At 41.0% G+C, this 120,098-nt stretch overlaps 5 protein-coding genes across 8 annotated transcripts; 3 read left to right on the top strand and 2 right to left on the bottom strand.

Moving 5' to 3' along the window:
- Window positions 1–405: 405 nt before the first annotated feature.
- slain2 (SLAIN family member 2) lies at window positions 406–29,116 on the top strand. 2 transcript variants are annotated; one of them, XM_085348101.1, is made up of 9 exons: window positions 406–1,101; window positions 5,298–5,440; window positions 17,800–17,967; window positions 18,054–18,227; window positions 18,310–18,663; window positions 20,403–20,552; window positions 21,619–21,705; window positions 24,199–24,424; window positions 25,906–29,116. In XM_085348101.1, exons 1-9 carry the CDS (start codon window positions 617–619, stop codon window positions 25,967–25,969), a joined length of 1,851 nt encoding a protein of 616 aa, XP_085204227.1. In that variant the 5' UTR covers window positions 406–616; the 3' UTR covers window positions 25,970–29,116. The 2 variants fall into 2 exon arrangements, with proteins under 2 accessions (XP_085204227.1, XP_085204226.1); XM_085348100.1 differs by lacking the exon at window positions 21,619–21,705.
- Window positions 29,117–33,645: 4,529 nt separating this feature from the next.
- LOC146607519 (uncharacterized) lies at window positions 33,646–39,636 on the bottom strand. Its single transcript, XM_085347893.1, has 2 exons — window positions 38,052–39,636; window positions 33,646–34,080 (listed from the first exon to the last, which is right to left on the bottom strand). Exons 1-2 carry the CDS (start codon window positions 39,111–39,113, stop codon window positions 33,646–33,648), a joined length of 1,497 nt encoding a protein of 498 aa, XP_085204019.1. The 5' UTR covers window positions 39,114–39,636.
- Window positions 39,637–42,683: 3,047 nt separating this feature from the next.
- slc10a4 (solute carrier family 10 member 4) lies at window positions 42,684–44,692 on the top strand. Its single transcript, XM_085347664.1, has 3 exons — window positions 42,684–43,198; window positions 43,420–43,630; window positions 44,168–44,692. The coding sequence occupies exons 1-3, from the start codon at window positions 42,684–42,686 to the stop codon at window positions 44,690–44,692; spliced, it is 1,251 nt and encodes a 416-aa protein (XP_085203790.1).
- Window positions 44,693–46,752: 2,060 nt separating this feature from the next.
- Window positions 46,753–48,608, top strand: zar1 (zygote arrest 1). Its single transcript, XM_085347665.1, has 4 exons — window positions 46,753–47,445; window positions 48,084–48,176; window positions 48,318–48,392; window positions 48,465–48,608. The coding sequence occupies exons 1-4, from the start codon at window positions 46,753–46,755 to the stop codon at window positions 48,606–48,608; spliced, it is 1,005 nt and encodes a 334-aa protein (XP_085203791.1).
- A 1,128-nt stretch (window positions 48,609–49,736) lies between these two features.
- Window positions 49,737–111,990, bottom strand: fryl (furry homolog, like). Of its 3 annotated transcripts, none has more exons than XM_085347915.1 (63): window positions 110,787–111,990; window positions 108,084–108,149; window positions 93,066–93,274; window positions 92,639–92,692; window positions 91,440–91,579; window positions 91,224–91,320; window positions 89,181–89,260; window positions 88,783–88,863; window positions 88,313–88,481; window positions 87,636–87,728; window positions 87,440–87,538; window positions 86,728–86,829; window positions 84,833–84,877; window positions 82,289–82,392; window positions 82,058–82,166; window positions 81,862–81,948; window positions 81,603–81,774; window positions 81,373–81,505; window positions 81,108–81,215; window positions 80,775–81,012; window positions 80,505–80,681; window positions 80,283–80,369; window positions 79,927–80,195; window positions 79,470–79,677; window positions 79,097–79,221; window positions 78,957–79,014; window positions 78,767–78,858; window positions 78,509–78,681; window positions 78,231–78,391; window positions 78,029–78,139; window positions 76,833–76,987; window positions 76,649–76,748; window positions 76,378–76,546; window positions 75,635–75,903; window positions 75,308–75,448; window positions 75,051–75,219; window positions 74,864–74,948; window positions 74,282–74,394; window positions 74,040–74,190; window positions 73,851–73,954; window positions 73,512–73,694; window positions 72,804–73,005; window positions 72,338–72,459; window positions 72,070–72,257; window positions 71,011–71,105; window positions 70,289–70,893; window positions 69,826–70,094; window positions 69,605–69,745; window positions 68,572–68,772; window positions 68,320–68,481; window positions 67,794–67,904; window positions 67,473–67,649; window positions 66,590–66,790; window positions 63,938–64,138; window positions 61,710–62,116; window positions 58,718–58,925; window positions 58,416–58,565; window positions 57,869–57,967; window positions 57,114–57,182; window positions 54,784–54,801; window positions 53,672–53,782; window positions 52,646–52,839; window positions 49,737–51,655 (listed from the first exon to the last, which is right to left on the bottom strand). In XM_085347915.1, the coding sequence occupies exons 1-63, from the start codon at window positions 111,049–111,051 to the stop codon at window positions 51,415–51,417; spliced, it is 9,723 nt and encodes a 3,240-aa protein (XP_085204041.1). In that variant the 5' UTR covers window positions 111,052–111,990; the 3' UTR covers window positions 49,737–51,414. The 3 variants fall into 3 exon arrangements, with proteins under 3 accessions (XP_085204041.1, XP_085204042.1, XP_085204043.1); XM_085347916.1 differs by having other exon boundaries at window positions 67,830–67,904; XM_085347917.1 differs by lacking the exon at window positions 108,084–108,149 and having other exon boundaries at window positions 67,830–67,904.
- Between the last annotated feature and the right edge of the window lie 8,108 nt (window positions 111,991–120,098).

Genomic DNA, 120,098 nt, shown 5'->3' with positions numbered 1-120,098 from the left:
TAGTGTGCAGCATGTCCTTAAAAAAATCTGAGGATACTCCATAATTGGAGGGTAACAGAAGCAGCAGGCCTACAAAGCGATCTACATCTGATCAGCAAGTTAATTTTTTTTTTCAGAATTATTAGATATTTGAACTCTGTATCCCAGTAGTTATAAATGTATAAGACTGTACCCAGGCGGTTGTAAATATGTAGTAAATCACAAATAAACATTCAAAATCCTGCGTTTAGGAGTTCATTCATATGTTACAATGTGGTTTCTGTAGCCAAATTTTCGATCCATATCTATAACGGTGTAGTTATATGTGCACGCGCAAATAGGTGTTGGTTACGTGGTCGCTCCCGATATGGAACGTGGTGACGTGTGTTCTCCGCCGCCTGTTGGTCTTTCACAGTTGGTGACGAGTATTATGAAAATGGCCTCAACCCTACCCGTGAGCACGAATAACCGGAGAAGATGACGACGCTGAGCTTTTCAAGTCGGTTGAACACCAAAGTGTCTTCTTTGAACACCCATATAGCAGTGAAGTAAACAAAAACAAAGGGACTCTCGGCAAAGAAACGCCTAAAAATACCCCTGACCACCGCATATTTTCGTAGGGCTGAGAGGAGCCACTATGGAGGATATCAACTCTAATATCAACGCGGACTTGGAGGTGCGGAAGCTCCAGGACTTGGTGAAGAAACTCGAACAACAAAACGAGCAGCTCCGGAGCAGGTCTACGATGTTGTCTTCGTCCGGACCGATGTCAGGGAACCACAGACCCCTGAGCGCCGGATACGACTCGTCGTCCCTGTCAGCAGGGATGGCAGCCGGTCTGGCCGGCTTCCCTGGGGTGGGGTTCGCTGGAACGGGCGGCTACGGTGGGCTGTTGGAGAACAACCGCTGTTTAAACCCCAGACTTTCTTATGACGGCATCAGTTTCAGGAGGGCGTATGAGGGTGAGGGGGCATCTGCTGCCACCTCTTTATCGAGTATGAACTCATTTTATTCAGACACTAGCAGGGGCTTCACGGATGAAGGGGAAACCTCAATTCTAGATGAAGTGGAAATCTTAGATCTGGAAGACATGGACTGTCTAAACGAAGACGAGGACAGCTGGTGAGTCAAAGCCTTGTCTTGGGAGGTAACTTGCCTGCTCCGCCGTGTTTTTGTCTTCGGGGCTGGGTGACAGCTTTAAATGCCTGGTCACAGCTGCTATACACATTAGCTGCCACCACAAACGCCTGGCATGAACAATCATTTCAGTAGCTTGTCTGAAATCTGAAGTCATCCCCACTGAAGGAGCCTCATTGTGGATTACTGACTGCAGGATGTTGTTTGGCAAGTCATATGGGCGATCCCAAGGCACTTCTGTGACTGTCTGAATATAAAAGACAGGCTTTGTCTTACAGTCGTTGTCAGACCGCTCTCCATTCTTTCCGTGCCTAGAGTTTGTTCATTAGTTTCAGAGATAGATCAGCAGGCCTGTGGCAATTAAAATCATCAGTTTCTTGGTGTTGTGATGTGACAGATTGCTTGGCTTGTCGTGTCAGTGTTGTACAGTAAAAAAATCAAAGTTGTTTTCCTGCCCAGCAGCCATGTGGGAGAGGTAGCCATGGTTATATTCCTCTTCTGAAATCCCTTTAGCGCAGCAGTTGGCACACAGCTACAAGTGCTCTGCAGCACCAAGTGAGAGATGTGAAATAGGACAGTTATCTCATCAACATGGAGAAATAAACGCTATGGCAGGGTCCTAAAGATGATTACAAGAATTGCATTAACAGGGGTTATAAACATAAACTGTTAATCTTATACACAAGAGAGTGTCTTGTGTATAAGATTAGCATTAGGCAAGAGTTGTAGCAGTTCCCTCAAACCAAGGTGTTGTGCATGTCCTGATGTTTTGTCATTAAAGTGACAAACAAAAAAGGGACAATGTTTTTACCACAGTCCAGATCATTAGATTGTGATTGCATCATGAACAAAAAGCAAGCTAAATTAGTCTGATGTATTTCCTGTTACCTCTAAGATCTTTAAATGTACTTTTTGTAATTTCCCCCCAAAAATAGAGACATCAGGGGGTTCGTATTTTAAATTTAGTTGAAATTTGCTTTTTAAATTTTTATATTTCCTGTTTAGATGCACCTATTGCTAATCCACCAGTTGTAATTAGGTCTTTCTAATAGCATTACTCATTTTAAAGCCAGACTTGGAATGCATAAAACTGATATTCACACAAGTTAAAAAAAAAATTTCTGTTAGGCCATTACAGTTTGACAAGGAATTCATGTTTCTTTGAAAGTAGTTGCCCTTGAAGAGATACCAAATCATACAAGAGGTGGTATTACACTGCAAAAATGTAATCAACGTGAAACATTTTGGATTGTAACATTACAGGCTAAAAATCTTTTTTTAAAAAATGACTTTCACTGTACTCACCAGACACTGACAGCAACACTTTAACATTCACAGTAGAGGAAGATAGAACCAATACAGTATTGTTGTTCTGCTTGTTAACTCCTATGTATTTCAATATCCTTTCCCGCTAGATTGTGCCCATATAATTTAACCAAGCACTGCGCATTTCTGCCCTTAGATGGCTTTAGAAAAGAAGTGCAGCCCGTCAAACTCCAGACTAAATTGGATTTGACTGTTTTTGACTTCCAAGAACATCATTGTTGACTGGATGAAAATATAATGATGGCCCTTTTCTTCAGGAAATGGTTATCTATCTTATTAGGACGGGCTTATATGCATTGCTTCTGCTATGGTAATGATATTGTAGTAGGCAACACGAGGGCGTAACTCTTAATGCATCTTAATGGCAGTTTTTAAAAGCTGCTGCAATCAGGGCATATCATCTGTTTTGAAGTTGAACATGCGCCAAGTGCTTTTACATTTTTAGAACACTCCTAACACAAACACTGTTTCTTCAAGGGAGGATAAACACGAATCCTGTTAATCAGTTTGCATTTTTTGTAATTATTATTTCAGCTAACTCAGCTTTTCCTGTCTTGCTTGCAGCTGCATGCCCATGCCAGCTACTGAGCCCTCGGCATCAGACTACTTTCAGACATTGCTCGCTCATGCCCAGCCAAGCTAGTCTCATTATGCCCTGGCTGTTTGTCCATCCTCTGGATTAGATTGATATCTGGGATTAGCCTATAGTGCCTAGCTTTTGCCAGCTCCTGTCACAGACTCCTGTAATCCCATGAATTAGCATCAGAGTGGATTTAAAAAGGCTGCCTGCTCCTGCAGCACTCGGCCTATCAATAGATGCCCGTTGCGCTCCTGTTTCTGCATGCGCATGACACATATCATTGTTTCAGATGTAGTTTTACATTGCACTGTACCACATGTGAATGGCTGTCATTGTGTTGATAAACAATGACAATGTGCAGTATAAGTATAAGTATAAGGCCGGTATTTCTCTGCCCTTGCTTTGCCTGTAATGTTTCTGCTTTCATCTTGAAAGGCTTCCTCAATGGCTGCAACATTGCTGACAGCTGCTGACTCAGATTCCTCCTCTGAGTGGAAACTCAACTCTACTCTACTCTACTCTACTCTTCTCTTCTCTTCTCTTCTCTTCTCTTCTCTTCTCTTCTCTTCTCTTCTCTTCTCTTCTCTTCATAAACATTTCTATTGCTTTTATAAATGGGGAACACAATTAAATTCAATTTTGATGAGTGAAAACATGTTTAGACTGTTAGAAGTTGAAAGCATATAAATTTTACAGCCACTGAAAGTGCCACAGTCACAATTCATTTGCTCCAATGCACTTTTTGACCTCATCTTAATATGGAAATGAGGCGAGACTGATAGCGCATCAGCTATCTCAGGTAATGCTGTATGTACTTTAGTGTTATTTCTTTTCCAATGATCTTGTTAGGTTAGCTTATTTATGCATGTTCTATACCTTTGCAATCAAAAGTAACATAAATTTTGTCATTTTTCAGTTCAGCAACTTTATGAAGCCTTAGTTCTCTGTCTATGACTGTATTTCTTGCTGTCAAAATGACATCACAAATGTTATTTGTAAGCAGAAATTATGTCGTGGTAAACAAATGTCATTCTTTACACTCAGTAAAGCTGTAGTTAATTCAGTGTGTCACATGTGTAGAAATGGTAGATGTAGCCACCATGACATCATCCAGCGGTCCTGGACTCTGCATTTTGAAGATTCATTGTTAGTGTTTTGGCTGCTCCTATTTTGGTTTTTGCAGCCAGAAGTTACCATATGTGGAGAGAGGATGCAGCGCTAAGTTATGAGCTAATGCCGTATAGATTTGTTAGCAAGCTGCAAAAACTTGTATGGGTGCAGTGAACAGAAACAGATACCTGGTAACTGGTGCCAGGTGATGGTCTGAAAAAATACCAGAATTTTATTCATCAAAACTGGAGCCTAAACTTCTAAGCACCTAGCAGTCACTGACCAGCTCCAGTTGCCTGTCAACACCTCTCACCCAAAGCAGTCACACACCGCAAAAACCCCCAAACATTTTTGTACCAGGCTATAAATATGGTTTTTAATGCTGCTGAACATTTTAACACTGGAACCTGTGGGAATTGACCAATTAAAGAGCTAACTTTTTAGGCACTTTAACTTAATCTTCTAGCTCTGGAGGTTGCTCGGGTAAAATTATCTGCCTGCAGCATCAACTTTAAAAAATAAAAATAAATCCCACATTTTGTTTTTCGCTGGCTTGTCAGTTTGCATATGAGGTGTCATTGTGTCTCTCTGTTTAGTTTGGTGTGTGCACTTGGTTCTGCAGAGCAACTAGATGTGTGAGTGTGAAGTGATTTTCAGGCCGTATTTTCCCTGCAAGCCTTGAGTTTAACTTGAAGCCATATTAAAAGTGTTTGGCTATTTAAATGAGTACATATGATTAAGTATTGAGATTTATGGTCTTTTCAAAAAAAAATTTTAAGACTGTTTATTCTTAAAATTTCTTAAAACTCAACACATGCAACATAAATAAAAGGGTATTAACAGGGTATTTACTATATTTTTAGAGTCCCCTTAAATAATTAGCAAGGCTCAAGATTTTAAATATTTATGTCTGAAATAAATTAGCATTAAAAAAAAAATTTTTTTTCTTTTTACTAAGAAAACATGAATTCCTTCCTGCCTCTCCACATCATCCACTATAAGGCAGCACTTTGTAATAAAACCAGGTCCAGATTAGCAGCTTGTTATCCTCTCAATCACATTTCCTCTTCAAGCTGTTGACTAACACCATATATGAGGTGTGATAGGAGTGATCTGTCGGTCATTATTAGAGGAGAAAAATAACTTGCTGTTGATATTTTTTTAGGTTATATGAGGCAAAGCTGAACAGTCCCCTGCAAAAAGCCTTGAGTCCTATCGTGTGGTGCCGCCAAGCTCTGGACAATCCGAGTCCCGAGATGGAATCAGCCAAGCGCTCCCTCATACACAGACTGGACCTCACCATGTCAGGTAAACAGGAGCATAGTTGTAATTGTTTCAACTGTAATTACAATACCGATGCACTTAATTTATCTTTCTTTTGGTATGTTAGAGGTCAGAAACAAATAACATGTGTACCAAACTATGTTATCTGGATCATTGGGCTTCTCTATTAGTGTCTGTATTGAGATATGTTCATTTGTGTTCACAATTGTCTGGCTGGCCTTCGAACAAACATGATGCATTTGAGCTGAAGAGAACCAAAATCACTGAACCAGCTCTCCTGCTAGTGCTTGCATCTGTTTTTTGGGTTGCTGATTTATGTTAAAATAGGGATGGGAATCAAGAACCGGTTCTTGTAGAGAACCAGTTCCCGGTAGTTCAGTTCCTTGGAATTGTTACTATGCCTGTTTATTGATGCCGCTTATTGGTTTCACTTACACTTGTGCTACAATTAGCTGATTTCAGTTCATGTGTTGGAAGAGGAAGGTAGTAACTCAGTCTGTGCTCCACAAGGTTCGTATGGATATTTAAGAAAAGTGTTCTGTGTAACATTTGTTTTTGTTTTTTTGTTTTTTTGTTTTGTTTTTTTTTGGCCTGTCCCGTTTGGCTCTTTTGCCATCAGAATTGTTGTCTAAAGGCAAAGAAAGATGCCCAACGGATTTACTTTACCAAACTGACCATCCCAGCCTTGCCGTAATGGTCCATTTGATTCACCTTTTATTGTTTATTTTATTTTCACTTACTGAATACGGGACAGACTTGACTGGGGGAAAGAAGGGGAGAAAGAAAGAGGGAAAGAGAAACAGCTGAGAAGAGGGACGGGGGAGAAGGGCAAAAGACAAAAACCAACAGAACGGGCAGAGAAAAAAAAAATGCATATATCAATCACCTGGATCACCTGCTGAGAAAGAAAAAAGAAAGCAAGCAGAAGAGAACAAGAGTAATAGAATAAACAACATCACAATGATATATGGGAATATGACAGTAAATACTAAATGTTAAACATTATTGTGCAGCACATAAGATCAACAGAACACAGTGTGCTTTGAGGTAGGAGCCAAAAAGGGTGTAGTTTGTGGGTGTGATCACCCGTGTGTACACCTGTGAGCATGGACGCGCTTGTTTTTTGTTTTTTAAAAGGTTCCTTCATGTAATAATCTGCTAGAGGGTGTGGGGGGGCCACAGCCCCGTCCTCCAGGGCTTGAAGCAGGTGTGGAGGAGATCAAAACTCCAGACATCCAGAGGCCCCCAGAACACAAGAGACCAAGGAAGACCAACAGAGGGGCAGCTGCGCCACTGTCCCGGAAAGAGCTGAGGAGAGTCCCAGATGAGGGCTCACTCAGCAGCCGCGGAGCAGAAGCCAGGGGGAGTTGCAGTGACGCGCCCGTGAGCTCCGCCGGCAGCCAGCTGCGCCTGAGTGACCGAGCCCCAGGCCGAGAGGCCGGGGGCACCCCACCTCCGAAGTGGCCCGAGCGAGCCCCAGGCTCCAGGCCCCGATAAGCGGCCGCCAAGGAGTGAGCCGGTGTGTACCTGGACGCCCATCCCCGGACACAAAGAACCACCAACGCACCGATGTCTGAGGGGGTCCGCCACTGGCAGGGGAAGTGGTGGTAGGGGGAGATAGGCCTCCAAACCTTAGAGGGCCTGAGATGTCCCCAGAGAGGTGGCGCCTGACACCCAACCTGACATATAGACACAGACATACAGGCACACACAGATACAAACATCCATTCCCACCCTCATGCTCTCATATGCACTTACTCCACACTCAACCAACGTGGAGACAGACATAAAGAGACGTTGTACACACGATCACACTCCCCAAGCGTACTCTACAAACCGGGTCTAGGTGCCCCCGCCCCTGGAGGGGGGAACTGCACCCAGACCCAGGTGGTGTTTCCCTTTTCCCTGCGGTGGGGGGAGGCAGACCGCCCCGACTCCGCAGCAGCAGGAAGGCTCCACACTCCAGACCGCAGTCGGACGGCCAACTCCTCCTCCTAGTCCTAGCCCCCCTGCTCCAGCAGGTCTCAGAGAATGGGGGTGAGAGAAGACTCCAAACCTCCCTCCACCCGCTCATTGTAATGTTGATGCATGTGTGTTCTAAGGTGCATTTAAAACCCAGGAGGGCATGGAGCTACCTGCCAGAGAGCAGCAGGTAAGCGCATGGTCCCTCCTGCTAGCCCTCAATGTCTACGTGTATTTAAAATTGAGAGGTGGGCAACGATGCCAGGGGTGGGGTATACACCCTGATGGTACTTTGGACTCCGTGTATCGTGCCCACCCCCAAGATCCTATATGTATGTGTAATGAGAGTGTGAGTAATGTGAATGTCTAAGTTGTGGGATAAAATTGAGGCAGAGGCAGCCAGAAGGGGACAGAGGGGGGGGGGGGGGGGGGGGGGGGGTAGCCTCCTCTGCACCCTGGTGACATACCCCTACTCCAAGGCCCTGCATGTGTGGGTGGTTGTGGTGGAGCGGGAAGAGGGAGGCAGCTGGAGATGGGGAGGGAAGGAAGGGAGGGGCAAGTGACCCCTCCCTGGGGCCAGCTCCCCCGCTGACCCCAGTAGGCACCCCCATACTCCGCGACCCGCCAGGGAAAGGGGGCCCAGGCCCATCCAGACCGGGCCCAGTGCAGCAGCGCCGCCCGGCCCCACAGAGCCCGGGACAGTCCACCCAACCCCACCACAGAGAAAACTGCACCCACCCCACCATCCACTCATCTTCCAGACTACATAAGACAATAAACACCCAGGCTGAGATCTTCCTCCACCTCTCCTGTATCTCCCCCTCCTGCAGAGGGAGCTCCTGAGGAGAGGAAAGCTCCTGCAAGATGTGACAATCTCCCCCACCAGTTGAAGAGCCCCCCAGGTGGCTCGACGCACCGGCGGCACCCTGCTCCAGGGCTGGGCCCCCATGCACCCACCCGCCCACAACCCCGGCAACACACCAACCAGGACCCAAGCCCCCGAGGCCCGGTCCGGGTCCCAGCCCAGAGACGGAGCGCCCCCAGAACCTCACGCCCATCCCGGACGTAACATTTGTAATATATTACTTTTGTTTGTGTAATGACCCCAACACTGATCACATCAAAAAGGGGAAATGCATCCAACATTCAGAAACATTTGACCACACAGCATGCAATTAATTTGCATGAATGTAATGTCTTTGATGTACTGCTTAGCGATGGTGGTGACTCTCAAAGCCGTTAATGAAAGCTCAAAGAGAAACCGATGTGATATCGATAACGAAATCGGAATCATTAAATTCTTATCAATTCCCATCCCTAGTTAAGAGTAGAGATGGACCGATCCGATATTACGTATCGGTATCGGTCCGATACTGACCTAAATTACTGGATCGGATATCGGAGAAAAATAAAAAATGTAATCCGATCCATTAAATATCACGAAAGCACCTCACAAAACTTGCAACACGCCGTAACTCACCTCAGAACGTTAGCACGTCGGAGCAGTATGCATCACGTGATAGAGCGGCTGTGGCATGCGGGACCTGTCGGTGGTCTGGATAGCATTTGGAGCTTCGCTAGCAACCCGGCATTTCATCTCCGACAAAGTTATCCCGAGAGAAGTAAAGCAAGTGTGTAAGTCCATCTCTGAATGTTTGTAAAGCATTCCTGCATTAAGCTTAACAAACGATATATGGAGCGACTGCCTCTTCTTGCTGCTACTTCAATCATGAAACTGCTTAACGATCAGCTGATCGGCTTTTCTGTCGCGAGTCCGTGTCTCTAGTTTGCTTTTGGCCCACTTTGCACCAGAAAGAGGAAACCAGCGGCTGAACAACAGCAGCACGTTTAAGCTTGATCAGCTGTTGTTAGAATTTATTTATTATTACTTTCTACTCGAGGATCTTTTTCTACGTAGCTGACGCTGGTAACTGTGCAGGGGCAGATCTAGCAAAGTTTAGCCAGGGGGGCCGATAGGGCATTAACAGGGAAAAGGGGGCACAAAGACATACTTTTCTTTCTTATTCTCATTTAAAATGTCTAGCTTTTAATAAATAATTATCTGACACCCAAAGTTTTAATTTGATGCAAAATAAATAGAAGTCCATTACTGTATATAGTGACTATTAAGTCTAATATATATACCCTAGTAAGCTATAGTACTTTTTCCTTTGGGAAGGTACCATCTGTGCAGTCTGCAATTTTGTTGAAGAAAGATGTTGAATCTATTTAATATTTCTTGAAAAATAATTGATTTCTGTGCATTTTTTTTTCACACTGCATCAAATTAAGGTTGGTTACGTCGATTAAGCATCATGAGGTGGAGCGTGAGGGGTGGTTCCCTATTTTTTATTTATTTATTTTTGTTGTTGCTGGGAGTTGGAACCCTATTAGTTAGGTTGCTTAATATTTACGCTAAGTACTCTTTAAAATACCAGAATAGGGAGGATGGTGTAGGTCTAAGTTTATTAGATTGATCAGTATTGCTGAACTATGAAATATTTTTTTTTGCATACAGGTATAACAGAATAGCTTTAGTGTAGTTGTTGTTTTAAACTTGAGTATGAACTTATACAAAATGCAGCAAGATATTTAAAAAAAACAGTTTTGTTGATTAAAAAACACTATATCGGATTCATATCGGTATCGGCAGATATCCAAATTTATGATATCGGTATCGGTATCGGACATAAAAAAGTGGTATCGTGCCATCTCTAGTTAAGAGGCTGTTATACTTTCAGCCTGTTTGGATCCATATGTTTTGCTATTAAAGGGTGAACGCAAGGCTCTGATAGTAGGGTAGTTGATATCCACATGCCCTCTGGTTTTGGCACTTGAGGATGTGCATGCAGACAGCTGTGGACACTGCAGCTGTGTAGTCCTTTTTATATTTTCTTTTCAATACTGCTCAGAGTCTGCAAGAAGGGCGTATATGTAGTTGGCGCATTGTAGTATAGTGCCTCGATTGGAATAAAGGCACACTGTGGTCCACACGGAGCCTTGCATTCACAGTCTCTTGACAAAATTTACACCAGTAGGAGTCTGCCTTTCATGTGGATATCTGCTCGGCTGTTGAAGTCTTCAGCTGCCCTGGTCCACTAGTGAGCATAATGACCTGGCTGTGCCTTATGTGTATGTCATTTCTTATATGTACTCCTAAACTATGGGTATTACAACTTAAGGAAAAGAAAATTGCTATATTGTCACTTGTATAGGAATCAAAGAAGTTGAAATGGATTTGATTTCTGCAGAATATCTCATTTCCAACTATCAAAGGATCTTCCTTTCAGTCAGAAAATAGTAATAATAAATCACTGCAATGCTGGTAAAGACCAACTTGCTCGCACACTTGTGTCTCTAACGAGGTTACAAAAATAAAGAAGTGCATGATTAACCAAAACAACACCAAAGTGTACTGCACAGTAGCAGTTGTGTCCTCACTTTTGGATTTGGTTGCAAGGGTGACAGTGCCGAGCATACACTGCTAAATGATCTAGATTTATATCATTTGGTCGGAGTGAAAATTCTTCTTCTTTTTCTGTTTAAAAACAACGGGGTTATTATTTTCTGCTTATTTTGCTGGCAGATTGTATGAGGAGCTGTTGTGCCCTGGGACCTGCAAAATATTTATTATTTTGTGTCACGTGATAGTGCCTAATTGCTTACTTATTTATATTTACATCTGTGATTTTTTTTTTTTGTATTCTTATTTTGCTGCTTTTGCAGCACTTTCTTCTCAAACAGCAGCACCGACAAACCTAAACTGATCCATACTGAATGGCCTGAGCTAACCAGCGGACCTATCAGTCTCTGGTCCCTGAGTGTATGGATTCAATGAATGAACTGCAGACACACTCAGTTTACATACATAAAGTCAGATTTTTTTCATGTTGGGGTTTAAATCATTTAGTTGTGTATGAGAGTACGTAAAATAAGGAAAGATAGACTTATTGTCATAACTATACATGGAGCAATCGTGCTGACGTTTGCAGTCACTCTCGAAAGGCCCCTTCCTATAGTGAGAAGAACCTGAAAAAAGCAACTTTATATCACCCAGAGTTACCTAATTTCTTATGCCTGTAGAGTTTTTGATTTCACTAATTATATTTAACCTTTCAGTGAGGAGAACAGGGCTCCGTTCCTGAAAGTTAAACTAAGAGGCGAGTCATTTCCATTTTGACTGTGGTATGCTCATGTGATAGTTGGATCACGTTGAGCAACAGTCCAGTGAAGGTTGTCACTGGGGTCAGTGGGATTCTTTCAGCTGTTGTGAAAGAAACACCTGGTCACACATTTCTTCCCTCATCTGGGGATAGGGAAACTTGTTTATATGAATATTGTTGCATGGAGTAGTTATGTGTTGGACTGTCTTCTTAAGTAATGATAAATCAGATCAGAGTGAGGCTTGTATAATATAGCTTATTGCTCTTTATTGGCTGTTTATACCAGCTACTATGGGCTGGACTATGTGACCTTTTGTTGAACATTGCTCTTAGCCTTACCTCACCTTCCCTTGAGAAACCTCTTGCCTTACCAAACTAGTTGCTAATTATGGCCAATTCTGCTAACATTTCTCTTAATAATACTCACTGAATGGCTCAATTGTGGAATCTTCTTATACTCCTAAAAACTCATCTTTGGGAGCACAGTGATTTACTGCAGTACGTTAGGAGAGAATTGACCTCACTTTTGTATTTAAGTCATTAAATTCACACAATCTGTTAAATCCATGAAACCTTAATATGGAAGTTTGTTATCTTACTGTCCATTTGTCCGCCCCCATTGTTCCACTACTGGAGTCTGACCCACAGTTTGAGAAACACTGATTTAGGGAGTGGTGCTTACTTGTGGTGATATCATCGATGTAGGTGTGGCACGATAACGTCATCCTAAAAATACCCCCCTTGTCGCTAATAGCATCTGCCCCACCTCATTCATTCCTCAGATGGCACTGGTGGAAAGTGAAAGTGCACTATGGGGAGGCTTATGATTCACTGAGTAAAGTGGTTAAGACATTCAGATCTAATGAATTAAACACCAACATTGTGATTTTTAATAAAATATTTAGAAATTTTTCAAAGAAGACTTATAAGGTTACATAGTATCTCAGTGTCTGACCCAGACTCTCTATTAAAGCGAGGATCAGCATCAAGCAGTCAGTGTACATGCATTTACTTTCTACATCTCATCTTTTTACTTCTGCGAAAACTTAAATAACTTGATGAATTAGGAAGTCAGGTTGTATATCATCTGAGGGGAAACTGCTTATCCGCTCAGTGAACACTTTCCTGATTAGTTTATTGGCTCAGTCTCTAGTTGCTGGTTTTATTGAATGCAATGTAATGGTCATTTTCTAAACTGCGATCTTAGTTTTCAAAGAACGAAGTTTATGATGGCAAATTTGCTCAGCTTTACAACATGGATATGTTCAAATTTGATTTAGATTGTTGTAATCGAAAAATTCTTCACAGCGAAGTCAAAGTGAGAGTTAAATAATACCATTAAAACGTCTAATGCAGCTGTTGGTTGCAGTCAGCATCTGTCTTTTTGGGAAGACTGCACTGGAGTCTTTGGTTAAACTCCCATAATCCTTCTCTCTGCATAGCCAGAGAGCTACGCAAACACAGGACCATGAATTTGGCTTTAAGCGCTACATTCTGAAAGCATTTGTGTCTGTGAGAGTCACCAGACAGGGCTTTATAGCTCCGGGCTGAATTATTTTTCATACCCAACCTCTAGCAGGAGCATGGAAATGCTGTTGCTATGGAATCGCCAAATAAACTCTTCACTTGCGGCAGATTGTTACCAAAAGTGTGTGAAGATTTCACATCTGTCTAAGCATTGTGCCATCTTCTGGAATAAGTGCATATTCAGATATTTTAAACATGACCTTCTGTGTGAGGAGTGACCCAAGCCTTTTGTATGCGCGCACACCCTGTTAAAATCTTCTCCACAGATGACGTGTCTCAGTTATATAACTAACAACAGGGAGGAAACTCCTGGGAGACATCTCCTTGAGTTGACTATACTAGTCAGACAGCACAACTTTATTCATACCAGACAGTTCAGATATGCAGTGGAACCACTTTGTTATTAGTGCTGTACAATTATACAAAGCTCATTTCCTTTGCACTGCTTTGACAGCTGTTCCACAGAGTACGTAAAAGACCCAAGAGGTCCCAACCACAGTCACATGGCTGACCTGCCCTGTTTTCAGCTCTCACTTTTGCACAGTTGTTGCACCTCCTTCTTGCATGTCTCTGCCAGTTTTATCCCCTTTCTTCTCTGGTGTATTTATCTCTAGCATACAATAGTTTTTCTATTTGCTTGTCTCTTGGATGTGCTTACAGCTCCGTGCTGCTGCTTTAACCCATTCATTCTTTTATTTTATTTTTGTATCAAATGGCCTCAATGAAAGGTTGGTCTTCTCTTTCCCTCCCCCTTTAAGGCCTTAAGCAGTCTGTTGTGTGCCGCCTCATTTAGTTTTATTTTTGCCTGTGGAAACTGGCCTGAAGTTTCCACAGACTGGCGCAGCACAATTTCATATCACAGTAAATGGAAATGACATCAGTCACAGTGGGCAGAAAGAACATTTCCTTTTCTTTCTACTGACTTGTTTCAGTACACGAGGGTGTCAAGGACACTCTATTTTTATTGGTCCCTGTGCTACTGATCCCATCAGATTGGTCTCATTCTACTGAAAGTGTGTTGCTAGGGTTGCTGTGATAGGCCAGGTCACCTAACCACATCTAAATCCTCTGAAACCTGAATTGGCCCTTTGAGCTGTAGCACCATTGTGATTTTAGCTTAGACCCAATACAGACTAAAGTATGCCAAGCTCTTCTGCTGTGTTGTACACAAACAGGCAGAATTATTTTTAAAAGTTGATGATCAACTTAAATGAAAAGTTTACCAGGTGTGGGGCTTAGCCTGACTTAGAAGTGATATTGAAAGAATGACTTCTTTCCCATTATGAGATAGAAATTGGACATTTCAAGCATATTGTAAAATAACAGACTGTGGATCCTGATATCCTTCTAAAATCAAGTTATGATACTTACAGAAACTAAAAGTCGATATGAAAAAACATTAATAAAAATAAAAATTACACAGAAAGTAATTAGAACTATATGGTGTACTTAGTTTTAATTCTTAAATTTAATCAAATTTGCCAGCAGAAACAGTTTGAGGAGGCTTTGATGTTTACTGAAATTGGGATGTCTGTGTAACCGTTACCTTGAAAATACACCAGCTCCAACATAGCCATCAGAACTATTTGCACCCACTCAGGACAGTGTTTGCAGTTCTGCCAAATGACCCACAGTGCATTTCAAAAGCTCGAAATGTAGCCTGGTCTATTTTTAACGGAAGCCACATCAAGTTGCACAGCGCAGAAGAGGAGCACAGGAAGTCGGATACAGGATTGGTACAGAAAATTTAGTCTTTTATTTTCAAAATAAAAGACAGTTTATAGGCTAAACATTCAGCTTCTAAAACAGTGAGATCTGAAGCTCTGTTAAGGACAGAACGAGACCTCATCTGAGATACGATGTCACACTCGTGGTCAAATAAATTTCCCCTTGTGGGACTAATAAAGGTATATCAATATCAAGTGTGGTATAGTGAACCTCTTGAATTTTGTCTTTTTCAAATATGTATCCATATTTAAATTCTAAAAAAATACTAAAAGTAACACTAAAAGTATTTTCAAAACAAAATCAAATTTAAATATAGGTTAGATATAGGAGCAGAACCATTCTGGAAACTGAATTTGAGCTGAAAACAAAACAATGTTATATATATTTTTTAAAAAAATATTTTAAAAAATCCAAAACAAACACTTGCAGCACTGTTCTGGATCCAGTAACCACTGTTTATGATTTTACTGTATGCAGTCACAGAAATATGCTGTTATATCAACTTTCTTGTGATGTAAACACAGTGGAGCTTTACAGAACATGCAGATTAGTATTTACTCTTTCATTTACCACTTCACCAGGTGAACTCTTTAAATCTGTTGACCTCATTGTTCTTTTCTGGAAAACAAAGCGTCTTTTGGCTAAGTGAGTGCAGCATTTCTGACTAAACACGTTCCAACGTTGTTGGCATTCCACAGGATCTGATCCATGTGGATTGCAGCAGAGGAGACATGATGGCGTTTTCTAAATAATGCAGGAGGACAGAGTGCAGAGCACGAGGTGGAACAGGAGAAAGTGAAAGGAGCGATGTGGAAAGAGCAGAGAGTTGATCTTAAAAGGCTGCCTCACCACCGAGCAATGTAAACACATCCAGTAAGAGAGATTAAAACAGAGTGATGATGGGTAAATTAACAAACTCGAAAGATGTTAACCATCTAAACCAATCAGAGTATCACTGTGACAGAGTGTCCAGAGTCTGATATCATAATTCAGACCAGCGACTTTGGACTGTAGCCTGTGACCGCTGCTTTGCTGAGTTTAACAGAGAATTGTATTGTGCTCTGTGCGTATATGGACTGAATGGTTTGCATTGTTAAGCGTTTGTCCCAGCTAATGATGTAGGAAGTCTCCATCAGGCCCACACTCAGCATACATTATAAGAGACTCAATCAGATTGAAAAGCTCTGCAATGTGCAGGCATAGATGTGCTGGCTCCGAGCAGACACTCCTGATGTTCATAGTCAAATGCTCAGAAGGCCAACAAGCTTCGTCAGGGCTTTTAAGGGGTTACAGCGTATAGATGGTGAATGAGCAGATTAAACAATGAACGACAAGTTTTGATCCCAAATTTCTATGAGTTGGATTTTAGACTTTCTCTAAACTTTCATTTCTCTAAAAGTTGTGATTCTTGGTAGAAACTATAAGATTGATAGCTGCAAGTTTGTTTTTATACGCAGGTAATTTATGAAGTTGAGGAAACAAAAATCCCCCTTCAGCAGGTATGCGGGGATGTTTATGTGATCGATGGTGATGAATATTTTTTGTTTTGTTGTTTTTTATTCTCTCTTTAGCATAAAAAAACAAATATTTTTTATTATAGTCTTTCAGCAATTCTTCATCTTTGAACATTCAGCCAACACAAACTTTATATTGCACAACAGAAAGGAATTTGCCACTGACCTGGTGGTCGCCTCCTCATTTGTTGAAAGGTTCAAAAGCAGTCAACAAGGCTGATGTTGGCCATGACCGTGTTTGGTTGACAGGTATTGTAGGATGAAGTGCAGATTTTATGATATCCTTTGAATGACAGAACCATTACTGAAGAACAGGCTGACTCAACCACCTCAAAACATTGAGACTGGACTGACTAATCAACACAAACACTGGACTTTTTGCACTAACTTCTTTACTTCCTAATTTTTGCTGCTACACTAAGGAATGTTTACTGTTCCTCCACTACCTCAACTCATCATCACAAAACCTTATTATTATTTTACGTTGTGTTTTTTTTGTCACACTGTCACTTTGTTGCTCTTGTTTGCACATTTGCACATGCACTTTGTTGTCTGCTGTCTGTTAACAAAAAAAAAAAAGTCTTCCTTAGATAGTTAGTTAGTTTTTGTTAATTTATGTTGTAATTTATGTTAGGTCAGTCTGTCTTGTCTCTGCTAGCCAGCTAACTAGGCCTCTTAGTTAGCTAGTTTAGTGTTTTCTGTTAATTTATGTTGTAAATTTATGTTGCATGTAGCACCTTGGTCCTGGAGGAACGTTGTTTCGCTTCACTGTGTACTAACTGTATATGGTTGAAGTGACAATAAAGCCAACTTGACTTGACTAACTGGTCCCAGTTAAGAGAATATTATGGATTATTCATTGAGAACAGTCTTTCTTTTTCACCTATTAATGTAGTATACTTACCAGAAGAAATAGTGGTAAAATATGTTAAAAATAAGAAATCATATCACCTCAATAGAGTGATGAAATTGCTCAGGACACACATATTAATACTATTAGTTGTCCAGGACAAATATACAAGTACCTAATATAGTGAAAGTCTATTAGTTTGGTGCGTTTGCTGTATTTCTCTGTCACATTTTCTTAGTGGTCAACTTTTAAAACAATAAAAACAACAAAACTAAATAGTTTAGTGGGTAATATTTGCCAGGTTCTAAATCTGCTTGTGCAAGGTATCTAAAACATTTATTTGCTGACTTGTATAGATAATATAATAAAATGTCAAAATGAAAATAAAGGAACTGATGACAAAATAATTAATTGCAAGTAAATGTAATATATGATATAATTCTGTATTTTGATTTAACACCTCTACTTTCCCGCTTGAAAGTTTCATAGATTAGTGAATGAGAGGACGTGAAACTGCTTAACAACTCCACCACATGTAGACAGCATGGATTTTGCAACATGAAAACTTTATTGACAAGTCTTTCTGAGTCTCTCATGTGATGCTGTCTGACATTGTAGTTCTGCTTTTTGCCTCTACAGCCAACAAGCGCCGGAGCTTGTATGGAAGTCCGTACAACCAGCAGAGTTATGGAAGTCCTTATAGCACAAATGCAGCCAACAGCCCTTACAGCAGTGGCTTCAACTCCCCCTCCTCAACCCCAAGCAGAGTGCCCATCGTGCGACAGCAACTAATGCCCAGTAACGCAAGTATGGGTCTCTCTATAGTTCACTGTCTGTTTCAGGATATCTGTTTAGTTTATCTCTAAAACATTCACATATGATTTCTGCACCAGTTCATCAGAGAAACTCTGCAGCAGAGAGGAATCCTCCTGCAGTTAGTCCGCAGTCATCGGTGGACAGCGAGCTGAGCACGTCAGAAATGGATGAGGACTCAGTGGGATCCTCAACGACCTATAAACTCAATGATGTCACTGATGTCCAGATATTGGCACGCATGCAGGAAGAGAGTATGTATCCGTCATCCACAGCTTTATTCTTCAATTTTTTGCAATTATATTTTTTTTTGCACCACACCTTTTTTGCCAACAGGCTTGAGACAGGAATATGCTGCAACAGCATCCAGACGGAGCTCGGGTTCATCCTGCCACTCCCTGCGGCGCAGCACCTTCAGTGACCAGGAGCTAGATGCTCATAGTCTGGAGGACGACGAGGAGGCGGTGCACCCGGCCTTTCACCTGCCCTCCAACCGTTTCAGCCCCTCCCCTCGCCACTCTCCCCGTGCATCCCCGAGAAACTCTCCCCGCTCGCGCTCACCTGCTCGTTCCATCGACTATAGCCACAGCCGGGGTTCTCCTCAGCCCATCATCAGCCGCCTGCAGCAGCCTCGTCACTCGCTGCAGAGCCACGGGCATGACCTTCAGACTAATGTGGTGAAAAATGAAGGTAAGCAGTGGACATGAACAAGTTGCATGTTTCAGTTACTCCAGTGTTTCACACATTAGGTCTTATTTTCATCACAAGTAATGTGTTTATTATCAGATGTATAATCAGATGGATTTTAAAGTCAGAGAGCAGCAAGGAAGCTGGGGATGGTTGTCCTTACTTTGTGATCTCAGTGAGATGGAGGTTTAGAACGACTGCTGTCACCAGAGGCACCAGTCAGTGGACACTGGACAAAAAATTCAAACAGCTGTTTATCAAAGACCGCCACTGCAGCGACTTGGCCAACAAGCCAGCCAAATAAAGACTGACTTTTCAGACCTAAATGTAGCTAAAAAAAAATGAGGCAAACTCAGAAGTGCCCAAAACATGGGTTCCTTTTAGCTGACCCGCAGCCTACTTGCTCTGTAAAAATTAAATACTATTGTCTCAGTAGCTAGTTTCAAGGGTTTTCACTAGCTACTTGTCTGTAACAGTCGTTAGCCAGTGAGCATATCAATGAGTTTGGCATTTGGGATCCATGTTTTACTCGTTACCCCTGGTTTCAACACACCAAAATACCAGCATCCATTATTTTATATGCAGTCTATGGGAAAAAATAACAAGAGACAGAAAGGGTAAGGGTGATTGTCCATAACTTACCGTATTTCCCGGACTACAAAGCGCACCTGAATATTAGCCGCACAAGCTAAAATCAGGGGAAAATCCTGTTTTGTACATACATTAGCCGCACCTGACTAAAAGCCGCAGGTGTTTCAATGTTGACTTATCATATGTAAGAGAATATGCACAAAGGGAATTGTCAGGAAAGAGATGGCTGTTTGGAGACACACCCCTTTTATTAATATTTTGAAAAACAAGTTATGGGTACATATTTGCACATGTAGTACATAACAGTAACCTACAGCACACCAGAAAAATAGATTCGGACTACCTTTTAGGCTCAGGTGCAGTGACACGGCTTTAACAAGAAGAAAAGTCAGTCATTCACCATCTTTCTCTTCTTCCTGCGCTCTAAAACCACCAAAGTCCTCTTCTCCAATGTCGGAAACGAACAGGCTCAGGATGGCTTCGTCATCCACTCTCCGCTTCTCTCCTTCGTTGTCACTTTCAAAACCAAAGAAATCCTCGTTGTCAGTGTCAGAGTCGAACACCCTCAGAAGGGCCGTGGCGGTGTCCTCCTCTCCATCATGCAGCAGTCCAGCCCTTCAAAATCCGTTGGTGATCGTGGATGTTTTCGCACTTTTCCACGCTGTCAGAATCCACCGGTGGAGTTGGGCATAACTTGCTTTTCGCAAGTTTATCGCCGCTCGTCATCCACGCCTCCCGCTGAATGCGTAGCGCTACTTTGAAGTTTGTTTTTCGCGCTACTTCGTACGGCACTACGTTGCCTGGCGGACGGACATGTGACTAACATACCACTCTTGAACCCTGATCCTTCCGCCAGGCAACGTAGTGCCGTACAACAGCGGAACAAACAAAACAAATCGTCTTACGATATCACAAAAATCATGGACAATCCATAGAAAAGCCGCACCTGACTAAAAGCCGCAGGGTTCAAAGCTTGTGCAAAAAGTAGCGGCTTATAGCCCGACAATTACGGTAATCACATGGATAAGTATGTTACCAAATATGCTTAAACTAATACATGTAGGAGTACACCGGCGAGTAAAAGTTTATCTGTGGGAAACAGTGATTTGAGTTGACGCTGACTTTGATTCTGGCCTGTGCTACTGTTGTAGAAAAACTGCGCCGAAGTCTTCCTAATCTTACACGCACCTCGGTGGCGGCGGCAGTTCAGGCCCCAGAGCCCGTGAAGAACAGTCGCAGCTGTGAGTCCAACCTGCAAGTGCCAAACGGCGGCTCCCCCCGACACCAGAGCCAATCTGCCAGTGAGTACTGTAACAGCCACGGAGAGCATCACTTTTTAAGCCTTTTAGTTTGAATGCGAAATATTTATTAACTTGAAGCTTTAGACTGTCAGATTCATTACTGAAGTAACTTTTTGTTAGATCGATATTTGTTTTGCTCTCCAAGCGCAGCGACTGCACTGCTTTGTAGTGACATGGCTTTGGTGTTTGGGGATCCTCTTTTGTCTTTGATCTTTTTTCCTTGTAATATGTTTAACACACACAAACACACAAACACACACACACACATCCTTCCTCTTATTGTCTTGGCATAACTTTCACTTCAAAGAAAAGCACTCATCCTGCAGAATAAAAGCATGATGCCAGAAACACTGACAATCCAGAGCGACTCGGGGGATCTGTGACACAAACATTGTTTTACATTTCATGTCCAATGGTTTTATGGTCTCTTTTAAGAGCTTAGAAATCCTCCTCTGCGAGTTAAGACTATCCATTTGATATAATCCTGTAATGGGAGATAAAGGTAATGATTTAGTCCTTAATCCAGAAGCTGTAATCTCTCCTCTGTTACTAGAGACAGATGGAGGGGTCAAAGAGGAAGTTTCAGCGGGTTAATCATGTGGTAGCTGCCTCTTTCTTGCCTTAACCAGCTCCTAGTGTGGAAGGATGGTGTATTTGTGTGCTCCCTATGCATACATACAGAGCAGCAATTCAGTTTTTACCTCAGTCTTTATACATTTATCTGTGGTGACTGGTTTGTGTTTTTCTGAGCTTTGGCTGTACTGGACATGGGCACCTCTGCTGCCTCTATCACTGGCTTCTCTTCCCTGTAAAGCATGTGTAAACCATACACTCCTTTTCTCTGTCTGTGCTGGGATTGGTTGTTAAACCTGTCAGAGGCAGAGGGCACTTTGCTCTGATAGTCGTGCTCCTCCTTCACTATCTCAGCGTGTGTGCTTGGAGAGCCCTCTAGTGTCCTCAACCTGCACCTCAGGCTCAAATGGCCTCCAGTGCCAAAATAGCCCCTCTTTCTCCATGAATTCTGTGACAGATTGAAGTCTAGTGCTGACATGTTTCTGTTTTCCAGCAGCACCTCAGCTCCCGAAATACTTGACCCCTTCTCGCACCTCACTGAAACCCAAACAGCAGCTCCAAAGCCCCACTGCCCTACGAGGTAACAGCTAAAGGCTGTGAGACTGCTCACACAGACAAATGCACAATTTGTGACAACATAAAAGTCAGCTGAAGGTACAGATGACTGATGAGTTGTAATGATGGGTTGTTATGTTTATGGAGCGGAAATGAAAGTGAGGGAAGTTGCCAGCTCGTCATTTGAAGGGCTGAGAATGTAAAGCAACGCTGAGCACACGCTGAATTTAAGCCTTTTATTTTTGTTGCTTTCTTTGCAAGATGTTTAATACGAGGTAACCATGGAGTACGTTTGTTGTCAGAGATGAGGATGATCTTGCAACCTTGTAAGAAATGTGTGAATGTGTATTTTCTTTTGGTTGTGGTAATACTTTCTTTCTGTAAAGAATCATGCATGACAGGGTCAGTGTTGTCTCAGGTAGGTAACACCTTAGAATAGCCATTGCTAATAAATAGTAAACTGATAGTTAATTAGACTTCAGTTATGTTTTTTTATGATTCGACAGTTAGATCATAATAAAAATAGTTGTAAATAAACGTTGTGCATTTATAATATTTGTCATCTTGATAGCTGTTAGAAAGTTGCCCCTGATGTTCAAAATACTTGTTTTGTATAAATGGACGCACAGGTGACACTGGCAAAAATCCAAAGGCTGGAGAGCGTGTACTGTTTCATTCACTGTTTAGTTTTCTTCTCTCTTGCTCTTTACCTGTTTGATGCCACACATACAAGATACCTGATGGCTTTCCTACGATGCAAGTCCAACATAGCCAGGCTTTCTTTGCGATAGCTGGCTCGACACAACGTAAAATCTCAGTCAGAGGTGGCGGGTATCACGATGGAGGTTTTTATAATCCAGGCGTTCTGCTTCAGGCTCAGCATAAAAAGGGATCGAAGCATCTTTTCACTCTTGGATGCAGATCTATAAAATCTAAAAACCCCAAAATATAATAAGAAAAAGAAACAACGTTCCTGAAAATCCTGTGAAATCTTGTGAATACATAAGTCAATACATATCTATTTTACTGCTAAATGTTGCCATGAGTGCTGCACGTTAGAGCCCTGAAACTTTAAACATGATACACATTATTACTCTGCATGTCTGGGCATAGCGCTGTCCTGTAGCCTCATAAAATCCCCGTAGATTGTGGGCAGGTCAAAGTGAAATAAATGTTATTGATTGACTATTCTCAGTGATAAATTGCCAACAAACAGGCCGATGAGTTTTCTAATGTGTTCTCCGTTAGCTACAACCTCAGCAGTGTACAAAATGATTTGGCAGCAGATTGGGACCAAGCATAAATACAATATTACATTTTCTCCATGACCAACTGAATGCATGCAGTACACAGTTTGTCGAGCTGTAACTTTACTGCACAGCTTCCTTTTGTGATATTAGTAAGCCTATCAACTTGCCTGTATGAAATATAAGTCTAGAGAATCTGTATTGTACTTGCTTTAAGTGAAAAAAATCAATGAAAATCCATCCTGATGATTTTTAAAGAGAAGATCTGAACACAAACCTACTCCAGACCAGGTTATGTGCCTAGCCTAAGATATGGTGACCTAGCCAGGTACACAGAGAGTCAACTTCATGACAGAGCTCACTAACCCATTAATCTCGCTTTGTTGTGCACTTCCTCCCAGAGATGCCAGCAGCTTTCACTAAATAGCAGGAATAAGAAGGGCAATTACTAAGGAAGCAATTAAAACAAAACATTTGGTTGTCATTAACAAATACATAACATCGTTAAAGGTGGCCCCGAAGAGGTTTTAGTTATCCCAGCAGAAAATCCTCTCCTACGTCAGGTGTTGAAATTTAAATAATTTTTCTTACTGTATATTTAGGTGGGTTTTATTTAGTCAAAGGATTTTTCTTTATAGATAATTAAAAATTAGAGGAAACTGAATAGATTTCTGTCAAATAAGATGACAGACTCATTGCCTTTATCATGTGTGGCGTCAGCCCTAAAGGCCCATTTTGAGCAAAACGCCACATTACACTGCATGGTCAGCACGTTCCTCCCTCCCTGCTCTGAAATAAGGCCTGTCTTTGTTGTCTTCGTCTTTGTCTAGTCCCACTCTCCTGTTGCTTTGGAGAAGAAGGTGATTTCAGTGAGTATTCACTGAGAGCCTCCACCTTTTTAAATATCGTGATTGTGGTTTCCACGCCGTGGCCGCATCGATGTTGTGTTGTTGGTTTTTACTAGTAGAGTTTGCTCTGTGTGTTTGTATCATCTCATTCTGTCAATGCATCAAAAATCATAGCCGGCAGCTGTGCTAGTTAACCTTTCTGTTCATTTATTTATGTTTTTGAACTTATGTAGAAGTTTGTGAATTTGGAATGGATGTTGTTAGTAAAAGCTTGCATACTGTCTCAGATTTTTTTATACCGGCATCATATTTAAATTAACCTCACACCATCGTGGTTTTGATCATTACTTCATTATATAGATACTGTGTATGAAAGCAGTCCATCATAATCCACTTACACCTGACTTTTCTGCCCGTCTCCAGTTCCATCTCCCAGTAAACTACGGACTCCTGCCACCCCATCACCACTAGCCTTGCGGCAACCGGTAAAGGCCACATCTACCCCCAATTCTGCCACCTCCACCCCCACCCGCTCCCTAGCTCCTCCGCGCAGTGGCCTGCCCCGACCTAGTGCTTCTACAGGAGGAGGAGGAGGAGGAGGCGGTGGGATCCCTCTGCCTCGCAGCAAACTGGCCCAACCCGTGCGCAGGTATGTACAGACACGTCCTTATTGTGCACCTCTCTGTCTGATTAAAGAGGACGGTAACACTTTATAATAAGGGCGTAATTCCCCTGTAATTAAATGAAATTTCAATGGAATTCATTTTAAATTACAATGTAACTATATTTACCTACAAATACTTGAAATAAGCTGCAGCAGAATAAAGAGGTAGCAAGCAAGAAATAATTATACTTTAATTTAACCTCCTTTATTCCAGTGTGCCTACCTTTAAGTATCGCTAGGTAAATATGATTACACTGTAATTTCAGATAAAATACATTGAAGTTCCATCTAATTAAAGGGGAATTACACTCTTAGTCATGCAGCAGGTTATAAAGTGTTACCAGGCAGGCGTATTGTGCTTATATATATATATATTTTCGCTCTTATGTGTACACCAGTGATGTTTCTGGCTGGTAATTTACTAAAAATTGACCAGTCTAATATCAAGACAACAGTCAAAGCTGAGCACAACAGACTAACAGACAATGTCTGTAATTACATTCCTCAACAATCAAATCGTAAATTAAACGTTGCTGAAATTTTTAGTTGCTGTCACATAATGTTGCACAGACAGTCTTATTGTATTTCCTGAGTGTAGCAGCAGCAGCAGCATTCTTCCCTTCCAGGTTTAAATAGCTGGCTGGTTATTTTACTTTGACCGAGAAAGAGAGAGAGAAATGCTGGTGTAGCCGCAGCTCCAGCTAGTGGTGAGTGGTTGTAGAATCTCCATCCACCACTAGCTCTTTTAATGTCTTTTGATTCCACTGTTCTTACAAATTCGTGCAGTTTTACTGTTATCGCCTGTCTTTTAATTTCTATAATTCACTTTCTGCGTTCTGTGTGTTGCTTTGTGGTGGTTCCATTCCCAGATTGATTCCACTCTTATAAAGGTTGGCCAGTCTTGCTTCCTCCAAATAAGAACCTTCTAACTTTGAAACTAACACCCAGGAAAGGTTAATCCATCCATTTTCTTAACTGCTTATCCAGTTCAGGTTTGAGGGTACACTGTCATAGGACAGGAGGGGGGTACACTCACACACACTAGAGTCACACTTGTGGCCAAAGCTGCATCTCTTTGCCTGTGGGAGGAAGCACAAGTACCTCCAGGCAAACGCTGGCGGATTCGAACCCAGGACCTTCCTGCTGGAGAGCGACAGCGCTAACAATCACACTTTCTGTTCATTGTTATTGGTTTAATATGCAGACATTCACTTTGGAACAGCCTGGCTGGGAGTGCAAGGCTCGCAGAATTAATGACCAACTTTATATCAGTCCTTAAAACATATTTTTATGCGATTCCATCAGAGTCTGGCTGATGTCTTTCAGTTGTTTTGTTTATTATCTATTTTAAGTGCTTTAATGTGTCTGTGATATTTATTTTGAATTGTTTTCTGTCTTGTATCTCTTTATTTTTATTATTATTGTTGGCTGTTACAGAAATGCATTTTCCTTGCTTGCCTTTTCAGGTCCCTTCCTGGTCCGCGGACTTACAGCGGCGGCGGTGAGAACTGGAGAGAAGGTTGTTACTAAGGCGGGCCACCAGGGGGCTCTCCAGTCAAAACTATCAATAAAAGGAGGAAATATTTTAACATGGCACTTTATCTACCTAGATAACTCTTATAGTTCAGAAAGACCAAGCCCCCAAAAATACATTTGATTAAGAGTTTAAAAAAGAAAAAGGGAGAGGACAGAGTCCACATTGTGTCAAAGAGGACCTCTCATTGTGTCTCTCTGTGGGGACTGGCTCTGGAGGGGTCAGGCATGTAGTGCAGACAGCCCAGAAGATGCCAAAGAAACCAGCCCGACTCCAGCGCCCCCATCAGAGGACACGTCACCTGCCTTTGGTTCAACTGCAGTCATCCGTGAGACTGTCCATATCTCCACATGCCCAGCTTTCCTCCCTCCCCCTCCTCCTCGTCCTCCTCCCCCCTGTTCTTCTTTCACTTCCCTCAGGTTGAAATGTTTCCACGCATTTCTCTCTTTATGCTCTGTGTTTAACAGATGTCGGTGAGCGATCTCTATGATGATGCTGTGCAGGTGAACTGTCCCGTAACGTTAGAGAATTGTTGATGTCTTGAAACAGTGAAAGCACCTCTTGTGTGGGTTTGACATTTAAGAATCTTTCCTCTTTGTAAAATCAGCCAGAATGTATGCACAAGTTTGTTTTGGAAAATTATTTATTCAAAATTATTTAAGAAGTGTACATCCAAACATCCATATCAGTATTTTGTTTTAAAATTTCAGTTGTTTAAAATGTACGTTTTGAACCTCAACTGCAAAGCTAACTTTCCAAAGCCTTTTTTTGTTTGTTTGTTTTTGTTTTTAAAGTGTCAAACCGGGTGATTAAAGACATCCCAGCCAAAGCCTCAGTTCTGACTCGTACCACAGTTTTGCCAAGATTATACTTTTCCATTTAAGTGCTTAAAGTGGTCTGTTCAAGAACAGGGGCCAGTCTCACAAAGATGACTAAGTTCTAAAACCGTGTGTAAAAGATGGATTTTTGGTACGCTGACAGCTAACGCTAGCATTCGTACAGCTCACAGATATACCTGCTGCTTCAGAGAGGAGGAACAGAGTAATTCAACACTAGAATTTTAAAATGCACTAAAGCTACAAACAGCAGGTAGGTTCAGTTCAATGACTCTGATTAGCAAATGTGCAGTCTGCTCCACGTGCATGTGTCAGGATTCAACACCCATATTTTAATTTAGTTTAAATTAGCGAGTTAAATTGGGGGGTGGGGGGGGAAGACCCCAGGAGACTAAAACTAAGCTGTAGCTGTTTGTGCAACTTTATGCGTAAACAAACCAAAACAAAAAAAACCAACCAAAACACATGGTTCACCAAAGTGCTTTCCAAGACGGCAAAAAAAAAAATACATAAATAAAATTTCAAAAAATACCAAAACACGTTAAATAAAATTAAAGATAACAATAAAACTGACTAATAAAAAAAAGAACTTGCTGGTTATTTTAAAACAGGAGTCTCTAGTGAGTTGCAACTCAGTGAACTGCAATTTTTTTCCCCAGCCCAGCAGCTTTCTGCTTGGCGACATAAACCAGTTTGTCCTGGACTATTTTTAAATAATTGAACATCATTTTATCAGCAGTGTCGCTGAGTGAATACATAATTTGAAGTTAGCCCTGGAGAATGGTGACGCTTTTGACCTAAAGGTACTTTTTTGTAAATCTTTGTTTTTATTAGTGGTTCAAAACAATAAAAATGAACCAAAGCTGTCAGAAGAAGAAGAAACAATCGTTCTAACTTTATGTCCACATTGCCTTTGAATTATGTTTAAGAGCTCAATCTGGGCCATTCTGTACTTTGAATTATGTTGTGGTACAATTTTGCACCACAAGATGGTGCAGTGACTCATCGTAACGTTTCCTAAACCTGACTAATCATTAGGAGGAACACGTGCTTATTTGCTCTGGTGTTTTGGGGAAAAGGGAAGCCTCTTGTATAAATAGGGAAGGGTAAAGAGAACTATCAAATTTAAAAAATGGAACAGAAACATGAATGTGCTGCCCCCTGCTGGTGAAAGTTATAATTAGATTATGCAGATAACTACAAAAAGTACCTTTAGATAAAAGTCAGTGGTTCTTTTTGTGAAATTCAGACTAGATTACACATTGGTGACCCGGGCTTTTATTTATCTTACCTGCAGACAATAGCAGGCATTTCATTTATAATTGTTCATAATAGTCCTCTTTCCGCTGCAAGACCAAGCTTCAATTTGGGATCCACTCTGAGCTACTGAATTGTGCTTTTAATAGAAACACAGCACTTCAAGTAAGCACTTAAAGTTAAAAGCCCTTTCATTTGGGACTTTTATCACTGGACCTGAGCTGCTAATTGACTCTGTTGCAGAAATATGGCAGCCAAAGAGCACATTTTAGACCCTCGCACACTGGAGTCTCAGATCTCTTTGTGAAACTGGCCCCAGGTTAACATTAGCTCTGAGTTTTTACTGATGTCTGATTTAAAAAAAATGTTGAGAAAAATAGCCTGAAAGAGCTGTTTTGTCCCTGTTCACCCATTCAGCCAATGAAAACAAGGAAACTTTGATATTGTTTATCAAATCCCCATAAGAGATGTATCAGTGTGTATCATTCATACCATGAAAAAAAGGAATATGATGAAAATCTGTCTTGAATACATTTTAGGTTTTGATTGGCTTTTACCTCTTATGCTATGAGAATGAATCAAAAGGCATGCCAGTGTTCGGGAAGCTGTACCGGTGATTGATGTGGTGGGTGTTCTTAAACTAGTGCCTATAATTTAAAGTTTGAACATAATTTTGTTTGTATGTTTTCTTTTTTCTTGGTGCCAGTTTTTGGTTTTGCCAACATTGTTTGCAATTTTGCATCTGATTGCTTGATTGATTTGCTTGTTGCCTGTTTGTTTTTTTTAAATAGAATCAACACATTTATAATTGCTTTAAAAAAATGTTTTAAACGCGCCTTTGTATTTATATCTAATTACTCGCTCTGTAAATGAAACTATTTATTAAAGAGAGAGGTGCCTCTGTTAAAGCTCAGATTCAGTGGGAAGCTGTAGGACGAATGTTGCAAAAAGACATACCACACCTTTTGTGTGACAGGTTTTGTTATTGAAATTTTTTTTATATCCACAAACATGACATTCGGTTTCCCTGTGTAAAGTCACATTTCAAATAAAAGCTCAAAAGTATTCTTACATGTAGCTTTTCCTTTTTCTTGTTTGCAATTTTGCTAATTTGGAACTATAAAACTGTTTGTAAACACAAAGTGTACAAGCTGCACACCGTGGAGTTTGTACACATTTAAGGACAGTTTTTAAACCACATGTACACTGAGCAGACACTTTAATGTATCTAAAAAATAAATAAAGTGACTGCGGAGGCAGTGAACTCATCATCATGTTCAAGAAACCACTTCTGCAATATGGCATGTTATACAGCGGGGAGCAGCCATCTGAAGATGGTTCACTGTGGTCAGTACTAAGGGGCCCGAAATTGAGATCAGGTAATGTTTTTCAGAGGATGAACTGAGGGTGTGCACAAAGGCCCAGAAGAAGGTACATAAGGGAATATTTTTATGTTATTTATTTAGATTTTTACTTAAAACTGCCATAAAAAACACATCTTATATAGCACTGTAATATCTGAGCACTCAAAGCATTTTATACAACTTGTCACACTCATACAGGCTCTTTTTTTTCCTCCATGGTTTTAATAGGTTTAATAGAGTACACTCATATATTGTGTCAAAATTATTTCTGGGTATGTAAATCTGTCTCTGTGTGCTCTCACTTTACTATAACATTTATATTTTCTAAAAGAAAAAAGCAAACAACAACAACAAAACAATTTGCTTGCACTGTTCTTTGCTCTTGTCAGCTGTAATCAATTACAGTATTTATTCATTTTGTACTGTACTTTTGTTTTAGTCTCATACACTATGTCCAGCTGCTGATGGGGACACATTATGTATTCTGCACAGAGACAGCGTTACGTACCTGGAGTCACCCGCTGCTGCTGAGGAGGGGACATGGTGTGTTTCTCTGGGAAGGGGAGGAGATTGAAAGCCTGAGTCACCGACTGTTCTGTCCCCTCTTCAGCTCCGAAGAGTGAATTTATTTTTTCCAGACTCTCATCTTCGTGTGCTAGATTCACTCAGGATCATTTCCTGTGTGCTGCAGACACACAGAACAAAGACAGTTCATATGAGTGATGCTGAATAAGATAAACCATTATTGTGGAGAACACACTGTCACAGCAGCAGACCACAATATTTCATCGGTGCTGCCTATGCCGTCTACACAACAAAGGTTTAAAATAAGCAACGATCAAACCATTTACCATGTACAAGTTTTACCTCACTCATATTTAGGATTTCTGTTAAAAGATTTTCTTTGTCATATTGATGGATAAAAGATTTCAACATAAAAAATATTATGTATTACAGGAATTGAAATGTAATAATAAATATAGGCTTCAGGTTTATAAAAAGCAGATTCAGCAACAATATTCATCCTATTAGCTGTAATATTGTGTAACTGCTCTGCCCATTAAAGACCAAGGACCTCTGGGTGTGTCCTGTGCTTTCTGGCACCCAGGGAATCTTTTCAGTCCTGTAGGTTGAGGTGTGGGAACTGTGTGGTTTGCTCCGTGGCATCATGCATTTTAGGCTCAATGCGCCACAGCAAAATGTTTTTTAATGTTTATGAATCACACATGTCTACCTTATTTGAATTCAAGAATGAAAATATATGTGGGAGTGAGCTTGAGCCCGCTTTAATCACGTAAGAAATATATCAGACTCCACCAGGAGTACTTTTGGGAGCAACTGAATTATTTCAATTCCAGCTGATCTGACCAATATATATACAAATTCACTGTGATATATATGCTTTCAGGTTGGTATTTATAAAACACTAATCAGAGTTCCCAAGTTCTTGTTTGAGGTCAAACGCTGAAGTCTGATTTTAATAATAATAATCTACTGAACCAAAAGACTTATGCGCAACGTAACGTTTGAGGTGAGGACTCGTGCGTAATGCGACCAGCATGACCAAAAAAACGGGGGGGAAAGAAAAGGGCGGGCGGATTTTCACAGTTTGCTGCAATAATTTAAAGATCAACACAGTCTCTGCTTACTCAACCTCAACAAGTAACTGACTTAGCGCAACTTACATTTCCCATAAATGTCAAGGATCTTTTCCATCCTTCTGCAGAACACGCGAGAGACGAAACAGCAACCACTCAACAGAGTCTCATTTTTCAGGATGGCAAACTGTCAGAGTGTAATAATAAGATTGAAGTTTGCAGGGTCTTTCTTCCTATACAGCGCAGAGCTCAGTGTAAATGGCAATTGTGGTAGTTATTAATTGGTCCAGCCACTCTTGCTTAAACTTACGACCCTGTGCTGTCTTTCCTCCAGCAGTTTAGCCCAGAAACAATCCGTGGCACCACTCAGACTCATTAGACTATCAGTACCATGGCACCATCACATACCCCGACTACGACTACTGCGGTAAAGTGAGCCGTCATTTGTGAGCCGCGGTCAAGCCAGCCGCCTCCTATCCGCCGCATACATTTCCTTGCGCTTTTACACCAGTCTTTACGGTAGCGCCTTTTCGCTTTATATCCTGATTGAAAGCCTAGACTCGCGCACACATGCACGCGCGTGAACAGTCACACGCACGCGCGCACACAAATTACAATGGAACAGCCCAATACAGCCATCGTGACAGTCTGGTTGCATATTCAAAAATTCATTAAAAATCATTCTTAAAAGTTGATGCCAAGCTTTCAACACAATCCTCTTCTCGGACACCTACTTTACCTCTGGGCCAGTTTTTACCCAGATTTACTGTAATATTACTCAGAAATCACAGTAAACTCATATTCAGTGCAATACAGTCAATGCACTACAATTATGTTTATTTCAAAAATTCATTAAAAGTCATCCTGAATAGTTGAGGTCCAACTTTCAACACATCCCCCCTCTGGGACACCTACTGTACCTGTGTGCCAATTTTCATCCAGATTTACTGTAGAATTCCTCAGAAATTAAAGGGTACTTGTATTCAATGCAATACAGTCAATACAATATAATTATGTCAATTTTCAGAAATTCATTAAAAATCATCCTGAGTAGTTGATGTCCAACTTTCAACACATCCCCCCTCTGGGACACCTACTGTACCTGTGTGCCAAGTTTCATCCAGATTTACTGTAGAATTCCTCAGAAATTAATGGAAACATTTATTCAATCTAATACAGCCAATGCACTACAATTGTGTCAATTTTCAAAAATTCATTAAAAATCATCCTGAGTAGTTGATGTACAACTTTCAACACATCCCTCCTCTGGGACACCTACTGTACCTGTGTGCCAAGTTTCATCCAGATTTACTGTAGAACTCCTCAGAAATTAATGGAAACATTTATTCAATTCAATACAGCCAATACACTACAATTATGGAAATTTCAAAAATTCATTAAAAATCACCCATAATAGTTGAGGTCCAACTTTCAACACTTTCTTACTCTGGGCATCCTACCGTACCTCTGGGCCAAGTTACATCTCAATTCACTGTAATCTTTATCAAAAATTGAAAGAACAATTCTATGTAAATGCTGGCTGTGTGTCCTTTCAAAGTGACACTAAATAACAGAACTCAGGCACATCAGGGAATAATCCAAAAGGCGGATTTATTAAACAAAAACAACATACAAAATATCTCTAACCCATACTACATAACCTAAAAAGAAACAAAGGGACACTTAGAAGCACAAGAAAACAATACTGAAAGGGCAAGAGACACAGCCCAAACATAATCCACAACTAAAACGCCAAAAGAACAAGTCATCCCACATAGCAGACGGGTCTTGCCTGGATCTGGTGTCAAGCCGGCACTGCTGGCTGACTTCTGGCATGGTAAGATGGCACTGTTTATGTGATGGCATGCCACATTTGGCCTGATTGGGTGAATGTGACATGTTGTATAGAGCACTTTGAGTAATATGGGTGAGTAAAAAAGTGCTGTATAAGAATCAGTCCATTCACTGTCTGAACAGAGTTTCGTCATGTTACTTTTGCACTATTATGTTCCAGCACATGTTGTTATTACATGGCTTACATGGCTAAGGTACACATTAGGCTGACATCTGGGGCCAGAGCTGAAACTGTTCTGGGCCAGCACAGGGCCAGCAGTGTGTCTGCAACTGGCCTTGTGCTGGCTCATGTGTGGGCCACCTCTGGTAAACCAGATCTGGGCCACCATAGGGCCGTCATTCTTTGCGGTACGCAGGCCATGTGTAAGCACATTGTGTGGGACAGATCCAGGCCATACCAATTTTGCTATGTGGGAGGAATTATGTAAAAATAGAAACATCATAAAAATGAAAATGAACACAAAGTAAAATGTACTGAAAAGAACATCAGTATGGCCATCATTATTTGCTTGGAAAGTCTAAAGTTCCATGGCTTTGAACAGCCAGAGAACGCAATGCCCAGCTTAGAATGACTAAAATTAACTTCTTTTAACATTCTGTCATTCTGCTTCTATATCAAAAATCCACTAAAAATAGTCATTTGAAAAAAAATATTCGCCACTTTTCATCAGTTTGGGTTCCTCTGTTTATAGCAATTTTTAGAAAAGAACCCAATACCTTTGTCACTATACAGTTGTACAGTGAGATACAGAGCATCTCCTACTCATTGCAAACATGCTGGGAGGGTGGCTCTATCCACCTTAGTGCAGCTGCTGTACCATACTGTGATGCAGTAAGTTAGTAGGCTCTCAATGGGCGAGTGGTGGAAGGGTGAGCTGTAGTCCACAAAGAGCATTCTGGCGTAGCTCTGCCGCTGTTCTAGGTGACTCAGCACCGAGTGGAGGGTGATGGCATCTTCTGTGAATCTGTTTGCACGGTATGCAAACTGGTGGGGGTCGAATTCTGGGGGGAGGTAATCCTTGGTGTGCTGAAGGACTAGTTTCATGATTACCGGTGTGAGGGCCACAGGGCAATAATAGTTCAGGCTGGTGATGGGAGACTTCTTTGGTACTGGGATGATTGTGGCTGATTTTAGACAGGATGGGATGGCTGCTTCATCCAGTGAGAGGTTGAAGATTCTGGTGGAGATGAGGGTGAGCTGGTGGGCACATGGTCTTAGCACTTTACCACGTATTCCGTCTGGACGCCTTCCTGGGGTTCACTGCTAGGAACACTCATCTGACATCGTGCTCCGTTACAGTGAATGGAGCGGTGCAGGAACCAGGTGAGGATGAGGATGGGAGCAGGGCTGAGGCAGATGAATGCTGCTGTTGTGGTGTTTCAAAGCGGGCAAAGAAGCTGTTTATGTCATCTGCTAGCTGCACACTCAGGTTTTCTGTTTTCACAGTTCTGCCTCTGTGGTTTATGATGTCTATTATTCCATGCCATGTGTTGTTGCTGGACAGGTGGGACCCCTTTTCAGGTCAGCTCGAGCAGACCTGTACAGAGCTCTGTCAACAGACCTACAGGGAGTGCAGAATTATTAGGCAAGTTGTATTTTTGAGGAATAATTTTATTATTGAACAACAACCATGTTCTCAATGAACCCAAAAGACTCATTAATATCAAAGCTGAATGTTTTTGGAAGTAGTTTTTTTTTTTTTTTTTTTTTTTTTTAGTTATTTTAGGGGGATATCTGTGTGTGCAGGTGACTATTACTGTGCATAATTATTAGGCAACTTCACAAAAAACAAATATATACCCATTTCAATTATCTATTTTTACCAGTGAAACCAATATAACATCTCCACATTCACAAATATACATCTCAGAATCAGAATCAGAATCAGAATCGTGTTTATTGGCCAAGTACAGTGGGGCAAAAAAGTATTTAGTCAGCCACCGATTGTGCAAGTTCCCCCACCTAAAATGATGACAGAGGTCAGTAATTTGCACCAGAGGTACACTTCAACTGTGAGAGACAGAATGTGAAAAAAAAATCCATGAATTCACATGGTAGGATTTGTAAAGAATTTATTCGTAAATCAGGGTGGAAAATAAGTATTTGGTCAATAACAAAAACACAACTCAGTACTTTGTAACATAACCTTTGTTGGCAATAACAGAGGTCAAACGTTTACTATAGGTCTTTACCAGGTTTGCACACACAGTAGCTGGTATTTTGGCCCATTCCTCCATGCAGATCTTCTCGAGAGCAGTGATGTTTTGGGGCTGTCGCCGAGCAACACAGACTTTCAACTCCCGCCACAGATTTTCTATGGGGTTGAGGTCTGGAGACTGGCTAGGCCACTCCAGGACTTTCAAATGCTTCTTACGGAGCCACTCCTTTGTTGCCTGGGCGGTGTGTTTTGGATCATTGTCATGTTGGAAGACCCAGCCTCGTTTCATCTTCAAAGTTCTCACTGATGGAAGGAGGTTTTGGCTCAAAATCTCACGATACATGGCCCCATTCATTCTGTCCTTAACACGGATCAGTCGTCCTGTCCCCTTGGCAGAAAAACAGCCCCATAGCATGATGTTTCCACCCCCATGCTTCACAGTAGGTATAGTGTTCTTGGGATGCAACTCAGTATTCTTCTTCCTCCAAACACGACGAGTTGAGTTTATACCAAAAAGTTCTACTTTGGTTTCATCTGACCACATGACATTCTCCCAATCCTCTGCTGTATCATCCATGTGCTCTCTGGCAAACTTCAGACGGGCCTGGACATGCACTGGCTTCAGCAGCGGAACACGTCTGGCACTGCGGGATTTGATTCCCTGCCGTTGTAGTGTGTTACTGATGGTGACCTTTGTTACTTTGGTCCCAGCTCTCTGCAGGTCATTCACCAGGTCCCCCCGTGTGGTTCTGGGATCTTTGCTCACCGTTCTCATGATCATTTTGACCCCACGGGATGAGATCTTGCGTGGAGCCCCAGATCGAGGGAGATTATCAGTGGTCTTGTATGTCTTCCATTTTCTGATGATTGCTCCCACAGTTGATTTTTTCACACCAAGCTGCTTGCCTATTGTAGATTCACTCTTCCCAGTCTGGTGCAGGTCTACAATACTTTTCCTGGTGTCCTTCGAAAGCTCTTTGGTCTTGGCCATGGCGGAGTTTGGAGTCTGACTGTTTGAGGCTGTGGACAGGTGTCTTTTATACAGATGATGAGTTCAAACAGGTGCCATTCATACAGGTAACGAGTGGGGGACAGAAAAGCTTCTTACAGAAGACGTTACAGGTCTGTGAGAGCCAGAGATTTTCCTTGTTTGAGGTGACCAAATACTTATTTTCCACCCTGATTTACAAATAAATTCTTTACAAATCCTACCATGTGAATTCATGGATTTTTTTTTTCACATTCTGTCTCTCACAGTTGAAGTGTACCTCTGGTGCAAATTACTGACCTCTGTCATCATTTTAAGTGGGGGAACTTGCACAATCGGTGGCTGACTAAATACTTTTTTGCCCCACTGTATATGTGCAGACACATACAGGGAATTTGGTTCCGGTAGATGGTGGCTCTCAAGCACAGCAATGTAAATCTCACACACACACACACACACACACACACACACACACACACACACACACACACAAGTGTCTATATATACACATTACACATACATACACAAAGCTATGTAAACCAACTATAAATAACGAATCTAACCTTATATACATAAAATACAGAAATGAATGAGGTGGAATGAATACTACAAAATGTACATAAGGTGCAGTTGCAGTCTGGCAGTGGGAGCAGTGTGACAGGTCAACTGTTAAGAAGGGAGATGGCGAGGGGAAAGAAACTGTTCCTGTGTCGGGTGGTCCTGGTCTGCAGGCTTCTGTACCGTCTGCCAGAGGGCAGCAGATCAAAAAGTCTGTGTGCAGGGTGTGAGGGGTCTGCGATGATTTTCCCTGCCCGTTTCCTGGTTCTTGAGAGGTACAGATCCTGGATGGAGGGCAGGGGGGGTGCTGATGATCCTTTCTGCTGCCCGTACAGTCCGCTGCAGTCTGCTCCTGTCCTGTTTAGTGGCTGCTCCATACCAGACTGTGATGGAGGAGCACAGGACAGACTCAATGACCAGTGTAGAACTGGATCAGCAGCTCCTGTGGGAGACTGTACTTCCACAGTTGTCTCAGGAAGTACATCCTCTGCTGGGTCTTTTTGAGGATGGAGTTGATGTTGGTCTCCCACTTCAGGTCCTGGGAGATGGTTGTACCCAGGAACTTGAAGATCTTCACAGTCGACACAGGGCTGTCTGATATGGTGAGGGGGAGCAGAGTTGAGGGATGTCTCCTGAAGTCCACTGTCATCTCTACAGTCTTAAGAGTGTTCAGCTCCAGATTGTGCTGACTGCACCAGAGTACCAGCCGCTCAACTTCCTGCCGGTATGCAGACTCATCACCATCTTGAATGAGGCCAATGACAGTGGTGTCATCTGCAAACTTTAGGAGTTTGACAGCAGAGTTATTGGAGGTGCAGTCGTTAGTGTAGAGGGAGAACAGTAGTGGTGAGAGGACACATCCTTGAGGGCACCAATACTGAGGGACCGGGTTTCAGAGGTGATCTCCCCCAGCCTCACTTGTTGCTTTCTGTCTGTCAGGAAGCTGGTGATCCACTGACAGGTAGCTGGTGACACGCTGAGCTGGGAGAGTTTGGAGGAAAGAAGTTCAGGCACAATGGTGTTAAAAGCCGAACTAAAGTCCACAAACAGGACCCTGGCATAAGTTCCTGGGCGGTCAAGATGTTGTAGGATGTAATGCAGCCCCATGTTCACTGCATCATCCACTGACCTGTTTGCCCGGTAGGCAAACTGCAGAGGGTCCAGCTGGTGGCCTGTAATGTCTTTCAGATGGGCTAACACCAGTCGTTCGAAAGATTTCATGACCACAGACGTCAAGGCGACAGGTCTGTAGTCATCCAGTCCTGTGATGGTGGGTTTCTTGGGAACAGGGATGATGGTGGAGCGTTTGAAGCAGGAGGGAACTTCACACAGCTCCAGGGATCTGTTGAAGATGCGAGTAAAGATGGGAGCCAGCTGTTCAGCACAGGTTTTGAGGCAGGAGGGTGAGACGCCGTCTGGTCCGGGGGCTTTCCTGGGCTTCTGTTTCTGGAATAGTCGGCTCACATCCTGAGTGTGTATTCTTAGTTTCAGGGAGGAGGAAAGGGGGGTGAGAGGTGTGGTGGAGGTCGTTGAGTCTGGGTTGGAGAGGGTGGTGGTGGTCGTTGAGTCTGGATTGGGGAGGGTGGGGGTGGTCGTTGAGTCTTGATTGGGGAGGGGCAGGGTGAAGGGGGGAGAGGTGGAAGGTGTGTTGGGGGTCAATGTCTGAAGCAATGTCCCTGGGGAGGGGAGGGTGGGGCGTGGGAGTCTGTCCGTCTCAAACCTGCAATAGAAAGTGTTTAACTCGTTGGCCAGGTCTTTGTTTGCTTCAATAGTGGGTGGGGGGCGTCTGTAGCTGGTGATTTCCTGCAGGCCCCTCCACACTGACGCAGGGTCGTTGGCTGAGAGCCGTTCTTCCAGCTTCTGGGAGTAGATCCTTTTAGCTGCTTTGATCTCCTTGGTCAGTGTGTTCCTGGCTTGCTTGTACAGGACCCTGTCACCACTTCTGTAAGCGTCCTCCTTGGCCTTGCGAAGATGTTGGAGTTTAGGAGTGAACCATGGTTTATTGTTGTTGTATGTGCAAAAGGTCTTTGTTGGCACACACACGTCTTCACAGAAACTGATGTATGATGTCACAGTGTCCGTGAGCTCATCTAGGTTCTCAGATGCAGCTTCAAAAACAGTCCAATCAGTGGAGTCAAAACAGTCCTGCAGTTCCTGCTTTGCTGCGTTAGTCCACTTCTTCACAGTTTTGACTACAGGCTTGGCACGTTTGAGTTTTTGCCTATAAACTGGAATAAGATGGACCATGCAGTGATCAGAATGTCCCAAAGCTGCCCGGGGCACAGAGCGATAGGCATCTTTTAGAGTGGTGTAGCAGTGATCCAGTATGATGTTGTCCCTGGTGGGGCAGTCTATATGCTGTCTGTATTTAGGGAGTTCGTAGTTTAGGTTTGCTCTGTTAAAATCCCCAAGAATAATTGTAAAGGAATCCGGGAATTTCCTCTCCAGGGTAGTAATCTGGTCAGCCAGCTCGCACAGTGCGTTGTTCGCGTTGGCCTGTGGAGGGATGTAAACTCCGACCAGCATGAAGGAAGAAAACTCCCGCGGTGAATAAAAAGGTTTACAGTTGATGAGAAAACTTTCCAAGTGTGGGCTGCAGTGTTTCTGTAACACTGTGACATCAGTACACCAACCTTCATTAATGTAGAAGCAGACTCCACCACCCTTTGTTTTCCCTGAGAGCTCTGTTTCGCGGTCCGCCCGGTGAAGTTGGAAGCCCGGCAGATTTAAGACAGCGTCTGGGACTCGCTCACTGAGCCAGGTTTCAGTGAAGCAGAGGGCAGCAGAGCGTGCAAAGTCCTTGTTAGTCCGGTTTAAGAGCAGTAATTCGTCGACTTTGTTTGGAAGAGAGCGGAGATTCGCGAGGTGAATGGAGGGGAGTGCCGTGCGGAATCCTCGCCGACATTCAAAAACAAAACAACAACAAATCAGCGACCAATATAGCCACCTTTCTTTGCAAGGACACTCAAAAGCCTGCCATCCATGGATTCTGTCAGTGTTTTGATCTGTTCACCATCAACATTGCGTGCAGCAGCAACCACAGCCTCCCAGACACTGTTTAGAGAGGTGTACTGTTTTCCCTCCTTGTAAATCTCACATTTGATGATGGACCACAGGTTCTCAATGGGGTTCAGATCAGGTGAACAAGGAGGCCATGTCATTAGTTTTTCTTCTTTTATACCCTTTCTTGCCAGCCACGCTGTGGAGTACTTGGACGCGTGTGATGGAGCATTGTCCTGCATGAAAATCATGTTTTTCTTGAAGGATGCAGACTTCTTCCTGTACCACTGCTTGAAGAAGGTGTCTTCCAGAAACTGGCAGTAGGACTGGGAGTTGAGCTTGACTCCATCCTCAACCCGAAAAGGCCCCACAAGCTCATCTTTAATGATACCAGCCCAAACCAGTACTCCACCTCCACCTTGCTGGCGTCTGAGTCAGACTGGAGCTATCTGCCCTTTACCAATCCAGCCACGGGCCCATCCATCTGGCCCATCAAGACTCACTCTCATTTCATCAGTCCATAAAACCTTAGAAAAATCAGTCTTGAGATATTTCTTGGCCCAGTCTTGACGTTTCAGCTTGTGTGTCTTGTTCAGTGGTGGTCGTCTTTCAGCCTTTCTTGCACTGAACATAAGTTCCCTGCAATTTCTGAAGAATATTACAGTAAATCTGGCTGAAACTTGGCCCAGACGTACAGCAGGTTTCCCGGAGGAGGGATGTGTTGAAAGTTGGACATCAACTACTCAGGATGATTTTTAATGAATTTCTGAAATTTCCATAATTGTAGTGTATTGGCCGACTGCATTGGATACAAGTACCCATTAATTTCTGAGGAATTCTACAGTAAATCTGGCTGAAACCTGGCACACAGGTACAGTAGGTGTCCTAGAGGAGGGATGTGTTGAAAGTTGTACATCAACTACTCAGGATGATTTTTCATGAATTTTTGAAAATTGACATAATTGTAGTGTATTGGCCGACTGCATTGAATACAAGTACCCATTAATTTCTGAGGAATTCTACAGTAAATCTGGATGAAACTTGGCACACAGGTACAGTAGGTATCCCAGAGGGGGGATGTGTTGAAAGTTGGACATCAACTACTCAGGATGATTTTTCATGAATTTTTGAAAATTGACATAATTCTACTGTATTGGCCGACTGCATTGAATACAAGTACCCTTTAATTTCTGAGGAATTCTACAGTAAATCTGGATGAAAATTGGCACACAGGTACAGTAGGTGTCCCAGAGGGGGGATGTGTTGAAAGTTGGACATCAACTACTCAGGATGATTTTTAATGAATTTCTGAAAATTGACATAATTCTATTGTATTGACTGTATTGAATTGAATATAAGTTTCCTTTAATTTCTGAGGAATTCTACAGTAAATCTGGATGAAAATTGGCACACAGGTACAGTAGGTGTCCCAGAGGGGGGATGTGTTGAAAGTTGGACATCAACTACCCAGGATGATTTTTAATGAATTTTTGAAAATTGACATAATTCTACTGTATTGGCCGACTGCATTGGATACAAGTACCCTTTAATTTCTGAGGAATTCTACAGTAAATCTGGCTGAAACCTGGCACACAGGTACAGTAGGTGTCCTAGAGGAGGGATGTGTTGAAAGTTGGACATCAACTACTCAGGATGATTTTTCATGAATTTTTGAAAATTGACATAATTCTACTGTATTGGCCGACTGCATTGAATACAAGTACCCTTTAATTTCTGAGGAATTCTACAGTAAATCTGGATGAAAATTGGCACACAGGTACAGTAGGTGTCCCAGAGGGGGGATGTGTTGAAAGTTGGACATCAACTACTCAGGATGATTTTTAATGAATTTCTGAAAATTGACATAATTCTATTGTATTGACTGTATTGAATTGAATATAAGTTTCCTTTAATTTCTGAGGAATTCTACAGTAAATCTGGATGAAAATTGGCACACAGGTACAGTAGGTGTCCCAGAGGGGGGATGTGTTGAAAGTTGGACATCAACTACCCAGGATGATTTTTAATGAATTTTTGAAAATTGACATAATTCTACTGTATTGGCCGACTGCATTGGATACAAGTACCCTTTAATTTCTGAGGAATTCTACAGTAAATCTGGCTGAAACCTGGCACACAGGTACAGTAGGTGTCCCAGAGGGGGGATGTGTTGAAAGTTGTACATCAACTACTCAGGATGATTTTTAATGAATTTCTGAAAATTGACATAATTCTATTGTATTGACTGTATTGAATTGAATATAAGTTTCCTTTAATTTCTGAGGAATTCTACAGTAAATCTGGCTGAAACCTGGCACACAGGTACAGTAGGTGTCCCAGAGGGGGGATGTGTTGAAAGTTGGACATCAACTACTCAGGATGATTTTTAATGAATTTCTGAAAATTGACATAATTCTATTGTATTGACTGTATTGAATTGAATAAAGTACCCTTTAATTTCTGAGGAATTCTACAGTAAATCTGGATGAAACTTGGCACACAGGTACAGTAGGTGTCCCAGAGGGGGGATGTGTTGAAAGTTGGACATCAACTACTCAGGATGATTTTTAATGAATTTCTGAAAATTGACATAATTCTATTGTATTGACTGTATTGAATTGAATATAAGTTTCCTTTAATTTCTGAGGAATTCTACAGTAAATCTGGCTGAAACCTGGCACACAGGTACAGTAGGTGTCCCAGAGGGGGGATGTGTTGAAAGTTGTACATCAACTACTCAGGATGATTTTTAATGAATTTCTGACATTTCCATAATTGTATTGACTGTATCGGGCCGTTACATTGTAATTTGTGCGCGCGCGTGCACGTGTGCGCGGGTATAGGCTTTCAATCGGCACATAAAGCGAAAAGGCGCTACCGTAAAGACTGGTGTAAAAGCGCAAGGAAATTTATGCGGCGGATAGGAGGCGGCTGGCTTGACCGCGGCTCACAAATGACGGCTCACTTTACCGCGGTCGACTACTGGACCTTCCGCAGTTTCTTATTAGTGACAGTGCGTCACTAGAGGAATCGTTTACGCACGAGCCAATACAGGCACAAGGCGACGGTTGAGATTTTCTGATCTCCTTTTGCGCCATGGAGAACTCCAGTCTGCCGGGTGGAAGTGCGCAAAGTGCTGGTTCGGTGGACTTTATTACTTTAAAGCAAGTGGATTCTCCGGAGGAGGGTGTCATGAAGGGATTAGGAGCGGTCGGTCGTGCCGTGTTTCTCCAAGGCAGCGGTTACAGGACTGTAGCCGAGTTTATGGCCGTTCTCCCGACGGAAACCTCTCACCTGATGCCTGCCTTCTGGGACTCCCCGCTCAGTCACGGCATCAATGTGTTCGTCGGACTGGTACTTTGCTTCACTATGTTGGGGCTGGGCTGCACGGTGGAGGTCAGCCAGCTCGGAGAACATATCCGCCGACCCATCGGGGTGCTCCTGGCTCTGGTGTGTCAGTTTGTTATCATGCCACTAGTGGCTTTTCTTTTGGCGCTAGCCTTTTCTTTGGATGATGTGGCGGCGATGGCCGTGCTCCTCTGTGGCTGCTGTCCTGGAGGAAACTTGTCAAATATTATGTCTCTGCTTGTGCACGGAGAGATGAATCTAAGGTAGATCCCCTTACTCACCTAAGCATGACTTGAAGTGGGTTTTGGTGTTAACAGTGTTTTGTGCGCAAATTCTGACATTAACGCACTGAAATAACAACACTTAAGAATAACTTTTAAGTTCTGCATGCTTTTTTTAAGCCATTGCTACATTTTCCTCAAACGATCCAACACCGTACGTGCTGCACGTCCACCATACTCCTTCTTTTCTCTACTCCTCCCAGCATCATCATGACCATATCCTCCACTCTGCTGGCGCTCGTTTTGATGCCGCTCTGCCTCTGGATCTACAGTCGAGCCTGGATCAACACCCCTGTGGTTAACCTCCTGCCCTTTGGGGCCATCATACTGACACTTTGCAGCACCCTCATCCCCATTGGGTTTGGAGTTATGCTTAGGTACCGCTACACGCGAGTGGCGGATATTGTTTTAAAGGTAATCTGACAACAATTAACTTTTATACATCCGTTCGATCATTTCGTTCCAGCCGAAGTGCTTTTGGTTAGGGGCCTTAGCCCAAAAGCGCATTGCGTATTTCTTGGTCTCAGTTATTACTAGTGGGGTGGCTGACCGCTGGAAGAGTGACATCAGAGGCACTATATCAGGAAGAGCTCCTCCCTGTGCTTTCTGATAAAAGCGACACATGAGGGCCTCATCAGTTAGAGTACACAGTTATGTTGGGCACCACAAGCACAACGAAATTATATGCTGTCCCCTTAGTGCAAAGAAAGCAGTCTATCTTAAACTTTTATTATATGTACACAATTTTTAAAAAGGAGTTTACAATAAATAAATAAAGCAACATAAAAATGTGATGTTATTAGTTATTATTGGTTGCGCAGATTGGATATTGCCTTTATGGTTCAAATGAAGAAAAAAACCGAAATTTTTTGGTTTTAAAAATCATGTCTTGTAGAAAGTTGCCGCCATATTTTTTAAAAAAATTCTCACGCTGAATTCTTGTGTTTGCAGGCTTCTCTGTGGTCTTTGTTGTTCACCCTGGTGTTACTCTTCATCCTTACTGGAGCAATGCTGGGGCCAGAGCTGCTCTCCACCATCCCGCCTTCTGTCTACGTGGTGGCTGTGCTGATGCCTCTGTGCGGTTACGCTGCAGGTTACGGGCTGGCAGTGCTTTTTGACTTGCCCCCCAACAGTCGCAGGGCTGTGTCTCTGGAGACGGGCTGCCAGAATGTGCAGCTGTGTACGGCTATCCTGAAGCTGGCCTTCCCTCCTCAGCTGATGGGGGGGATGTACATGTTTCCCCTGCTCTACGCCCTGTTCCAAGCAACCGAGGCTGGGATTTTCATCCTGGCCTACAGGATGTACAGGAGGGAGGTCCTGCATAAACCAGATCCCATGGTGGACGGTGAGGACACGGACATAAATTATCAAAGGTTTGAAGACGAGGACTTTGAACCGTCATATGGTGCGGTGACAGTGAGCGACCCAAACACTATCATGCTGGATCCTTGTCCTCCTGATCCAACTCCAGTTTAATCTGCATAAAAATAATAAAATAAAAAAAAACAAAAATCGCTGCTCCTCTATGGAGGACCAAAACTGCCAAATTGAAAAAAGAAAAAAAAACGAAAAAACATATATATATGACTCAGTAACACAATTAATAGACATTAAATTATTACTTAAACACAGAAATGAATAAAGCTATAATATAAACACTTGTTTTTATTGTTTTCAACATGTCACTTGGTATTATAGTTATCCCACTTTATTACTTTCATTCATTTTGACTTTTATTTTACATTTATTTAATGATTCTTTTTATTATTTATCTATTATTTGACTGTATTTTTAGCCAAGTGGGAACTCCTAGGACTGAAAAATGAAGCAAATGCAAAGGTAATAAAACCTTCATCTAATACTGGTCCTTTAAAGACCACGTGAGGTTGGCTCCAAGCAGACATTATAAAAGATGGATCTAGCTACCGTGACATCACTTGTTGGTTTCTGAAGTCCAATTTTGAAGCCTGGGGATGTGGTTTCTGCAATCGCCAGCTTAGTTGCAAAAATCCACATATGAAGAGATAACGGTCTGACTGTGAAAATGGATGCTCATTGGCTAACGCTCACTGACTTGTAGCTACATACCACAGATATCCTTCCATTCTGCTTTGCTTATAAAACAGACCTTGGTTTTTATTTTTAGCATGACCCGAAATGAGTGATTGAGACCATAAACTCAGCAGGAAAATCAGAAAATAATTTTCCCACAGAACTCTATAGAATTAAATGACTTTTCGAAACCACAGCTATTGCCATCTGGTGGTCTTCAAGTAGGATACAGATATTTTGGCACTTCTGCATTGGCTTTATTGTTAGACCCGAAGGTTACGTCCATCTTTGATACATGTGTATGATTTAAATTGGTTGATTGAAATTCGGGTGTTTTATTCGTTTCTTGCTTAAGATTAGCAGGGATGTGCACCTTTAGCTCCTCGCAGACTCTGTGCCGTGTTATTGTTTATGAGCTTTTGATTGGCCAACATTTTTTGAAGGTTGGGGTTATATCACCACCTGTTGCTTTAGCATGCTCTTGACTGCGCTCGAGATTGGTTTTGCATTTTCATGTGTAAGGAGACATTTTTTAAAGACAAACTCGGAAAAATCTTGTTTTAAAAAGTACCTGCGTAGCTAGCCTTCACACATAAGCTTTCCCTTTTCTAAATGGGTCACCCTCCCTCAACCCTCCCATTTATCCAGGCTTTGGAATAGCACCGGGAATCCAATAGCGTGTGACCTCGCCTTGGAAAAATGTGGGGGTAGGGCTGCGTTCTCCTAGTCTCAAAATGGTGATCATGCACATGTAAGGTGAATGTGTTAACCACTACACTATGTTGTTATATAAATCTGGAAACTTCAACCGCTGATAAAGCATATAATCTAATTACTGAGTCATTTATTGACTAATTTCTTTATTTTTTAATTTTGGCAGTTATGACCTTCCATACATACTATGACGCAGGGAAGCAGATTAAGGCGTTCAGATGGATTTATCATTTCATCGCTGTTATTCATAAAAGAAATGTCTGTAAAATGTTAACATGATTGCTAAAAAGGTGCTTTATGTCCTGAGCTTAACTCGTTCATCCTAACCACTGATGTCTCATTTCGTGATATAAAAAAAGCAAAAGAAACATGACTTCAAAGTTGCATTAGTGAAGCAGGACAGTGTTTCGTTCCAATGCTTTAAGTGTGTGTGTGTGTGTGTGTGTGTGTGCGTGTGTGTGTGTGTGTGTGTGTGTAAGAGAGACTAAAAGCCATTTTAAAAACATATCAGACTGATTCATGTGCAGTTTTCCCAACAAGCCTGTGCCAAAACTTTAGCTTACCTGTGCTCTACAGTCTGATCTTAATTGTACTGTAAAAATTGTGCCAATTAAAGACGTATAAACACAAAACAGGCACACCTCTGTCACGTGTCTACTTTCCCCTCCTTTCTTGTAATGAGACGTCCTACACCTGATCTTAATTAGGTCTAATGGAGAGCTCCACTCTATTTAACTAGTTACAGCAAAACCTCGGCCGGTTGAACAAACATGGCAACATATGGTGACGAGCCAGTGGACGCCTACTTCTATTCTTCTTACAATCCTTACATGGGCAGATACCCCCGGCCTAAAGACGCGGGGTGGAAATACAAAAGTTACTTCTCCCACTATGGAGACTCTTCTGACGCCTTCAACAACCACCAGCGCGCACAGCTGAAGTCCATCTTGTCCCAAATCAACCCCAAACTCACCCCGAGGCTCAGGAAGGCGAACACCAAGGATGTGGCAGTGCAGGTCAACCCGAAGAAGGACGCTTCGGTGCAGTGCTCCATTGGCCCGCGCACCCTTCTGGCCATGAAGCGGGACTTCCAGCGCAAAAGGAAGCAGGAGCCAGCGACGCCCAGCAGCCCCAAAGCGACGGGCGGTGTGCGTTACCCCCGCACCCTCGCCGTCTACTCCCCGATAGCATACAGGAGCGTCACCTCCTTCCTGGTCGATGAAAATAACAACAATAAGGAAACCTCCAGTGAGACGGTGCAGACCGGTGAGCCCCCGGGTGAGCCGCCCGAGCCCTCCGAGGACACCGAGGGGAAGGACGAAGACAGCCAGGCTGGTGGGGATGAAAAGACCGCAAAGCGAGCAGAGCAGAGCAAAAAGCTCAAGTCCAAACAGCTGGCCAGGAGTGAGGATGCGCAGCCAACTGCGGAGGACTCGAAGGGCAAAGCGCGTGTGCGGTTCCAGGTGAGTTAATCACGCACCGGGAGGTTCATACTTGGCAGTTTTTCGAAGAAGAACGTTTGCGCCACAACTGCTTGGAAATTGCCTTGTATATTAAATGGCTCATTCAAGGACATGGGTTGGCGCATTTCTTTTTCTTTCAGAACTGAACGTCCAGTTTGGAAGCTGTAGTATTGTCCCAAATAAGTGCGAAAATGGCACTAAAATACTCACTGTCCTTGTAAACTAGTCTTTAATTTGTTCCACTTCCTGGATACTGTTTAGGTATTGCCCAAGCCTTAACGACCTTAAAGTTGTTCCCAAGTTGAGCAGCTCTTTAGCCTTGGTTTAACCAGACTTGAGGGCAGCATCTATCAGAGACCCGTCTTCAAACAAAACTATTGGCAAATTTCTGTTTAGAACATCATCCAGAAAATATGCTTCTAATTTTGTCAGTGTGCTACCTATAAAGTTTAATCTGTTTCAGTTAATTTGCTAATTAACAATCAACTCAAAGTATATTTGTTTAGCCCCCCTTTGCAAGTGTCATGATCATGGCTACTCGGATTGTTCTCCTCTCAAACAACATATGTGGATGGTTTATTTTTGGATGGATTCCTTCTAATGATTTCATTGAACTAATTTTGGTTTTTGTCCTTCAGTTTCTGGAACAGAAATATGGATATTATCACTGCAGAGACTGCAATCTGCGATGGGAGAGTGCCTATGTGTGGTGTGTTCAGGGCACCAACAAGGTGAGCAGCTCTGTTTAAGGTCCTCCAAAGATGAAATGTGCTTTATCAAGAGTCCACCATAGGAAGTCCTCAGTGCAACAATGACTGACTTCCAGAGACCTGCTGCCTAGAAAGTATCTGAGTCCTCTGCTTATCTTCCAGGTTTACTTCAAACAGTTTTGTAGAAAATGCCAAAAGCAATACAACCCATACCGTGTCGAGGACATCACGTGTCATGTAAGTCCTAATCTGTCTGTGTGGATTTTGAATGGCTTGTTAGTCTCCACTTAACACTTCCTCTCTCCTCAGACTTGCAACAAAGCACGCTGTTCCTGTGCAGTAACACAACGACACGTCGATCCCAAACGACCCCACAGACAGGATTTGTGCGGCAGATGCAAAGGCAAGCGGCTCTCTTGCGACAGCACATTCAGCTTCAAGTACATCATCTAAGGAGCGTCTCGACTGAACTGTCCTCAGTATGCTGGCACAACTTGTACGTGGGGGGCATCTTGAACCCACTGCTGGTGCAACGATGGCATCTTGGATGCAAAATGTATTTTTGATGTTTCTGTACTTTATTTCACACCAGTTCTCTTTGTGTTGATGAAACTGAAGCACCGCATGTGCTTTACGATGTAATAAATGGCTAGCTTGCATTCGGTCTGTAAGCATGCTCACTTAAACTGTCACTGATCTCAACTCAAATGCAGCACCTTGGAGAATCCTGTTGTCTAAAATCAGGCTGACATAAACCTGAACATGTGCAATAAACTAAGACTGACATCAAATTATTGGAAACTAGGTTGCCGTGGCACCAAAGACACTGAAACTGGTGGGTCGAAGACTAAACACTTGGCTTAAAAAAAAAAATATCTGCTGTTCTGAATATCCGTGTATCCTACCCATTCCTTCGTAATTGTTTGCAGATCTGTTAGCCAAACGGTCACTGGTAGCTATGAATACTCACTCTGGCTATTGCTATGACTTTTGAGTGATGAGACCATACAGAGCCAAAGAGCATGGATTGGATTTAAATGGTTCATATGTACAGGGATTTTTACTAAAACCCTTCACCACTTTACCCAGTGTCTTAAGTGCTTTCTAATACACACTTGCACCACAGGGAATCTGGGTTTCAGTGTCTGGCCCAAAGATACTGGGACAGGAGAACCATCTACCTCCGGAGCCACAGACGCCCCTGTGGATTTGGGAATGTAGCTTTTTTTTTTTTTTAACCTCCACACTGGTAAGCAGATGGGGGTGTGCCCATGCAGCACATCTTGTTTGCAGAATTTCAATTCAATATTATTTATATAGCACCAAATCACAACAGTTGCCTCAAGGTACTTTATATTGTATCTATTATTGTAGGATCAACTGTACAAATAAAAACCCAACAATTATGACCTCTATGAGCAAGCACTTTGGCAACAGTGGGAAGGAAAAAACTCCCGGCTATCTGGTATTTTAAGATAATTAGTATATTTTTTTTAAACTTCCAGTGAGTCTGGCAGAGTCCAAGAAAAAACACATGGAGATGGTGCTTTCAATTTTAATAACTGAAGATCAAGATCATTCTGTAAGGTTTTTATTGATCCAGAAAAGGCTGGTATGAGTGAACAAGGAAAAAATGTATAATGCAGCTCTACATTAAAATATCTTCCAGGTAAATAATCATTAAATAAGAACAGCATTCATATGTACCAGACAAGCAGGAGGAGAAAAAGAGAAGCTCTGAGGAATGAGTACAGTGACTGTTACAATGTGCCATGACAAGCTGTCCAAGAAGCATTCAGATAACGGTTCATGTCCTGCAGTCACAGCAGCAAGTAGGGGCATTGTGAGAGTACAGACACCCGCTTCCCCTCAGAAAATAAATAAACAGGATCAAAACGCAGCAGTGGATGAGCGCCGCTTTGCAACATGATCGACCTACATGGACAGATTCAAACCTCATCTCCTCCCTCGTAAGGCTTTAAGCAGAGCCTACGCTGCTAACAAAAAGATCACAGTGGAGACAAGGAATGCATATGTATGTGGGGCTTGGCTGGGTTGGTGGGATCCAGCAGAGGAGATGGAGGCTTGTTTTGATCTCCCATTCCATCGCCGCCAAAGGCGGACGGGTGGCTTGTCCCAAACGAGCATCGCTTCCCTCTTTTGAAACCACAACCACCAACCAAGGCAGCCTTTGGGAAATTTGTATGATTGGATGACTAAAGGTGGAGCGGACCATTAATGACTCAAACCTGTTTCTGGCTTTCTCATCACATTAGCTTTATACAGACATCCTAATCGGATGAACAGTGCATTACACAAAAGTACAAGGGGAAAAAAAAATACTGGTTTTACACTATACATTTTCTAAAATATATACAGAGTAAAATAAGTTATGTTTCCATAATGAGCTGTAGCCAGTCCGCACTTGTGTGCAATTATATGCATTTTTGTGTGTGAGCGTATACCAGAATATCCAATATATAATCACACAGTCAAGAGTCTCTAAAGGCATCTACTTATTTGGTTAAAGAGTGAGTTTTGCGTGAAGACCTGTTGAAGGGGACTCTCCTCTCAGAGCAGATCAATAAACAGATATATTTCTCTTTGTACACTCCCTGAAGGTAAACGTCTCCCACAGGGTTAACATGTTAAATATCCTAACATTTACAACCTAGGATGTTAGCTCTAATAAAAAATACATTTCTCAAAAAAATATTCTTGCAGTGCTTTTTCTCTTTCAGCATGCGTTTGAAAACTATTCGGTTTCTCAAAGACTTTCTGAGTTTGCTTATGAATCTTGATGGTGCGTCCTCACACATACGACACCTCCTCTGGACTGCCTCCCAGGCTTCGACGCCGACTCCCAGTCCAGACCCCGAGGAGCGCATCCGTTCGGTACGACGGGGCCCCTCGGATCAGATCCAGCGAAAAGAGAAAAACAAATAACAACAACAACAACAACAAAAAAAGTTATCATCCCACAGCGCCCTCTCTTAGTCTTTCCCAGGCACGCCACCACATGACTTATTGCAACTGAATTTTGCGAGTTGGCTTAGTCTGGGAAAAGATATTAGCTTTAAGCATTCATACATGTAATAATATATATTAAGAGTCACAGTTATTCCCACGCATCCTTTAGCCCTTTATAGGTGGAGTCTCTCTTGTCCTCCGCCCCTCACCGTCTACACTCCAGCTGAGGGGAGGTGTAGAGGAGAGGGGTGTTTTTGTCCAGTCTAGTCCAGCCTGCAGTGCCTCAGGCTTACAGTCCGGTGCTGACTATGTCGGTGTGGGTCTGGCAGGTCTGCGCCTGACTCAGAGCCTCACGGATCTGCAGGTTGAGCTCCATGAGGCGGCTGCTAGCCTGAGACAGGTCTCTGCTGGGGCCTACGACCGCCAAGCAGCCTGTCTGACCCAGCGTCTGGTGACGGAAGTAAATGTGTAGAAGAGTCTGGACCGCGTCGTCCGTCTCGTTGCCGAAGATGTCGTTGGGCCACAGAGATCTGGAGATGAAGAAGAGATGTGAAGAAAAGGGGATTGTACCGAACACATTCTTAGCTGCTGGATAAACAGTTTTCCTGAGGTGCTTTGGGTTTGTTAGTCGTCGACTCTGAAAACATGTTCAGGTCTGTGAACAAATGCACTTTGGGCGATGTTGGGCAGTAGTTCACTGAGCTTTAGAAAGAACACAGTATTAAATTCTAGGCACTCATTGTTTAGGTAATGCTACAGGTGTGTACCATTGCACAGTTTTTGTTAGCAACTTTATTTCAAGGGGGTGTAGCAATTATTTTTATGCACAGTCCCTCATCTTCACAGACTCATGCCTCATCACCAGGCAGCGAGCCAAAGGTTTCACGACTGTTTACTGTGTGACTGGTGAGTCTACACGTACTGCTTTCATATCCCAGTGAACATCCAATCTCATCATTTAGATGGGATCTTCAAAATAACTGCCAAGAAGCATCACAAGCAGGCCTGCCAAGTCAAAGGAGCTTCTGCCTCTGAACATTTCAGTAATGATATGCGATAGAAACAGGAGTGCATTTTAACCTCCTTTTATCTTATATCTGGGCTTCTTACTTGAAATGATCATGCTGGATGTCCTAGTCCGAACTTAATCTGCAGCATCCAAAAATCGCAATATTAAAATATGTGACAGTGCCAAAGAACATCCTTATTATGTTAACAAAAAATGTTTTTCTGGAGCAAACTTGCAGCTGTCTTCCATGTTGTAGTAACCAAACTGAACGGATGCTGTGTCTGAGTGAACCCGTGAGGATCAGTTAGTAACTCGAGCCCTTAAGCGCAATGACATGAAGCACGAGACTGGAATGAAACAGCCAGGAATCAGAGTGCATTAAAAATAACAACTTTTTACTTGTTAAATAATGTTTGACTGGGCCTTTTACACAGGAGGCTTAATCACTGTATTGCCTTGTTATGTCACCGATTAAAGCCACTGTTTTGTTTGACTGTAGTGTTTATCTTACCTGAAGATTTTGACTTGTGTGAGAGCAGAGCTGAAGTCTCTGGCTCTCAGGGTTTCAATCAGCGACTGTATGGCTGTCTCGGTGTTCGTCTGGGCATTGTCTGACATGCACACATCCTCCTGACCATCATTTCCTGTTTCCGCCTCCTTCAGGCAGCTCTCTAAGATAGTGAGCTCGTCGGACATGTTGGTAACCTTAGGAACGGAGACAAAGGAGGATTATTGTCACAGCACCAAATAACACAAGCAGATCTTCCTCGGGAGGTGAACGAAATGAACCCAGACTAAATATTACCTGGACTAGCTGACCTCAGCGCTCAGTACGGGAAATAATTTAATTTTATTAAATGTCTAAATTAAATTAAAGCACAATTAAGATGCAGCTCAGAGAAGGATGGACTGCAATACAGATTTAGTAAAGCCTGTTTATCGATCCCGTGGGTAAAGGAAAATAATTATCCAATCAAATTGTGTTCCTTTGTTTTGCACATTTTTCATTGCATTTTCTGACTCCAGCTCTCTTTATATATATTTTAAGTTTTAAATGTATTTTTTCTCTAGTGTTACTGAAACAAGGAAAACTATCATACATTTTAAGGTATACTGTTTTGCAGTGGTTCCCTGTGGATTTGACAAGAAACTAGCACTGTCAGCGTTAATCTCATTAAATTGACGTTAACGCCATAACCGCATTAACGCGGCAATTCTCCGTTAATTCAGTTATGGCGTTAACGTAATTTTAATGAGATTGACGCTGACAGCACTACAAGAATCTAAATGAAAAACAAACAAACCCTAAAATTGAACAAGCAAGTCTTTACGTTCTCCATCTATAAAAGTGTACCCACACAACAAAGCTGAAAAGCTTTAAATTGAACGTCACTTTTCACCAGAGCCTCTTAATTTTGCTGAACCTCAGTAGCAGCAGCTAGTTCCTCCAACTATGGAATAACCCCCCAAAATGGATTATATAACAACGCACGGACAAACTTTTAACTCAGCAGACGCTAAACCTTGTGTCTCTCACCTCGGCCTCTCTCTTGATGGTGTCCACCCTGCTGATGAGCTTGCAGTAGGCCTGGAACAGCAGCAGCAGCTGAAAGTGCAATTTGTAGAGCCTCCGACATAACTCGAGCTCCTACAGAGACAGAAGACAGAAAAACACACTGTCACATCTCAGCAAAGCGATGATCTAACCTGCACTGAATCACTCTGATCACATGATTAGACAGATGGGTATCCTGGGTTAGAGGAAGAGATGAAAAAGTTAACACGGAGGGCCATTTGGTTTGGACCATGGTGAGTCTACTATAGGGTCGTCCCAAATAAAATAACCCAAATTGGAAAAATTGGTCCCACCTGACCTGAGTCAGCAGAATCAGATGATTTTATTTATTATATTAACTTTAGCTTATTTAGTGAAGGGATGCAAAATTTTACCTGCACACTATGAAGTACATGGAGATGGGTTGAAAAATGTCATAGCGTGCAGGTACATACTGCACAGCTTCAGATACCAAACAAAAAAAAGAAATCAGCTGCTTCTGATGGGGTCAGATGCGAAATACTGGCTGATATTTCATGGAATGACCCTACTGCTAGAATTAGTGGTGAAATCTTAAATTAGAAAACCCAGGGCATCATCTCATTGATCCCTCAGCATATAGAATTGATGAGTGAGGTGTGGGAAAACTAAAAGTTAAGCCCCTAATCTCGGAGGAAATGGGAGAAAATGATTTGAACAAATGGGAATGGAACAATGGAATCATGCAAAATGAAAGTGAATTCAAACCTAACAACACTGGACTCTCTAGCCATCATATCCTACTGATAACGGAGCAGCCCCTCTGAAATCAGGTGGCAACTCTACACTGAATACACGTAGATAGATGAATTTATCTGCAGACACAATCAGTGCAACAAGCAAACAGAAAAAAATGCAAACAGGATAACACGGTACGTTATGATTGGGTGGGTGGATGAAGAGGTTGAGCTGGGTTACATGACCAATCAAGCAGAAACATAGACAGAGAAATGGGTGGGGGTAGAACACAGTCTGTTTCTGCACAGAAAGATGAGATGTCAGTGTTTTGTCCGGTTGGCAGCATTATTTAAGTCTATAATATGAGAACCACTTACTGCTAGATTTTCCATTTGCTAAGCAAGAAGGTGAGCAGGTCACACACACACACACAAACAAACAAACAAAACAGAAGGAGAGAAAGACCAAGAATTAGTGAGCTTTAACATGACAGCTGAGACACAGTGACCTGACGAGCAGGAGCAGTGCTTTATCATCTTCCCTTCACACGGGTCAGATAATGTGAGCTCACGTCAGCAGTAACAGAAACCCTTATTCTGAAAAGGTGAACAACAGCATGTGCGATGACGGGCAGAAAAGACACGGTGGCTACGCAGAGAGGAAGGAGGAGGCAGTGAAAGACCTCTGGATACTTCTGATTGAAAACAGAGCGTCAGTTTAACCCAAGGTAACATCTGTGTGAATGTCAAACACAGAGGGAGCTCCGCAGATCTGTCCAAGGAGCTCGGTGTAAGAGAAACCTACAGACTAAGACGTGCAGTGAGAGATCATGCAAATACATCAAGGGTACAAACTCTGTCTTAAATCTTACATTTTTGAATTGAGGAAAAAAGTCTAAAAAAGTCCATCTGAAGTCATAGTTGCAATTATGTTGTTGAAGACAAAAGTTATTTACACATCTTCTTTAAATCTACTGTTAACATGTTTATCACCCAAAGCTATAAAAAATGGTTGCTGGCAAATTGTTAGAAACACTTCTTGCCCTCAGGGTTTATGTTTAACTGGCAGCTGACAGCGCCACTGCCACAGCAGTACAGAAATGTTACTTAAAGAATTTTTTTCCTCTGCTTGCCTTTCACAATAAAAGAAAAGCTGTTCCCCTATATCTCAAGTGGTCCCCACAGAAGATGAACCTGCATGTTTGATTTGGCACAGACATTATCCCGGATGTCGTTCAGGATGCAAACCTTAGATTTACCTGCATGAGGAGTACGCTAAATTGAACCGTCGATCTTTCATGTGTGTAATGTAAACCTTATGTAAGATATAGCTTTGTTTTTCCTTCCCACTGTTGTCAAGGGCTGCTCATAGGGCACCGTCTGATTGTTAGGGTTTTGTCTCTATAATTGCAATATATAAAGCCCCTTAAAACAACTGCTATTTTGATTTGGCGCCACATATATAAAACTACGGCACTAGTTAAATGAAAGATCAAACATAATCTCAGTTTACCACCAAATAAACAGAATGACTGGAAAATGTTTGAATAAACTGCATAGAGAGGCTGTTACAGAAGTTCTTAATTATTCATTAAGCTAATTATTATCAGTAAGTACAATTTAAGGTAATCATTAACAACTCATGATTACATCAAACTTCCTTCAAAAGTGTCCTTAAAAGCACAGACAGGCCTAAATGAGTGCACTGTAATAGAAGAAATAAAACTCAAAAATAAAATTAATTTGCAGATGTCATGCAACTGTGTTTTAATGCAACACTAGCACTGTTAGTAACACTGTTACTAGAAATGTAACAAGAATTTTGCACATTTTCACAGGCATGTAACACAAATGGGATTTCCAGCGCATATCAGGCAGCAACTGGGAGGCTGAGCACTGGTAGCTGACTGAGACACAGGGCCATTTAATGGGAATGGAAAGTGCTGTTTGTGGTATTGAGGAATTAAAGCTCATTGAAACCTAAATGACTGTACTGATACATTCACATGCCTTTAATATGCTGCAGCTGAAGACCTAATTAGTGTAACGGCACATTAACGTCTCGGGTTTGATATGAACCTAAGTTTTGTAATCATGGTTTGACTCAAAATGATTAGCTGGTATGCTTTCTTCGCGCTGTGAGAACAACGACTGGTATAATTAGCGGATATGCGGGCCAAAAATTGAATTTCCTTAACGGAGATAAAATAAGTGAATAAAAAACTAAATCTTCAATCATCTTTACATGTTCATGGTTATCAAAGGCATTTAAGGAAATGTGATGCCGCCTTTTCTCTTTACATTGTTTACTCACATGCAACCAAAGCATGCTTGTACATAAATCCCTTAGTGCACTGCTGACAGTAACTGTTTAGCTCATAGCTAAATGTTCTACTTTGTGTACATGTTTCATTGATAAATAAATTTATCATTGCATTTTTACTAATAAGTAACTTGTAACATTATCCTGTATCCGTAGGAAAGCTGGTGCAGGTTCTCGCTTCTTTTAAACCAACATGGTTTTCTTAAAGAGATGCGCTTTGACTGGCTTGACGACACTTCGTTAATGTCTCTAATGTCTGTAATGCTGTGTAATTTCAGTTGGACGTTACCGATTCAGCTGCAGTGCAACACTTTCAAAAGTCAAACCGGTCAATAAGTATGACAAACAAATTCATGCATTGTAAAGTAAAAGTGTTCATCCCTACCTGTGCATGAGTATTGGGTCGCTGGCTGCTGTCTTTGTCCCCGAATGTTTTCCTGCAGTTCTCGAGCCACTGCGTAAACAGGCAGGAGACAAAACAGGAGAGAAAAACATAAAAGGCTTAGAGGAAGGAGAGAAACTTGGAAACAGAGGCATTTACAAGGCTTTTTTTTTACCCCATGGACATATGCATCTAAATTTGTGTGTGTACATAATAAAAGGAGGAGATTTAATATGTGCGTTGTATTTAGCGAATTAAAGAAGGCCTGTTCCAGAGCATCCAGAGTATCTAGCCCTCCAGGGAACATTGCCGTCTCATTCAATTAGCGCCCCTGCATCCCAGAGCTCTCTGCAATCTCATCTCTTTTTTCCCCTCCCTTTTCCTCCCAGCTCCAACCCCTCACAGCTTCTCCCGCCTGGCCTTCTGTAACTGATTTAGGAGAGCTGAGGGTTATTTTTATCCCTTCAGCATGGTTTCTCACTGGTGATGCAGACACTAACGGCAGCTGAATGTACTCATACTGAACACTGATTCAGTGTCTGCAGCTGCTGATGAGACAGACTGGGCTTATCGTGTGCAACATCAGCTATTCGTCTTTATGTTCTCCTGGCTTTTTGCAGTGAAACTGCATAGAGATGAAAACCACTTTACGTGTTTTAAAAATAAAGAGGATGTGAAACAACATGTCTGGTGGGAAAAGGTTCCACAAGGATAAAGAGGCAGAGATGTGGATGTGGAGAAAGATAAAGATGGCTTACACGCTCTGCTGCTTCTCTCTTGGCGTTGTAGGTGTCCAAGTGTTCCTGCAACTCCAGCACACTAAACTTCAGAGTCTCCAACAGTCCACAAGAGACCAGCTACAACAACACAGGACACCACACATATTAAGCCACAAAAACATCCACTACATACACATAATGGCCCCAAGGCCTCGTGTTAGTGTTAGCTGGTCTCTCCTGAATGACAAATTGGTTTTCATTTGCTTTGACTGTGTTGCCGTTACCACAAATTTAAGCCACAGCCAGTTTTAATATGGTACCTATTCTTCTTTCACTTGTTGTACATAAAAATTAGATTAGATATTTTTTTGCTGTGTTGACTTCCCTTCTCATTTTTATCATAAATAAACTGGGCATAACACAAACTACACAAAAATATCTACACCAGGACACACACACACACTCAGCATGACATAAACCATTTATATAAAATAATCCAGCCGTGTAACTGCTACAGCATTACTGGAGTCTCGCTTTATCAGATGCATCAGAATGATTACAGACAAACATGCGGGCCCAGCCTCACCGTCTCTGCATCCAGCAACACAGTGGGACACTGCGAGCGAGACGTCATGACTTCCAAGGAGCTAAGGAACTGATTACCCATTCGTTGGAGCCTTTCCCCGAGAAAGCGAACAGATGCATGTGTAATGGAGCCAAACTTTCTCTGAATACTCTGGAAAAACACACACACAAAAAAGAAAACAAAGTAAGATCATTCGGAAATAAGCTTACTTGTACACAAGATGAAACAGATAAGGAGCAGTCCTATCAGTCAAAACTGCAAGAACATAAAAAAAACCCCCAAAAAATGTGGTACACATTTACCTGAAAGAGTCGGGAAAACACGTGGAAAGTATAAACAGCCGAGGACCCATCTGTGTCTGACAACATCTGGTTGACATGGCAACGCCAAGCATCCTCGTCATTGTCATAGGCAACTGGCTGGAATGCAGCCAGGATGGCAGAGAGGAAGGGCGAAGGGGGCGGAGAGGCCTGAATCTCTGGGAAGCCGTCTGCGTCACCTTCATCTTGGCTAAAACACACACGGGGGCCAATAAGCAGTCAGACATGTTATACCACCCCCCCCCCCCCCCCCCCCCTTTCACTGAAGGACAAAAGTAAACATACACACGCGCATGTCGTCACTCGCAGCAAGTAAACAACCTCACATTGCTGCATCTCTGCCTCCCTCACTGAAAATTCTGCTGCAGTGCAACGAGAGCTAAAATCTGCTGCAGTGCTCTCACAATAACAGCGATTAGCATTTTAGCATTACACAGACGTGTCTGTTTCTCTCTCGCTCTCTCACACACACAGACGCACACAGATACTCACAGGCCTGTGGGACCAAACAGCCTGAAGAAGCAGACAGAATATAAGTATCTAAAGCCTGCGCTGCCGAGCGCTGCAACGGACACGGTCTCTGTCCTCATCCTAACTACCGCTTCTCTTTCCCGTACTCTCTCCCCTCGTCTGCAGCTCCACTGTTAGCAGCACTAGCGCACTGCACTCATCCCACACAGGACTGCAGAGAGGTCTATACAAGCTAGGCATTTACACATACTGACTCACACACACACACGCACGCACACACACAGTACTGCAAGCAGAGCCAGCTCCCAACCCACTGAGGTAAAACGTTGCCGAGTTGTTTCATTTTACTCTCTCCCACTCACATAAATCCTCATGCACAGACACCTACACTAACTGGTTAGTGTCCTGCTGTTTTCAGTCACTCTAAGCTACTCACACAATTGCTTTCCATGCATGCGTGTCTCTGTTAATTGAAAGAACTTCAGTACAGTTACACATGGAGGCGAGTGAGTCTCTATTTTCTAGTTTGTTCAGCAGTGCTTCTTAATATTGCTTTAGAGCAGTTTAAAGCCCTGACTTTACAACTGTCCTCCAATCAGATTTGGCCCACCTTGAAGTGTTAGGAATGAACTGAAGCCTGCCAACACACGCATAGTTCTGATAGGCCACGCCAAGAAAGAAATTAGCTATCACACCATCTAAATCATGTCAAAGAAGTTAGATTAGTCATGCACTGTAGATTAGTCCATATCTTCTTCAGCCACACCTAAACTAGTCTACAATTAAAATGAAAGGTCAGCTGTTTTACTTTAATACATTTTTAAATGGGAGCTGTCTGACACAGTCTTCTTAAATGGACAGTTCCATTACTTATTAGTAAAAGGTCATTTGTAAAAACCATCTAAAAATTAAAGATTTTTAGACTGTGTGAAATTAAAATAAAACCAACTGTACAATGACTTGATGAGCTATCAGTCAGTTGCTCAGCAAATTGGTATAAATTCCACCATTTATTCAAACACAAAAGGAAATTAAAACTGCATGTCTTTGCATGTCTAAATGTCTCTTATCGATCAATATTTGCTTTTTGGGTTTCAGGTAAAAGGTGATTTACATGATACTGGCAAAACTGGCACAAAAGCCATCCAGCATTTTCTCAGATCTTCTCAAATTCTTTAATACAGTGGTATGAATTAGAGATGGCACGATACCACTTTTTAATGTCCGATACAATATCATTAATTTGGATATCTGCCGATACCGATATGAATCCGATATAGCTTATTTTGTAATCAATAAAACTGGTTTTTATGAATATCTTGCTGCATTTTGTATAAGTTCATACTCAAGTTTTAAAAAACAAGAGACTGAAGCTATGCTGTTATACCTGTATGCAAAAAATACACTCCACCCAAAACATTTTATAGTTTAGCAACACTGATCAATCTAATAAATTTAAACCTATACCATCCTCCCTATTCTGGTATTTTAAAGAGTACTTACCTACCTAACTAAGAGGGTTGCCAACTCCCAGCAAAAATATTAAGGGAACCACCCCCCGCCCTTAATCGATGTAATCAACTTTAATTTAATTCAAGTGTAAAACAAATGCACAGAAATCAATTATTTTTCTATAATAATTAAATAGATTCAACTTCTTTCTTCAACAGAACTGCAGACTGAAAAATATTTCTTTGTGCCCCCCTTTCCCAGTTAATGCCCTACCTGGCCCGCGATAAAACTTTGCTAGACCCGCCCCTGCACAGTTACCAGCCGTAAGCTACATAGAAAAGGATCCTGGTGTTATTTGTCTCTCAGAAACAGTTCATAACTTCCCTTCAACTCATTCATGTCACCTAAAAGTTAAACCCGTTTCTCCATCACCTTTTCAGCTCTGATGATTCAGTAAGGACGTCTCCTGGTTTCATATACATGTGTCCCTCTCACTACATATCCAAATGGATATCATGACCAGCAGCTTTTACAGCTGTGGCTCGGAGAGGGAGGGGGAGTGAGAACGTGTTGGAATGAGAGAAGTAGATGCAACTGCGCAGCAAAGACAGAATAACTCCAGCTTTGTGCCTATTTTTTTTTAATTCTAGCTGAAGTAAGGGACAAATCGCTTCCTTTTCACCTTAATATGGAACTCCGATGGCCAGTCCAGCTGCTGCTCAATATATCAGTTGTTAAGCTTAACGTGGAAATACTATGCAAACATTCAGAGATGAACTTAAGACTCTTGCTTTACTTCTCTCGGAGGTCTGTCTCGCAGACAACAGCCGCTCTATCACGTGACACACACTGCTCCGATGCGCCGAGCTGGGTTACGCCAAGTAGCGCGTTTTGTGAGGTGATTTTGTGATACTTTGGATCAGATTACATTTTTTATTTCTCTCCGATATCCGATCCGGTAATTTACGTCAGTATCGGACCGATACCAATACGTAATATCGGCTCGGTCCATCTCTAGTATGAATACAAAGAAAGACTCTGAAACACCTACCTGGACATCCCAGAGAAGTCCGCCTCTTCCTCCTCACAGCGCTCATCCAGCTCTTTCAGCGCCTGTGTCACATCTTCTTCCCACACAGACCCACAGGTGCTGTCTGGATCTGGATCTGCATCCTGCTTCGTCTCTGATGCCAGACAAAGAGGCAGCACCGTTTGGGACTCGTCCTCACAAAGGAGCCCTGGTGGTGTGTCTATGGCCGGCGGGGGAGGGGGGGCTGGATCCAAGTCCTCCTGAGGGTCTTGAGTCTCCTGGTGATCCTGAGCATCCTGAGGGTCCCGTGAGTCTGGGAGGTCACACATCTCTTGGGGGTCAGAGGGCAAAGGAGGGGCGCTGCAAAACCCTGTGTCCTCGCTCACGCTGCTGCTCAGCTCGTCAGCCGCCGTCATGCTTATAGCATCCTGTAACATCAAAGCAGAAGGGGGGCTCAGCATGGCAGGTCCTTTCACATTACAAAACATCCATTAAAATAATATTTTTATTTCAACAGTGGCCGCCAACACTGATACATAAAACACAGATTCACAGTTGAGCCTCTCGTAAAACTTGAATTAAGACCACTGTAGCCTATTCTCAAAGCTCACAGCTTTAATTACACAAGTGGGACTTTTAACTTTGTACCTTTTGCACTATCCAGTTTCTCTGAAATTGCTCTAGATGTCATGTCATAAGCTAATGTCTATTTAAAAAAAAAAAAAAAAAAAAAAGATCACCCAGTATTTATCACAAAAATGCCACTGAAAATTTGACGTCACTGCTAACAGAACAGCAACGTCGCCTGTCAGGGAGTGACAGGCCCACAAATGAATTAAATTAATCGGTGGTGACTCATAACATCTACATGACAACTGATTTATAGACAACTGCATAACTACAGAAACAACTAATGGACTGAATTAGCAACCTAACAAATGAACCAAGTCATTGTAATAAATTGTAGGCAGACATCAAGCCAGGCCATAATTTATAGAAAACATTAGTATTACAAGCATCTAACTGACTCATATGTAAAAGGAGGACATGCCGATACATAGTTGGTAGACGCGCTAATAGGAGAGAGCGATATGTTCCTATGTGCTGATATGCTGAAGATGGCACAGGGGTATTCTAATTAAGAGGTCTTTGCTTTTTTTCCTTTTTGTTTTTCCTTTCTTTATTATTCAAAGTCCAGTGCATTAGGGATACTGTGCATGGCAGACAGCCAGTACATCACAGAGACAGCAGCTATATTACAGAAAGCTTTTAGAAGTGGTCATGGCCATCCCGGAGGGAATGAGCAAGACTATTGATGGTTTTATCTAGAGCTCATTACACTAAGAGCTGGGGCTGTGATGGGGGAGATGTCCTTGGGATGATATTGAGACCACTTGCTTGGTTGTGTTCCTAAAAGTTACAGAGGTCACTGAGGGATAGATAGGGGAACCTGATAGAGAACTGTTTTGCACTATACACACCAATGAATTTAGTGGTTATTCATATTATACGGATATAAAGCTGAAATATGTTAAACTTCAAAATGCCATGTACATGCAAATGCAAATCAGAACAAAATGATATACTTACCATTGTTAGTGGAAGTGATAAATGTCAGTAGCAGTAAATACAGAAGGCAAGCTATGGCATGTTAATATCATAGCAAATTTCATTGGCTAGCTTTTGAGTTAACTGCACTTGTAAAACTAAGACACCACTTATAAAGGACTCATACTCACACATGCATCTGCCGAGGATTAAGGAGCTGGTGTCTCTTTCACAAGTTTTTAAATGGAGGATTTAGTTGGAAGGGTCAGTTGCTGTGTTATTGTAGGTGAGGTGAGCAGTAACAGCTGACCTGAGGTGAGCTTTAATTTTTTAACCATTCCCAAAATCATACAATCAAGCCCCACTACTATTAAGGCTGCAAGAGCTACACAGTTAAGACTTCAGCAACCATGCAGAGCAAAGTAACAAAGAAAGAGCAAGAAGCAGCAGAAGCAGCAAACACAAACATGCACACACACGCGCATATATAGATCTTAACCCGACAGCAGCCAGACAGTCCCTCAGAACCAGCACTTTTACTCCATCCTGTCCAAAACCCCCTAAAGGTAGCTGATCGTTTGTCTAAATGACAGATAGGCCAACAAATACAGCAAAAGCAGATACGAAATGAACGAAAAGAAAAAGGCAGGCTAAAAAGCACCCGAGCACCACAGTTTATTGTTGCTCCTGATTCATCGCACCTCAGGCAGCTGACTGCTGGTGCTGTCTGAGTGGGTCATCTCCAACATGGGACTATCCAGTCGAGGGAGGGAGGGTGCAGAGGGCAGAGTGGGCAGGACAGTTGCCTCCTCCGTCATGGCACTGCTGGAGGACTCTTGGGACTGCTGCAAAGAATCCACATGGTTGGATGCAGTGTCATCCGTAGCAGAATCACTGTTGAGCTGGAAAAGAGAAACATGAACTGTTTGGCTTTTTTGCTGAGGGATGTATGAACACAATAGAGTATGATGTAAACCTTTATTACAAGTGTACTAATGCCTAAAGCCCTACTATTTCAAAACCTGAAGTGGACAACGGTTACTTAGGAAGGTCATTCAAAGAGGTACCTCAATAATAACATAATGGTCTTGAGAAGTTGCCTAAAGAGTTTGGAAAGAAGACGACTGGACTTGTTTAATCATGAGGTATTGTGGAGATACAGAAATTCTTTTATTGCTGCCATATAATCTGCATCATTATAATTGCATTAATAACATTCTTTACAGCATTATTTCATCTAATAATATTTCTCACAGTATTGATATTGCATTAAAGTTGTTTATTGAAGATGTTCATTTGAGGATCCTTCCATTATGTTCACTTTTATTACAGGTACGGCCAGAAGTATTTCATACACATTGCATAGTATTTGTGCTCATTAAGAGTTGTTGCTTAGTCTACAGACGGTCTTAAGCTTTGTGAAGCGCGACGTCTTCACAATCTATTGTGTTAAAGACTAGAGCATAGAAGGATAACTGCAATACATGCTTACAATACACATATAATCTAGAAATGTGCCAGGCCTGAGGCCTTAATTCATTTAGCTTCTAACTGCATTTTAGTCTACTTGGTAACAGATGACCGGAGTCAATAACCAGCCCTCGGAGAACCTGAAGGCTTGAAGTTATTACCTTGTTTGGAAGCTGTTATAGAAATGAGAAGTTCTATGTCTGTTTATAGCCATCTAAGATGTACCATTTACTGTAACTAACGGCTTTAACCTATTTTTGCCTAGGAGGGGCGGGTACCTCACTGCTTTAAAAGTGTTCACAATATGTATTTTTGTCAGAAGACATATGCGGATTTTTTCTCTCCTGTGTGTTAATAAACTCATCGTTTGACTGCACTCTTCTGGGCCTCCGTGGTTTGTGTCACTGCTCTACATTGATTGATTCCGCAACAGTATAAATACATGGAAAGAGGCCGTTTTAGGCTATAAGATTCTGTGTGTACTCAGTGAAAAATATTATTGTTACAAAACAAAAAATAATGGTCTTCAGCTTTGGAATAAAACAGTTTGAAAAACCTGTCTCACAAAAAAATAATAAAAGACAATAATAACAGGCAATTTTCTATAGGATTTTTCCCCATATGATTTCCACCAATTGATTATTGATTTCCCCCCCAAAAACCAATCACTTTGCAGTGGGATAACCATATTTACAAAATATAAAGTGACTTCAACATTTATTTTTCAAATACTGATCCTACCAATTACTCATACATTAGTCTACCCATTTAATCACTGAATTATTTAATCAGAGGTCCAGAATTAGTGCTGATTACAAGTTCTCGCTTTGGCACAACTGGTTTCTGTATGTATGTTAATTTACGTACGTAGTGTAAGCAGTAAAGTAATACTGCAAACTTAAATTAAGTCACTGCATGTGCTGAGATATCCCCAAATATCTTTATGAAATGCAGTAAAACAATCTCATTTGAGTATTTTCATAATAAACGAAATTAGATCATCAACATAAAGCAATAACATTTTAATCTTAGTAAAGCAGACACGCCTACAGATTAACTTTTGACAACTTACAACAACATCACCCCCGTTTCTTTATCAAGCAGAGCATGTTTAGTCATTTTAGTCATTACTGCATCTTCAAAAAAAAATTGGCTTCAGGCATCAGATCATGCTAGTATCAATAACATCAATTAATTTTATGAGCAGGTTAGCTCATTCAAAATTCTAGGGAAATAACACAGAAATACTGCATGCTCATTTTTCTAGTGTGTAATATTGTATGACTACAAAGTCTCGGGGCAAATGTCCACTAAAGCCAAAAGCTCATTCTTTCACCGTGCACTACCAAGACCAAGAAGAGCAGAAGAAGAGAGAAAGAAAACATCTGTATTAGACTGAGGACCTACATCCGATAATTATTAGCGTAATTAGCAGATGTAGATAAAGGCCTTGCTGGGAAAGCCAAAGAAAACAAAGAAGAGTTAAAGAAAGGCAGCCAAACTGTTAAACAATGCAAAAGAAACATGCTGGGTTTAAATATTTGATTCATTTTATATGTAAAGATTTTTATTCAGAAAAATTTCTAATAAGTTTACAAAAAGTGTCCTACACTGCACTTACCAATCGTCGATTTAAAGGTCTAGGAAACAATGAAAGCATTGGTCTTAAAGCTAGAGGGAGTGGGCTGAGATTTAAAAAGGGATTCTACCACCAGCGAAGAAGCAAGCGTGTAGCTCCTGTCCGCACTGGAAGGAGGTCCAGCATAGTATGCGCGCGCACACACACACACACACACACACACACACGCACACCATGCCAGCGGGCTGTGTGGGGAGCATGGTGGCTGGGTTGGGTGGGGGACCCTGATTAGAGTGAGACTTACAAGGCCAGAGCGGGTGAGAATCTGGCTAGCGCTCAATACCTCCTCCTCAGACGATTCGTCTGTGTCCTCGTGGTTGGTGAGGTTGAGGCTTGGCGTGCTGCCCGTGTATTGGCACTCCTGCAGAGACGGCGTGTCCCCTTTGTCCATGCTCTCCAGGGAGCGACGCCGCACACCCCAGTTGAAGTTGTCCATGCTCTCCCCCTGCAGGACAACCAAGTAAACGGCAATGAGAAATGTGGGAAAAATGATATTATCTGGGTTAGATATTACAAAACAAGCAAACAAAGAACAACACAAATGCAAAATACACAACTTAAAAAAATAAGACACTCATGTGATTGAGCGGACGACGTAATTTTGTCCATGGGATGGTAAATGATGCAATGATCTACAACTATAAAGGGTTCACAACAACAGGAGCGATGATTTGAAATCAAAAGGTGGTACTGCACTTTACTGGATGACAAAGGGAGACACCAGGGCACTGAAAAGAACAACATATCTCAGTAGCTTTCTTGGCTTCAGACTTACCTGCAGCTCCTTGTGGCAAGAGAAGAGAAGGAATATGTATGTTAGTAGACTTAAGAAGGACATAAAAGTTTTCTACTACAGTAGTAGGACAAGTAAGGCAATTTTAACAAACAAGACATTAATGTTAATCTGTCAAACATCTACTACAGTATGGTCAACAGAAATGATGAAGAGTGACTGAACAGAGCCCAGAAGTTCAAGTTCCCTACACTACATACAACTAGAAAACCTTTAACCTTTCTGAGCAGTCCCTTTCCACCTATAAGTTCCTTTAAATTACCACCTTTTTATTATGAGAAACGTATCATTTTCCCCCTCAAACAGGTGGGGCCATTTGAATGTGCTTTCTCACCTCAGCATCCTCCAGCTCCACATCTAAGAAGTCAAAGTCCTTAAAGACTCCAAACTGCTGCTCACTGCCTGTATCCTCTCCCTGCAACTCCTCCTCTCTGACGGCCTCCTCCACTGTGGGGATAAGACTGGTCTGCTGGTCTGCAGAGTCCAGGTCCTCATTGGATGAGAATACCACCTGCACGGAATGTCAGAAAATTAAATACAATTTTTATCAATCCATCATCATCATCTCAGAAGTCCAAATTAATCCAATTCTAACACCACCACAAAGACAGCCTCGAAGCAGAAGCATTGCTCATGTCAGTGATTTTACAGAGACCTTATCTGAAGCTTTAGAGTAGGAGAGGAGTCTTACAGATGGATTTTTTGGGATGCCCGATTCTGGACCACATAGAGATAGGACATTCATCAGCCTCTCTCTGGTTCTTCTCTGTAATAAGAAGACATGCAAGATGAGAAAATGACAAGCTGACCAGGTCAAAATTCTTTTAGATGGTCTTTTAACAAAAACAGAACTCACATCTACAGGCAACGCAATGAGAGTGAAATATGTTAATGATAGCAACAGACTGATCAGACTCACATGTGTTTGGCTTTTGTTTGCTTACAAAATACTATTACAACTGCTTAAAATTAGCCAGTATGCATGTAGTAAAAGTAATTATTTTTATGGCTGTGTGTGTAAAATAAATTGTCATGATTTAATTATTTTGTTGAGCTTCTTTTCTAGACACGTTAAGCTCGTTAAAGACAGATCATAGCTCAGGTCCGGTGTTGCGTCACTTTGAGTAGAGGCTGCTTCAAAACTCAAGGTTTGGATGATTTGTGTCAGTCTGAGAAGGTACCTGAGAGAGTTGTGGCCTCTTCCAGCTTACTTGGACCAGCCCATTGGAATTAGATCCAGATGATGTAGAGGAGGTACTTCTTGTGACAGCAATCACCTGTGGCTTTCCATTCCTGCCTGCTGCAGTACGCTGATCCCCATATTTATGCCCGATTATTGGTGTCTATAGAGTCAAATAATGCAGATTAGAGATAAAATCAAAGGTAAATCAATATGGTGAACATAGTAAACTTAAGGAAAGTAGGACACCAACCTCTGAGATGTCAAAGTGGAAGTCCAGAGTCTTCCCAGGCAGCTCTTTGGAAGAGTTGTTGAATATGCGCGTGAAGGCAATTTCTGGTGAGCTGCAGGACTCAGAACTGTAGGAGCGTTGCACATCTTCTGGAACAACAAGGCTGGCTGAACGGGATACAACCAACTTCAAAATGTTTTGGGCCTCTTTCCAATGTGGGCTCTGTAAAAAAAACAAAAAACAATGCAGAAATATAACGAAGCCACTGTGAGGAAGCAAGCTGTGTAGGTGTTTCTGAGGAATTTATGAATGTGAAAGGGCATTTCGGGTCCCAACCAGCTACTATTCATATGGCTTATAGTCATATTGGTAGAATGAGAAAGGAGGCTTAACACAAAAAGCTTGCAGTTCACATCAGTGCACATATGCTAAAAATCTCAATATGCACAAATACAATGTTTCTTTTTGTGGAATGCACAAAAGAAAACACTGACAGTAAGCTAGGATGGCCAAAAGTAGCTTAAGGCAGCCCTGGGTCAAATCTGGAAAAAAACAGGCTTCATAAATAGGTGTAATATAGCATCAAAATACCTCTTTACAGTGACCCTGAAACACACGTTATTCTTTCTTAGTCTCAACTGTGCTGCTATTTATAGAGCAGGACACCCCAGTATTTATTCACGTCAGACTAAATGTGAAAATATGCTGTTCTGAGTATGAAACACACACACTCACTCACACACACACCCTCTTACTAAACATAAGGCACACTGCATATGGATGGATGGTGCTTTGGTGATTTTCTTGCCAACCACACGGGAGACCCTGGCTGATCCAGCAATAAAACTCTCATTCAGGCATATGTTGTCTGATAAAAAGCAAATCCCACAAAATAAATGCTTCTTGTTGCAAGACCTCAAACTAGCAGTAGACATAATCGCACACTTTACAATTAGCAGCAAGAGAAATTCAATGAGACCTCCATAATGCATTCCTCTTTTGACCCAAACCCTAAAGTCGGTCTGTCAGGCTGTCGAGTGACGTCAAGGCTCACCTGAACATATTTGCCAATGATCTTCATGATCTCAAGGTTGAACTGTTTGACAGGAGCTGCTGACAGGTCAATATGACTCAGCAAGCTATAGATGATCTGTAACAAGGACTGCTGCATGCTGGGAAGACCCTTCTCTAGCAGCTGATGGAGACAGAAATGGATACATTTGTTATTTGTCCATCTGTGACCAACATAAGAAGTGTGACCTTTTTCTCATATACCTCAGCCAAGTAAGTGACCAGATTCAAAGTTTTCTCTGCAAAGGCATCATGGAGGTAACGACAGACCACGTTGATCCAGTTGGTGTAGTCGCGGGAGTAGCTGTGTGTGCTGTAAAGGCTCATCATATGGGCCAGGTTAGACAGTGTGGCCGACTTCTCATCCGCACACACTTTGGCGATCTTATCGGCTGTCTCCTTACAGAAAGGAGTGGGGTTGTCAAAGTGCTGGATGAGATGCGGCAGGAGGCACAGGATGTTCAGAGGAAAACCTGCAGGCATGAAGTAAAAGTCTAACCTTAAAAATGTAAATCAATACGAATAAATAGAACTGGGCTAGGATGAGTTTTCTTAGGTCAATATGGGTTTATGAACAAGTCACAGTTCTAACTAAAGACAGTCTCTTTTATTCATTTCAGATTTTAAAAACTAAATGATTTAAAACTGTAAAAAAGTCATTAGTTACCTGCTACTTGTGAAGGGTCTACCAGTGTTTGTCTGGAGACACTGATGAGCTTACTGAGCAGGTGGATGGTTAGCTCCTGAGTAGCAGCAGAAGTGAAGCCCTTCAGGAAGAGTTGCAGCAGACCAGGGAAGTTGTACCACTTCAGCTTGTTTTGGACAGTCTCCAGACGTTCTCGGCTGTCCGCACGATCCAGGGGCAGCTGGCTCAGCAGCTTGTTGAGCAGTCGCAGAGCCAGCAAGTACTCAAACTCGTAGTCTGACTCGAGCAATGACACGGCGATCCAGAATACCGTGGCCATCAGATTTGAAGGGTCCACAGGTGGCATAGAGTCCCCTCCTGGACTTCCTGGACCTCCTCTGCTTAGTGATGATAAGCTCCGTGTGCGAGCCAGGTTTGCATAGCTGCCACCAAGTCGGTCAGCAATGTCCAGGGTGTTACTCCGACGCCTGTCAGCTTTTCGTTCACCCATCATCAGGCTGGCTCGAAGAGAGTTGCTGCGAGTGTGGACATAATGTAACAGACCACTACTGTTCATATTCAGCTGGCCTGTGCTTTTCCTGTTGGCAGCAAACTTGGCCCCCAACAAGTGGTCGTGGGTGGAGGTTCTGTGGAAAGAAATGGCAGAATTTTGTACACAGCTATTGCGAAATGTGTCAGGATGTTAGTTAAAGTAAGAAGAATTCAAACATTAAAATAATAAAGCTACCAATGAGAGGACTTACTGTGCTAAGGCAGTGAGGAGATCATAGTTTTTCACTGTGTCTGCTAGTGTGTCAATGCCAGACTCCAGCGTCAGGAGAAGCTCAATGACAAAGCCCTGAGGAGAAAAAGTAGGAGAGGTCAGCTCGTCAGAAAGAATTCACAGATAACAGCGAGTTAACACATAGCATCTATGTTTTTCTACAGAAACAACTCACAGGCCTGTTTTCCAGTTTGATGCAACACGTTTACTATATATTTTTGGCACATGATGTGCTTGACGATACAAAGAGTGGCCCTGGGAAAGTAAACTAAACCTAAACCATTGGGAAAATAATTTGATCACATTATGTTACTGCAGTCACCCCTCATCAAATGTAAAAGCATAACAAGATAAGAAGGTCGCTTCTTCATCAATAGTATTCATGCTTTCTTTAAACCTTTGTCTGTCCTCAAACATTAACTAAAAATGATATACTGATAGTAACTTTCTGCGCAGATGCTGTTAAACAAGAACTGGTTAACTATTTCTGTAGGAACAGGCTTTGCACACCTCTCATAAACACATAAAAGACAGAAAATTAACCTATTTTTCTTTTTGAGGTATGGATCTCCCCACACATATGAATGACTTAAATGCTGTTCTCACACTCAGTGCAGCTACTTTCATTGATTATAGTGGAAGTGCAATGCTGCAGCACAGATTCTGCAAATGCGCCATGTGTGAGGAATTCAGTGCAGCCACAGGGTAAAGGACACTGGTCTATGCATAGCCGCTGTATCACTGTTATACATTAAGTGTCAAAATCATGATGCTAAATGTGTGAATTTTACTGGCAAAGTGGCTTTAAAACCAAACAAAATGAAACCACACGCAATTTAAACAATGAACATTTGACGTTTTGCCATGTCCTATTAAAAACCTCATTCTATGCAATATTTTGCTGTAACACAAGCAGGAATGTTTTTAATAACTGAATGATCATGTGGTCAAATTAAATATAACCTTTAAAATGTTGTTTCATGTTATGCATTTTGACATTGCAGGTAAAAGACCAGACTTTTGCTAAAAATGTTCTGACCTGAGCTTCCTCTCCAGGGTCTCCTACAGTCTCAACCAACCGAGACAAAATGTCAGACAGTGTGGCAGGAGTCAGAGGTTGTTTGAGTGCCCTGAAAATCTGGAAAGAGCGACCGGCATAGTGGCGAGAAGAACAAGATAGAGCTGACCTTAAAGCTACTTCACTCAGCAATGAGTCCAATTGGAAACCTGAAAGGATACACAAGCACAAACAGGTAAATATGACAAAAGCACCTAATAAATATCAAGTGGCTGTGAACCCTACAGACCTGTCTGGGAATGCTTGAAGACTGTCACCACATGTCTGACAAAAGCACTCAGCTGTTCAGCGCTCTTAATGTTGGAGTTCTTAGGTGACACATCCTCGTGATTCCAGAGCGGACCGCGTTTTCTACAATATACAAATAAACACGCATGAACAAATGACCTGAAACACTATCAAAACCTTTAATGTTATCACACCAAGCAAAGAAACTAACTCCAAAAATCAAACCCATGCAAATCAAAGTACCCCAGTCCTTTTAGACACTGCTGGAAGCATGAAAGCAAATCATTGTATACAATGAGTAACATCTAACAATGTGTTCATAGAAATGCCTACTAAACATGTGAGGTTATATATATTTTTCTAAATGCTAAAAAAGACAGTTTTTGCCAGCAGCAGGTAGTGACACGCATAAATGTCATACATTTCTGGGAAAGTGTTCTTTTTTTTTTTTTAAAGTCTCTTCTCACCTTGAAGTTATGAACTCAATCAGAGCTTTGGCCTTCTCGTCATGTTCAACAGTGACATCTACTTCACTTAGAAGCGTGGGGGAGAGGTGGGACACAGCACTGGCCCCTGCACCAAGGCTTATACTGGACGACGTCGAGCTCGAGCTGAGGCCAGAGTCTGTCATCGGTGATGGCTGACAATCTGGCAAAAGCTCCTGTATTCCTATAGGAACAAATTGCAAACACATTGTCAGTTTTTCTGCTAGCATTTTACCAGCCAGGTGGCTAGCTTGGGCTAAACACAATTAAAGGTACAGTTGCTAATAATATAAGCAGACCATAAGTTGGTGTCCAAAAGTGAAGGTAGGCTAAATGATTTCTGTATAAAAATATGATTCACTGCTCTCCTTTTTGTATAGACACACATTACTTTATCTTAATTTCTGAATTAGAAAATAATAGGGTCTTTTTCAGGGAACCTTTTTCTATGGAACAATGATATTGTGTAAATCTGTCTATATGTGGGCAGGAGGTTGCTGCCACCCAGTGGTCAAGTTTGGCACTACACGCATATGTGTCCTGTTCCCTGTCCTGTTGTTTTCCCCTCATTTCAAAATAACTAAAAAGCAATTCCACAGCTGATAGCGAATCCGCACATGTTCCACTATAAAACAGCGATTCTCATTATTATTGCTCTCTTCCAGTTCTTGTTTCTGTAGCAGAACTAACCTGTGAGGTTGAACTCTTGAGCTACAGGCTTTACAGTCAGGACCCTTGGATCATTGTAGTCTCTGTTGCGTAAAAGCACCATAGCAACAGACTGAACACTGCTATTTGCACCCTGAACTATGAGCAAGTGAAGCAGCAGGCGTTTGCAGTGCTCATAGACCTCTGGGTGCTGGTGATCTAAACCTGAGAAAGACACAAAAGATAAAGACATTTGACATCATTCAACTGGAATTTATAGACCTAGTAAAGGGTTTTTTATGCAAAAATCCAAATATGCCTAAAACATTTTGCCTTAATGTATACAAACATATAAAACAGCACAAAAAGAAAGCAATTTACCTAAGAAAACTGCGTGTAGCAGGAGTTGTAGGTAGGCACTCCATTCTACTTTGACCCCATGGTCAACAATGAGGTCTGTGAGTAGGATGACTGCAATGTTACATCTGAAAAACAGAAAAAGTGTACTGGATTATAAAAAGAACTCAACACTGCAATGCTTTGTGAGACAAAAAGTGGACTTTGGTATACCTGTGGAGAGGTACAGCAGGTGTGTTTGTCTCTGGCAAATAGTCCACAAGAGGGGACCAGCAGCCTCCTGTTGGTGGGAAGGGAAGAGGCTCTGGCTGATTGTGATCCATCACTTTTAATCGCCAGTTAGCATAAAGCGGCATGGAGTCACCTGGAAAATAGAGAAGATTAGCAGGCATGGTAGTGGGTGGTATAAAAAAAATGTAGTGGTGAGTATGGAGAAGAAAAGATTTCCTGCTCACTCTTCTCATCTTCATAGGAGCCTCCAGAGCTGCTGCTGTAACGAGATTCCAGACGGTGGTGGTGGCGGTTCAGGTTGCTATTCAGACCACTGTAGATATCCAGGTGTGTGCAACTGTATAACAAACATGCATGTTTAGAAAGACAATGCCACTTTTCCTTCACTAAAACGTTTAATTCATCAAGCCACAGATTGAATACAAAAGAAGGATGCAGCCTGAGGGCCTATATAATAAAACCATTGAAAGTCCTTTAAACCTGTATTTATTTAGGGCGTATAATCAAGTGGCAAAAAGACTCTACAGGAGTCTGAGAAAACGATCTAACTGCTCAGTTCATGATCCCAGTAAAACATTTACTATGGTTGTATGTTTTAGTTAATACAGCATTTTAGTTATTTAGTGGAGTATCTTTGTCCACCATTATAAAAATTGGTTAATTTTTGTTTAAACTCCTGAATGGATGTACATGTGCTTTTTCGTGTCTTCAGCATAAAATATGACTGAACTGACATAGACATTTGTGTTTTTCCTATACTTATACCATCTAATAATAACAGAGCATTGCAGTTCTCTATTTTGTACCTGTCATCCATGTTTGAGTCTTTCATCTTGCTGTCATGATGAGCATCATTTCCTGGCACCATGGTATTGCTGCTGGAGGTTGTTCCTGAGAAAGCAGACATTAAACATTTGTCTCCTGGCACCAGAAACATAGCATATGACCTCTTGGCCTAAGCTGTGAACTTGGGCATTTATAATGCTCATTAACCTGAGGTGACTGAAGGAATCTTGTAACTGGAGCTGATGCGATAATAAGGGGGGTTGTCCATGTGAGTGACAGCTGAGCTGACAGGATCAGTCAACTCAAGCTCACACATCAACTCCTCCAGCAGCTGCATAGTCTTATCTCTGCCCAAGAAAACCACCACTCGTTTCACCTGAGGACACGCATAACATGAGGCGAAAGGTCATGAAGATTAAGTATCAGACACAAGGAAATGGCACATTGAGTGTGCTGCAACTTACATAGGGCAAGAGGCTGGGGTCACTGCTGACTCCAGACATACTGATGAGGAAGTGAAGAATGATTTTGAGGTTCTTTGGCCAACTATCTGCTAGTGTAGTCCAGACATTCTCGATCTCTGACAACGCAAACTCATCACCATACTGTTAAAAAAAATATAATAGTTTAATGATAAATGAACTTGCCCAACCAGCTTTTTAAGATGTAGATGTGTAGATCAGAATCAGAATCAGAAAGGGTTTTTATTGCCAAATGTTGAGCAGGTTTACAACATTATGAAATTGCTGCGGTACTTAGTGCAAACATAGATGGTATGTTAGCTGTGTCACCTTAGCGGTCATGAACATGAGGTTGTTTAGCACCATGGTTGTAGCACGAGGGGATCCCCAGCCCTCTCCACGGAGCCAGCGACGGCTATTGACCATCATAATTTCTCGGTCTTTCACATCCTCATCATCCTCGCCACTGCAGCAGTCCTCTGGTCGTCGTGGAGTTGGTTTGAAGTCAACAAGCTCCACATTATTCATCCAAGGTAGGAGGTAGTGCAACATTACTTGACGACCACCAGGATGTGCTGTCTGGATACGCTGACTCACCTCTGCAGTGTGGATAGTACAAACAAAGACATTAACACAGGGGTGTCAAACTCCTTACAGTCACGAGCCACATATGGCTCAATTAAAAGCTGAAGTGGGGGTAAAAGTATAATTTTCAGTGGGAAAAAGATAACTTTTTAAGTGTCATAGGCAGTTACCAGAGTGGCTAGGATGCCATTTGAATGAACTTAGCTATAATACTAAATAAAATACAAATGAAAAAAGGACCTTGAATGGAAATATACAGCCGAATTTGAATGGGAAAATCGTGCTTATCTCCCCAAAAAGTCAATCAACAGCAAAAACAGAAACCATATTAGCCGACTATCAAGTTTTATGAGCAAAAATCTTTTGTCATAAAAATAAAAAAAGACCTAAAATAACTGGTTTCACAGTCAAAGGAAAGTGAGATATTTCAGTTAACGGAATACTTATCATATTACATTGATATGTATTCATTCAGCAATGTAGCAAACCTGAGAAGATGGGCAAAGTGAGCTCTGGGTAAGTCCTTGCAAGCTCCTCAGACAGCTGGTAGTAAGACACAGAGTAGAGGTGTGGCAGCGGTGAGGGAGGGGTCAGGATGCCATCAGTCCGCTGAATCTCCAATTTGTGGGCATAACGGAAAAGCTTGGGCTCTAGGATCTGCATCACACAAAGAACCACAGATTATTAAATTAATGATTAAAGACCCAATTTTTTCTTTTTTGGGCATCTACAGTATGTGTAGGACAAAGAAATTCTGACCTGTAACAGCTGCATGGACAGTTCATAGATTTCCCTGGAAGAGTCAGCCGCCTTGAACAGAATCAGGTTGAGCAGCACCACAGTGTCAAACTGGTAATCCCTAAAAGAAATATAACACATACGGTATTTAATCACAAGTAGGTGGAACCTTAAAAAATGACATAAAGATGGCACCATGTGGTACCTGTTGTGAAAGACATTGGCAATGGCCCTAAAGCAGCCGGCAGCTACACGACGGGAGCCAGTGTAGCAGCGGTCCACAGCCCAGAACATGAGGTTGCTCTGGTCTGGATTCAGTTCTAGTAGCAACATCACAGCCTCACAACCCAGCTGGTGAACCTAAAGGAAACCACACAGCAACCGTTAAGAATCTCTCCTTCAGTCTACAAAACTCTGATGAGTTTTACACATAACTTCTTAATATCAAATGAAAAATACCCAGTATTAGAGTTATGAGACTGAGGTTTGCTGTTAACTGCAGAAAACTAATATATACTTTACAACAGCATAACTATAATTAAAACTTTTAAGAATTTGAGAATTAATCAGATCACTTTAACCTACCATTTCATTTTAACTAAGTGCAAGTCATTTATTGAATGTAGACCTATAAACATTTAGCAGGGCTTTGTTGCAGTACTTCTGAACACCACTGTGTGGTGCTAGTGTCAAATGAAGTAAATGTGTGCTACATAACTTTGACCTCATGAAGTCTTGCGTCACAGACTAAACTCCTGCTATCTGTGAGAAAACATCACCACTCATGCTTGGTGACTGGTCATAATACTGGGATTTTGTGGTGTGACATTTATTTAATGACCAGAGACATAATTATTATACTTTAAAAGTAATTAGCTAACATTTAACCTTATAAATATGTAGTGCATATATAAACTTGATTTAAATAGCTAATATAAAGTTTAACTGGATTATAAAAGGCATGATTAAGCTTAGGTTTCACCCACTGTTTAGGTTCAGGAGGAAACGATTGTGGTTTGAAATATGAGGAGATGGCATTCAGACTTGTTTCACTATTGCCACCATGCTTGAGTCACAGGTCTGACACTGAAGGAAACTTTTTGCATAGATCTGAGACACCAGTGGTTTTGACATAACAGCAGTAGTAATGAAACCTTCCTTACAAAATGTCTTTTATGAGCTACCCTGCAAAACACATTAGTTTAAATAATGCAAATTATTTTTATTACACAAACTCATTACATAAACATGGATTTTATAACATTACCCATTATAAAAAAATATTATTATTGAGAGTTTTATTGCTAAAGTTTAATTACTTGTGGATTTACCACTTGTTAATGATAGTTAAGTGATACAGTTTTAGTTAGAATAGATTCAAAATGGCAGAATTTCTCTGACCTTCTTGTCCTGAGAATCCAGGATATTGTCCAGCCACTTGTAGAGGTAGCCATCAGAGGAGAGCCCTACATTGTCAGCTACAGGTCCACAACATAACACTGCAGACATGGCCTGGAACAAACAAAAAAGTTTGCTGGTTATCAGTAAATGCATGACACAGTATGTAAAAAGCAGATTTTCTTGAAATTTTTAGATGTTGAACCTTTAGTGCACAGTACTGATGGCGGTTGATCTGGATATTTCTGTCACTGTAACGATCCAAGGGTGTGAACATAATGCTGAAGGGCCCAGCCCAGTGACTGAACAGCATGAACAGACTGTGTCTCAGTGATTGCTGGGGGAAGATGGTCCTCCTCTGGTTCACTGAAGATAATAAGTAAAGAAATTGATACACAAGGTTAAACTGAGAAAAATTGCTTAAAACAAATGCTTACTTTGTATGCTTACTTTATAAGCATTTGTCTTAATTAAGAGATATACCTGGGACATTCTGAATGATGTTGGCCACAAGCGCGCTGAAGTGACAGCGAATGTCCTTCAGAGTGTCCGAGTCTTTGTCATTCTCAGCCTCGAGCAATTGCCTGGTCAGATCAACATACTCGAGCAGCGTACTATTCAGAGAATGGCTCTCTGAATCCAACCCTCCACTTGCCCTGTAAAAAGAAAAGTTTATAAACTGCATATATAAAAATAAATTCCTAATCATGTGGTTACTCTAGATGTTTGAGGATTACATACACTTGACTGATGACACCAGCATCAGCAAGTAGCTCAAATATCCGGACCAGCTGGACCCTGAGGATGTCACGACGCCTGCGTCGCTTCATGTTCTGCAGAGTAAAGAATATTTGAACTCAGTAAAGTGTGTTTCTATGCACACAGAAGAAATACAGAAAACATTTTCAAACCATCAATGAAGGGCACTTACTTCAGGTCTTCTCTCTAGAGCTTCCTTTATGATGGAATTTAGCTCCTCCATCAATTCTCTGCACAAGAAAACAATATATGTAAGCCATTAAAAAGTCTTTATAATTCTAAAAATGTATAGCAGAGTATAGTGCTCATTACCTGAAGACCATGGGGTTGGTCCTGCCAAGCCCCAGCACAAGAGACTCGGTGATGTCCATGCTCTCAGAGCGCATCATTGGAACAATGTGTTTGAAAAGTGAGGAGGGGGACGGAGTGCCAACAATCTGTTAACACACAGAGCAGAAATGTAAGGCTTAAGTGTTGCAATAAATTATTCAAAATCCTCTAATTTTTTACGGCTGTCAGATTTTTATGTGGCTAGTGTGCTGTTATCATTTGAGACTGTCATACTTGCATTGTGAGTGAATTTCATTATTTCATCCTTTGTGCAAAAGCTCCTAACCTTTCATTTTAAAATATTTATGAATGTGTGTGAAAACCTGGCATAGAGTGTTGCTTATGAAATTGCCACCTTTGAATCATAACTGTAGCCGCTGTCCGGCGTGGACGCCAGCGTCTCAGGCGGGGAGCAGCGGACGGAGCCAGAGGTGGAGGATGAAGAAGACATGGAAGGGGAGGGAGAGGCAGAGCTGCAGCAGAGAATCAGGTAGTTCCTCCAAAGACCAATGTAGGAGTCACTGCTGTTCAGACTGTTGACCTTCTTTGCATTGATGGGGCTACTGCAGGTGGATATTCAGTAAAAACAAGAGATAAATTTTATGTTGAGGGTCAACATAAAATGCAGCTTTAATCAGAATTCTTTTGTCATAGAATTAACCCAGTTAATAAGCATAAGAGTTATGTTTTGTAAAAAAGTACTAATTGCCTAAGTAAGCACATAATGTCATCATGTAGACATCCTCACCCAGTATTCAGAGTCAGACCATAATGAATACACCCACAATGACAAAGAAGTTAAGGAAACCTACTTAATGTCAACTTGTGGGGACAGTAGTTGCAGGCGAGTGTAGGCAAACATCCAGGCATAGTTGATGGTGGTGGGGCAATGTTTAGGTAGATTCTCCTGTCTCAGGTAGCTGGATAAGCTGATGACCCAGGGGTCCTGGCCCTGAGTAACATGGGCAAACACCCAAATGTGCGAGGGGCTCACTACATCAAACTGGTGGCTGATGGGAGAGGAGCTCCACTCTGCTAGCGTCTGCAGATCAATTCCACTGGGACAATACAGCAAGTTGGTCTACAGAGAAGAACAGAAGATGATGAGCAGTATGTACTTTTAAAGGTTTTAGGATTTTAAAAAAAAGAAAAGAAAATCCATTCATACCTGGTCAGCGCCTGTGAGGTGAATGAAGCTCTCCAACACTGATGCACTTAATCTATCCATTACATCAATAGCCAGTTCTTCATCTCCCTGAAAGATTAAGTAAGAAAAAATTGAATGCAATTGTCCTTGCACAAAATTATCATCATTTTCTTTCCATGCAGGTTTAAACATATTTTGCTTCTTTCAACATAACGATATCCCCTGTAAGCCCAAGAAAATTACCTTGCTAATGCTCAGTGCAGTATGAAGAGCTCTGACCTCCTTGAGGACATTGACTGCTAGCCTGCGCGTGGCAGGGCGGCAGCTACAAAGCACCACCAGTGCCAAACCTTCCACCACATGCACCACACCTAAAGGAAGGTTACGCTCCAAGGACAGAGAACGGCCACTGCTTGAGCTCTGTTAAAAATAACATTTAATTTATTTTAAACATGTTTGTCAGGCAACATAAAACCAATGAATACAAACTACACTGGTGATCCAAAAACCAACCTGTGAATCGTGGCTTTTATTGCTGCTCTGCACTGCCTGCTTCCACTGGATGATGAGCTGTAGAAGCATCTTTACTGCATTGTCCAGCAGTGTGGGATGAACGTCAGTCACCTCTCTGACTATGAAGTAGACAAAACCTGAGAGTACATCTTCTCGCCATTCTGGGAAATCCACCATCAGGGCCTGAAGAGTAGTAAAGGCAAGGCCACGCAGTTCTTCATCCATGTGGATGGTTAGTCTAGAGGAGGAGAGAGACCCAACAGGAAGATGGATATTAAAAGACATGATGTGTGCAGCAATGTGTCTGCAGAAAGGTTGGCGGGGATCAATTACTTGGCTAGAAGCTCTATTAGGTCTTGTCTGCTCATGCCATCTGGTATCAGTCTTGGGATGGCGGCCACACACGTTCGGAATAGATCGATCTTTGGCTTCCTCTCTCCCCTGCAGGACAGACAATTTATGAGAACCTGTTAATAGGTCATACAGCACCACTCAAAGTTTATAACTGGGTCAGGGTTTCCAAGCCTTTGACTGGAACTCTAAGTCCTACATAGCTGCATGGATGGCAATAGGAGAGCATAAAGCTGTTGTTACATACGTGATCATGTCCTCAGGCTCCTTGTTGGACATCTGTACATTAGTCATGCTCATGGAGCGTCCCACTTCCTTGTCCAGGTGTCGCAGGATGTTATCCAAGGCTTTTCGTACTTGCGGGTAGTATAGCGACATGCCTAGAAAAAAAAGATGGTGGACAGGTTAAAAGCTGCCTCACCTTCATCAAATGTTAACTCTTATTGTAAATGTCAGCTGTTCAAGACTCAAACCCACCTATCACTTTTGCTTCTTCATCAGTGAGGGTGGTGTTGAGGAAGATCTTTTTGACACGCAGGGTGTTGCCAGAGGGCATGATGATCCCTGTAGTAGGCATTGGAGGTTCCCCGTCTTTCTGCTGTAGGCTGTCAGCAATCACCAAGAAGGCTCGCAAACCGATATTCATCCTCTGGTTGGGCAGAGAGACAAAGCGGATAAGAGATAACATACAAACATTCCCTCATTACCAGAAGCTAAAGTCTTATGTATACATTACCTCTGGATTGATGGTAAAGGTTTTGTGAGACTTGCCCACGCACAGGAGGTCATAGATAATCTCCTTCATAGCAAAGTCCAGTCTTTCCTGTAATAATCAGCAAACCCGCAATCACTAAACCACACCTCATACTCGCCTAATTTTATTTATTTTGCTGTGACTTTAAAGTATGTCATAGTTTGTGCTCCAGGCTTACCTGAGCTATGAACTGGATGATCTTGACAAAGATGTTGAGGGGGGTGTCTCTGGGTACCACACTACGCGAGCCTTTGGGGAAAAGTGCTGAAACGATGCTGAGGAGTCGACTAGCAAGAGGAAATGGGGAAACTGTTTTTTAGCTACAAGTATTCTCATACAAAGCCTCTTAGGAAGAGGACAACAGTAGTGGGTGGCAAAAAGACTGTTTGTTGGGTACTCTGCAACTGACCTCTGCGTGACAGTGTTACTCTCACACTTGATCCTGATGATATAGACCCACAGCAGTCTGTAGAGTGACTCTAGTGCAACACGGGACATCTTTGGGTCTTTATTCTGTAGATGTCAAAAAAGAGAGAGAGAGAGAAGGAAAGAAAGATAAGCCATCCATTCCATTTTGACACCTTCATTACTTACCTGAGAGAGACCAGTTTGTTGCTGTTGTCTGGAGAAACTTTGATTAAACACATTGCAATGGCATGCAAGAAACTGATGACAAAATTGTTTTGTGAGACTGCTGGTCACAAATTGATATGTGAGCACTGAACATCCACATGGTCTGATGAGCTTCATGCTTGGAGAAATTTTTAAGGTATAGTCGGCAGCAAAAGGAGGAAAATGCAGTATTACGCTGAGTACAAAGACAGTTACTGTAAGCCATGTAGAGTCATCACCGGAAAATTAACTGGGCTTTTGTAAGCAAGCTTTGTAAAATGCAAACATTCAATATTAAATGTAATTGTACATTAGTTAAGTCCTGGAGTACTCATTGTCCAGTAGATATTTCACACTTTTCTTTCTTCCAACTTGCATCCTACATCAGGTATCTATATTAACGGTATACATTTAAAGGGTCTTTGGTTCTTTAGAGCTACCAGGCTGAGAGAATGTGATGTGATCGTAGTGTGAGGGATTTTCCAGTTAATGCCTTTATATTTTTTCACATGATTAACATGAAGTTTTATTCGATATTTGATAAGTGGTTTTAGATGATTATGGCCCACACTTTTCTATAACCATTACGAAATGTCTCATCTCCCATTAGCTTTTCTTAATACACTGAACAAACTAACAAATCTGTGTATTTTTATTTAAAAACATTTAATTTAATATGGATTTCATTTTTAGTTAAATTAAGGATTCTTTATGCTATTTGTCAAAAGTAGCAAATGTCATACTAAATGTGACAAATGCTTTTGTGATTAAGGTGAAGTGAAACTTCCTGTTGTGCAAACACAAAATCTGTCACGCTTTTCGTGCCTCAATGATTGATCTAATCTTTGTATCATCTAGTCACTGAAAGACTGGTACAGTGAACGGCAGGTGACTCACAAGTGCAGCTAAAAAGAGCTGCTCAGTGTCGGCATTTTATTTTTTTAACAACATAAACTCTTGTGATAAGATGCTTTTAAAGCATGTGAATAAACTTTAATAGCTCTGTACTAAATAACACCAATAAAATAATTAAAAAAAACCTCTTATACATGCACAACATCATCATCATTTTTTTTTCCCAGTCTAACATTTGGCACTGAAAACCAAAGCCATAAACGACACAACAGCTGACCTACTATGGCATTTTTAAAATGTCTTTTACTTTTGTAACATAATCAAGATGCCACAAATCGAGTACAGCCAGTGGGGCAAGTACTCGATTTGTGTGAAGGATTGAAAAAGCACCAGTGAGACTACAGTGTAGCTGTCGCTACATAAACTAAAACCCAACCCAGCAGGCAAACTAAAGGTATCACTGCGATAATGAATACATCATTAAATGCTGAAATATATTTTCCTGTCTATGCCAGACCCTCTGGTAATATATACCAGAAACACATCACTTCTGACATAATGAAATCTTACATTAATATTTAACGTAATTAACAACAGGAGTTTGCATTTTATTGCAGCACTACCGTGTGTCTACTCTTCCTGCATATGCTGTAACAGCTTGCTTGGTATACATGTGAAAGAAAAAGAAGCCACACTTTAAACACTACAACACTGTGGGGCTCATATAGTCATGAACCAGTAATTACACCTGAATCATCCACATATTAAATACGCCTGATGTCTTTGATATCGTCACCAGTCTGATGACTACTATAATGTGCATTCAACGTGCTAAAAAGTACACAAATGTTAATAATTAACCAATTTTTTTTAAAACGACATATTATAGGTTAGATTCTTCTAAACCCTCTCATCACGCAGAAAGACAGAATAATCTCCACCTTTATCAACTTACACATTTATCCATCAACAACTTAAATGCAGTAACAGGTCACGCTAATTTATTAATAATATAAATAGCATACGATAACTTCCTTTACTTTGGCAATAAGTAAGTGTAGTGTGGTAGATGTCATTTCTAATGTTTTCCTTATCATATAAAAGAAACTTTTTCCGCAGGGGTTTTAGTTGTAACAGTGTTTCTATGCTGTGGCAACTAGCTTAAAGATTTAAGTACTTTTCCCACTACTGTGCATCTCACCATGCAAAAATGTATCAACAGTCAAAATGAAATTATTTAACTACAAAGACACGAAAGCAAAACACCACTGCTCATAAACACAAACCAGCTCACCCACAAAGCCTAAAGCAACAACAATAGCTTCAAGTGTGCCCTTCATTTACTGTTTTCACTGAGCAACGCTTCAATGTCACACCAGAGAACGATTAGCCTCTTCACAACTGCACTAGCCTACATCATGATCAGGACCCTGGACCGTTAAAAGGAAGGGAGCATCAAGCTGGCCACCGTCACCAGATAACTCACCTGCAGCGTCTCAATCTGCTTTCGGATGCTGTTGTTAGACGGCATCTGGAGCGAGCCAACGTGAAAAAAAAGGGTCAAAAAACAGGAGACAAAGAATGTAGGGTTTGGGGAGGGACACATGCAAGTTATAAGCAAAAACAAAGACACAAAGCCTAAACAGATATGACAAGAGCAGATTAAAATCTCTTTACTCTTGTCAGTGTGACAGTATATAAATCAACTAAACCGAAAAGAAAAATAATGAACTCTTCAACATACCACTTGCATGTTGAGTAAAGTAACAGTTCATTTGTATTTGATATATTTTGATGTTATTTATTGGGAAAAAAGCAAAGTAAAATAAGGTGTGCTGTGGTTTAGAAATCAAACACACAGAGAGGGAAATTACAGAGAAAGGAATATATGCAAGGCGAACACAAGGACGGAAAAACAAAGGACAAAAAAGAAAAATGCCACAATATTTGTCCATTTCACCTATTAAGCCAATGAGCAGCAACGGCCAATTCAGTTATTCCGCACAAAATCCATGCTTAACAAGTTGTATTTTAACCATGTGGGGTTCAGATTATAAAACAGGGCTGCAAAACTACAGCATAATCTCTGGAAACGTTGTGTGTATTTTTTGTCACTCCATCGTGCATTTACTACATGCAGACATATAAATAAAGGTAAATAACTTGTATAATTATTCAACCAAGTAACATGAATTCTTGACTTTTCGCTTCAGCGTAGAGACAAAAAACTACCTCGCTCACCTGGTTGAATTTGACTTTTACCAAGTATTCAAATGATGCAATTTGTTAAGTGAAGCAGAGCCCTTACATTTACAGCTCTCAAGAGCAGCCACAAGGTTAAAAGCATGACCCGGCAAATCACTAAAATCATCACTACAGTCAAACCATAGCACGAACCCACAAGATCACAGATCTCAATCACAGAATCACTATCAACGCTTGGGAAAATTACTGATTATAATTTTTCAAACAGAGGAAATGCAAAACAGTCACTCTAGTGAAAGAAAATGCTGGAATGAGATCACTGAAAAGACAGACGGGCATTCAAAACCACTGGATAGCAGTAGAAAGTCACAAAGACGCAAAGTGTAATTTATCCACCGGAAGATCAAACAGTCTCCTCAAAGGACAATCAATGCAGAATGGGAAAGACAGTCATTAAGTCAGGCAGTCAGTCAGTGATTTGGTCAATCTGCCTCTGGGTTGAATGGTCAGAAACAGGTTTGACCCCTTTGTAATTGGTTTACGAGGAGTGATTAACAGACCTGAGTGAAAACAGCACTTGAATTAACATAGTATGCATTGTGCATTACAGTTTACATTTCATTACAGGTTTACTTTAAATGTATAGCATATAAAAGTGCTAGAGTCGCATCTTTGAAATTAGCTGTAGATGCACAACCAAATACAATAATTTTTGCTTACACATTTCCATTTTGTCCACTTTTGAGTATATATGGTCCATGCATATTATATACATTAAACAAAAGCTTTACTTTGCTTTACTTTGACATGATCAAATCAAGTGCTATTCCTGTCCAGATCTGGTTTATTGATAATGGAGGGGAAAGCACATTTTGATACTGAGACAGAACCACAGAGCACACCCTTGACAACAAAGACAACATCTTCGATCAACATATCAGTATCAGGATACCAAGATTTTGTTTACTTTGATAGAAATAACCTTTATATTAATTCTTTTAAGAAAAAAAATTTGTATGGTTCCTTTGCACTACCATAAAAACATCAGAATATCATTTTCAGACTTGAACTGAATTAGAAAAAGTGTAGTGACTTTAAAATACCTTAATATAAATCTACTGTTGAATTCAACCTTTGTGAAATGAACTGGATTGTAAAGGATGATGCTAACATTACCTTGAGGTGCGAGAGGCAATTTTGCAGGAAGATGTGCCAGTTGTTGAGAAAGAACTGCTTCTGACTGACACACAGCAAGCATGTCACCAGGGGATACAGAGCCTGGGGAGAAAGACGGTGTCAGAATGAAAATAAACTGGTTTTCTCACGAGGTCTGAATTTTTTTGTATGTGCTTCTGATCTGAAAACAAAAGGTCTCCTACACTAAACACAGACCAAAAGCAAAGACAGTATCACAAGCTGAGACCAAAAGATCTATTTATCGCAATCTGCACAATACTAAAACTGCTGGAAGCATCATCAACATAACATGTTACATTAGACAGGGATGAAAAAACAGAAAATCAAGGCCTGCCTTTAGAAAAGAAAATATAATGGACAAAGATGAGAGACTGTATTTATTTATTTTAAACATAGCATTATCTGGATGATAACGTCAGACTTGGTGGTCTGGGGGAAAAATAATGGTGTTGACAAAATAAAAGAAGAGTGATAAGATAAGATTCGGTTTCCAATAGCACAGCACCGACAGAAGTTAATATTATATATATACACACATATATAAATAGAGAGACCTATATAAATAAAATATACGAAAGGGATAAATAGAATAGAGTGTGAGACAAAAAGAAAAGGAAGTGTTAAAAATTTGAAGTAAACAGGGTCAGGGCTGAAGAGGAAGAGAGGAAAGAATAGATGTCAGTGTTATTACCAAAGAGTGCTTCTTTCTAGAACTAAGGTCAAATGTTGTCTGGTAGAGCATCTCCACAAAGGTTTTTAAGCATGGCACGTTGACTTCATTTTTCACCGCCTGGAGGATGAACCGAACATTAGTTTGGCAAAATGAGATTCAGACTTAATGTTTACGCAACAGTCCAAAATTACACAATGCTTTGCTGGTTACTCACAGCAGCGACGGGGATGAGAATCTCGACAAAAAGGCCAGCAAGAGCGTGCTTTATGTCTTTATCCTTCACCTCCAGGAAATACTGGGCACATTCCTAGGAAGGATACCAAGGGCATGCATGTAAACAAGAATGCAGCGGATACAAACTAGCCAAACATCATGAAGACGTGTCATTACACTCCATTTACATGAGTTAAATAGAAAATTGAAAAATAAATAAATAAATAAATCACAGGCCTGGACCCAAGCAAAATATATAGACAGACCTAACCAGTGTGATAAGAAATGCAGTGATCAGACAATATAATTGGGTACAAGATCCTATGGGAGTAAAGGACATAAACCATAGCATGTTCCATTAAGACAGTAGGAAATTCTGATAATGGTACGACAGAACAGCGAGTGTTTTTTTCCCCCAACCACTGTATAAATTTTAATGAAAAAGCTAGTGCTCCATTCACAGCTCCTAGCAAAGCCTGAAATACATTTACACTCAATTCTTGGCAGACCTCACCTCTGATCGTTACTCATTTAGCTATATGAGCCATTGCTACAGAGAGCTGCTGAGTTTGAACAAAGGGGCAGCAGTTTAAAAAGAAAAAAAAACATCTGGTACAATTCTGCAAACGCATCTAAGTTACACTTGCAGGTATACTCTGCATAAATAGTATTACTTACCTGCATAAACTGAAACGAAGCCTCAAAATCCTCCACAGGATACATTTTAACCCGAAAGAACTTCATGCCCATGATGAGACTGATAATGCTTTGGACTACGTGAGGACTCTGCTCTTTTTGCCTGAGCTCCTTCAGTTCTGTGATGAACTTCTTCCTCACTGCCTGGAACCTGAGCACAGAGGCAGAGATATATTAGCACTTACAAAAACCCTCCTAACAAGAGTTTGTACACAGTAATGTATATAGGCAACATTCTGCCTGGCAATGCACATTTAAATGCAATTACTAAAGAATGTAATTAAATGGTTTTAATTGTTCTAAAATTCAGTTGCAATATTTGGACAAACAAATGTCTAATCCCATCTATTACACTGTGCTCAATTCAGACCGTTTTCTTTTAATGAGAAATGTGAAAAACTGTAAACTATTTGTCCAGTCTTACGCTTAAAGGCACATTTCAGCTTACTCACTTTGACTGTGTAAGAACCCCTATAACCTCAGCGTACAGGTCTGCAATGATGTGCACGTTGCCAGTGTTGGGTCCACAGTACCTGGAAATTAATAAAGGATATGGCATCAAGTCAAACAACTGCTGAATTATTTAACATACATCAAAAAACTATTCACACAACAACAGAAGCACTTAAAGTAACTGTGTTTACTTGCGGTTGACTCACGATGCTGAACAAGAGCTACTTGTGCCTTGTTTAAATGCAAATAATGAGCATTGAGCCAGTCTGCTCAAACACACATAAATAAATGACTGACTCCCTACTGCAAAGCCAAAGAGGGTATATTCATCAGCACTTTTTAGTCTGGTCTTATTCATCTGTGTCACTTCTCTGTCTGGAGTTTGATGCTTACTTACCCCTCTTTGTGTTTAAAGTGCTTGAATGCCAGGTTTAGGACTTCGTGTACCAAAACATCTGGCACTGGATGAAGAGGAATCTGTGACGTAAACACGAAATCATTAGTCTTATTAGAAGCATTGATAGTTCTCATTTGCTACCATTCATTACTCTCCCTTCAGGAGCAAAGCCAAGGACAACTCTGCCCTGGTCCCTAGGGACTGGCTCTTAGTTCAGAATGCTGCTCAGTTCTCAACAGTCCACTTTAGAAACACACTCAGCTGGGAGTTGGTATGTTGCCACTGAATTTATTAACTTTGTGCTCCCTAGTGGGAAAGCTCTGAATAGCTACACTGTAGTTCACTTCTCCACCACAACATAAACAATACCGTAATAAAACTGACATGTTAGTCAGCAAATCACTGATGAGTTGAATCAGGAAAAAAAGTACAGTAATTCAAACTGTCTCACAAACGATGACACCAGAAGTTAATAGTATTATTTCCCATTTGTTCCATATTCTTATTCTTGGACTTCACTAGAGCAGCTTTGCATGCTTCACAGGTTTATTTGCATTACCAAGGGGCCTTAGTGCAGCCCCTCAGTGCATCCTTAGTATGAAACAAGCTGAAATAATCCTAAAAATAGGATTGCAACCTCTTCGCGACTAGGAAAAAAAACTGGTGGTTTTGTTGCCATCAGTAACCAACTGCAATTAGCTAAAGCAACCAACTGATTGCCCAGGCTGAGGATGCAACCCCTTGGGCGAATACTTTCGATTGCAAGGTGGTTGTACAGGTCCCTTGATACAAGGCCACCTGTTTCCAAACACGGGCAGTCTGACTCAGACTGATTGCAATTGCTCAATAGTTTTGCAAAGAACTGTGGCCTAATTTATAAACTCAGACAGACAACAAGCTGCAATCAATCTGAGTCAATCTGAGCTGATCTTGTCTGGAATCTGTCTCTTTTACTAGTTGGCTGCCAACTGGTTGCATTGTGGTTATATTCTTGTACGAAAGCCAGGGTTGCCGAGCGTTTACCTCATTTTGCAGTTAAACTGCCATCCCGCAGAAAGAATGCCACCACATGTATAGGAATTTCTGAATTGCTACTTCAAACATAAATTATAGGGTTTCCACGGAATACTGACTGTGAGTAGTTAACGTGAATTTCTGTGCATGTCATATGCAACAAACTGACGATTTTCACCGATTCATTCCAATTAATCGTAATATTATCACAAAAAGATGGTGTGTAATTGCCAACATTCAAATTGCAAGCTGATAGCAGACTGACTCCATCTTATTGCCATTTTATCAAAACACATTAGTCAAACAATAAAGTTGTTGCTCATACTAAAGTGTTGCTGTGGCTTTAATCTCCTTAGAAATTTACTCTTCCACCTTTTGTGGAAGTTTGTGAAGTTTTGCCAAAAATCTCTCTTCTGTTTCTCATTGTGTTGTTGTGTCAAAGATTGCAACAAGTGGTTGCAGACTTGGTCTGTGAAGCAACCCATTGTCACAATAATTTTGGTCATGCAATGATTTCCAACCACTGTTTTTTCTAGTGTGACTTTACGATAAGCCAACTATTTTCTGATTTGCTGCTAATCTCAAATAAAGGGTTTGAACAGCAGAGCCAGAGCCAAGAGTATGAATAACTGTCTAAAACCAAGTGTTTTAACCAAGCTGCTTATAAGAGCAGAGAATAGTTGTTTCAACCAAACAACTGGGTGCAACAAAAAGGTGGATGAGTATACTGGCTATTTATGTAATAAAACTGTACTTCATAAATCAATTACAGTGAGAAGTCTTCAATTGCACAGGAAATGCATATCTGATATACAGGACATATATCCAAAGTAACAAGGCAGTTCTACATGCAGTAAAAATATACTGCATTCTCAACCACTCACTCACTAGTTACCAGGAAACGATCGTGTCAACAACAGGTCAAATAGGTGACTGCACTTCTTCTTCCATATACATTCGTCAACCCGACTGGTAAATTGTTTTTATAGGCAGTGTAAATCATTAAACACAGAGTGTCAGGTAACTCACCTGTTTTAGAACTTCCACTGAAACTAAACAAAAAATGAAATCTATGGCTAAGTCCCGACGCTCCAGAAGGTAATCTTTGTCCCGATGCTGTTCATCTCTGCAAAACAGGAAATATAATAAGTCAAAAGATAATCCTAAAGTAATCATTTTTGCCCATAATCTTTTTGTTCGAGAGAAGAAGGTTAAGAATGAATGAAACAATGATAAGTATCTCACCCTTTAGACTTAGTACTCGAGCGAGGCCTGTACTCATAAGACTCGTCTTCAGTGCCACTCTGCCGCCGGTACCAGTCAAACAGTGTGCGCAATAGGGAGGGCAAACAGTGTTCTGCTATTGAGCTCATAGAGCTTATTAACTGGAAAACAACAACATGCTTGTTATAACAGCTGGCTATTCCAACGAAAACTACACAAAATCAGCATTTGCACGATTCAAAAACTTAATCCTATACAGATTACAGTACGTGTGTAGAGAAGGCTGCTCCACAAGCAGTACTTATAACTAATGAGGAGCATTTAGGGTGAGTACAGAACACTAGTCTTAACTAAATTTCAGGGCCTTATTTAGATGTGTGACATAAACTTTTAGTTATTTCCTGGCATAATGCACCTTTGAGCATTTAAAGTGCAAAGACAGAGTGTAAGTGTCTAAGTCATAGTGCAGTGAGAGAAGACATGCAAAACACTACAAACATGGCTTTATTTAATGCAATATCAAATTACATCACTAAAAAAACAAAGCAGGACTGTATTTAAAAGCAAATCGAAAGGATTCCAAGAAGGCACACATGCTTCTGAGGCGTTTATGTCTAAGACCACAATAACTTGCAGATCTCAGCACTGTGATTGCGTCAGTGATCACGTGAGCTGGTGCCTTCTGCCTCTGCATTAACAGGTCAGCACGCATTAACAATTTAAGAGTATATGCACATTTGTGTGTTTAAGGTTCAGCACAGCATGATGAGGAGGGTGGTTGGATGACAAATGCCATGCAGGAGAGTTATACAATTCCTCTCTCTGCCCTTATGGTGCCAGGCAGATACACTCCAGCACCCGATGCTGATTTACTGCTGAGGATGACACAGCGTTTCTACACTCTCACTTTGGCGCTCTCTATACTCATTTTCTCTCCCTCACTCACAATGGGGACAGCTGGATCTATACCACCATATCCTCATTGGCTTTGTGTTGTGCTGAACAAAGCATTCTGTAGCAGGCGCGCCTATTGTATAGAGTCCTGCACCAGCTACAGATGAGGGACAGACGAACCATTGAATGAAGCATTGATTGGGTAGAGCTGGTGTTTTAAACACAGTGCGCACACAGAGGTGTGACTGTTGTTTGTCCACGTAGGAAATGAAACCGTCAAACTCATAATAAATGCATGACATAATCTTTACTACGGCTGAACTGACCTGGTCAAACTGTGAGTCTTCTCCTCTCTGGAGGGAACGGGACAGGGGTTTCTCCTGTTAAAGTATTGGAGAGAAAGAGACAGAACGAGAATTATTGTGTGACGAGCCCAGCAGGGATACTTTTGTTAACAGCATGATAGCAGATTGCTTAGCCCACTATTCAGCTAGTGAACCACGCTAAAATTCTTGACAGCAAAGTTAAGACTTGAGGCTGCTAATATTAACCTGACAGCAACTTAATGTAAAAGACATTAAATGTACAACAATGCCGTTGCTCATTTACAATAACATTTGCCTGACAGTTAAAGACTTGGCAGTTGGTTGCAAAACAGAAGAGGCTGTCTCAGCAGTATATTGCGTCACATGTTGTGCATTAAATTACATTTCCTGTGTTTCTTTACATCTACTTTACCCCCTGTGGACTCACCAGCGGTTCAGCCATCACCATCTCGATCTTCTTCTCAGCCAGCACAGCAAACTCAGCAAATAGACTCTTGATGACAAACTCCCCGGGCTTGAGCTCAGGGTCAATGGTGATGCTCGACATGGCGGCGATGTTGTGTTTCTCCCACGAGAGGGGGGTCACCGAGGAGGGTGCACGGCGTCTACTCACGCTGCTGCTGACTGGTGCAGAAGCTGCAGAGGTGCCAGAGGGTAGAGGTTAGGAAATAATACAGTGAGAGTCAAAGCAGCATGGTCATGTTAAGAACAAGACTCTTGGAAAAAATGCAAGGTCATGCGCTCGTTCTAATCCAAACACAAGCTCAGACGTTTCCTAAAGAGGTAAAATGACTGAAGTGATGAGAGAGCAATTGCAGCGCCGACTAGAACAAACATACAATTTCCATTTGAATCGTGTCTGTTTTTAGAAAGCTCATTTTCTAAACTCATACTGCACATAATGGGTTCAAATCACCTGAAAAAGCAAACACAGGGATAATCATAATTCCTATTAGAGCCATGTCATTAGTTATTGTAATCTATCCTTAAAAACAAACAAACAACTAAATATTTTGTTTTCTAAATCTAGAATATTACACACCAGCTCTTTCTGCTAAATTAGTCTGAAATGACTAGGGATGGGTACCGGTATCCGGTGCCATGACGGCATCGGTTCTGACATAAACAGTAGTAATCAGACTGAAAAGCAGCGCACATTTCGGTGCTTCATTTCGGTGCTTTTTTTCCCCTGAGATGTGATACACTTTAGATTCTAGCCAATCATTTTACGTTTCCAAGGATAGTAGGCGAGCCCAGGTACGTACGTTCTTTTAGAGCAGAGCTACAGGTTTAAAATGCCCAAGGCGAAGCGTCAAAGTCTGGCTGTACTTCACAGCAAAAGATGCAAACTCAGCAGCCTGCAACAAGTGCTTAGAGCCGATACTGTGATACTGTGCAAAGGAGGTAACACCTCGAATCTGATGAAACACCTGGCGACGTGTAGCGTTTTTTCCAAAACCGAGAAATGCGCCGTATTTGATAGCTTGCTGCGAGCCCTCACACCGTGCACATTTATTGCGGGTGTGGTGCCTGTTATCGGACCGGAGTTAGCAACATCCCCCAAAAACCCGAAGAGGAGAGTCCTGGCACCTAGCCGTTCTTCTCTGCGTGAGTAGCCTAATGATGTTCGTGTGTAATTCACGTTGAGTACGCTAAACACTTTATTACATTAATGCATGTAAGGTGAACTAGCAAACTAGTTACATGCGACTGTCTTCTTGTTTGATGGCAGATACTCCCTTCACCCTGGCCAAAAAGGCTAAAATGACCAAAGAAAAAGTGGAAAACAGTTAAACATGAGAGGTTTTTGTACAAAGTTTGTGTTTTTTCCATTGTTTAAGCACTGCTTCCAGCCAAGAGTGATACCTTATATGCCCTATAACTGCAGAAAAGGCTAACATTGCTATCTTTTTACAAAAAAACAAAACAAAAAACAGCTAAACGAGAGGTTTTTGGACCAATTTTGTGTTCTCCATTCTTTAAGCACTGGTACCATTTCAAAAGTACCGGTTTGGTACTGGTATCAGATAAAACCTAAACGATACCTATCCCTAGAAATGACTATACCTTTTTTATACTTTACACATTTATTTATGAATCTACTTCTCTATTGTGATCAAAGGGAGCACACTGGCTACACACGACAACTTTAAGGCATAGTCTGATTGGGAAATACCCTGTGTTGCTTCCTTGCCAAGACATTAGATAAGGCTGTTGATAGCAGGCTCATATTTGTATGATAAACATGAAGCTGTATCAGCAGAAGATTAGCTAATGTTTTTACAAATACTAGAAAAGAGCTAAGTAGCCATCTCTTGCTTTTTTTCCGCAGAGGTAGCAAAATTCATAAACCACGACAAAAAAATGCTTTCTAGCTCATTTTATTTATACATGCTGAAATGATAAAATCATTGTATGGGTAGTTATTTGTCAGACTAGCTCTACCTTGACTTGTTCAACAGAGGGATGAAAGCTACTTTTTTGTGATGGTCGTATAAATTCTTCTCTTGTAGCACAACATGTCCATAAGCAAATTCTGCCAATGTTTCATTAACACTACACCCATCTGCTTTTTAACTTTTATTAGCACACCAAACCTGTTTAAATACAGATTTGTAGCTCTATATGAAAGAGAAAAAAAAAAATCAGTATATTCCAAATATTTGCCACCACTGAGATTAAGATAGTTACAGTTAATACTGAAAATACAAAGCCAGTAATGGTAAAGTTGAAAAAAAAAAAAAAAAAGACCAACTATGAAGTATCATAGAGGGGTGACTTAGATAGACAGATGGCCTGCTATACATTTACCACAATATTGACCTTTAAGGCAAAACTAAATAAATTGTAGTGGTATCTGATAGTGCAGTGGTGTTCTCCACATTTTTACGGGATTCCTTCAGTAGACCATCTTTCCTGAAACATATTTGACTTGGAAAAGCCAGGGCACTCTGCAGGTTTGCATGTGGCACAGAACATTTGGTTCTCTTATTCAAATGTTATAAGCAAATCTTTAGAAGAGTCTTAAGCTATGGCTGAAAAGCTAGAGCATGGATACACTTCTATTTTTGTCTGTCTGGCAAAAATAGAAGTGTATCCATGCTTAATGCAAATCCTATATACAATAAGATGAAATAAACACAAATCTCAAACTCAAAAGCAATAAATATCACAGCACAAAGGTTTTTACTCCACTACTCAAGGTTCAAATTATGTTCCATCTGACATAAATAAATAAATAAAAAAATCAAATGAACCAAAAGGTTTTAACAATCTCTATAAAAGGAACATATAGTGGTGTTTGAATTTATGCAACTGCTGGGACACAACTTCCAGTCTAGTCTTCAATGATCTCTGCTAAGTGTATAGTTGACAGTGAATGGCCCCTTAGCCTCTTTCCCTCCCAAGAAAGCCCTTGTTCTTTCTCGTCCTGGTTATGGCCACTGATCTTGATGCTAAATCACTAACAGGCTGATTCACGTCATAGAATAATGACAGCAGTTTTCAAATTACTCTTATACTGCAGCATAGGTAACCAAAATGTTAAATTATGCAGCCACCAAACACTACTACACTCCTGAATAAAACATACTACTTTTAGTCACATTTGCAATCATTGAGAATTTATTTATTCACTTGCTTTTGCAAGAATGCAGTACAATTTTGATGGTGAGAAAAAGCAAAACTTCCATAAGGAGAACAGGGAGACATCACTGAGCTGTCTCGCCAACGAGTTCCTCATTACTTGTACCGAAAACAACTCCTCCACCTTGAAGTGCAAGTAGTGATAGCAGTCCTTGTTCTGCTATGGGTTTGGTATAAAACCACATGAGCCAAGTTCCCACCGATTGCAGATGTTTGTTAGAGAAGCCATCAAAACAAAATCCTCATTGGCTGGTGGGATGTAAATTTTGAGAGAATGTGGCACTATAATCACTTTATCTCACTTATCCTGTCTTAATTATCCGAAAATTAAACTTGATTGACTCTGTAAAGGATTTTAATTATATCAAAAACTCCCACAACAGAGAAAAGGTCTGCACAGAAGTGCTGGAGCTACCTGGTAAATAAGAGGGAGAGAATTCACTGACGGGGAAAAAGTGAAGCGGAAATGTAAAAATATATTATCCACGCCAAGAGAGCCACTGACGTTAGATACGATGTAAGTTCAAACAACATCAATCTCAAACCTTCTGTGCCTCTAAGAGACTACCTGTACAAAGTTACACTGTTACATGTATCATTTACTTGATAAAAATATAAGGCAAATGTAGTTCACGTCAGTATGCAGTAGAAGGACCACTCTCCATCACATAGTGCAAAGAGATGTGTTGTAAACCAAAATCTGCAACCACCATTCAATGAACTGAGATTCCCAGTGTTTGTGTGTATGCATGTGTCTGACACACATTCCTTTAAAGTTGATCAAAAGAGGATTAAAAGGTGGGAGTAACTTGAGGTATGGAACAATGTGCAGGCAGGAAAATAGCAGGACACCGACCGTGAGCACTCATGGATGTAAACAAGGCTGGATTTTAAACACTTACTGGATTTGGCATTTCTTAGTCCTCAACTTTTGTTTTCTTACAAAAAAAAGGGAGAAAAAAAAAAGAACAACAACTCTATAAAACTTAATAATCGTCTTTTTTAAGTGCAAATGAAAGTAGGGAGGTAGAAGAGGCAGCGTAGTAGCATGTATTGTGGTCATGCTGTCCAGCAGCACAGAGAGTCTTTCAAACATTTCCCTCTTTGTTTACTGTGCTCCACCAACACCCCCAGTGATGTAACACAGCTAGCTCCTAATAGCCAATCAGTGTTGCGTCCTTTACCCCCTCCATCCTTTTCGCTCCCCCCTCTCATTCTTTCTCCCTAGGACATGCCAGTCATTAGTAGGATGCCAGGCTATGACTCTCTGCTAAAACCAACAAACGCACAAATCATAGCAGAGAAATTGAACGAAAAACAAACAAAAAAACCCCCCCAAACTATACGGTTGTTTACAAACTCCTCCAGAATTTAGGCTAACTGAAAGTTTATTAACAGAGTTTTTGACTAGGGTAAAAGCCAAAGAGTAAGTGCATTGTGGTTAATGTACCTATTATTATTCAACTTTGATAGTGAGTAAACTGAATGAACTAATTGTTGATTTGATTACCGCAGCTCTCTGAGCTCTCCAGCTTTTACCTCCTTTGGCTTTATTGCTCTTCACTGCAAGCTGGCTGATTTCACATTAACTTACACTGCTTTTACAAGAAGCAATTAAAGTATTTTAACAAAACATGGATATTTAGTGATCACATATTGCAAGAGGAAGCAATACAATAAATTACTTTATTAGTATTTTGTCACACCCTTTGCCCCGAAGTCCTGTTTCACTTCTCATTCAAAGCCAAATTTCACTTCTGGCAAGTCTAACTGTCAAAGCATGTTTAAATGTTAATCACTGGAGAGAAGGGGGGGGGGGGGGGGGGAAGCAATACAATATTGTAGTATTAGTAGCGTTGAACCACATGTATATTCCATATCTCATCTGAATGCAAATGAGTTATTTTAAATGAATGTTCAACACTTGATGGCTCTGCAATTCCATATTTAATAACTAATGGAGAATCTCACTTTAAGTTTAGTTTACTGCTTTAGTTTACTACCAGAGTTACGTAACTGAACTCTGGTATCTCAGTTTCTAAGAACATCATGATCTCAGGGTTAGACAGTATTGCAGTTACACTTCTAATACGGAGAAATGTTGTGCTTCTGCTAAAACGCTGCATCAGAAAATGCTCAGCGTGTTTTGTTGTGTGAGGCCTATAAAAAGTGCTTAAGAAATTGAGCGCCCTGCAGGATTACACAACTATTACAGCAGTGGCTCCACCTTGTCACAGTTAAAATAAAGCCCTCCCAAACGCCTGCTCATGAACACTGGCAACAACAGCACAAACACACACATACGGTTGGAATGCAGAGCTGAGGGTGCGTCCTTTTTTCTTTTTTTTTTTTGAAACAGAGACAAAAGACTTACTGCTAGGGTTTATGTGGTGCGGCAGTGCCAGTTCTGCCATTATGTCTCGACATGCCGAGTTTTTAACAAGTTATTACTGGTGTACTCTTCACCATTATACCTTCCAAATAAAAGGGAATTTGAAAGATACACTGGAAAAATAAATGTATCACCAGAAGCTGAGGACACTTCAGTTCAAAAGAGATTAATTGAGAAACCAATAATGACATGTTCCATCATGGATGAGCAATATTCAGCAATTAAAGGCCAAACTTTGATTTCATTGAGTGTTTTAATTAAATTATTACTGGATGTTGTAATGGAGAAAGCATCATACATGCATTTAACTTAGGAGCCCTTTTTGCTATGAATAATAGTAAAGGTAGAAAGTAGTTAAAAAGGGATAAATGGAACAAAGTTGTTTACTCAACAGGTAGATGTTTTACTGCAGAGCCTTGTATTTCTGTGTGCCCTCACATACTTACAATATCTTGGAAATTTACAAGTAAGTAACACAAGTAAGTAACACAAGAAAGACAACTGTGTTTAAGGGTAACAGCCCCAGTTAAATGCATTATAAACTCACATTTTCAAATACAAATTATTTTTGGGGGATACAATCTATAATTCTTCAAGTATTCTTCAAATACTTTTTTTTAAAAATATAAAAGTCTTCAAGTAGGGGTGGGCGATATAAACGATATACGATAGAAACTATATAAATTTGGCCAACGATAGAGATTTTGACTATATAAAATTTACCCGACAAATAGACTCCTTGGTGATAGATTCAAAATAGAAACTGATAATTGTGTTTTTTGTGAAACAGAAGAGGAGGATTTGGACCATCTATTCTTTTTGTGCAATTTTATACAAATATTTTGGTTGGATTTTCATACCTGGCTTTATTCCAGTGGGATTCAAATTACCCCATTTACCTTAAATATGATAATGTTTGGAGTGTTTTTGAAAGAAAAGAAAGCTAATTATGGTGTTAATGTGTTATTAATCTTGTGCAAGCAATTTATACATAAATGTCGTTTTCTTAAGACCAAACCAACACTAGCTTACTGGAAAAATGACTTAAACCTGTTGGTTAAATCTTTGACTTTAGTTAAAAAGAAAAAGGCTGCTTTTTTTGTTTCCTTTTTGGAAGATTTTGATTTAGTGAGTTAATAATCTGTTAAATTATGTGACCCCATCTTTATATTTTCTTTTTCCTAATATGTAAGGAATGTTTATTCTCTGAATGTGTAATATATGGTGCATTTTGTTTGTATGTAAATTTTACTAATATAAAAAAAAAAGAAAAGAAAAAAAAAAGATTTTGACTATACCGCTCTATCGCAAAAGCGCATGTTGTTGATGACATCAAGCTGCGCCTGTTTTGGTCGAAAGCATCGCAGCGGCTACAACCATTATCGTCTGCAAATTATGCCGGGCGAGAGTGATAGCAAAGAGATGAAGCACTTTTGAAATATGGGGAAAGCCAAAAACTGCGCTTCCTCCACTTCTGTAACATTGATTCATTAATGTTGAATTCTCTTGCAGCTGCTCTATTCCCATGTTGTTGCCGTATATTAATAACTAACCTGAATGAATAATCTCAGTTGTTCTCCTGACTGAAGTTTGCCCCGTGTATAGCATCCTGCTATGCGATTACATTTGTCCCTGACCACCAGAATCCCTCACGTTAACTTTTATCGAGTGGGAAAAAAGTTGCCGTTCATCCCCCAGCTTCACTGTGCTAATGTTATGCTAACATAGCTGTGTCGCTAGCAATCACGTAGCATAACATTATATACCAGGTAGTCCAACTTCAGTAACCCTGCAAACACCACTGCTGTTTAGTTTCCTGTCTTCGTTTATGTTGGAAGTGACAGCAGAGCTGTACGTTTTAATTAGTTTCAAAAATCTCTCAGTCAGAGAGATTTAGGTGGAAACTAGCGAGCTAACTTCCTGTTAACTTCTAACTCCGTTAAATTTAATAAATTCTGTTTTCATGGATGCTTGGATGTTAAACTTAATTGTTACACCTGCTGAAGCAGCAACGCTGATGATTTTATTAAAGATTAAAGAATTTAGACCGTTTTTAACTCTCAGTGTTCGTTTGACTTTGGGACCTGAAACGGACGGAGTTTTGGACCCAGATTACTCCGCTAAGCTCCTCACTACGGCAGCCGTAATGCTGACAATCCATCAAAACATTTTTTAACAGATTTCTGCTCGCCAAAATCGGTTCGACATCAGTAAGCACAACCAGAATTCATACATAAGGCACACTCGATTTTTGAGAAAATTAAAGGATTTTAAGTGTGCCTTATAGTGTGGAAAATATGTTATACAGAAAAAAAGAATATATCGCAATATATATCATTACCGTACATGCTTCAAATTATATCACGATATGGATTTTAGGCCATATCGCCCAGCCCTATCTTCAAGTATTTGCTACCTTCAGGGAGAGGATTGAGACTTCCTGCAAATGTGTCTGGCTGGATGTTTACCATTCTTACATATTTCAAGGGGGGGGGGGGAACAGTTACCAAGGTCAAACAATAACTGCTATGTGTTTCATGAAAAATTTGTCTTGTGATCACTGCAACCACACTCTCCTCGATTTTATAACTCACATATCCGTTTCAGGGTTAGGGGGTTCACGCCTCTCCCATCACATACTGGGTGAGGAACAGGGTAAACACTGAGCAGGTCACCAGTATAAAGACATTCAGGTCCATGGAACATTTATTTGGTTAACCTGCAAATCTTCAGACTGTCTGACAGAATAAGAGCACCTGTAGCACTTCTGATGCAGACTCAGAGAGAACATGCAAGGTTGACAAAAGAAAGGCTCTTGAAAGGGGACATGTTTCTTTTCAAAGCCAATGAAAACAGTTAGACTTTGTGCATTCTACTTTTTACAGATGTAATGCTTTTTTCCTGCAGTGCATTTGTGACAATTTCAAAAGATAGAAGTTCAACAAGCTCTCGTCCGCCTAAAAAGCTAGAAATAACTTTATACATAATTTTAAAGGGAGTTAATTTCAACACATTTTGGATGTTGCTGATACAAGTTTGCATTCTAGAAATTTAAATAGCAAACTTTTACCTAGTAGACTAAAATGACTGTGGTTATTAAATACCTAGAAACTTGTGTTGTGGTTATGGCAAACAGAAATGAAGTGTAGGTCCAACCTCTACATTCACTTAGCTAGCTCAAATTGTGCAAAATAAAACATCAATTATGTTAAAAGCACTAGATTGTATATCTTCTGGCACATAGTGATCTAAATGGCTGGCTAAATCCTCAAATATACAGTCATTGAAGTGGGGTGTAGCACATCTGTTCATGTTCACTGAAGCTTAATACACAAATTTCTCTTTGTTGGCACTCTTTGTTTTTTGGCCAGCATGCCTTTGCCATAATACACGGAATCCTGACTTGCAGAAATGGCTCCCAATAACAAGAAAACAATTTAAAAAAATAAATAAATCAAAAACTGTGATATTCTAATGCATCGAAAATTGTTAGAACTAATTAAAATGAATTTAACTGGCATGCTGATCAAAATACATAATTAATAAGTCAGTATTTTGTAACCACATTGCACGTATCTAGAAACAATATCAAAATGCACAGCATACACGGCATGAAAATTGACAAATGTTATAGCCATCAAAACTGACAAATTCCACTATGGGTGTGAGTGGCAGAGAGAAACACAGGTAATATATTAGCATATACAATTTTTAAAAAAAAGTGTACGGCCCTATAATCAGTCTCAGTCTTTTCCTCATTTGATAATATAAACAGAGGCAATGCCATTTAGCATCTGCTACTGAAAAATTGATAAATAATGTGCAAATCAATCATTTAAGTCCAAACCTGAATGATACAAATCTAAATTTAAATTTTAACCAAAACAGAATAAGTCAGGTGATTAGAGCCCAGCAGATAAGCCTTTAAAGAGGGTCTAACTATTCCTCTTTCAGACAAAAGGAACAGTGGCTCAGAGGTTGTATCGCTGAGCTAAAGCAGTCTCATCAAACACTTTTGCGTTGACGAATAATTCTGTTGCAGCCTATGTGTTGTCTTTTGTGCATTCAAGGTGAACTGTTAAACTGCATAAACAGAATTAAACTACACAACAGTTATACGTGTTACTAATGTAACTAAAAGAGGTTCGTGAAGAGTGCAGTTTACTACTTGACCTCTTTGTCCATCCCTACCATTTCAATGAGACTGGAGAGACAATATCTTTTTGATTCCTGATATATTATGGGCTGCATGGGAAGCTAATAATAGGAGGCAACCAGAAGACAGATCAATAGTAGAGAAACATTAGCTGGCCCAGAGGAAAGGAAGAAGAGGATAGCGAAACTAGGAGGACGGGGAACAGAGTAGATAGGGGAGCACTCCTAAGGAAGCGCTTAACATAGTAATTTGGATATTAAAATCAGGGGTGCGTCAGCCGCATTTTAGTATTGGCGAATTTGCTTTGATGACTCCGGTGGCATGCACTGATGTCAGCTGCTGATAATTCGCTGTTGTGGCTCATAAATTTAGAAGTCCTTGAATCCTTGTGTTTTGAGTTCAATTTCATAAACTTGCAAAACAAGGTTTCTTTGTTCCCTTCGCACAGACGTGGGGAAAAATGAAAAAACATCTATATCTATATTGACTGTTACGCAAACTGTTAACAACAGCCAGCCGAAATAACAATATTAACATTGATAATATATCTGTCCAAAATGTATAATCAGTAAATGCAGATAGCAAGTTGATAAATACAGAAAAAGTAAAAGAAAGTTAGACAAGATCTTCAAAAGAACAGAGGGAATACTTCATGTCCATCTGTGTTATGGATCAGTAGATGCTCATCAATAGAAACATTATCTTTGGGACATCCAGGAGCCAGCAGAATGATGATGAGTGCAGGAAGAAGGGCACTCTGCTGAATGAAGACTTTAATTGCACCCACTTGCATACACATCAAACAAGGCCGACTAAACCTGCACTAAACATAATCTGTCATCTTGACAACTCCACTAATGGCCACTTTTCTTATACGGGAAGGAGATATAAGAAATCCACACATGGAACGCACAAAGACATGTACAATGCTGCACAGGCTCTGCTGGCTGCGTGTGGCAGATAAGTCTGGTGGCAGTAAGTGCGGTATGTAAACATTTGTGCAAGCTTGGAAAGATACTCACAGCTGCTACTCCAAGACTTGAGGAGAGATTTGATGCTGATCTCAAAGAAGACAGAATCCTGCAGGCTCAGCATGGTAGCTCCCAAAAGTTAAGCTTCCCCAGAAGGCACAAATTTTACAGGTTTCCTTTCACCTTTATTTCCCAAAAGCCAAACATTCCACTCTTCTCAAAAATAAACACCTTGCACTTATCAAACTTGCAGACTCCACCAGTAGGAGCTGAGTACTAGCCTCCACAGGTGCTAGTTAAAGGCAGCATCCTGAAGAACAGTGCGAGCAGATGCTGACGGAAAACCCAAGAAGCCCTACCACTTTTTCGCTTTTGCCACCCAGTTAGCTGAAGTAAAAGTGATCAGAAAGAAGAGAGAGAGCGCGCAGCCTGGCTAGTTAGAGAAGTATTCCACCCAAGAGCCTGCTGCCCACTTGCCAGTCCACAGAGTCCCTCATCCCCATTTCAGCAGAGAAAAATCCAGAAACCGAAGGACACAACTGCATGAGAACTTTTGTTCCTGAAATGAGGGAAAACAGCAGCAGAACAGTACGCGATAGAAGTCTTAACAATGTGCGGTAATATTCCTTCTCCCCTTCTCTTCCTGTGTGTATGTGTGTGTGTGTGTGTGCGTGCATGTGTGTGTGCCAGTCCTAGCCCGCTAGCACCGTCAGCCACCCTCCTCCTCCTGCCCCAAAAGCTCTCTCCCTCCGTGTTCGCTCATGGCCAGCCCCTCCTCTTCTGAGTGAGCTCTTGTTCTTTTACCGATGCCTGCTCTTTTCTCTCAGAGTGAGAGAGATGGAGAGAGCTTGTTTCAACAGCAAACAGGGAGGGAGGGAGCAGTGCGTGGGGGTGGTTGATGTCATCAAAATGCTGCGAGTGTTCCCTGGCCGTGGTTCAGTAATGCATACGCATGTCAGAGCTGCTACTGTGCTGCCTCTCTGCTAGCCTATCAAAGCAATACTTCCTGTAAGCTCCGCAGCAATACTGATGCGTCATTCCAAACTGCAGTAGGAGGGAAAGGAAAGAATGGGAGGTGGATGAGGGAAAGGAAAGAGGAAGGATAGATTGAACACACCTTAACTAGTCAACCAAAATAATAAAAATATGTTCCTAAATTAAATGTATTAAATGTATATTTCACTTTTTAAAACAGGAATATATATGACGTAATAGGAGTATGTTAATGCAACTCACTACAGTCAAGTGAGATGGATAGATGACTTGCTACCTGTTTTCTTTGGCATTATAGTGATCGAAACTAATCTTCTTGCTAAGCTAACTGCTCACACCCACAGGAATCATGGGCATTACATCACTGCCCTGTCTGAAAGCTACCAGGCATAGTAACACACAGAATGATACACAAACACACAACACACCCCATTAGTAAGAAAACAGCCCATTGTTTTTGTGTGAATGTGAAAGACACACGCACACGATTCAGCTGATATTTTAATCTTGCACTTATTCCTGCCCTGGCAGAGACTTTAATGCTGATCCACATGACATCAAGCAATTTGTAGTCAAGCACAGGATTAAGTTTGTTACCAAAATATTGTGAAGGGAAAAGCAGTGGGAAAGCTGCAAAAGACAAATGTTCTTTGTCTTCTTTTAGTTTAGTCTTCATTTCTCGCTCGCCCTCAGTCTCTCCCTCCGTCACATGTCCTCCACTACACAAGTTATGCAAAGTGAGGCAGAGCTCATTGCAAACAAACAACACAAGCAGATGCTTTGTCAAGCCCTGGCTGGTGCTACCCCGACGCAGGCTTCCACTGTGAAACTCTGCCTTGTAATACACAAACAGATTGTTTACAGTACCACTGCAAATTTGCAGCAATCACACTGTTTTATTTTAAGCCTTAAATCGGAACTTCTATGAGTCATTTTTAATCTTTCCTAGAGCTACATTAAAAGCAAGATACTGCCCCGTCTGTCTGTTCAAATCTGACCAACTGCATTTCCCCAAATGTCAAAGTATTACGTATGTGTCTAATTTACTAACCTAAAAATCCCCAGGATTACACTCATGCAGCAGCTTTACTGTGACTAATGGCCACAACTGGAGATGTAAAGCCATATATAGAAGTCTGTGAAGCAGAGTCTGATCCTGAATGAGAAGGGGAACAGCTTGCTGTTGCACAATTCAAAGACAATTTAGGAACATAGCAGGATGTTTCAAAATATCAGACAGTTTCTAAGTAATGAAGTAAAATATGTTTTGGGGTTATTTTGTTAAGATGTCACTAGATTACTTGTAGCCTTAAATTAGTTAATTTAATGAGGAAATGAAACTCTTGAGATTAAGAATTTCTTTTGTGAGAGTTCTGGGTCATGTCAGGAAACATGAGCCGACCGCATTTTCAATGGGAAAAAAACAAAACAAAAAAAACCCCAAACCCAAGCATGCACAGGGGCAACATGCAACACAGAAGGACTCCACCTGTGGGGTTTTTTTTGTTTTTGTTTTTTAATCTTTGGTCCACCCTTTTTCTATCTGACACAAATGCAGTAAGTAACAGCACAGAGGGTGGATAGCTGAATAGTTTTAGGGATCAGTCAAGTTTGACTGTTTTCAAATATAACTTACTAAATGTGCTCCCTTTACATGCCTTGGCTCTAAGTTCATGTAGTGGGAGGACAACAGAAGAACTCATGGTCAAATCCTGTTTAAAAACAACATCTGGGTTAATATTATTGTAATCGACAAACGAGTCAACATAAAACAATCAGAGCTCTCTGCAAACATTGTTTTCTGTAAACCAGCTTTATTGTTTAAGGAATGCAGGACTGACCACACCGTCTCTCTGGGAACACTAGAGCTAAAAGCTACTGTCCGATGGAGCTGACGTAAACCGAGAACTTCAAATAAACACCATTATAACTCACTTCCTGGAATAAAGTCCTCACTGATCAAATAATCTCAACTAAATGCACAATCAAGGCAGGTTACTTAAGCTTCATTCACAAAGTAGGAGCAGTGACTGACAGTTAGCCATCCTGGCTGCAGACAGTATAGAGCAGCTGCTCCTCCCCGGAGCCCATGGGGTGGAGGATGCATTTCCTGTGCCGGCCTCTCTGAAGGGCAGTGGTGGGAACAATAATCGATAGGAGCTGTAATTCAATCCCTGACCTCCCCAGCGATGCCTGGGCTGCAGAGGACACATCATTTAGATCCATCACAGCATTCTGAGTATGCAGCACAATTCTGCAACCTGCACATCTACTTACTTCCGCATGCTCCGTTGACTCAGACCCAGCTATTTCATTGCACTTCTGTATTAAACACCACACATTTAGACAAAGGTTTTACACAAAACTAAATAGGCTGGATTTTTTTCCTTTTAGTAGTATATTGCAGTTTAGCTGAATGACAGTGGATCTAACCTTCATATATAATGTGTTGCATAAACCATAAACGGTCAAATTCTATGAGACAATCTATTGATTCTGCTCAAGCTGAAAATGAGCAAACTCATTCTTTTGATTCGCCTAGCAAATTAAGACAGTCTAATTGGAAAAAAAAAAAAAGAAAAAGAAAAAAAGAGTATTTCTTAGGTCAGAAGCAAAAGCCCCCGTGGAATGATGAGCAGAACATGAGGAAAATCTGAATAAAAACACCTCTTAACTCAGGTTTTAAAAGGTCAGTTTATTACTCATAGAACCAAATGTCTTCAAGTTTATTCACTATGGAACAGCTGGCTGGAGAATGAGTATGAACAATGATTCACAGCATTCGTCGATATGACACCATATTCCCACTAAATGCAGGCTGCACTGCGCACCATTATGGAGTTTGTTTCACTATTGTTGGCTGACGACTACTTAAGAAATTCCATGAATAAGTTCATCCATCCTGTCTGGATACACACCCTGTGGAGTGTTTAGACAGAAATTTCACAAGGATCTTTTATTACAGAAGCACAACCCATCACTGCACCATTTTGTCACATGCTCCAAACACTCCCTAATCACAAACCCGCTGCACCCATTAACCAAATACAGTCCTAATCAAACGTATCCTGAAAACTGAACTGTGCATCAAGCAGTTGAATATTGTCTAAGCCTGCAAAAGATGACAAACGACAAAATGAAAAGAACAGCACCGCCTTAAAAGCCACAGACTATGCAGGTTCTTCAACAAGGGAAGTGTCACTCCACACGGAGTTAAAACTCAATTAAAGCTCCTCTGACCTCATCTTAATGTAGCAATCACGCTACGTCTTGTAATGCATAACTCACCATTGTGACCCCTGCCATCACCAGCATGGTTCAAAAAGGAGACTTTTTTAATATGATGGATCTTTCCTAATAGGGAAGAAAGAAGGAAATGTTTGAAAACAATTTGCCCAGTCAACAGAAACTGTCTTTCAAAATGAACATCAGCCTATAGCCTGCAGTCTGAGCCAAGCACATGAACACAGACGCAACAAGAGTTTCATGAGCCAAGCTAGCAAAACTTTAGATTATCTTCACACTTCACCAAACCAAAATGAAGAATATCACTTTGTTATTGTGGGTTAGTTTAACCGGTTGAATAATGTTATTCATAAAAGACTAAGAGGCCAAGTGAGTGCAGCAGAAGGGAAGGCTGAGTCATATTTTAGCCATGAGCAAATAGGGAGCAAGCATGCTCTGACAGGTAGCAGTGGAGGGGAAAAAAGAAAATACCCTGAGAAGTTTACCAGTGTAAACTGGCTGACCTACATGAAAAATTATATGTACGTAAACCTTTAACTACTGTCACAGGCACAATATATCCCCTACTACAGAGGCATGACACTGGCTTTGGATGTGTCCAGGCGGTGAACGATTATTGAGTTGATGTGGCAAAAGATTTGTATTTGCTTCAGAGCAGACATGGTAGCAGCTGGTATACACCACCTTTTGTATCCTTTGAACTTAATGCTCCATAGAGCTCCACGCTGTCTCACGCTGTCTGGAATGACTTCAAGGTGCACAATGCGATGGATGTTTTACAATGTCAAACTTCCTGACTGGAAGCGACTGGAGATGTTGACCTTGAATAAGAGCTGGCCAAAAATTTAATCAAAGACCTTTGACTTTTATGGATCTGTCCTCAGAGATTTTTGATCACACCTTGCCTACAGCTTACCTGCCAAGTAAAATAACTCTGCACTGTTAAACAGACATAACCTGCATCGCAGCTTTCCTTTTATGTTGTCTGAAAATGCTTAAGATCACCAAAGCTCCAGCCAGAAACAACAAGTATGCTTTTTATCATCCAGTAAGATGTCAGATTGCTAGATCAAATGGTGACAAGACACCCAGAAAAGTCATGATAGTGGGCTTTCTATGGAAAGGCATGTTCACAGATAAAAGAGACTAAATAAATAAAACACTCTTTTTCAACAATCCACCATTGTGTATATAAGTAGCAGTATCTTAAAAAAGGAAAGAAAAATCAAGGAAGAAAGTAAGAAGTATTTGACACATATTTCGCGATGCTGAACTAAACCACCTGGGTAGGACAGAAATCCACAATCCACAAACACTAAAAGGGGTTACAAAAAAGGTTCTATTGACAGTAAACACATCAAGCGGACAGAGTAACCTTTAACACTTTTCTTTGCAAACGCTGTTATCATTTTGACTGGCTCGGTCACAAAAGACAAATAATTTTGTTGCTGTGTTTTAAACTTTTGACAACTAGGTTAATGGCAGCAGTGAATGTGAATAATGCATTAAGAATGCTGACCATGAAAACATGAAAACCAAAATAATGTTTTAAATTGGGCTTGGAAATTTACACTGTATGCAGTTCTTAAATATAGTCTGTGTGGGCACATCACAGCAAGCATTGCCTTTGTAAGCTAAAAGTGGTTTGGTAATATTCGTGAATTGTTTAAATAGCAGTCTGACAGACCACAGTCCAGCCTAAACTTGGCTTTCTTATGCTACTGCCATGTGCTGTCGCATTACACAGTTAAGAGGGCTCCACCTACACTACCTCAGTTCTGTGTAGCTGCTTCTGTTTAATACTGATGTGAGATCACATTTTGACAATGGATTTGGCCAACTAGGCGAAAAACCCGTAATACACGCAATGACATCACTGCACCAATTCCAAATTCAGTATGAATTTTCTGACTTCACTTCCAGTGGTTTTCTGGCTCACAGTGAGTGGGGTAACTAGCCATCAGGAAGACAGTCTTGCACATAGTAAATTAAAACTACTACTACTAATACTTTACTGGTATTCCAAACAAATTTTAAAGAAAAATGATTTTATGAAAATGATTTTCCTTTGACTAAAAGATTGGATGGGTGCCAAAAATTTTCCACTCTGTTAACAGTAAGTGAACTGACTGCTACGAATCATAAAATATTAGAAATCCTGCGTAGATAAACTTACTCAATATATACTATACGGTATAACACATCCAGGACAGGCATCTAAAGCAATTAAATCTCTGTTTTCCACACAATTAATTGGATTTGGATTTATTTATTTATTGCACAATTTGAGAAAAATGTATCTTACCACTGTTTGCACTTTAAACATTTAATAGCCTATGCCCAATAAACAAAGAAGAATATGAATAAGGAATAAAGCTTTTATCGCAATGTCAAATTTTTGCATATCTACAGTGTTATTTTGTGTATTGTATATGTTCAGATTGAAATCACAATGGAAATACAATTCATTTGTCAGCACACATGCCCCTATGCCACACTCTCAATTGAGCATGGATTGAGAGTGGTGACCACAGCATTTTACTGCCCTCCACAGTGAACAGAAAACACAGATAACCCAGTCGTATTTTTTCATACATGGTGTATGTAAGCATGTGTGCATAAAGCAGGAGGGTATTAAGCCAGTTTTTGGAAATATGTTAACAGAGATTAACCAAAATTGTAATCTATAGGAAGCACATAAAAAAAGCTATATGTATATGAATTGTGTATTTGGGACATTTGTACCTTTAAGGCGGGTATGGTTACTGCGAGCATGTCTGGAGGAGCTTATCCCAGCATCTTGCTTTGTAACCGGATCTACCAGATCTTCTTCAATGGTCTGTCCCATGGTTAGCAGGCCCAGTCTTTTCACCCGGAGAAGCCGTGGGCCTGGCTCCCTGGGTTCAGTTCCCCCATGTTCAGCAGATCCCTCACCTGAGATCACAGCTGGAACCAGGCTCTTTAGAAAATCCATGGTCGATGAGACTTTAGGTCTTTTACTCTGGTGCATAGTCCAGTAGCCTGTGCCACGCCATTCTGACACAAATTACCTGCCTGTTTCACGTGCCCCATTTACAGAGGAGTAGGTAGTCTTTATAGCGAGCTGCAACCTACATGTAGCTGTCAGACGTGCACTCACTGTAAAGTTCTTAAGCTGTGGGCCCTTACAGAGCAACACAGAAACTCTCTGTCAGGCTCTCTAAAGCTATATAGAGAGCTCCAACTGTAGCTAGTTAACCTGACAGAGTGAGAAACTTTCTACACTGCACATTACCTGTCTGTTGACAGTGTAAAGAGAAAGCAAAAAGACATGGATCTTTTCATAGGCTGTGATGTAATTGCAAGTAGGCAGGGCTATATTTGAGTGCCAGGCACTATCTGGGGTGGGACTAGAACATGTTCCACAGGAGATAACACAAGCTTGGGCCTCTAGCCAATCACAACAGCGACGACACCAGCCACACCCTGCTGGCCTGTGTTACTCACAGGAGAAACACCACAAGAGAAGGAAGAAGATTGACAGGGACTAAAACAAGTAAGGAAGCGCCATAGAGCAAGCTTCACTCGCCCGCCTGCCTGCATTTACTGATAGCGCTTATCGAAGTCGAAATAGTGTCACTTTTTAGTATTCATGCACAAGCACAAATGCTCATTTGCTTTCTTGCTAACTTGCTTAAACAACAAGAGCACCCCTCCCCTTGCTTTCACTTCTGTTCAACTGTGCTGGTGTCTGAAACAGGGTGATGACAGACTGCTGTGCTCTGCTTGGCTGCACAGTTTGTACCTGCAGTGAACTCAAACCCTTCCAAATATCCCTTGCTGCAGAGTAAGGCTGTCTTATGCTGTGCTGACTCTCAAAAGCTCACTGCCTAAAGAAATCATCAATTTACAAATGCAGTGAGTGCTCTACAGCAACAGAGAGCTGGAAGCATTCACAAATTTCAGTGATGGCCACAGCACTAATGTGCAAAAAAAGATTAAAATGCTTAAGATGAACATTATATGCTGTTTCATCAATCAGTAAGCAGCATGATAAAGGGACTGTTCTAATGAAGACTCCAATAAGCACTTTAATATTAATAATGAAATAAGCAACTCTAATATAAAGAGGTTTATGGCACTAAAGTACTCAACAGGATTTAAAACCTTGCTTTACATCTTTAAAAGCTTATTCATCCATATTCCTAACAACTTATCCAATTCAGGGTCGTTGGGGGCTGGAGCCTATCAACTGCTGTCAGGACGAGAAGCAGGGTACACCTGCAGCATTGCTGGTGCATCACAGGGTTAACACAGAGAGACGGACAACCATCCACACTCACTTTCACACCTAACATACAGGTAGGCACAGGGAGAACATGCAAAGTCTCCCCGTTTTCTGGGCCTGACACTCACACTTGGATGAGTTTCGGGGTTCTCATCTTCCTCCTGATGTAAAACTTAAGTCCATTATTTTCCAGCGAGTCAAACGAGGTTTGCTAGAGCCCTGTACAATACAGAAGAGGGAGCTACTCCAAGCTGACATCAAAACCAAGTTTTTGCTATATTAGCTCACATTGATAGCATTATGCTGTTATGAAACACGAATGGCGAACGTACTCAAAAATTAACCGTGGCCTTTAAAGATTTTTTTCTTTGTTCGACTAATGATTATAAGGAAACATGCACTCTGTGAGACCAGTAAGTGTGGTTAGGGAGTGTTTACACCCTCTACTGCAGTGTGCGAAAACGTCAACAGCAAGATGATGTAATTGTTGTAGTGTATAAACTATGTCAAAAGGCAGAGACAGGAAGTAAAAGCTAAAGACATCATCCTCTTCCTGTTTCTCTCCTCTGTGCTTTCTGTAAATATAACTGAAAAAGCAATACATGTAGGTATGCATGTACGTAAATATGCTTGAATGTGTTCTTGCATTGGCTGCATATGGTATAAAAAAAAACAAACCCTGATATACAAATAAGGTAGCTGGCTCTATATAGTAGGAATGTAAATATTGTAGTGGCAGGAAACGCCAGACACACTAAAGGGTCTAAGACGGCCCATCAATATGGCCCTATGTATTTATATTAAATAAAAGGGGAATTTTTACATCTTATTATGCAACAGTTTCTCTGGTTTGGCCAACTTGAGATCACACTCTGGTGTTTTTAGCACTTGATCTAAAATTAGTAGATACCCCAAGCTTTAGAAGTTTACAACATGACTACTTGACAAGCAAGCAGAACACTTGTTAAAGTGGGACTGTAGCTAATTAACACTTATGCCCGAAACTACACTACCAAAACATCAATTAATTAATTTTTTTTTAATCACACAATTTTTCCACTGGCATCAACATTTTCATATATAAAAAGTCATAAAATTGAATTAATTTACTGTTAAATCTATCAAAGTGTAAACCTTCACAATCCAGAAAAAACAACTGACACAAAAATGTTTTGTCCTCACTTAAAAGAACACCAGGAATTGAAATGTTAGTTCAGAAACTTCAAACCATTTTGCTTCCATTGCATATAAAGTGCAGCAGGCCTTTTAAGTTGCCATTTCCACTAGAGACCACAGATGTCTGCTAAGGCACAGGGACTAATTTGTAGTTCTAGTTTACATAGTCCTTTGAGTCTTTAGGAATTATATAAGAGTGAGGTAGCTAAATATGTCAAAGTGTGTCCATCTGACCTCTCATCTTACTTGCCAAACTGATTGCCTTAGTTATGGCATGCTGCAATTCATTAGGCTGGTAAAAGTTTCCAAAAGGAATAATTTGAAATCTAGATACAAAACTTGACAAATTATTAAAAAATATAATCCCAAATGTAAGCACAAGAGAAAAAGACTGTTTTAAGTTGCAAAGATTGATGTTGTTTCAGGACTACTGCCAGGCAAAGATGCAGAAAGGAGTTAGTCAGAGAAAGGGAGAAATGGATATGGCAAAGATAGCCATCATTAGGCCAGGGCACCACAATGGTCAGTGGAGGCAGCTGTGGTTAGCTGGGGCCAGGTCTGTGGTGCTGGTGAGTTAGAACAATACCCCTGCACAGGAGGCCCAGATCCCAATCAGCCCAGGAATGTGGAAGAGGAAACTCCGAGAACAATGTACAGCGTTCCTAGGCCATTCTGGGTCCCACCCATTTGTGCCTTGGTCTGCTTTCAAGCAGAAGAAAACAGGAAAACTACTGGGCCAGGGACCAGAAACCAGGGTCTGTTCTGCAGTCAGCTGAGGGGGCTGTCAGCATTAAACCTACCAGAGTCACTGTGATTGCTTTGTGCATGCATGAGTCTACTGCCCCACCTCTGGATGTGAGTAAACAGCTAGCATTCCATGTCAAGTAAGGTGAATATGAAAACAATGTTACACTGCCCCCTAATGGTACAAACAGCCACATCATCAAGCTATAACTCTGCCTTCTTATGCAAGACTCTCAAGTGTAACCTGAAATGATTCAGCCATAAAAATTGTGTTTTTGGACAAGTGTCTAACATATTGCTTGGGTGCAACTTCATCTTAATTTTTGCTTACTAGCGGCTTGCTCTCCCAAGTTAGTCCCTATAAACTCTGGCTATTCAGACGATAACTCTAAATCTCTCAATTAGGAAACCAATACAGTTAATACGTTTGAAAATAAATATCAGTATTTCTTTTTGTATGCAATTTCTTATGGCCCTATTTGTTTTTATATTTACATAACTGAATCAAATTTAATGTATGCCATGGATCTATTTTTAATTTCCTGTACACAAGTTAAATTTTAAGGCTGTGTTTTCCATTGGTAAACACAAACGAAGTGCTGAACATTCGTACAGCGAGAGATCAAGCTGGTTCAGCCCAGTGCTGAATGGCTGTTGAAAGGCAACCCACAGAGAGCCTGGTTGTCACTGCTGAAGAATGTGAGAATGTGACCTAACCAGACCCAGTGTCAAAATTAACCTCCTTTCTTTCTTTTTTTGTGTCCAGACCAAGTGTGAGATGACACATCTCTCCCGGAGACCAAAACAATATGCACAACCACATATTTAAGCAGTCATGTGACACATGCCGGCATAACCCAACTTCACGACATTTACAGCTCACTGCTGAAAGAATAATTTCAACACTTGATTAAAACTTTTTTCGCCCCTTAAATATTAACACCATAGCTGCTACTGAGAATCATTTTGAGACCTAAGTGGCAGAATTTGCCAACTCTGCCTCACACAAACAGTAGGTGGGCTTCAGTGTAACTGGAGATTTTTTTAAGCCTTTTTTTAGTTGAATCCATTTTTTATTATGTTTGGCACTGTCAAACATAACAATTACTTTATCAAATACTTTATCAATTACTGTCTTATGATGTTTGCTTTCTAAACATGCACTTCACATTTAGGCTTGATACACAACAGCTATGTCTGATTTAAAAATGCCCTGAAAAATACCTGATACAGCTTCCACTAGAATAAAATCAACTTTAGACAGCTAAGGGGGTCATTGATTCGATGTTAATACTCAGTTGTGACATGCAAGTGTGTGAACTCAAAGTTACATTCTGTGGGTCAGCTCATTGTTGATTTACGCAGTAGTGTTTCTAGTTTGGTCATTTATTTCTTCATTTTTTCTTTAAAGCTTAAAAGAGGAAACTCTTGCAGCGCTGTGATGGTAATATGAGTCAAAGCAGTCTTACACCTTTGCAATTGTAAAATGACACATCTATATGACAGAATTACTTGAAACTGTTAGTCTAACTGTAAAGCCTGTGTGAGAGCAGATTAAAATAAAGTTTCACCTTAGGACAGAGGTTCCCAAAGTGTGTGTGTGTGTGTGTGTGTGTGTGTGTGTGTGTGGGGGGGGGGGGGGGGGGGGGGGGGGGGTGGTATGGGAGAAACAGCAATTAATCCAACACCCTCCTCATTCCCACAGTATTTAGCTTGCATTTGCTCTAAAACCTAAACCACAGTACACAGTGGAACACAACCCCCTTAACCCTTGCATACTACCTTAAGGCCATAGAGCATGGGCTGGAACAGGAAAGTGACAGGAGGGCCCACAAATTTGCTGCACAGGAATCTGAAATGGAGTGCACAGAAATCATCCCTTTAACAACTACAAAGCAGAAAATTGATATGAAAACAGCATAAACAACCAGAGGAATAGAGAAAATACACTCTTTAATCTTAAAGTCAATCTACTGTGCTCATTTCATGCGTCATATTTTAATTCCTAGCCTAATCACTTTGAATGATTCCCAGTTACAAATAGTCCTTATTTATGTCATGCTGGGGCTTTGTACAGTCCCATATCTTAAAAAAATAATAATAATAATAATTTCAGCTCCTCCCGCTTCAAGTCCCTCTTCCTTTAAGTAAGCTTTCTTCTGGTTGGCTGCCTCTCACAAACCAAAGGTTTGAACAACACATGATTGAGCTACTTTGTCTGGGATGACAGTATTAGACATGTTAGCTCACAAGGGTATTAGAATGCCAAGAATAAAAGGTTATAGGTCTGTGTTACCTTGCTTGACAGAAATCATTGTAAACTCTTGGCATTTCTGATCATCTGCTGAAAAGACGACTACCGCAACTGAGTAAGTGAAACCTTTGTCAACAAAACTGTCTAATTTTTTTTTTTTTTTTACAGTGCTGCTGATTTTTCTTTAGCTGCGGCTAAAAACCTCTTCAGACAGATTCCAAAGATTCCTCAATGCAGGAAAAAGCCTGGCTGCTAGCTCGCAGAAAAACCTTGTGCACATGCTGACCTCCCTGTTTAAAACTCTAGCCATGTTTAATATGCGCACTAACATATCAACAGTATATTAAGGAAAGAACATTCATTATGGCTTTACATTAACATTGGTATAGATGCACTTACTTTTGAGAGTTGGGAAAACATTCACACATGTGTAACTTCACTAGTACAATCTTAAAGCTTTCAATAATAGTGTCAGTATTTTTAAAGATATGGTATAAAAATGTCTAAAACAGGCATTTTCTCACACCCCTCCACCCCCGATTCTGAGGCGCCAATCAGCAGGAAGGATATGAGCCATAATCATATTGTTGCGGTGATGCACAGAAGAACTTCATGGCCATTTTAGATATGTGCTGACAGACATCTACTCATTTTAGGCCATGAAAATAGGTAGGTACGTTTTGTTTTGTTTTTTTAAATAGTACATCTCTGTACACTGAAATTAGAATTATGAATCTCTTCACATTCACTCAGAGAAAAGCCTTAGAATATCCACCCAGAATCATTCATGGTAGTCTACCGAGTCGTGAGATTTACTTCTAGCAGGACTTTGGCTGCACGTCTCCATCAATTCAGAAAATTCTCTCCACTCCACATGAACCGATTCCCTGGATACTTGGATAATGATATGTTTTGCTTTTTCTTGAGAACATCAAGATTATGCCTCCAAATTCTTTTTACTTCAATTTGATATGCACTTGTGAAGTGATGACATGAAATATTCAGTTTGGCCAAATTCTGAAACGTAAATAATCCTTCCAAAAATTCCTGGCCCCAGTTAATCCCTTTCAAACTTGGCCAGACCTCACTTCTCACTAAACGTTCACATAAGTGACAAACCGAATCAATCACACAGAAGTAATTACATGTCTGAAATTCGATTATACAATTTTTTAAATCACTTTCTCCAACACATCCTGTATAATCATAATGCGTTAAAGACAGAGTGCTGCTGAACTGTCCAGTCACAGTTTCAAAGTGATGGGTCAGCCTACTGTTGGCTTCAGCCTGATTTGCTCTGTGTTGGGACAGGATTAAAACCTCCTCCTGAGCAGAGAAATAATCTGAAGATTACCCACTACATCCAAGAGGCAGTTACATAAGCATTCAAAGCCTCCAAAACTGTACTTTCCTTCTATCACTGTAGCAGCTGAAAGAGGCTCCTTTTATAGTCAAGTAATCTCATATCCAGTCACACATTCATTGTTACTGTCTGGCTCAGAGGAGACAGCAGCAGTCATTTTAAAGTAAAAATAAAACGAAGGCTTGGTAAATATAATCCAATCTAATAGAAACGAATACTGAAAGTAAGTACTGAGACTAGGAACTTCAAACTATTATCAAACCGTAGTTCAACAAAGGAAGGAAGAACAAACCACTTAGTCACACAGCACCCAGACAGAGAAGCCGAGTTGTGAGAACTTCCACTCTTAACATTGCGGACGAATGGTGAGAACAAGTCAGCGGACATAGCAAGTCAAAGCAAAACAAAACCAATGACAGCCATAAAGTCACGTCACAGCGACATACCGTTACCAACCTTTTCCCACCCACCACAAACACAGCTTGAAAATTTCAACAAACAAAAAAAAAAAAAAGTCAGGCAACATCACTCACTTCTCACACTGAAAGACCTGTGAATAATATATCTGACTTCCTGTTCCATCTCAGCGACTCCAAAACACACACACACAAAAAAAACATGTGACCGCAGAAGTAGAGTAAGCCAAACGCAGAGCACCTCAAAAACGCTGCAGCAGAAATCCACCCGAGTAACAAAATCTCCTGCTCTGTGTTTAAGCACTTGAATCTAAGTATTTTCTCTGGCCGTGCTTAAACATATCTCAGTAATTCTTCTAACAAGCAGGTGCTTTACCAAGTCCGAGTATATTTAAGCGTTTAAACATTGCACGTTTTGACGTTGCTGCAACTTGTGCAAAGAGCTAAAGGTCAGCAGTAGCCAACTGATCTGATCAATGGTTAACCTGGCTTCATATATTAAAACCATCCTGCTCTTTCTGGTATGGGAAGGATGCTGCAAATAGGAGGCTGATACAGGAAATAGGAGATAACCCTGACAAAGACAAGACTGTCCTGTCACATGTCCACTACCCACAGGCTGCAAAACTAAAGCAGAGTTTTCTTACACAATCAGCATTATAATTTAGAAAACTAAGAAAGTATAATTCAATGCTTTTTTTAAGATAAGTATTAAAAAGGTTTGTAGTTTAAAACTGTTTACAGTCAGAAAGAGGCAGTGTCTACAGCAAAATAGACAAAAGAGGAAAGCCTATATCAAGCCCTGTCCAACAGTAAATGACAGGCCTGGCCTGTTGTAATCACTACCTCTTAAACAAAAATTTACTGGTTTCTTCCAAATGAAGAGAGAAGTGTGCAAACACACACCTTTTTTGAAAGATTCAGCAGATATTCCTCTTATCTTAATCTCGCTCTGGATTACATTCATAGGCAGAAAATATGAGGCATTAAAGTAGAGTCAACTGATCTAAACACAGAGGAAATGCTAAGAACTTAGCTGAGGCCGACTTGAGGGCAAAGACAGGGTGGTTTCTTTGGCGAAGGCAGACCCAAACATCAATTATGCTCCAAACCCTCTTTCCCAAAGCCAAGGATAATCTTGCTCAGCAGGGCTCAATTATAGGTTATTTCTAGCTAGACTCAGTCCACATTGTGCACTACATTATGCCAAGTCTTCCAACACAATCAATAAAATGTATCCCTAACTCAGAGTATGTAATACTATGCATTTATCAGAAAGCACAATGAAAAAGAAGAGGCTTTTGGAAGTTAACTTTATGAAAGTGCGACAAATGGTGACAGACTGCTAGTTTCAAAACAGCTACACAACTACTAGTAGCTATAAATGAAAACAAACAAACAACTTACTGTAACTAATCCTCCCAGTGTCTTCTAATGTTCCTTACCCATTATCACCAACATTAAAACTACCTATCTGTCAACTTTTTTTTTCGTTACAGACTCATGAATATTCTTATCTTCACAGTTTCACAGGAAGCCTTCGTTGTGGTGTGTGACTTTCCCACCAACAGAATGAAAGAAAACAGCGGTGCTGTTCAATGTTAAGCACTCTGGAAATATAATTTGCATTGGAGTTAATGCTCAATGCATTAGAATGTGACCAAAGACAGGTCCTAGTAGTAGGGTTGTGCAATTCCAATTGTCATTGTACCTTTCAGCACATCTCTTTCCTTTACTTCACACTGCTTTCTTTAGTTTTTCCAGTTGATTTATGATTAGAGTTTAAGGATAATTAATTACAAAGTGAACTTTTGTCTTTTTTCAGTTTAATACATCA

Source organism: Diplotaxodon limnothrissa, linkage group LG23, assembly GCF_057381915.1.
Source record: "Diplotaxodon limnothrissa isolate DT_005_m linkage group LG23, D_limnothrissa_male_GT1.1, whole genome shotgun sequence".
Taxonomy (NCBI): domain Eukaryota; kingdom Metazoa; phylum Chordata; class Actinopteri; order Cichliformes; family Cichlidae; genus Diplotaxodon; species Diplotaxodon limnothrissa.
This window is presented reverse-complemented; position numbering and strand designations above follow the sequence as displayed.

What these genes read in the sequence shown, in the direction of transcription:
- slain2 (XM_085348101.1), top strand. Translation starts at nt 617, where the DNA reads ATGGAGGATATCAACTCTAATATCAACGCGGACTTGGAGGTGCGGAAG. An exon ending in ACTAATGCCCAGTAACGCAA is followed by an intron (nt 17,968 to 18,053) that starts GTATGGGTCTCT and finishes TTTCTGCACCAG; the next exon opens with TTCATCAGAGAAACTCTGCA. An exon ending in GGCACGCATGCAGGAAGAGA is followed by an intron (nt 18,228 to 18,309) that starts GTATGTATCCGT and finishes TTTTGCCAACAG; the next exon opens with GCTTGAGACAGGAATATGCT.
- LOC146607519 (XM_085347893.1), bottom strand. Translation starts at nt 39,113, where the DNA reads ATGCTGGTCGGAGTTTACATCCCTCCACAGGCCAACGCGAACAACGCA. An exon ending in TAAGAATACACACTCAGGAT is followed by an intron (nt 34,081 to 38,051) that starts GTGAGCCGACTA and finishes TGTGCCCACCAG; the next exon opens with CTCACCCTCATCTCCACCAG.
- slc10a4 (XM_085347664.1), top strand. Translation starts at nt 42,684, where the DNA reads ATGGAGAACTCCAGTCTGCCGGGTGGAAGTGCGCAAAGTGCTGGTTCG. An exon ending in CACGGAGAGATGAATCTAAG is followed by an intron (nt 43,199 to 43,419) that starts GTAGATCCCCTT and finishes TACTCCTCCCAG; the next exon opens with CATCATCATGACCATATCCT. An exon ending in TGGCGGATATTGTTTTAAAG is followed by an intron (nt 43,631 to 44,167) that starts GTAATCTGACAA and finishes TTGTGTTTGCAG; the next exon opens with GCTTCTCTGTGGTCTTTGTT.
- zar1 (XM_085347665.1), top strand. Translation starts at nt 46,753, where the DNA reads ATGGCAACATATGGTGACGAGCCAGTGGACGCCTACTTCTATTCTTCT. An exon ending in GTGTTCAGGGCACCAACAAG is followed by an intron (nt 48,177 to 48,317) that starts GTGAGCAGCTCT and finishes CTTATCTTCCAG; the next exon opens with GTTTACTTCAAACAGTTTTG. An exon ending in TCGAGGACATCACGTGTCAT is followed by an intron (nt 48,393 to 48,464) that starts GTAAGTCCTAAT and finishes CTCTCTCCTCAG; the next exon opens with ACTTGCAACAAAGCACGCTG.
- fryl (XM_085347915.1), bottom strand. Translation starts at nt 111,051, where the DNA reads ATGCACCAGAGTAAAAGACCTAAAGTCTCATCGACCATGGATTTTCTA. An exon ending in TGATGGCAGGGGTCACAATG is followed by an intron (nt 93,275 to 108,083) that starts GTGAGTTATGCA and finishes GCACCTCTGCAG; the next exon opens with CTTCTGCACCAGTCAGCAGC. An exon ending in CATCATTCAGAATGTCCCAG is followed by an intron (nt 78,392 to 78,508) that starts GTATATCTCTTA and finishes TATTATCTTCAG; the next exon opens with TGAACCAGAGGAGGACCATC.